Source organism: Artemia franciscana, chromosome 21, assembly GCF_032884065.1.
Source record: "Artemia franciscana chromosome 21, ASM3288406v1, whole genome shotgun sequence".
In the NCBI taxonomy this organism is placed as follows: domain Eukaryota; kingdom Metazoa; phylum Arthropoda; class Branchiopoda; order Anostraca; family Artemiidae; genus Artemia; species Artemia franciscana.
In genome coordinates this window covers 14,093,934-14,238,112 of record NC_088883.1, presented here as the reverse complement: position 1 = coordinate 14,238,112, position 144,179 = coordinate 14,093,934, and the positions used below count along the sequence as shown (strand labels likewise).

Below are 144,179 nucleotides of genomic sequence, written 5' to 3'. Positions count from 1 at the left end.
CCAACCCCTCGGCCGAAACTCCTATATAGATACCGTGTATTTTTCAGTGATGATCGTATCAAATCCAACTAATGTTCTAATGTTCACAGAAAATGCAGAGACGGCTCATTCAAACGGATGGTTTTAGCGCTTGTGTCTTCTTAAGTATTGAAAAATTCAAGTCTCTATAAGTTGCGGTTGTCTGCCATTTTGTCCCACTTTAGGTTAAAGTGTCATCCGACATTCTGAGGTAGCCATTTGGCTTAAGGCATCAAAATGCTTTATGAAAACTCCACTAGTTTCCAAGGCAGCACTCCCAAGTGCGAATACATTTCATTCTATTATGAGCTATTTATTATCTATTCATGAGCTATTATGAGCATTATGAACTATTTGTTATCATCAGGAATGTCCTTTTTCTCAGGAGTGTCATTTTGTAGTTTTCAGTTTATTTTCGTTTATTTCCTATACTCTTCTGTGCACATTCATGTATGTATAGAGGTCATAAATAAATTATTATTATTATATAAATTTTAATTTACTTATTACAAGTTCGACAAAACCAATTTGTTCTACATAAAAGTAAAGCGTACTTAAGTTTTAAAACAAGTAAAAATTCAACTGGAAAATGCTACTCCAACCTCCTTTAACTCTGTGCTAAAGAGTTAAGCTAAGCTAAAGCTTTACTTGCATTTTCTTGAAAACTTATTGGAAAGCGAATAGAATCAGTTTGTCTTTTCCTAAGAGCTACGTTTATTGCATACCAGATACAAAAAAGGACCCTAAAAATAAGAAGGCAAAAGTACAAAATATTTTTCTCTTCTTGATTTTAGATAGTAGCCGTGGGCTGAGTGAAGACAAAGTTCATTGAGTACCCTCAACACCAGGGGCATCTTCTCTTTCCTTAATTCGCCCTTTATTGAACTACTCTCTTTGGAAACATTTCTTCTAATTACCTGGCAAATTTTTAGCCCCCCCCCGGACGTACGATGGGGAACCCGAGTCCCCCAAAAATTCCAAATCTATAGTCTTCACAGATATATTCTATGTGTTTACAGGTAATATAATACTGATTTAATAAGAGAAGGAGAGGGGTGAAGCCCCTCTACCAATTCCTATATTTATGACTGGCTTCAAGCAAAAGTTGTTATAAATTACCTTATTTTTATTGATTTTGTGTAAGGCTTATAAACATATTAAGGTAATTATTAATTTTGTGTAAAGATTTGTGTAAGCGAAATAACCTGGAATGGACCATTAGCTTTTTGTTAAATTAGGGGCTGTAACTCCTAACAAGACCGTTGGAATATCATATAATTAAGAAACTGATCAGATCTTTTATCTTTCAGATAACCTTCAAATTACCATATTTAAGCTATAAAGAAATTAAAATTTCTCCACCGATACAAATCCACTCTGCCATTAATTTTTTGTCTATAATAAGCCAATATGAATGCCCAGTTAATTTTTAGGGCACTAATTAAGATTTCAGATTAGTGTAAAGATTTATAACAAGTTCTTTATTAAGAAATTTTAGTTTCTCATCAAAAGCAACAGCCATATCAGCCATCTTATTATAGAGGTAAATAAAAATACCTGATCATGATCTTAATGACTATAAAGGCAAATGATAATTAGGCATGCAACGATGAATCATGGTTTTTATGTTGGTCAAATAAAGTTGAATGTTGGTCAAATAAAGCAAGTCTCTAAATGAGATTTGCGCAAATACAAACTTTAGTGAGGGTACCAGAACCCTATATGTAGGCCTTTACTTATAGGGACTGAGTCTTAAAAGGGCTAAATAATATCCATTGATGTATATTTTTAGTATTAAAATTTCAGTATAGCATAAGTTACGCTTCTTTTCAAATCCCACCTCATCTCCTCTCATGGATCCCGAACTCTATAAAATCAAAAACTAATGATCATTTTCGTGTAACTCCTACACTTGAAAACAAACAATTTAGAAATATTTACCTTACCGATTAGTAAGTTTGGGCGGTTAAAAAACGAGTAAATTTAATTCTGGGCATTCTACAACCAGCTGCCATTATCAAACACTTGTCCAGTCTTATTTCAGGGTCCCTTCCATCATTGGGACCTCATTCTACGGTGGAGTCAACATTACAATATATTTACCAACAATACTTTTCGTTCATTACAAATTCTCTCTGTTTATCATAAATTTCCCTCCTCCCAAATAATCTTAATTCACCCAAAGGAAAAATAGTCGCTTTAACTCATCTACCCAAAACTTGATACAACAATTGAACAAAGTTTTAATTTCATTTTTAAACATTTGAGTGGAGAAGCTGACGCTTTAATATTTAAGTATAGGAATTTACGAGGATCTTTTAAAGAGTCAAAAGTTCTTGGAGGACAACCAGACCTTTCCCAAACGTTTCCTAGCTGCTCTCCCAAGCCTCAAAGACATCCCCCAAATAATTTTAAGATTGCCATTTTGTTCAGAATTGTCAATAAGATCTTTTGTCAATAGACAAGGAATGTTGAGGAGGATGCTGAACAAGTCAAAAGGCACCATTTGCAGCCAGGTTGCTAAGAAGGTGGGAGTGCAATATCTCATGAACGGCTGAAAGTATTAACTTGAAACTTTCAAGGCATGTTGAGAGGGGATGTTTGAAAAACCAAAAGAAACTATGCGCATCCAGGTAGTGAAAGGTCTTATCTGAATTATTTCAGAAACGAATCAAGCCAAAACTTTTAAAGAAGATTGAGGTGGATGATGAACTAAATCAAAAGACGTAACATACATCCAGGTTTTCAAAAGGGCCTATATTGTAATATCTGAAAAAAAAGCTAATGGTATTAGGTTTAAAGTATTAGGGGATGTTGAAAGTAGGTGAAGAAGTTGAATACAGTGTATTTGCATAAATCTAAATTCACAATGTGCATCCAGGTTGTCAAAACGGCGTACCTGTAATATCTAGTGAACGGGTAAAGATATTAAATTAAAACTTTCAGAGAATTTTTGAGGGGCATGGAATTAAAGCCAAATGCATCATGTGCATCTAGGCTGTCAAAATAGAGCATCTATAAAATTTCAAGTACGGCTAGGGATATTAAGTTGAAACTCCGAGAAAATTCTGAGAGAGAAGTTCAACTAAATCAAAATTCACTGTATGCATGTAGGTTGTCAGAAGGGTATATCTGCAATATCTCAAGAGCTGCTAAGAGTATTAAGTTAAAAACTGTAGGGAGTGTTGAACTAAACCAAAAGACACTATGTGCATCCAGGTTGTCAAAACGGTATACCTGCAATATCTCATCTACTGATGAGGGTATAAATCAAAAGCTTACGGGGCCCAGTTTAAACTTTGAGGGAATATTGGTCAGAGTGATGGTGAAAAATATCATCAGAGAAAATGTATGCGAACTGATTCTTAGTGTGATTTCTTATGTTAAATTGCTGCAGATTTAAGGCCATAAAAACAGCACAGTTAAAATTTCAGACCAAAGGAACCACAACCAGGAACAAATCTGGCTGCAATCCAAATCTGGTTGACGTCCTATTTTTATCATACAATTCGTGGTAACGAACTGTAGTAAGGAGCGACCCAGCTCAATAGTAACCAAAACTCGAAAAAACGGAGTTTTGATACAAATAGTTACATCAAAACAATTGCATCTTAATGTTGATTTAAAATATATAAGTATCATCAAGTTTATTTTTACTCGTCAAAAGTTACAAGCCTGAGAAAATGTGTCTTATTTTTAAAAATAGGGGAAATACCCCCTAAAAGTCATAAATCTTAACAAAAATCACACCATCAGATTCAGCGTATCAGAGAACCCTACTGTGGAAGTTTTAAGCTCCTATCATAAAAAATGTGGAATTTTGTATTTTTCGCCAGAAGACAGATCACGGATGCGTGTTTATTATTTTTGTTTGTTTGTTTGTTTGTTTTTTTCCCAGGGGTGATCGTATCGACCCAGTTGTCCTAGAATGTCGTGAGAGGGCTCATTCTAACGAAAATTAAAAGTTCTAGTGCCCTTTTTAAGTGATCAAAAAAATTGGAGCGCACCAAGGCCCCCTCCCACACACATTTTTTCTCCAAAGTCACTGGATCAAAATTTTGAGATATCCATTTTGTTCAACTTAGTCAAAACTTATTTACTATGTCTTTGGGGATGACTACGTCCACCACAGTTCTCAGGGGAGGGACGGTAAGTTACAAACTTTAACCATTGTTTACATATTGTAATTGTCAATTATGAAGTGTACAGATGTTTCAGGGGGACTTTTTGTGTAGGGGCGGAGGTGGGGCTCTGGGGGAGGGTTACGTGGGAGGATTTTTCCACGGAGGAATTTTTCACGAGGGAAGAGAATTTCCATGAAGGGGGCGCAGTATTTTCTATCATTATTTATAAAAAAAGACAACGAGAAAATAAATAATTTTTTTTCAGCTGTAAGTAATGATCAACATTAAAACTTAAAATGACAACAAAATTTTACTTATATAAGGGGGTTCGTCTCTTTCACAATACCTTGCTCTTTACGATAAAGTATTTTTAGTAATTTCAACTAGTTATTCTACGGCCTTTGTGATTCAGGGGTCATTCTTAAAGATTTTTGACAAATTCAAGCTTTAGTGTAAAGAACGAGGTATGGACGACGGGGCAAACTCCCTCATATACGTAATAAAAATAAACAAATATACAAGTTCACTACGTAAGCTAATTTGTAAGGTACGTATGTTTATTACTAACAAAAACGTTTGTTAAAAAAATGAAAAAATCTGGTTGCATTTTTAAGTAGCCAAAAATTGGGGGATAACTAGGCTTCTTATAAAGCTTCAATATTGTATGTTTTTCCACACTACATATGAGTGGTCGTACAAACTTTGAAGAGGGCTCATTTAATTACTAATTAAAAGTTTTAGTGTCCCTTTCAAGTGTCAATGTGATCGGAAGACAACTAGTACCGCCCCTTGACCTTTTTCCCCAAAATTTATCCGATCAAAATTTTAAGATTACAACGTCTGTTTTTCAAAATACTCCAGAGATCAGATAATAATAGCTGCAGGGTCAACACAACCCCATAGAGCCGGGGAACAAGTGTTGTAATTTAAACCCCCGGGGGTACATAAGCGTTTTATGGAAGGGCTGTTCATGTAAACTTTGTACTGTAGGACGCTCATCTGTTTAAAAATTAGAAGTTCTACTTCCCTGTTTAAGAGTAAAACAAGAGCTAAGAGGTCACTTGTCACTTGTGACGAGGTCTGAAGAGCCAAGAGCCAAAAGCTCATATGGTGTGAGCTCTAGCAAAATTCTAAGAATCAATACATTGCTTTAAAAGGAAAATCAGAGGTTTAATGGCGGTCGGGATTTAAAATAAGAGCGCTGAGTCACGAGGTCCTTCTAAATATCAAAATTCATTAAGATCCGATCACCCACTCGCAAGTTAGAAATACCTTAATTTTTCTAATTTTTCCTCTCCCTTCAGCCCCCCAGATGTTCAAATCGGGGAAAACGACTTTATTAAGTCAATTTGCACAGCTCCCTGACACGCCTACCAATTTTCATCATCCTAGCACGTCCAGAAGCACCAAACTCGCCAAAGCGCTGAACCCCAACATCTAACTCCCCCAAAGAGAGCGGATCCAGTCCGGTTACGTCAGTCACGTATCTACGACATTTATAAGCATGTTCGAAGATTTCTGGTTCCCCCTCCAGCTCTCCCCAATGTCAACAGATCTGGTCGGGATTTGAAACAAGAGAATTGAGACATGAGTTCCTTCTAAATATCAAATTTCAACAAGGTCCGGTCGCCCTTTCTTAAGTTAAAAATACCTAAATTTTTCTAAATTTTCCAAATTAACCAAAGAGATTCCAAAATTTTCCAAAGAGAACGGATCTGTACCAATTATGTCAATCTCGTATCTATAACTTATGCTTATTCTTCCCATCAAGTTTCATCCCGATATCTTCACTCTAAGTGTTTTCCAAGATTTACGGTTTCCAAGATTTCTGTTTCCCCCCTCCAACCCTCTATGTCCCGGAATCAGTTCCAATTGAAAATGGAGCATCTGAGACATAAGATTCTTCTATATATCAAGTTTCATTGAGATCCGATTACCCATTCGTAAGATACCTCGATTTCACGTTTTCTAAGAATTCCGGCTCCCCCCTCCAACTCCCTTCAATGTCACCGGATCTGGTCGGGTTTTAAATTAGAGTTTTAAAGCACAAGATCCTTCTAGATATCAAATTTCATTAAGATCTGATTATCCGTTCGTAAGTTACAAATACCTCATTTATTCTAATTTTTCCAAATTAATCCCCCCCCCACCAAATCCACCAAAGATTCGCCATTCACCAAATCCCGCCATTAAAATTCGATCGCTCCTTCGTAAGATTAAAATACCTCATTTTTTCTAATTTTTCAGAATTAACCCCCCCCCCCTTACAGCTCACCCAAACAGAGCAGATCCGTTCCGGTTATGTCAATAACGTATCTAGAACTTCTTCTTATTTTTCCCACTAAGTTTCATCCCGATCCCTCCACTCTAAGCGTTTTCCAAGATTTTAGGTCCCCCCTACAACTCGCCCCAATGTCACCGGATCTGGTCAGGATTTAAAGTAAGAGCTCTGAGATGCGATATCCTTCCAAACATCAAATTTTATTAAGATTCTATCACCCGTTCGTAAGTTAAAAATACTTCATTTTTTCTATTTTTCAGAATTAACCAGCCCCACCCCCTCCCCTCTTCCAGATGGTCAAATAGAGAAAATGACTTTTTCAAATTTAATTTTGTCTGGTCCATGATACACATGCCAAGTTTCATCGTCCTAGCTTGCCTGGAAGTGCCTGAAGTAGCAAAACCAGGACAGACAGACAGACAGACAGACTGACAGAATTTGCGATCACTATATGTCACTTGGTTAATACCAAGTGCCATAAAAAAGTATCGGAGGACAACCAGCCCAACGCCCTCTTTTCCCCAAATGCGTCCGATCAAAATGTTGAGATAGCTCAGACACGTAGACACCTCCACCCACTGTCTAGGGGGAAGCATTATAGGTTCTTATGGAAGGGATCATCCTGTAAACTTTTTAGGAGGCTCATCTGATTAGAAATTTGAATTTATATTGCCCTTTTAAGAATAATTCCCCCATTTTTTTTTCCAAATACACCCGATGGAAATGCAGAAAATGTCAATTTCTTCAAAATAGTCTAAAGATCAGATAAAAATAACTGTGGGGTTGACATAAACCCCATAGTTCTAAGGTAAACGTTATCAGTTACGCCTTGGGGGCAAATAAGGTTTTTATGAAAGGATTGGTCGTATAAACTTTTTAAGAGGCTCATTTGTTTGGAAACTAGAAGTTCTAGTGTCCTTTCTAAGAGTAAAAAGTAATTAGAGGGCAACTAGCCTCCCACATCCTGTTTTTCATAAATGCATCCGACCAAAATTTTGAGGTAGCCATTTTGTTCCGAATAGTCCAGAGATCAGATAAAATAAACAATCATAGCAAATAAAACATACAACAGGTACTAATATAAATGAATAGATAAATCTTAAAACGAGTAAAACTCAAATTGAACATGCAAATCAACATTAAAACGAACAAAAATCAGTACAAACAAGAGTTTGGGTACTGCCTCCTTCACTAAATGTAAAAGTCTAAAAATTGCTGCGTTATTGGTGATTTCCTGAAAACTATATGTGAATGAAATATAAATAATAAGTTTTTGGGTAGAATTGGGCCAAGAGGGGAAAGGAGTCGGCTCCCATAAGCTTTGGAATAGTTTATCCTTCATAAACTATTTGAGAGGGGGTCGGGCCAGGGAGAGCTAGAGGTCAGTTCGCTTAAATTTTTGAATGTAATACCGTTAATAAGTTGTTGTTTTTTTTTTGGGGGGGGGGGTCAGGCCGAGGAGGGACAGGGGACAGCTCCTATAAGCTTTGCAATAAATTATCCCTAATTAGTGTTTTGAAGAGTTGGGGAAGGGGATTGGGAAATATAGGGCTAGGGGATAGCTCCCATAAGCTTTGCAATAAATTATCCCTAATTAGTGTTTTGAAGAGTTGGGGAAGGGGATTAGGAAACATAGGGCTAGGGGATAGCTCCCATAATTTTTGGAATAAAATATCGTTAATAAGTTGTTGTAATAAGTTGGAGATAAGCCCTGTGCCTTGGTTTATTACTCTCAAATTTGGGAATAAAATATCGTTAATAGGTTCTTTTGGGTTGTGTGGGGGAGGGGTCGGTGTTATCTTACCTTTGAACTATTTCAAAAACCCTTCCATGAAAACATTAAATGCCCCAAGGAATAATTTAAAACACCTGCGCCGGGATGGGGGGGGGGGGGGTTAAGTTGACCCGGGAGTTTTTTTTTATTTGATCTTTCAACTATTTTTAACAAAATGGCTATCTTAAAACTTTCAATGGTAAAAAGGGTTTCCCTTCTATCATTATTGACTATTAAAAAGGGCACTAGAAAACCCGGCTGAAGGGCCATAGGCTATGCCCCGAGGCCATATATGGTTCTTATATAAGGGTGGACTTAAATTTCAATAAAATTCAGACAGGGCTGATTTGATTGGAAATCAGAAATTGTAATCCACTTTTTAGGAGTCAAAAGCGATTTTAGGGTAACTAGCCCTCCCTCCCCTTTGATTCCCCAATCACACCTGATGGAAATTTTGAGGTAGTGATTTTGTTCAAAATTGTCCAAAGATCATATAAAATACCCTCGGGGTCAACAAAACCCCCCAGAGGCCTCCTTCACTAAATGTAAAAGTCTAAAAATTGCAGCGTTATTGGTGATTTACTGAAAACTATATGTGAATGAAATATAAATAATAAGTTTTTGGGGAGAATTGGGCCAAGAAGGGAAAGGAGTCGGCTCCCATAAGCTTTGGAATAATTTATCCTTCATAAAATTGTTGAGGGGGGTCAGGCCAGGGAGAGCTAGAGGTCAGTTCCCTTAATTTTTTGAATATAACACCGTTAATAAGTGTTTTTTTCTTTTTTTTTGGGGGGGGGGGTCGGGCCGAGGAGGGCCAGGGGACAGCTCTTATAAGCTTTGCAATACCTTATCCCTAATTAGTGTTTTGAAGAGTTGGGGAATGGGATTGGGAAATATAGGGCTAGGGGATAGCTCCCATAATTTTTGGAACAAAATATCGTTAATAAGTTGTTGTAATAAGTTGGAGATAAGCCCTGTGCCTTGGGTTATTACTCTCAAATTTGGGAATAAAATATCGTTAATAGGTTCTTTTGGGTTGTGTGGGCGAGGGGTCGGTGTTATCTTACCTTTGAACTGTTTCAAAAACCCTTCCATGAAAACATTAAATGCCCCATGGAATAAATTAAAACACCTGCCCCTGGGCTGGGGGGGGGTTAAGTTGACCCCGGAGTTTTTGTTATTTGATCTTTCAACTATTTTTGACAAAATGGCTATCTTAAAACTTTCAATGGTAAAAAGGGTTTCCCTTCTATCATTATTGACTATTAAAAAGGGCACTAGAAAACCCGGCTGAAGGGCCATAGAATATGGCCCGAGGCCATATAAGGTTCTTATATAAGGGTAGACTTAAATTTCAATAAAATTCAGACAGGGCTGATTTGATTGGAAATCAGAAATTGTAATCTCCTTTTTAGGAGTCAAAAGCGATTTTAGGGTAACTAGCCCTCCCTCCCCTTTGATTCCCCAATCACACCTGATGGAAATTTTGAGGTAGTGATTTTGTTCAAAATTGTCCAAAGATCATATAAAAATGCTCTCGGGGTAAAAAATAAACCTCCAGAGCCCAGGAGAAATTGTCCAAATGTTCAATAACTATGATTCCGGGTTTAATAGCTCCCTCCCAGCTCATAGGACAAGAGCTAACAGTTATGCAAGCTGCCCATTGTCATCATATAAGGTTCTTATGGAAGAGATAACCCTATTATCATTGGTGAAGTTTTTTCTGACTGTAAATTGGAATTTTTAGTAGAGTTAAAACCAAATACCCAGCAACTAAAAGCAAGTTATTCACCAATATCCATGATTTGCATAAAATTGAAAAACTCTTGAACTAACATCGAAGGATAATAGCAAGTAGTATTATCCCATTAAGCACTTCAACGACACACATATCCTGAAACCGGTTCCCGAGAATTTTGAGAATTCTAAGAATGATGAATTATTTAGTATTATGTAATCATTCATATTGTTGATGTAACTATACAACGAATACAAGCGGGCCCATATCATGATTTCCGAAAATTTCTTGGCATGTTTTTGAGAATTTTAAGAATGATGTTTTATCTTGTATCGCGTCATCATTCATGTTTTCGGTGAAACAATATAATGAATACAAGCAGGCCCAAATCTTGATTTCGGAGAATCTCTTGGTATGTTTCTGAGAATTTTAAGAATAATGTGTTATCTGTTATCGCATTACCATAAGTGTTGTCGGTGAAAAAATGAAGTTTATTCTGTGACAGCCCTTACATATGGTCTTTTAAAATAACCGCTGAGCCAAAAACATTTTTTAACGTCTAAGCGGTTTCCGATTGATTTTATGAAATTCATGTCTAATGTACTAAACATATTTATTAAAAACCAACTTAGCCTCTCGCATATGTTACTCCTCAGAGAAAGGTCAAATGTTTAAGGGGAGAGTGAAATTTTGAAGGGAGTATTTTTTGGAACTTCCAAATATTCAATTTAGAAGATTTCGAGTGCCCAAAATATCTGTATGGATATATATTCCCGAGAAAGAGATACGACTTTTTAGTGTATAGATTCCAAGACACATACCTTCTCGGAATATGTGTATTAGAAACTGTAGGAAAAGAACGAAATTCGTGGTATAAATTGGGACCGCACTAGGTGGATAATGAATGATGTTAAGTAATAAATGTTTTATGTATATATGTATTTTTATATTAATAATAAACATGTTTAGTACAAAACGACTTAGCCTGTTGTATAGGTTACCCTTCCGAAAGGGAGGGGGTTAAATTTTTGAAGGTAGAGTCAAATTTTGAAGGGGGAGGGGCTTTGGAACTTAGATTTTCTTGGGGACTAAAATTTTTTAACTTGGATTTTTTTGAACTTTATTGCGTGGTGATTTTGTTCGTTAAATTTGTCGCATGTTGATTTTTCTCTTGATAGAGCTTGTACATTGGTTTTCTTCACATGAAATTTATTATATTATGGATATTACTGCAGGCTGTTTTTGTTCGTAAAACTTGTTGCGTGCTGAATATCGCTCATGAAACTTGTTAAATGTTGATTTTGCTCTTTGTAAAACTTGTAAATTCGTTTTTCTCTTTGTGAAACTGATTTTAGTCATGGAACTTGTTACGTACTGAATTTTTTTCATTGAAACTTGTTGCATGTTGATTTTTCTCTTCTTGAAACTTTTGCATTAATTTTTCGCCTCGTGAAACTGATTTTGTGCATAGAACTTGTTGGAAGCTGATTTTTCTTCTTGACTTGTTACGTGCTGATTTTGTTCGTGAAACTTGTTGCAAGCTAAATTGTCTCCTCGTGACAGTTTTCCTCCTCATAAAACTGATTTTACTCATGGAACCTGTTGTTTGATGAGTTTTTGTTCTTGAAACTTGTTGCCTGCTGATTTATCTCCTCTAGAAACTGATTTTGTTCTTGGAACTTATTGGGCGCTAATTTTGTTTGTGGAACTTGCTGCGTGCTGGGTTTTGCTCGTGAAACTTGTTGCATGTTGATTTTCTTACCTTGAAACTTTTACCTTAATATTTCTCCTCATGAAACTGATTTTGTTCATGAAATTGTTGCTTGTCACTCTTCGTGGAATTTATATTGTGCTGATTTCATGTTAATTTTTCTCTTCGTGAAACTTGTACGCTGTTTTTTTCCTTTGGAAACTGATTATGCTCAAGGAACTTGCTGCATGCTGAGTTTCATCTGTTCAGCTTATTAAACGCTGAATTTCGCTCATTGAACTTGTCACATGCTCATTTTGCTCTTCGTGAAATTTGTAGATTGATTTTTCTCTTCGTGAAACTGATTTTGTTCATGGGACTTGTTGCGTGCTGATTTTGTTCGTAGAACATGGTGCGTTCTGATTTTTGTTCGGAAACTTATTGCATGTTGATTTTTTCTTCGTGAAACTTGTAGTTGGATTTTTCTCTTCGTGAAACTGATTTCATGCATGGAACTTGTTAAGTGCTGATTTTTCTTCTGGGAACTTTTAAGGTGTTGATGTTTGTTCGTGAAATATGTTGCACGCTGATTTGTTTTTTCGTGAAATTTGCACATTGATTTTTCTCCCCATGAAATTGATTTTATTCATTGAACCTGTTGTGTGATTACAATAGTTTGTGAAACTTGTTGCATGCTGATTCTTCTCCTCTTGAAGCTAATATTGTTCTTGGAACTTCTTGCGTGCTGATTTTTGTTCGTGAAACTTGTTGCTTGCTGATATTTCTCCTCTATAAACTGATTTTGTTCTTGGAACTTATTGCGTGCTTTTTGCACGCAATTCGTTTGTTGAACTTGCTGCATGCTGATTTTTTGTTCGTGAAAGTTCTTGCATGTTGATTTTTCTTACCTTGAAACTTGTACATTAATACGTCTCCTCATAAAACTGATTTTGGTCATGAAACTTGTTGCTTGTTACTCTTCGTGGAACTTATATTGTGCTGATTTTTGTTTGCGAAACATTCTGCATGTTGATTTTTCTCTTCGTGAAACTTGTACGTTGATTTTTTTTTCTTTGGAAACTGATTATGTTCATGGAACTTGCTGCAGGCTGTGTTTTGTCCCTTCAACTTATTACATGCTGAATTTAGCTCATGAAACTTGTCACATGTTGATTTTGCTCTTCGTTAAACTTACACATTGATTTTTCTGTTCGTGAAACTGATTTTGTTCATGGAACTTGATGCATTCTGATTTTTGTTCGCGAAACTTGTTGCATGTTGATTTTTCTCTTCGTAAAACTGATTTCATGCATTGAGCTTGCTGCGTGCTGATTTTTCTTCTGGGAAATTTTAAGGTGCTGATTTTTGTTCGTGAAATTTGTTGCATTTTAATTTTTTTTTTCTTTGTGAAACTAGTATTTTGATTTTTCTCTTCGTGAAACTGATTTCATGCATGGAGCTTGTTAAGTGCTGATTTTTCTTCTGGAGACTTTTAAGGTGCTGATTTTTGTTCGTGAAATATATTGCATGCTGATCTGTTTTTTCGTGAAATTTGCACATTGATTTTTCTCTCCGTGAAATTGATTTTATTCATTGAACCTGTTGTATAACGACATTAGTTGGTGAAACTTGTTGCTTTCTGATTTTTTTCCTCTTGAAACAAATATTGTTCTTGGAACTTGTTGCCTGCTGGTTTTCGTTCGTGGAATTTATTGTATGGTGACTTTCTCATCTTGAAACTTTTATATCGATTTATTTTTCTTGAGAAGCTCATTTTGTTCATTAAACTTGTTGCGTAATGATATGTCTTCGTGGAACTATTGTGTGCTGATTTTGGTTGGTGAAACTTGTTGCATGTTAATTTTTTCTCTTAGTGAAACTTGTACATTGATTTTTCTCCTCACGAATCTCATTTTATCCATGAAACTTGCTTCATGCTAATTTTTGTCCTTAGAATTTGTTGCGTGCTGATTTTTGTTCATAAATCTTGTTAAATGTTGATTTTGCTCGTCATGAAACTTACATATTAAGTTTTCTCCTCGAGTAACTGATTTTGTTCATGGGGCTTGTTGCGTCCTAATTTTTGTTGGTGAAACTTATTTTAATCTTGATTTATGTTCGTGAGACTTGTTTCATCTTGATTTTTCACTTCGTGAAACTTGCACATTGATTTTTCTACTTGTAAGCTAGTTTTCTTCTTGGAACTTTTTGAATAATGATTTTTACTCCCGGAAACCTATTGCGTGCTGATTTTTTTCGTGAAACTTGTTGCATACTGATTTATTACTTTGTGAAACATTAACATTGATTTTCTCCTCGTGAAACTGATTTTGTTAATTGAACCTGTTGCTGTTTGATTTTTTGTTCATGGAGCTTGTCGAGTGCCAATTTTTGTTTGTGAAACTTATTGCATCTCATTTTTATCTTTTTGAAATTTGTACATTAATTTTTCTCCTCGTGGAATTAATTTTGGTCATGGAACTTGTTTCATGCTGAATTTCATTCGTGGAATTTGCTAATTGCTGCCTTTTTGTTCGTGAAAATTGTTGCATGTTGATTTTTCTCTTCGTGAATCTTGTATTTTGATTTTATCCTCGTGAAGCTGATTTTATACATGGTACTTGTTGCGTGCTAATTTTTCTTCTTGGAACTTGTTACGTGCTAATTTTTGTTCGTGAAATTTGTTGCAATCTCATTTTTCTCTTCGTGAGACTTCTACAATGAATTTTTTCTTCGTGAAACTGATTTTGTTAATGGGACTTGTTGCGCTGTCATTTATTATTCATGGAACATGTCGAGTGCTGATTTTTGTTTGTGAAACTTGTTACATCTTGATTTTTCTCTTCGTGAAACTTTTACATTGATTTTTCTCCTCGTGAAACTGATTTTATTCATGGAACTTGTTTTGTGCTGATTTTTGTTCGTGGAATTCGCTACGTAATGATTTTTGTTCGTAAAATTTGTTGCATGTTTATTTTTCTCTTCGTGAAACTTTTATATATATTTCCTCCCCATGAAATAGCTTTATGGAACTTGTTGTGTGCTGATTTTTGTTTGTAAAATTTGTTGCTTGCTGTTTTTTCTCCTCTTGAAAGTAATGTTGTTCTTGGAAATTATTGCGTGCTACTTTTTGGTCGTTGAACATGCTTCGTGGTCATTTTTGTTCGTGAAAGTTGTTGCATTTTCATTTTTCTCTTCGTGACAGTTGTACAATGATTTTTATCCTCTTGAAACTGATTTTGTTATTGGAACTTGTTGTGGGCTCATTTTTGTTCATGGAACTTGTCGAATGCTGATTTTTTTTTGTAAAACTTGTTGCATCTTGATTTTTCTCTTCGTGAAATTTGTATAATGATTTTACTCCTCGTGAAACTGATTTTGTTCATGGAACTTGTTCTGTGCTTATTTTTGTTCGTAGAATTTGCTATATGCTGATTTTTTGTCGGTTTAACTTGTTGCATGTTTATTTTTCTTTTCTTGAAACTTATAGATTGATTTTTCTCCTCGTAAAATTAATTTTACTCTAGAGTTTATTGTGTGCTGATTTTTGATGATTTTGTTCCTGGAGCTTGCTACGGTGTAATTTTGTTCGTGAAACATGTTGCATATTGATTTTTCTCGTCGTGAAACCTGAACATTGATTTTCCTCCTTGTGAAATTGATTTTTTTCAGAGACATTGTTGCATGCTGGTTTTTCTTCGTGAAAATTGTTGCATGCTGATTTTTTCTCTTCTTGAAACATGTACATTGATTTTTCTCCTCTTGCAACTGAGTTTGTCCATGGACCTTGTTGCATGCTGACTTTTCTCGTGGTACATGTTGTGAGCTGATTTTTGTTTGTGAAAGTTTTTGCTTGTTAATTTTTCTTTCCGTGAAAATTCACATTGATTTTTCTCCTTGTAAAACTGAACATGAAAGTTCACAAAACTTGTTACATGCTGATTTTTGTTCGTACAATTTGCTGCTTCCAGATTTTCTGTTCATGAAACTTTTTACACGTTGATTTTTCTCCTCGTGAAACTGATTTCGTTCATGGAACTTGTTGTGTGCTGATTTTTCTTCGTCGAACTTGTTGTTTTGCTGATTTTTGTTTTGTTTTTGAAACTTGCTGATTTTGGTTTGTGAAACTTGTTGCATATTGATTTTCGTTTGTGAAACATGTTGCATATTGATTTTTTCTGTTTGTAAAACAAAGTCCTTACCTTAGACCTTAGACCTTAGATCCTCCTGTGACTCCAGAGGCGCCCAGGGCATAAACGAGAAGCCACCAGTCATCCCTCATGTGTGGCGCAGCAAGGACATCTTCCCACGCCGGTTGAAGGGAAGCATTTATGTTTCGCAGGTCCGTCTGATAGGTGCGCCGCAGTGTATTACGCGGCCTGCCTCTTCTTCTTATTCCTTCAGGTTGCCTCTGGAACGTCGCTTTCGGGATCCGGGAATCGTCCATGCGAAGTACATGCCCCAAGTATTTTCACCGACGTGTCCTAATGACATCTGTCACTATGGGTTGTCCGATCATCCGTCTCACCTTCTCATTAGAGATTTTTTGTGACCAATGGATGTTTAGTATTCTCCGGAGACATGTATTCTCTAAAGCTAGAATTCGCCTTTTTTTGCGTGTTATTCAGATGCCAGGTATCGGAAGCATATAACAGGACGGGGATGACGTTGCTATTGAATAGACGAAGCTTGAGTCGGAGGGAGAAATTCTGTGACCTCCATATCAATTTCAGTCTGTTGAATGTGCCGGAGGCCTGCCCAATGCGGCATGATGTATCTTTTTCAGTTGATCCTGCATTTAACACTGTGCTCCCAAGATATTCAAATTCTAGAACCTGCTCAATGTCCTGGTTATCGCATCTCAGGTGTAAAGGTGAATCGGCTACTGCCATACTTTTTGTTTTATCATCGTTGATTCTTAGTCCCATAAGTCGGCCTCTGTCATGTACATCTTCTAGAAATTCTTGCAGTCTTTATTTACAGGACTCAATAAGCGTGATATCGTCGGCAAAGTCTAGATCAATAGTGTTCTACGTTTAATTGTATGCTTCTGGTGCCAGTGTTACAGAGCAGATGGTCAATGGCTAGCGCAAACAGGAAAGGTGACAAGACACAGCCTTGTTTAACACCGGAAAGGACACGAAAGTATCTTGTCCTTCCTTCTGTTGTTTTAACTCAGCATTCAGATTCTTCGTATAGAGCCATTATGAGGGCTATTAACTTCTCAGGGATCCCATAAAAGGTTAGTAGTTTCCATAGAGTCTCCCGATGCAGCGACTCAAAGGCCTTTTCAAAGTCTATAAATGACATGTACAATTTGTTTTGCCATTCTCGGCTATCATCAATTAACACCCTTAGTGTGAAGATCAAATCGGTACATGAAAGTCCTGGTCTAAAACCATGCTGCTCTTCTCTCAAGTACTCGTCAAGTGGACTCTGCATTTTGTGAAGGATTGTTAGTGAAAGAAGTTTGCCAGGTATGAATGAGAGACTAATACCTCTCCAGTTCCCAGGTATTGTCTTATTACCTTTTTTGGAGAGTTTTATGAGTGTGCTGCGCCTGCAATCTGTTGGTACTTTTTGTGTCATCCAAATTTTTCGGAACAAGGACAGCCATATAGACATGCATGGAGCGATTGATGCCTTTATCAACTCGGCCGTGATACGGTCTTCGCCTGGTGCCTTGCCGTTTTTTAATTTCTTTGTGGCTGTTAGTAATTCGTCAAGAGTCGGGGGTTCTGTATTGATGTCAAGCCTGAGGAAAGCTATAGAGGGTATATCTAGAAGCTCATCAGGCGGTGGTCTATTCAGAAGCTTTTCAAAATGGTTGGCCCATGTTTCATCAATAGCCGATCGCTCGGTGATGAGAACGCCATCAGAATTTCTTACAGGTCCATCTTGAATCGGTTTCTTGCCTATTATTTCATTCGTTAGTTTATAAAGGGTCCTCGAGTCTCCTCTCTTCGCTGCATCTTCGGCTTGTATTATTTTTTGCTCAATGTAATTTTTCTTATCTGTCCGTGCACTTTTCTTGATTTCTTTGTCGATCCTCCTATAATCATTTTGTTTGTGTATTTGTACACTTGGTACATGGGCATCCAGGAGTTGGCTTTTAACTTTTTCCTTTCAGCGATCAGGTCCCACGTCTTTTGGGAGAGCCATTCATCATTCAATTTTGGACGGTACCCAATTGTTGATTCTGCCACTTCTTGACAGCATGACTTCATACTCTCCCATATTGTCTCACAATCTATATCTTCGGGCGAAACGAGGGTTTCAAACTTATTGGATAGTTCAACACTGAACAACGTTTTCATTTCATTGTCTTTTAGCTTTGCTGATACGAAAAGTGGTTTTGCAGGCAGGGGGCACTTTCTTGTCTGTTTCTTTAGTTTCAAAAGAATGATGGCTATAATTAAATTGTGATCAGATCCTACATCTGCTCCTCTATAAGCTCTAACATCTTGTAGACTTGAGCGCCATTTCCTATTAATGAGACAATGATCAATTTGGTTTCTCATTCGACCATCAGGTGAAGTCCAGGAGTATTTATGTATGTCTGGACGAGGAAACAGACTTCCCCCTATCACCAGATCATGTAAAAGGGCAAAATCAATCAGTAGTTCCCCATTGTCATTTCGCTCTCCGATGCCATGCTTTCCGAAGACCTCCGGACAGAAAGTGTAATCGTTTCCAATTTTGGCGTTAAGATCTCCCAAGAGGCATAGCACATCATGTCTTGGTATGTCTTTGAAAACACCTGCTAGTTCATTATAGAAGCTCTGTTTATCCTCTGTGGATGCTTCATTCGTGGGGGCATAACATGCTACTATGGACAGCTTCGCGTGGGAACCGAGGAATCTAGCCGTTATAATTCGTGATGATACTGGGGTCCAACTTATCATAGCTTGGGTAGGAACATTTGTTAGCAGAAGGGCCACTCCTTGATCTCTGGTCGCATTGTTGCCGCTATATATAATAGTATGTTCTTTGTCTATTCGCTTTTCGCCCATACTGTCCATCGGACTTCAGGTAGAGCTAGGATATCAATTTTATATTGAATCATCTGTTTTATGACTTGTTCCGTTTTTGAAAGCTGGGATATGGCTCTCACGATCCAAAAGCCAAGTTTAAGCTTTTTCTTAGCAGTCAAAAATCTTTTCCGTGGGCATGCATTAGTCGTCATCGTTAAAGGGGTTGATCCGAGGCTATTCGTTGATGTTTCGTTTGCAATTTGGTTTTCTTCCACTGCAAGTTCGTGCTGTAGAGTCTCAGGTGGGGGTCGCAAGCCCCCAGCCCAACCCTCCTCCTTTACCCCGGCTTGAGACTGGCTACTGACGAAATAATCCGACAATAGGCGGAGTTGTAAAACTAGTAAATTGATTTTTCTCCCCGTGAAACTTATTTTAACCATGGAACTTCGTGCGTGTTTACTTTTGCTCGTAAGACTTGTTGCGTACCGATTTTTATTCGTAAAGCTTTTTGCGTCTTGATTGCTCTCTTCATGAGACTTGTACATAGATTTTCCTTCTTGTGAAACCGATATTGTTCATGGAACTTGTTGTGTGCTGATTTTTCTTCGTGGAACTTGTTGTTTGCTGATATTTATTCATGAAACTTGTTGCATGCTGACTTTTTCTCTATGTGGAACTTGTACATTGATTTTTATCTTCGTCAAACCAATTTTATTCATGAAACTTGTTACTTGCTGATTTCTATAAGTAGAACTAGTTGCGTGCTAAGTTTTGTTTGTGAAACTTGTTGCATGTTGATTTTTTCTCTTCGTGTAACTTGTACATTGATTTTTCTCCTCTTGAAACTGATTTATTCATGGAACATGTAATATGCTGATTTCTGTTCGTGGAACTTGTTGCGTATTGACTTTTGTTCGTTTAACTTGTCACACGTCTATTTTTCTCTTCTTGAAACTTGTACATTAACTTTTCTCCTTGTTAAACTGATTTTGTTCATGAAGCGTTTTGCTTGCTGATTTTTGCTCGTGGTACTAGCTGCTTGCTGATTGTTTTCGTGAAAGTTGTTGCATGTTGATTTTTCTGTCCGTGAAACTTTTACCTTGATTTTTCTCCTCGTGAACCTGACTTTTTTCATGGAACTTGTTGTTTGCTGATATTTTTTTCATGAAACTTTTTGCATATTAATAATTCTCTGCGTGAAACTTGCACATCAATTTTTCTTCTCGTGAAAACGATTTTATTCTTGGAACAGGCTGCTGACTGATTTCTGTTTTTGGAACTTGTTGTATGCTTGTTTTTCGTTTATGCAACTTGTTGAATGTTGATTTCTCTCTTCGTGAAGCTTTTGCATTGATTTTATGCTCATGAAACTAATTTTGTTCATGAAACTTGTTGGCTGCTGATTTATGTTCATGGAACTTGCTACGTGCTGAGTTTTTGTTCGTGAAATTTGTTGCATGTTGACTTTTCTCTTTGTGAAACTTGTAGATTCTTTTTTCTCCTCGTGAAACTGATTTTGTTCATGGAACTTGTTGCATGTTGATTTTCTTTTTCAAACTTGTTAAGTACTGACTTTTTTTGCAAAACTTGTTGGAAGCTGATTTTTCTCTTTGTAAAACTTATGCATTGATTTTTCTCATCGTGAAAGTAATTTTGTTTTTGAATTTTTTTGCTGATTTTTCTTCGTAGAACTTGTTGTTTGCTGATTTTTTCGTTTATGAAATTTGTTGCTTGTTGATTTTTCACTTCGTGAATCTTTTACATCGTTTTTCTCCTCCTGAAACTGATTTTGTTCTTGAAACTTGTTGCACGCTAATTTTGTTCATGGAACTTTTTTACTGCTTATTTTTGTTCGTGAAACTTGTTTGTGAACTATTATTTTGTGAAACTTGTTGCTTGTTGATTATTTCTGTTCTCAAAACTTGTACATTTATTTTTCTCCTCGTGAAACTGGTTTTATCTATGGAATTTCTTGCGTGTTGATTTTTGCTCGTTGAATTTGTTGGGTGTTAAATTTGGTTTGTGAAACTTGTTACATCTTGAATGTTCTCTTCATGAAACTTGTACATTGATTTTTCTCCTCCTGAAAATGACTCCGTTCATGGAACTTGTCACGTGCTGATTTTCGCTCGTGAAAATTGCTTCGAGCTGATATTTTGTCTGTGAAACTTTTTGCATATGGATCTGTTTGTAAAACTTTTACATTGATTTTTCTGCCCCTGAAAGTGATTTTGTTAAATAAACTTGTTGCTTGGTGAATTATGTTTGTGAAACTTGTTGCATGTTGATTTCTGTTTCTGAAACAAGTTGCATGTTGATTTATTTCTGTTTGTAAAACTTGTAAACTGTTTTTTTCCAAGAGAAACTTATTTTATTCATTGAACTTCTTGCGTGTTAATTTTCGCTCGTAGAACTTGTTGCGGGCTGATTTTTGTTCTTGGAACTTTTTGTATCTTGATTGTTGTTTCATGAAACTTGTGCATTGATTTTTCTCCTCGTAAAAATGATTTTGTTCATGGAAATTTTTATTTGCTGATTTTTCTTCGTGGACCTTGTTGTGTACTAATATTTTTTCATGAAACTTTTTGCTTGTTGATTTTTTCTCTGCGTGAAATTTGACATTGATTTTTCTCCTCGTCAAACCAATTTTATTCATGGGAATTGTTGATTGCTGATTTCTGTTCGTGGAACTTGTTGCGTGCTGATTTTTGTTCGTGAAACTTGTTGCTTGTTGATTTTTCTCTTCTTGAAACTTGTATATTAATTTTTCTCGTCGTGAAACTGATTTTATTCATGGAACTTGTTATGTGCTGATTTTTGCTCGTGAACTTGTTGAGTGTTAATTTTTTTTCGTTAAGCTTGTTGCACGTCCATTTTTCTATTCAAGAATCTTGTCATTTATATTTCTCCTTTTGAAACAGATTTTGTTCATGGAAATTCTTGCGTGCTATTTTTTGATGTTCTTGGAACTTGCTGCACGTTGATTTTCATCCATAGAACTTGTTGCATGCCGAGTTTTGCTCATGAAACTTGTTGCATGTTGATTTTTCTTTTTGTTAAACTTGTACATCGATTTTTTTCTTTGTGAAACTCATTTTGTTCAGTGAACATGTTATGTCCTGATTTTTGTTTGTGAAACTTGTTGCATGTTGATTTTTGTTCGTGAAACTTTTGCAATGATTTTTATTATCATGAAACTGATTATGCTCATGAAACTAAATGCTGCATGCTTATTTTTGTCCATGGAACTTGTTGCGTGCTTATTTTTGTTCATGAAACTTGCTACATGTAGATTTTGCTCTTTGTGAAACTTCTACATTGATTTTACTCACCTTGAAACTGAATTTGTTCTTGCAATTTTGTTCGTGCTGATTTTTGCTCGTGAGACTTAATTTATCATGATAAGCTAGTCAGTTAGGTTAACCTAACCTACACAGGATAAGTTATGGTAAGTAAGGTTAGATGACGCGTCATCTAACCTTATTAACTATAACCATAGAGTTGTCACAGGGTATCCGCATATTTTCATGGTGACATGAATTGCCGTGGAGGTCATCATGTTGTTGTCAGTAAAGTAAGTAAGTAAGACGGCACTAGACCCTTAAGCTCCGAACCGACGGTGCTGATCTCCGTTTCACGGCCCTTTAGCCAAAAAGTGCAATTTGGGGGCTGGGAGTCAACCATCCTGTGCTTTCACACACTCTTCCTGCTTACCTTCCCCAGATTTCTCCAGGTACCCATTTAGAGCTGGGCAGGCTTTGGCTGAGCTTACGGAGTCACGCCACTGACCCCTGCCCCTAACTAAGTAATTGGTTGAAACTGTTATTGACCCCGTGACCCTTGGACAAAGAATTCCCACACGAGCACGCCAACCGCTTAGCTAGCACGGTATATCCAGCACTGCCACCATCATGTTGATGGGTGGTAGAAGTTGCCGTTCGCCATCCGTTTTTTGACTAGTTGACGTGAATTGCTTGGACTAACATGATCTAGAGCTTAAAGTTAAGGTGGGAGGCGTTAAAAGAATTTTCAGCGGTGGGGGGACTGAAATCTAATATTCAGTCAAAGAAACGAGACATTTTCATTAGGACCATATCTCTAATTTCAGTTTAAATCTACGTTAGTTTTTTCTCTAATAACAAGCTTAACCCTCTGGAATTTCCTAATAGGTTGGGCTAGCCACATATTGTGACGGTGGCGTGAATATGCATAGCCACGGCTCAAAAAAACGTAGTATTTCCATTAAAACCTCTCAGAAATAACTCTTAAAAATTAAGTTTAAATTTATTTCTAATAAAAAATCTCCCCTTTGGAATTCGTTGCTAGAGCTCCCCTCCCCTAGAATGGGATGTTAGTGATTAGTGATACTGCTGGAATCGCTCATTAGGGGATGGGTCAGCCGCTTATTGTCACAGTGGTGTGATTATGTATAGCCATGGTTCAAAGAAACGTAGGACTTACAATAAAACCTCTCAGAAATAACTCTTAATTTGGTTTAAATTTATCTCTAATAACTCCCTCCCCTAGAATGGGATGTCAGTGATACTGCTGTAATCGCTTACTAGGGGATGGGTCAGCCACTTATTGTCACAGTGGTGTGATTATGTATAGCCATGGTTCAAAGAAACGTAGGACTTCCAATAAAACCTCTCATGAATAACTCTTAATTTGGTTTTTTATTTTGGTTAATTTATCTCTAATCTCTCTCTCTGAAATTGGTTTCTAGGCGATCCCGTTGAAATTGCTGGCTGGGGAATGTGCCAGCCATTAAGTGTCACACACTGGGAATTTTTCATGGAACACCACCAACTAACAATGAAATGGCAAGTATCCGATGTTCAAATAAAAATAATGGTTACTTTTTAGTTCTAAAATTTAATTTTGACAGAAAAAGGTTGAAAAACCCTGAGACTTGAAAATATACCCCCTGATGGTATCGTTGGGGGTGGTTCGTTGTGCCAAGCTGGTCTCAATCGCTAGAAGTCATCAGTCGGAACACTAAATGGGATTTTTGCATTAAGTTTAGACAATCGATTCTAGTGTAAACGGTTGTTTTTGCAGGAAAATGCTTGAAAAATTCCATTTGTGCTATAATGCCTGCTATAGGGTGCCGTGTGTCAGATATTTATTGTCCTAGGCTGAGAATTACCATGAAATATCGCAATCTAAGAATAATGGTAAGTTTCAGCTGTTCAAATAAAACAATGATTATTTTTACATTACTTAACACCCCACGTGCAAGGTTTCGCCACGATCCACGTTTGCACCATCATTAGTAGCACCACACATGTGCATCACAATTACGTAGCATCCATGTATAAGATTGCGTCACATCCCACGTATGTGCAGTCATTACGTAACAACCACGTGTGCCCACTCCTCATTACGTAACATCCACATGTGTATTGTGCTCAGTTACAAGCGGGGCATTTTTTTTCCTATCACGTCGTGCAAGATTGCGTCGTTCCCAATAAATTTAGCTATTTAAGAACGATTGAGTGGCACTCAATACCAATTACGTAACAGACACCTGCATTTTTAGAAAACAGTCCCTATAACGTAAGTAACACCTACTGGCTGTCATGGAATGATGGGATAAATTTCCCTTTAGAAGCAGGGTTAGGGCTACCTTTAAAATCAGGGATAGGGTTCCCTTCAAAACCATATTCGGTATACAACTCAAGAGTCTTTGGACTTTCTTTTGAATTATTATAGGGTTCTGTTTCTTCTGATCTTAAGTTTAATATGGCCTTTACTTTTCTTTGAACATTACTTTAAAAAAAAAATTTAAATCAATTTTTAAAACATCAAATCTGAACTATTTCTCATAAATGAGCCCAAAACCTATTTATTTAAACAAATAAGCAGTTAGTATAAAATCTAACACAATGAGATGCTTATAATGAAATGGTCGATCTTAAGGTTGTAACATAGTAAGGGTTTATAACACAACCCGTGTTATTTGTTAAATGTAACAAATATATTTTCAATATTTTTTTTTGGATAATGTTGCCCCTACCCACCAGTCCAAGAATCCAAAAAATCCAAGAATCTACAGTACAACTATTAATAAAGTTTGTTTCAAAATTTTGTCGAAAATGCAAATAGCAAGCCAAAATCTTAATTTGCAAACCCCCCTCCCTCTAGAACACACACAAAATACTTAAAAATGCTCCGTTTATCAAACTATAAAATTCTTTTTAAAACGAGTATGAACTAATTTGAAAAAATAATTTTCTTTTAATTAGGTCTAAAACAAATACAAGTAGAAATAAAGTAAAATTATAATTCAAATTCAAAAATAACAGAAATCACTATCAATGAATATGTGAGACCCAAAATGAACAGAAATTACAATGAATACTCAGCTCAAACTTACACGAACAGAAGTTACCATAAACAAGAGCAGGGCTAGTGCCCCCTAATTTTCTAAAGACCAGAGTGTTGTTTGCACTTTACTGAAAACAATCTGAATTTTCAACATTTCTTCTTTTATAACTCTAATAAATTCCAAATTGTTTTAGACTTTCAGGAATAAATATCGTTACATATTAAACGGTCAGTATATACTCATTAATTCTTTTTAATAACATAGGCTATTGTGGTGAATTTCTTTTTTTCTGTTGAAGTTATGACAAAGAAAGACACTGTTTAAAATAAAGAATGTGTTCAGCAAAGCGCAAATGGCACTCGGGGCCAGAACCCGATTCCTATTTGCGGAAATCCCTCTTAGTGTTAAGGAAGACTTGATTATCCATTGTAATTCCTGCTAGTTTTATGCCTCATTTATTTACTTATCGTTAGTTATTTCTTTTAATCTTAAATTTGAAGTATTATAATTATTTGGCTTTATTTCTGTTCGTCTTCGGTATGATGTACCTTTTTAGTTCCCTTTAAAAAATTTTTTATGGAAAGCAGTTTGTTTTAATCAGTTTAGTAATGAAGCATAAAATCCCTGCGTTTAATTTCTGAAAACTTTAATTCAAAGTATTTAAAAGAAACCTGATTCGAAATTCTTTTGATGGCTATTCGTCCCAGTTCTAAGGGATATTAAGTTCAACAAAGACGAAGACCTCACTGCTTTTCCATCATAAACACCAAAAACAAGAAGAACAATAGGGAATTTCTCAAGACAGTGGGAAACAAATTAGAATGAATATTTCGGCCCTATGTCCAAGGGCCGTCCTCAGCAATACAAATAGAAAAAACAACTTACAAGAGGATAAAATCAATAAAACTAAAATGAACATCTTTTCAAACCAGTCCAAACATCCTTACTTCAACGAAGTTCAACCAGGACTGATAAATAAATTATGATGAAACGAGGCAATTCATTGAAATGAAAGAAAATGATTTAAAAACACGTTTTTAATGCCAGCCTAGCTTTTTCGCTGCTGATCTCATAGGTCTATTTGTGACAGGTTCTGTGTTAATATCTATTGGTTTTTCACAATATTTCGTAAGGTCATTATTAATTAAATTTGTGTATAGAGCATTTAGTTAATTTTCTCCTAAATCCCTATTTAAGGAAATATTATTATTAATCTTATGTCTGATTTCAATTGCTTCTCGAACTACTTGCTTTATGCCTAGATCATTGCTAATAATGGCGGATTCTTCAAAATTATTTTGTGGCTAGGATTTTCAAAGACAAGGCTACTTAAAGCAGAAACATAAGTAATATTAGAATTCAGAGCTGCGGTGATATCATCCTTATGTTATTGTAGGCGTTTCTCGAAATTTTGGTGGGTTCTCCCTACATAGAATTTGCCACAGTCACATGGTATTTGATAGACACCTCTTAGGCGAGTAACTGGAGTCTTACCTTTACCAGAATTTAGGAGATTTATGATTTTCAAATTATTGGTAAATACAACATACAGATTATTTTGTGTGCATACTTTTTTAAGATTTCTAGTGATTTTCTGGATATATAGGAGGTAACTTATGTTTTGGGGCTTATTGGGATTCTCACATGGTAAATTATCGTTGATTTTATGGGAGTGTCTTTTCACTCTACGGTTAATTGTATTATTAATAAATAAAAGAGGATACATATTTCCAAAAAGTATGTCCCTGATAAAGTCTAGTTCAGCTGTGGTGTAGGAATCAGAACAAATGTTTAGGGCACGATCGACGAGAGATATTACGACACCTCTTTTAACTTGTGGGGGTGGCTTGACTCAAAGTGTAAATATCTATTATTTTGTGTTGGTTTTTTGTAAATAGTAAAATTAGTCAGTATTATATATCAGAATAGTCAGTATGTAAATAGTCAGACTTAAGATTAATAATAATATTTCCTTAAATAGGGATTTAGGAGAATATTCACTGAATGCTCTATGCACAAACTTAATTAAAAATGACTTTACGAAATATTATAAGAAACCAATAGATATTAACACAGAACCTGTCACAAATAGACCTATGATATAAGCAGCGAAAAAAAAGCTAGGCTGGCATTAAAAACGTGTTTTTAAATCATTTTCTTTCATTTCAATGAATTGCCTCGTTTCATCACAATTTATTTATCAGTCTAAGTTGAACTTCGCTGAAGTAAGGATGCTGGGACTGTTATGAAAAAAATGTTCATTTTAGTTTTATTGATTTTATCCTCTTGTAAGTTGTTCTTTCTTATTTGTATTGCTGATGACGGCCCTTGAACATAGGGTCGAAATATTCATTCTAATTTGTTTCCCACTGTCTTGAGAAATTCCCTATTGTTCTTCTTGTTTTTGGTGTTTAGGATATTAAGTTGTGAAAATATTTCTTCATTATGTCTGGTTAAACACATAAAGAATTAAATTTGTATGATGAAAGTTTTCCTAGCATGAGGAGTCTTCTTTGCACCACTCTTAGAGGGATTTTGCCTTTTTTTTCCCTGGGCCAAAAAATATGCCGTACCAATTTGCGGGTTTCCAGCTGTGAGCCCCTCCCCCAAAACAATAAAGTTCCATTACAAAGTTTGTTTTTGAGTATTTAATTGATGCTTAAGACAATACTTACTCACCTGTTTTTTTTTTTGTGTGTTGCAGTATTTTTTTTTTTTTTTAGGGTAGTACTTATAGGAAAGGCAACCTCAAACGAAATCTGGATTATATCGATCTTTTTTACTGCCTCGGACCCACTTTGGATCACATCTTTCAGACAGGTTATACTCAGTTTTGCGTGAATTATGAAAAGCAATTATTAACTGACTGGTTTTTATAGGCATCTGGATACTTGTAAATTACGACACCATGAGGAGAAAATGTGTTATGAAACCACTTAAACATGATTATAGCCATTTTTTCTGCATAGGGTTATCATCGATCTCAATATCGTATAGAGATCTAATAATGGATTTCCTTAAAAAACGAAACAAAAAAAGTAAAATTGAGGCTTTTTATACAAAGGAGATTCTTTCAAGAATTTAAATTAGTTCCAAGCTGACTCAGGGGAATAATGACTAGAGAAGAAAACAGGAACCTCATCTGTGGACAAGCCCTTTAAGGACAATATATTTATGGAATAGTATAAAAAAAAAAATTAAAAGTAGGTCTTTCTCAAAGTTAGAATATTTAAGAATTATCGTTTTGTTTAGGTTATAACCAAAATCCAGTTCCTATCCTCCCCCTTTAGAAAAAAAAGAAATACCTGATTTACAGGTAACGATGAAGCTGCATACTTTTCTTATTCCCAGGATGATCTCATTCGGTACGATATTTCTGCTTTTTTCTGACTGTTTGCTTATAATTCAGAGGTCACAAAAGTTAGCAGTAGAGTGGTACCTACACAGCACTTAATGCTACATGTGACAGAAAGATACCTTTAAAGATTATAAAAGTTATCTTGTTAAAACTTATCTTGTTTTGTTTTGTTAAAAGTTATCTTGTTGATCAAACAGTTCGTGGTAACGAACTGTAGTAAGGAGCGACCCGGCTCAATAGTAACCAAAACTCTAAAGAATTGAATTTTGATATCAATAGCTACATCAAAAGAATCGCATTTTAATGCTGATTTTAAATATATAAGTTTCATCAAGTTTAGTCCTACCCATCAAAAGTTACGAGCCTGAGAAAATTTGCCTTATTTATGAAAATAGGGGGAAACACCCCCTAAAAGTCGTAGGATCTTAACGAAAATGACACCATCAGATTCAGCGTATCAGAGAACCCTACTGTAGAAGTTTCAAGCTCCTATCTACAAAAATGTGGAATTTTGTATTTTTTGCCAGAAGACAAATCACGGGTGCGTGTTTATTTGTTTGTTTTTTTGTTTGTTTTTTTTTCCCCAGGGGTCATCGTATCGACCAAGTGGTCCTAGAATGTCGCAAGAGGGCTCATTCTAACGGAAATGAAAAGTTCTAGTGCCCTTTTTAAGTGACCAAAAAATTTGGAGGGCATCTAGGCCCCCTCCCACGCTCATTTTTTTCCCAAAGTCAACGGATCAAAATTTTGAGATAGCCATTTTGTTCAACATAGTCGAAAACCATAATAACTATGTCTTTGGGGATGACTTACTCCCCCACAATCCCTGGGGGAGGGGCTGCAAGTTACAAACTTTGACCAGTGTTTACATATAGTAATGGTTATTGGGAAGTGTACAGACGTTTTCAGGGGGATTTTATTTTATTTGGGGGTGGGGCTGAGGAGAGGGGGCTATGTTGGAGGATCTTTCCTTGGAGGAATCTGTCATGGGGGAAGAAAAATTCAATGAAAAGGGCGCAGGATTCTCTAGCATTACTATAAGAAAACAATGAAAAATAAACATGAAAACGTTTTTTCAAATGAAAGGAAGAAGTAGCATTGAAACTTAAAACGAACAGAGATTATTACGCATATGAGGGGTTCTAAAAATACTTTAGCATAAAGAGCGAGGTATTTAGGAGGAGATAAATACCTTGGTCTTTATGCTAAAGTATTTTTAGTAATTTCAACTATTTATTCTACGGCCTTTCTGATTCAGGGGTCATTCTTAAAGAATTGGGACAAAACTTACGATTTAGTGTAAAGAGCGAGGTATTAACGAGGGTACAAACCCCCTCGTATACATAATAAAAATATAAGGTTATGAAAGTTTGTTACGTAAGTTAATTCTTAAGTTACGCATATTTTTTACTAATAAAAACGTTCGTTAAAATTAAAAGTTCTAGTTGCCTTTTTAAGTAACCGAAAAATTACAGGGCAACTAGGCCTCCTTCCTCACCCCTTATTTCTCAAAATCATCTGATCAAAACTAAGAGAAAGCCATTTAGCCAAAAAAGGAATTAATATGCAAATTTCATTTTAATAATTTATGTGCGGAGAGCCAAAACCAAACATGCATTAATTCAAAAACGTTCAGAAATTAAATAAAAAAAACTAATTTTTTTAGCTGAAAGTAAGGAGCGACATTAAAACTTAAAACGAACAGAAATTACTCCGTATATGAAATGGGTTGTCCCCTCCACAATCCCTCGCTCTTTACGCTAAAGTTTGACTTTTTGCCACAATTCTACTTTTTAAAACAATTAAAAGCTTTAGCGTAAAGAGCGAGGGATTGTGGAGGGGACAACCCATTTCATATACGGAGTAATTTCTGTTCGTTTTAAGTTTTAATGTCGCTCCTTACTTTCAGCTAAAAAAATTAGTTTTTTTTTATTTAATAACTTAAAAAGTTATCTTTATTTAAAAGTTATCTTGAAATTCCAGTCAAATTCTAATGCTCTTTGCAGCGCCATGGTAGGTAGGTATGCGTTTATTTCATCAAATAAAAATTACTAAAGTTGCACTTACAATCAATAATATACTGCTCAATTTAGGGACCTAAAATGTCCCTGTTCAGCAGCAAAACTACAACAAATAAATGATAACTATTCATTCAAAATCAAAGAAATACGCAAAAAAAAGAAAAAAAAAGATGAAACACTATACAATCTCTAAACAGCCATCTCTCATCATAAAAAAAAGAAAAAAAGGGATAAAAATTTAAACAATATAATTTATAATTTATTAAAAAAATAATTTTTTATTCTTACTTTAAATAACATAAGATTTTCAGAACACCTAACACTCTCTGGAATTGAGTTCCAAATAACAACACCTACATGTTTAATCATAAACCCAGATCGCGTTGTATGAAATGAATGAATGAATGAATGAATAGATGAATGAATGAACGCCATGAATGAATGAATTTTATTAATTGATTAAACCTTTGCAAGTATTTCACTACTACTGAAATCACACTAATGAACAATACGGACTAATACTGCTAAAATTTTACTTATATAAAATGAAATGGTTGAAACACAAATTATACATACTAATATGATACATACTAATATGATAAATAAATGATACATACAAATGAACATATCTAATTTGGTCGTCTTCACTAATACTGCTACAAAGTACATTACTCTTTAAGTACAGTGAGCTTAACACGTCTGCTTCAACGAGAATCTACTAGAACAAACTATTAACAGACTGCACTTACAATCATTAGAAATCCCAAATCTGCAACGAAGATTAAGGAGGGAACAGAAAGAAGAAGGTTTCCAATATTAGTCCTATACACCCCCCCCAAAAAAAATAATAAAGAATCCATGGCCTAAAATGTGCTTATTTCGTTTCTTAGACTATATTATTTGCTTAACTATTAACTATGATTGACTTGCTTAATTGACGTTTTCACAACGTTAAATTTGCGTTAAGTTGCAGTGCCATGAATGAATGAATGAATTTTATTAAATGATTAAACTTTTACAAGTATTTCACTACTACTGAAAATAAAACAAAAAATAAAACTAATGAACAATACGGTCTAATATTACTGAAAATAAAACTAGAATAAATGGAATTTCTAAATGCTATGATCGAAGGTAAAAAAAAAGAAATAACATATCAAACATTAACATTAAACGAGTCTTCTAGTTGAATTTTAAATTTTTTTAAACAACACCTTAGCGCTTTATCAGAAACTACTGAACTAGAACAAAAAGGGAAATTAATCCCTAGATTAATTTCCCTTTTCCAGTTCCAGTTCCAGTTCCAAACCAAAATGTTAAAAAAAAATAAATAAAAACAATGCAAGTAAACAGGAAGTGGCTACAAATTTCACTTTCACCACAAACACATTCTCCACTTCAAACCTTTTCAATTTTATTTAAAAATATTTCAATCGGCAATATACAGTTACAATTAACTTTAGCTGGTGTGTAATGTTCATTTTAGAAGCAGCTATTAAATGCGGCGCCATAGAACCAAAATATCATCACCCTATGGTATGATTAAATAAGAAAAAAACAAGTTTTTTTTAACTGCAAGTAAGGAGCGACATTAAAAATTAAAACGAACAGAAATCGCTCCGTATATTAAAGGGGTTCTCCCCTCCTCAACGCTTCGCTCTTTACGCTAAGTTTGACTCTTTGTCATAACTCTACTTTTCTAATAATTGGGTGGGGGAGGAGGCCTAGTTGCCCTCTAATTTTTGGTTACTTAGAAATGCAACTAGAATTTTTTTATTTTTTACGAACGTTTTCGTTAGTACTAAATATAGAATTAACTTATTAATGAACTTCTATATTTGTGTATTTTATTACGTATGTGAGGGGGTTCGCCCCTTTGTCAATTCCTCGCTCTTTACACTAGAGCTTGAATTTGTCCCAATTCCTTAAGAATGACCCCTGCATCATAAAGGCCGTGGAATAAATAGTTGAAATTACTAAAAATACTTTAGCGTAAAGAGCAAAGTATTGTGGAGGGAACGAACCCCCTTTATATAAGTACTATTTTCTGTTCGTTTTAAGTTTTAATGCTGCTCGTTACTTCCAGTTGATAAAAATTATTTACTTTCTCATTGTTTTTTTTTTAATAATGCTAGAAAATTATAAGCCCCCTTGGTGGAAATTTTTTCCCTCATGATAAATTCATCCATGGAAAGATCCTCCCACGTAAAACACTCCCCCAAACCCACCCCGCCCCAACGCGAAAAAGTCACCCTGAAGACGTCTGTACACTTCCTAGTATCCATTATTGTATGTAAATAATGGTCGAAGTTTGTAACTTGCAGCCCCTCCCCCAGGGCCAGTGGGGGATAAAATTGCCCCCTAAGACATAATTATTGAGTTTTCGACTAAGTTGAACATGATGGATGTCTCAAAGTTTTGATCTGGTGACTTTGGGGGAAAATGCGCGTGGGAGGGGGTCTGGGTGCCATCCAATTGCTTTATTCACATACAAAGAGCACTAAAACTGTCAATTTCCTTTAGAATGAGGCCTCTCGCGACATTCTAGGACAACTGGGTTGATACAATTACCGCTGAGAGAGAAACAAACACGCATCCATGATCTGTCTTCTGGCAAAAAATACAAATTTCCACATTTCTGTAGATAGAAGCTTGAAACTTCTACAGAAGAATTTTCTAATACGCTGAATCTAATGGTGTGATTTTCGTTAAGGTTCTATGACTATTAGGGGGTGTTCCTCCTATTTTCTAAAATAAGGCAAATTTTCTCAGGCTCGTAACTTTTGATGGGTAAGACTAAACTTGATGAAACTTGTATAATTAAAATAAGCATTAAAATGCAATTCTTTTTATGTAACTATTGGCATTAAAATTCTGATTTTTAGAGTTTCGGTTACTATTGAGCTGGGTCGGTCCTTACTACAGTTCGTTGCCACGAACTGTTTAATAGGGTTCGTCAAGAAAAGGCATTAGATATCTGAATTCGTCATAGAATAGCCTCATATAGCTTTCCACAACGAGTCATTCTTTGCGGTAGAGCAGGGAATAAAACAATAAAAACTTGCTGTTGTGAAAACTACGACTGGCTATAATTAGGGTGTGTTATTTCACTTAGTCACATAACAATAAAATTACGGCTTGATCAACACTTCAGAGGCAGATCAGGCAACAACATAGGACTTTGTATTTCTCGGTCCAAACCTTAGAAGGAGGTATTGCCTCCCCCTCTAGATTTTAAAAAATACCTTTTTATGGTATTCCCACTGAAAAATCGAGAAAAAGTAAAATCCTTCCCCCCCTAGAATTGGGAAAATTCTATTTTGGTATCTTTATTGATGGAACAAACCCTTGACCCATCTCATTACGTTCTCCGGAATTAGCATCTCTGACCTGGCAATACACTATAGACAATTATCCATCAAGTTGTTAATAAAAATAACCCAATCACCTTCTTATACCTTAATCTGCATAGCTATTAAATAAAAAAAGCGTTTTTTTAGTTAAGATTAAGGAGTACAATTAAAAATTGAAAAGAAACGGAAATTATTCCAGAAATGGGGGAGCTGCCCCCTCCTTAATCTCTCGTTTTTCCCGCTATAGCTTTTTAGTGCTTTAAAAAGCTTCCAATCCTGATTAGACAGCCCTTGTGTTTCAGGGGTCATTCTATAAATAAGAGCTCCTTTTAATAGACCGTGATAAATTTCACAAAAAATACTAGATATTTCGGTCACATATGCAGTGACCGTTATCAGCAGTAATACTCAAATTACGCCAAAGAGAAAGTAAGATAAATAAAAGAGTTTGTATGAGAATTCTGGCAAATCCCCCTATGTAAAGTTTCCCCTGGAAAGTTCACCCCTGGAAACTGCCCTCACCACAAAAAAAATATCCCAGTGGAAAATCTCCTCGAGAACGTCCGCATACTTCTGAATAACAAACAATATATGTAAACAAGTGAAAAAATTAAAAAATTTACAGTCCTTTCCCCAGGGGCCCTGGGGAGTCAGGTCATCCTCAGAGGTATTATTGTTAGATCTCTCAACTATGCTGAACAAAACGACTATCTAAAATTTTTGATGGGATGTTTTCCCCTTTTTCGAAAATCAGGCAAAGCTTCTCAGGCTCGTAGCTTTTGATGGGTAACATTGAACTTATTGAATTCTATATCTTTGGAATCAGCATAAAAAGTCAATTGTTTTGATCCATCTATCATTATCAAAATTCCATTTTTTTTTGTTTCGGTTACTATTGGGTCGTGTCGCTCATTACTTACAGTTTGTTACCACGAACTACTCAAAAACGTAAAAGGCACTTAATTAAACTTCAAGCCCCCACCCATTGGAAGAATCTTTTGGCCCTGACAAATATAGACGATGTACACAATCGGTGCTGGATCCAATGGTGGCTTTAAGGGCACGCCCCCACCCCACAAGAAGGTAGAAAATTACACTAACTATAGGGTTAGAGGGTAAAACTTATCGATGGGGAGGCCAAATTTTTATCGGTGCCTCCCCCATTATTAGCTCTGCACTCTCCCCTGTGCCACATTGCATCTATATGAACATAATGAGTTTTACGCTGTGTATTGCAGAAGAACTTTCAGAGGAGATATCTTTAGTACAAGAGTCTTACTCTTAAAGGCTTTTGCAAAAATATTACTTATAAACTGGATAATATTTTGTGCAATCCAAGCCTATTATTACGAGGAAAGTTGTCAGCAGTGATACCAGATTTTGTGGACGACTTCAGCATTCAGAAGTTATTAAATGGAAACCTTCTTATCTTTATGTTCCATTCCTATGAAATTCTATACCATTGAGTTTTCTATAGAAAAGCTGAATTGTGGAAAATTCCACAGCAATCTCATTTCAGAGATAATAGTGAAGCGTTAGTGCAGTCAAGAATCATACGGGAAAAGGGTTTCGTGGCTTGGATTAAATAGATATAAGGAATTCTTCTTCCGGGAAGTGTTTTTGCCAATAAAATTTCCATGTAGCACGCATTTCGATTACATAGATTTGGTCAGAGTAAGGTTTATTGAAAATTGAAATTTGTGTCACAGCAAGACTGATTTCCCTTTGTAAGCTTTGGAATGTAATGTTTCTGTTGTCATAAGGCTTTAGTATTCCATGGTTAGACAAGATTTTCTCTACAATCTGATGGCTGAGAGTCAGCCTTATGCATCAACCAATTACATTTTTAGTTTTGTTTTATATTTTTTGAAATTGAAAAAATTTGAGATAAATTAAATCAGATGAAGTTTAGATTTTCTAGTATATTTGGGTGAGGTGTTTGTACGTCCGGGGAAGGAGGGGGGAACCCTATGGTTAAGATTAAAAAATATATATTTATAATGAGGAGGCGTGTGGTTGTGTCGAAGAGTGAAGTGGGAGCCGTACTGCGTATTAGTGAAGAATCTTTTATGTTTATGGGTCTTAACGTGAGTTTTGTCACAGAGCAGTGTACTTTAAGTTTAGTTATTTCCTTTTTTTAATTAAACCCGATTAAACTTTTAACTTTGAACATAACCAACAGAAAAGGTAAAAGACAAAACAAGTTTAATTTAAGTATAGCAGTGGAACAAAACACAAAGACAACAACAAAACTTTAATTGGTATTTGTATGATAAACACCCCCCCCCCGCTTCTCAAGTTGTTCATTCAACTGACGCATTATAGAACCAGGTTTTTGCGTTAATTTTTTCAGCTTAACGTGAGGCAATATAAAGAGAAGTGGCGGAATTGATTGAAAATATATAATTCGGGCTATATATTTGCACATTAGGGGGAGGGGGCTAAAGTATTTTAACACAGTGAAGTTAAAGAGCGATTCTTACTACATATTATGCAGAATAATTGTACCTAACAAATTAGGCATGCAGACCCGCTATACATTACCCCCACCCTCCCTTATGTGCAAAAATGTAGCTTAAATCTGTTTCTAAAATGTTATATTTTTATCTTACTTTGGTATATTTCATTTGGATTGAGCGTCAGGGAAACATATTAGAAGAACATGTGGTAGGGGGTATATCATAGAAGTATCATTTAATTAATGAAAAAAAATTAGAGTAAACTTTAAAGAAAAAGATACAGTATTTTTTTTCTAATAAAATGATCTAAAAAATGACAACTAGGGCTCAAGAGAAAAAAAGAACAAACAACAAGAAAATAAACAAATAAATATAACTGACATTTTAATTAAACACTTCCAGAATAGTATTTACTGTGATCTCTAACAAAACAAACGGATGAATATAGCACAAAACGGATAATTCTTCTCTTTTTTTCCGTTGAAAAAGGAGGACGGACATGGAGCCGAGGTATTCGGATTTTCTTATTAATTAAATTTTGTTGTTGTTTTTCTTTGTGTTTTGTTTCACTGATTTATTTAAATTAAACCCGTTTTGCTCTTTTAATTTTTCTTAACGGAAAATCAGTGTGGTCTTAGAAATTATTGAAAAACATGTTGAAACTATCTCAAAAACATGCAATATATAATGCAAATATGTGCAAATTTTCCCAATTTCTAAGGAATTTTGGATCTTTCTCTAAGGAAAAAGTCTATGGAATATCATAATTCTGGCTTGCTGAATTGATAGATCTAAAAGTATCAAATTCAACAACACAAGCAGGCTATCTTGTATTATCGCTGAAAGTAGTAGCTTGTAGGCTTGTCAAAAAATGTAAGTTTTATAGGAAATATATATCGTAATTATTTGAGTTGGTGGTACTGCAATCTTGAGACATCAGTATTAAAATGAACTTTCATGGTTTTGTCACACAAGGCCTTCTAAATTATCAAACCCTAAAATTTTTTCAAAAATAGTCACCATGGAATTAAATTTGACCCTAAACTGTTTTGAATTACCTTACTTATCAAACTTAGATTTGTCTTAAGGCTAATTAGTTGATAACAGAATTTTTCTTGTTGTTGTTAAGGCGTGTGAGCTTTAAATTTGTTTTAACCAGTTATCAGGGATGTAGCCAGAATTTTATCCAGGGGGGGGGGTCATTTTTCAAATCATACTACCAGTAATACTAATGATATGCCAAATTTATTCAAGGATATGAAATGATTGAACTCAATTAAAGGGTATGAAAGAGTGCCTTCTGGAAAATTATTCTAATGACATCTGATAGGTCGGCTATCTAAATATAATTATTTAAGATTTTTTAACATGGCACCATTTTAAAAGCATCAGTTTGTCCATTTCGATTTTTTGGAAAAGACCCTCGCCTAATCCGTCTCCTACACTGAAAAATAAACGAAAGGAAGGTGTACAAGTGAAAGAAAACTTTTGAAGTAAACTAAACCGAACCAGGAAAGTGACTGAACAAAATATAGGCCAAACAAATGAAAGACCGTTCAGAAATTAGATTGGGAGAGAATTCTTTCTCTAGTGAATAGTCCTTACTGCTGTCTATTGCCCTGATGTGTTAGGAAGGCTAATTGACCTTGTTTTAAAACAAAAAAGGAGTAATCTGAATCTCTTTCTATTAAATCATCATAAATAGAGTTTACAAAAATATTTCTAGTATCTCTATTTAAAACGGGATTCCTACGTCCGTGTTTTTAAATTTCATTTGCCTCCCAAAAAGATTGCGGTAAATCATTTAGTGTGGAGCTGTTTGCGGAAATATATGTTTCGTCTTTTCTCACTGGCTGAAAATCGCCCACTTTTAAATTCTTTTTTTTCCTTTATGTCTAACGTCATGTATAACCAATGTAGTTTCAGAACATATGTAGTAGAAGGGGGTAAGAGATCCGGGACTAAAAGCAGTCGAGGCGTTTTATAGAGGATAGGCTTGAAGAACGCCTGTCAGTAGAAAAAGATGTTCACACCGGATGAAAACAGAAGAGAGGAGGGCATGGACGACAGATACACGCATTTTTTTTTACAGAACAGATAAGGTAGCCTACTTAAAGTTGAAATGTTTCGTACATCTTGAAATTTTTGTAACGAGAGTAGGGTTTTTGTTCTTTGCTTCTAGTGGTACTGAATATAGATCTGGATTACTTTTGGTGGAGTTTTTTATTATAAATGGTAATTGTAAACTTTACATTTCGACTCACATCCGTTCCCTAATCCTCCACCAGTCTTCAATGTTGCACCGGGTTAACTCATTTCTTCCTCCTGATGTCATGGTTTCTCTTTATTATGCTTTTATTTATCCTTACTTTTCTTATTGCTGCTCTGTCTGGGGTAATACTAATAAATATCTTCTCTGCTCACTTCAAAGAGCCCAAAATAGGGCAGTGAAGGCCACTTTTCATCGCCCTTGGCTTTAACCTTCCTCTGATCTTTATAATGATACTGGAATAGCTCCGCTGGATCATATTATAGGTAAAAGTAATCTTTATTCAGCGCATTCTGCTTTTCTAGGTACTCTTCCACCGCCCCTACAGCAATGTTTTTCTCGGACAGGCTCAGGTAGGTGCTCTTCTTTTTTACGTAGTTCTTCTCGACGGTTTATTTTACCAAATCGATCATCTACAGCAGCCCAGAGGTTTCCTATATATCAATCAATTATATTATGGAACTCCATCACTCCGGATATCCCTCTATTTCTTTTTGCAAAGGCAGTTTTTCGTCGGATCTTTCCAGTTTAGTAGTTTCTCTCTCTCTCCCTCTCTCTCTCTCTTTCCTTTGTTTTAATTTTTCCAGTTTTCTCTTTTCCTATTATTTCTCCTTTTTGGAATTCTTTCATAATTGATCAATCTCTCTCTTATTCTTTTTAAAATTGTTTTCAGGAATCTTCTTAACTTTTAATGTCCTTGTTTATTTGTATTTTTTCTTAATTTCTAATGTGAACTTTTTCTCTCCTGTTTCTCTACTGTCTTGGTTTCTACTTATTTCTTTCGTTATAATTACTATCAGTTTTTTTTGTTTGTTTTTACTGTATGCTAGTGTTTATTCTTCCTCATCCTCATTTCATACGTATTGTTTGATTTAGGGTGTTACTTATGGTTCTTTAAGTGCCGTATTATTGTGCTGTATGGCCCATAACAAGCAAAGCTTCTTGGGCAAAATAACTTTTTTACATTTGTAATAGTGTTTTAGTATTAATAAAATGATTGATTGAAGGATGACTATGAGAGGAATTATATAAGAATCGTAAGTGATTCGTCAGCTAAAAACTATTAACCAATCAGACTCGAACCATCATATTGAAGCTCCCCAATACTACTACTGCTACTTCTAATTACTATCCGCAGCACCAAGCCACCTAAGGCCAACACAGCTACGCACGCTCCTCCTCCAACCCAATCTATTCAAGGTCTCCCTCTTTACACCCTCCTAGGAAGTTCCAATTTCCTGTAAATCTTTATTAATGACATCCTCCCGCCTCAAACGAGGACAACCTACTTTCCGTTTAGCCCTTAACACGAGTCATTAAACAAGAATTTGGAAAGTGTGTGAAGAAAGAGCTTCCCAACTCCTTACAGACAGTCTGTGAATCAAAATATATACAAGAAATTTTATCATATATTATGTGCGCAGAAATATTTCAACGCCTTCCTGCTGGGAAATAGATACCATCAGGATTTTCCCGGAATTTCTTGTCGTTTTGATCAGATTTACTTTGTTCTATTTTTGGTGAAACAGAGACGGAACCAAATGAATCATTTAACTGAAAAAAGAGTATTGTTAAACATCTATTCTTTAACATGCCTAAGAGTGGAAACTTAAGTTAAAATTTGATTTTTACGCTAATTATAGGAGCGGGAATATCTCTCTTAATAAGGAAGTTTGATACAATTTCTGGAGAAAATTCTCTTTAGTAAGAAACTGAATTAAGACTCTGGATGGATTCCAGCACTGTCACTCGAATAACTGGAGTTACTCCAGCCTTGTTTTCAAATCGATTTTGGGAAAATCTTTACCTCTACTTATCACACGTTTTTCTTAATAAGAACCTTAAATACCTCTTTTTAGGTGTTTTAATATTAATTTCTAAAATAACAGTAACAACTTAGAGCCAGCATGTGCCATATAGGACATAAACCTTGTAATGGGGTCATTATTGGCTATTGGAGCTCCTGGGGCTTCAAATTGTTGAATAGACATAGAAATATACAACTTTTAAGAGTTTTTTGGGAAATTTAAAATGCCCACCTCTTGGACAGTGATGATATGGTCTAGGTCTTTATGTCAGGACAAAAACCCCTAGCTGGACAAGAATACATAAAACCTTTGTGAAAACTATAAACAGGGTACAAGGGAGAGTGAAAATTAAATCTGATTATTTGAACTAGTTTATTGGACATTTTGGCTACCTATTATGCTTGACTACATATTTATCAAATTGGTGGGGGAAAATGGGACGTCAATTTTTAATGAAAAACACCTCATTATACAGATATAGAGTTTTTCGTAGCAGGGGGATCCATTTAAAAAAAGAGAGGCTGGTAAAAAAAAAATCAAAAAAGTTAATCAAAGATGGCAACGAGCTGCTTAGGGACGTATAACTTTCGTTTGAAAGTGTTATTGTCTTTGAAATCAATTGGTAATGTTGGAATTTTTACTGTCGGAAACCGCTGTCAAATTTATTTATAAATAATTCTACATGAATTCTTGCCCTTGTGGCTGCGCAGGTTGAACTGCCTTCTGCTACTCTTACTATTAGTACAAACAACTCTCTGCAGGACCACGCTGATCGAGGCTAACGAAATTGAGTACTCTTCTCCTCCATCTTAATCTGTCCAAACTTTATACTTTTGCCCCCTCCTTATGATCTTTAACTGGTTCTTTCTAGGACGAATGAGGCCCTACTTTATTCTTTCAAACTTTCTTCAACTTTGAATCAACACCCTGTGTCTTGGCTATTCTACTTTTCACATCGTCACTGCATCCATTATCTTTACTAATAAAACTGTCCATGCAAGTAAAGCCATCCACTTGATCAATGTTCGTCTTATCCATCATTACCTCTATACTTTCATTTATTCCGATTCTATTAAAGTTTATTTTTAAACTTTTTCCTGTACCCTGAATGCTCAAGCCTTCGAAAAAAAATGCGAATATCTTTCTCTAAGATACTACAATCATCTGTATAATCGAAATCTAAGAGAGTTTTGCCTTCCCATTTGATTACACGCTCTCCCATTGCCGTTGCCATGTTCCTTGGGACTAGTCAATGAAAACACATAAGATAAACTGGAAAAGGACACAGCCCGGTCTAATTTTTGATTTAACAACAAACTCGCTCCTAACCTCAATTCCTACCTTAACCAGACGAACATCGTTCTAGTACTTAGTACTAACCGTTTAATCTACATATCTGGTAAACCATACAGAGATTGAACCTTGACTAAAGCTCTTCTATTAGCTGGATCAAATGCTTACTCATAATTTAGAACACCAAGGACTAAATGGGCTGATGGATCAGACACTTCTCAATTCTTAATAGAGGAGGGAAGTTTTGGTCGACGCATCAACCCCCCCCCCTTAAAAAAATATGTTGTCAAAACATTATCTAAAACCTCTTTTAGAATAGTAAGTATCATCACGCTAAGTAATTTGCTTTGTATAGAAACAAAGCTAAGCCTCTAAAATTAATAACCTCACGAGGCTATAAGTCATACTTCTTTTGAGGGGGATTAATAAAAATTTTCCTAAGATTACTAGGAAATTCTGTTTTTTCCGATAATCATATTCAAAATATTCAGTAATTTGTCCCTTCACAGTCACCATATTTCCAAACTTATTTACCACACTATCAGCACCTGAGACGTTTTTTAATCCTTTCAGTAGTGTCTCTAACTCTTCCTTGGAAAATAAATCCTTGTGATGTGTCCTCCCTATATCCCCCAATTTGATTAACAGTGTTTTTGCTCGAAATCTTACTCATTTTCGGTGAATAATGGGGTCAACTTTGGTCGGGATTGCAATATTATTGTTTTAAATCAAACTAAAATTATTTATTTCACAATTAGTATTTGATTCCAACCATCGTTTGCATTTTGGGGTTTCTGAGCATGTTGATTATAAATTAGAATTATAATATCTTTATCAAAGTCCATTGAGAATTTCAACTTATTGTTCTTGGAAGTTCCTCGTAAATTACTGATACGTTCTTGTGACCTTCTGTATATGCATTTTGTCTTTTAATATTGTTCGATATACCACTCATTGTGCCCTGAAAATTTAAATTTGAAACCCTTAGAAACTCCTGATAAGCTACAGATATGCCTTTTGACAGCCTTAGATGCCCATTGTGTCTTTTATTTTATTCAACGTCTTTGTCAAATTTCTTGAACATGTAAACTTGATGCATGTAAAAGTTCCTGATAAACAGAAGGAATGGTCTTTTGACAATCTGGATACATTGTCTTTAGATATTGTTCTAAATCCCTCTTAATATACCATGAAAGTTTTAGCTTAATTCCCTTTAGTCGTTCCCAAAATGTTGCACATGTATTGTTTTGGTAACCTGGATGGGCATAATGCTTTGCATTTGGTTCAATATCCCCTCTCATCATTCCTCTAAGATTTCAATTTTTCTTTAGTCGTTCCTTATGAATTTAAAATACGCTCTTTTGACAATCTGGATAAACTTAGTTTCTTTTTTGATTTAGATCAAAACTCAAATTTCAACTTAGCCTAATACCCTTAGCCAATCTTGATTTATTGCAGATACGCTTAGCTTAACAATTTGGGTGCTTTTGATTTAGTTCAAATTCTTCTGAACACTCCCTTTAAGTTACAACTTAACAACCTTTAAGTTGTCCCCGAAATGTTGCAAATATATCGTTTTGGTGGCCCAGTTGGACATTGTGTATTTTGCTTTATATCAATACCCCTTCAATTTGCCTTGAATTCTAAACCCAAAGAAGCTCCCGGTAAATTGAAGATATGCACTTTAAACAACCTTAGGTGCATGCAGGGTCTTTCGATTTAGTTGTATCCCCGCCAACAAACGCAATGAAAGAAAAAATATGACGATCACCGATTAATATACTGACTGCTCGGAAGTTCAACAGACCAAGTCAAACAATCCGGAATTTCTTCCAAAATGCGAATGAGCTATGTATTATATCATATTTATGCACATGAGGTTCTAGGAACATAATCTATAGCAAAGCGTTCCTCTGGTCCTTGTTCCGATACAATTGGTCCTTGTTCCGATCTAATCCTATTCTAGAGAATGCTCTGATAATTACAATATAAAATATTCACGATAAAACTTTGAAAATTTTGCAAAACAGAGGTGCTTGATTTATATCAAACAGTTCGTGGTAACGAACTGTAGTAAGGAGCGACCCGGCTCAATAGTAACCAAAACTCTAAACAACGGAATTTTGATACCAATAATTACATCAAAAGAATTTCATTTTAATGTTGATTTCAAATATATAAGTTTCTTCAAGTTTAGTCCTGCCCATCAGAAGTTACGAGCCTGAGAAAATTTGCCCTATTTTAGAAAATACGGGAAAACACCCCTTAAAAGTCATAGAATCTTAACGAAAATCACACCATCAGATTCAGCGTATCAGAGAACCCTACTGTACAAGTTCCAAGCTCCTATCTACAAAAATGTGGAATTTTGAATTTTTTGCCAGAAGACAAATCACGGATGCACGTTTATTTGTTTGTTTGTTTTTTGTTTTGTTTTTTCCCCAGGGGTGATCGTATCGACCCAGTGGTCCTAGAATTTTGCGAGAGGGCTCATTCAAACGGAAATGAAAAGTTCTAGTGCCCTTTTTAAGTGACCAAAAAAATTGGAGGGCACTTAGGCCCTCTCCCACGCTCATTTTTTTCCAAAGTCGTCGGTTCAAAATTCTGGGATAGCCATTTTATTCAGCATAGTCGAAAAAACTTATAACTATGTTTTTGGAGACGACTTACTCCCCCACAGTCCCCGTGGGAGGGGCATCAAGTTACAAATTTTGACCAGTGTTTGCATATAGTAATGGTTTTTGGGGAGTGTACAGACGTTTTCAGGGGGATTTTTTGGTTAGGAGGGGAGTTGAGAAGAGGGGGTTATGTGGGGGATACTTTCCATGGAGGAATTTGTCATGGGGGAAGAAGATTTCCATAAAGGGGGCACAGTATTTTCTAGCATTATTTTAAAAAAACAATGAAAAAGTAAATATGCAAAAAATTTTTCAACTGAAAGTAAGGAGTAGCATTAAAAATTAAAATGAACAGAAAATATTACGCATGTAAGGGGTTCATCTCCTCCTAATACCTCAGTCTTTACGCTAAAGCATTTTTAGTAATTTCAACTATTTATTCTAAGGCCTTTGTGATTCAGGGGACAAAATTTAAGCTTTAGTGTAAAGAGAGAGGTATTGACGAGTGGGTGAACCCTCTCATATACATCATAAAAACGTACAAATATAGAAGTTTGTTACCTAAGCTAATTCGTAAGTTACATATATCTTTTACTAATGAAAACGTTCGTAAAAAACTAAAAGTTCTAGTTGCCTTTTTAAGTACCCAAAAAATTAAAGGGCAACTGGGCCTCCTCCCCCTCCTTTTTTCTCAAAATCATTCGATCAAAACTATGGGAAAGCCATTTAGCCAAATAAACAAATATGCAAATTTCGCTTTAATTATTCATCTGCGGAGAGCCGAAATCAAAACACGGATTAACTAAAAAACGTTCAGAAATTAGATATAAAAAAACAAGTTTTTTTAACTGAAAGTAAGGAGCAACATTAAAACTTAAAACGAACAGAACTTACCCCGTATAGGAAAGGGGCTGTTCCCTATTCAACGCCCTGCTCTTTAAGCTAAAGTTTTTACTGTTTTTAAAATTAGAGTTGAGAGAAAGAGTCAAACTTTAGCGCAAAGAGCAGGGTGTTGAAGAGGGAACAGCCCCTTTCTTTGCCGTAGCAAAAAACGTGTTTTTTGCCGTAGCAAAAAAGAGCAAATTTGCAGTCTCCGGTATTCGTCGTCATTACCTCTAGGATTCGAATTGGCCAGAGGGGATAGCCCTCAAATTTGGCTAGGAATAAATCACCGATTTTAATGTTCGCAGGATTCATGCCTAGTAAATGAAAGATTATAAAGTGAAAGAAATTTATCTTTCCGTGAGGGCCGAGCCTCACTAATGTATCCAAGTGAAGAATCAGTCCAAACTGTGCGAGGTCGGCCCAACTGCTAATCCTTCTCTACACTAAACAGCGTAATTAACGCGCAGGCAAATTATACCCAATTTTCTCTACACACCACACTTGGCTATCGTATCTAATTTTCTCAATTCAAAACGCCAAAAATCTGATTGTGTGATAAATTCAAGCATCAGATTGCACAATTTATGTAGTCACTGAATTAATTCATGGCTAAGGAATCAAGTTCAAACAATTCAAAAGTTCAAACAGGTGTAATCCCTTTGAGAGCTAGTTCAATACTGCAGCATATCAGTATAGCCTACTGCAGGCATCTTCTTTGAATTAAATTCTTTTTTTCGGTAATCTCGGTTATAACGTTTTTTTTCTGAAATTATGAGAAATAGAAACATTCAGATCGAAATAAAGATTTTTAATTTTATGAATGGATTAAGAATATTAAGTGGAAACTTTCAGAGCATGATGAGGGGGATGTACAACTGATGAAAAGGCAATATGCGCAAACTTCCTTATATGAAATTACTCCGTATATGAAAGGGGCTTTTCCTCTTCAACGCCCCGCTCTTTACGCTAAAGGTTTTTACTGTTTTAAGAGGTAGAGTTAAGAGAAAGAGTCAAACTTTAGCGTAAAGAGCAGCAAATTTGCTGTTTTTTGCTACGGCAAAAAAAAGGGGCTGTTCCCTCTTCAACGCCCTGATCTTTGCGCTAAAGTTTGACTCTTTCTCTCAACTCTAATTTTTACAACAGTAGAAACTTTAGCGTAAAGAGGAGGGCGTTGAAGAGGGAAAAGCCCCTTTCATATACGGGGTAATTTCTGTTCGTTTTAAGTTTTAATGTTACTCCTTACTTTCAGTTAAAAAACTTGCTTTTTATTTAATATTCTTTAAGAGTCTTGGATAGATCTTTGTGGCCCTGGGAATGATCGGATTAGAGGCATCAATCATCACTGTCACAGCCAATGCTACTTAAAACCCTTAGATTCACTTCTTTCTAAAAAAAACTTTTCTAAATTTCTCTACGTAATTAGTACATATTAGTACTTAGTAATTTATAATTAGTACAATTACTACGTAATTAGGAAATTAGTACTCAAACTTCTGTATAAAGCTATGCTGAGAAGCAGCTTCAAATTAGCAATTATGTGGTTGAACGATTTAATTAAACTGTTATCTCCGTTTGAACAAATCCAGGATTTCAAGAGCAAGATCAATATGTGCATCCGAACTGGTAAAAATGTTGATCAGAAACATACAATTTTGGAGATTTTGAGAGTCCAGGGACTTGAATGGGTTTGAAAGTTATTTTTTAAAAGACTGTGGAAGAAGTGAATTCTGTCTAATGAGAAAATTCACCAAATGTTTAGTTTTCCAAAGCTAGATAGCATCATAGTTGGCTTGTTGAGGTGTACTGTCCCTCAATGTTAACCTGCACCACTGTTTACAGTCAGTAGTGATGCTTCTCAGCTTTTAAAATGAGCCATAGTCACTATTATTTTCTTCCTTTAATGATTTATGATGACGAAGAAGTTTAACGGCGAATCCCTCAAGACGCAGCTGTTATTAATTTTCTTCAAGACGCATGTGCTTGTTACGTAATTGGGAAAGTTTTCTTAAAGACGCCGGGCTCTTGCAAGAAGTTCCACTGGACCTTAGCAACCAATTCCAATGGGGGGTCCTAGGAGTCAATCCCAAGGGGGGAGGGGGGCTTAGCAACCAATTCCCATGGTGGTCTTAGCAGTCAATTCTCCCGTGGCCCTAACATACAAACTTAACGAGGGACCCCAGCGAACAATTCCTACAGGACCCATAGCAACCGATTCCATCGGGGATCCTAGCAGTAAATTCCGTTGGGACCCCTAACATCCAATTTCACCCGGGGGTCCTAACTTAACTACCGGGGCACCCCCTGGTATCCACTTTCACTGGGGGTCCTAGAATCCAATTCCATCGAGCCCCTAGGATCCAATTTTGTCGGGGGACCTAACCTAATCACTCGGGGCCTTAGCAAACATTTGAAACGGGTGCCCTAGCAGTTAATTCCATCGGGGGTCCTAGCATCCGATTAGCCAGGGCCCAAGCGAGTAATTCCAAATGTGCCCTTAGCAACCAATTTTGATGGAGGCCCTATCAGTCAATTCCGACGGAGCCCTAGCATCCAGTTTCACCGGTAGCCCCTAACCTAACCAACGTCACCCTAGATCCAATTCAACTAAGGTCCTAGCAAACAATTCCAACGGGAGCCCTAGCTCCCAATTCAGACGAAGCCTCTAGTATCCAATAACATTGGGGGCCCCTAGTAATCAATTTCACCGACAAGATGTTTTTCAAGATTTTTCAAGATTTCGTTTGTTGCTATGCGATAGGGAAATGTACTTATGTTAAAGATGACGCATTCACACATGACTTGTTTCTTCTGCCCCCATGGGGGATCTCTGCTTGTAACTGAGGTGAACACACACGTTTGTGTCACATAATGACGATGTACACGTGGGATGTTACGTAATACTTTAAGAGATTTCGTTTTCTTTCAATTTGTTTTTCCTAGGGAATCTTTATATTCTAATGATTTTTGTCCCCATCAGGATTCGAAAGGGCATTTCTATCCAATTGAATGGAGCGTTAACCATGTGAACTGTGAAAACAGTTCTAATATTTTTATTCGGCTAATACATTCCACATGATAACCTATTGCAAACAAGGAGAATCCCCGGTTAACGCATACTAGAATGATTAAATGGTTCGCATGTTTCCAACCCTTTCCAGATAAGAGCACAAGCGTCCCTATCATATTGATGTTTCCTCCATTAGATGTATCTGCCTATTACAATGTTATTAATTTTCTAGCGTGATCTAGACAGCATACAAATATATACAAATTTTACTAATGAAAACAAATCTAAAAAGTATTATTAAATCATAGAAAGAGCAGTTAAAATTCAAAAAATTCAAAAAACGTGAAAAAGCTTATAAATGACAAAATATAAGCAAAATGAATCGTAAAATCACAGAAAAAGCAGTTAAAAGGCAAAAAATGGGAGAAACATGAAAAAACCTGATATAGGGTAAAATATAAGCAAAAACAAGCATCAATTAAACAAAGGCAGGGGTACTAGCCACAAATTCCAGATGGAGGGGTTGTTATTAGAGTTGAATTTGGCCCTTTTCAAGAGTTATTTCTCAGAGGTTTAATGGAAAGGTCTCATTTCTTTCAGCCAAGACTATAAATATTGACGCCACCGTGACAATATGTGGCTGGCCAAACCCCTAGCAATCAATTTCAGAGGAATCCTCTAACATCCAATTACTCAGGGGGCTTAGAAACGATTTCCAATGGGACCTTGGTTTATTCCAACAAGGCCCCCTAACCTCGAATTCCAACAGCACCCCTAGCAACTAATTTCAGAGAGGGCTTGTTATTAGAAATAAATTCAAATCAAATTAAGAATTATTTCTCAGAAGCTTTAATGGAAATGCTATTTTTCTTTGAGCCATGGCTGTTTATATTCACGCCACCATGACAATATGTGGCTGACCCACCCCCAAGCGAGCAATTCCAGTGGGATCCCCTAACATCCCATTCCACCAGTGGTCCGGGAAACTAACTCCAAAGGGACCCTAGCGAGCAATTCCAGCGGGGTTCCTTAATATATAATTCCAACGTTGTGCCCCCTGGCAACCAATTCCAGAGGGGAAGTTTGTTATTACAGATAAATTTAAACTAAAGAGTTATTTCTTAGATGATTTAATGGAAATGCTACGTTTCTTTGAGCCTAGGCTGTGCATATTCACGCCACCGCAACAATATCTGGTTAGCCCGCCCTAGCAACCAATTTCAGAGGGGGGGGTTGTTATTAGAGATAATTTAAAACAAATTAAGAGTTATTTCTGAGAGGTTTTAATTGAAAACTACGTTTCTTTGAGTCAATGCTAGGCATATTCACCCCACCGTGACAATATGTGGTTAGCCCACCCTAGCAACGAATTCCATAAAGTGGGGGTTGTTATTAGAAGCAAATTTATACCGGATTATTTCTGAGATATCTTGATGAAAATGCCTCATTTCTTTCAGTGAATGTTACATTTCAGTCCCCCAACTGCTGAAAAATTCTTTTTATAGCTTCCACCTTAACTTTAAGCTGTGGAACATGTTAGTTTAAGCTATTCGCGTCACTTTGTCACAATATGGATGGCACACGGCACCCTCCCGTAACCCTCAACGGGATGGCCTCCACAGCGATTCTCATCACCGTGACAATGTGTTATTATGGGCTGCCCCGTGACAATTCTATGATGCTTATTATCATTTCTAAGACATTTTCCAGATATTTTCTTTTAAAAAATTATGTTTATAGTCCATTTCGCAAGCCACCCCTCAATGTGATGCCCTCCACGGCAATTCAAGCTACCATGCCAATAGGTGGCTGGCTCGTGGCACCTTTTAGCGCCAGTTCATCATTCCAAAGATATTTTCCAATGGCCAATTTTTTTCACAAGCCAACCCTCCGTGATACACCATGTTAATTCATGCCACAGTGTCACTCTGTGACTAGTCCTCTGGCACCCCCTCATCATTCCTAAAACATTTTCAGATATTTTCCTGTTAAGAATCATAGATTAAATCTATTGATTCATGTTTTTTCGCAAGTCAATCCTCCATGATAAGCCATGTCAATTCACGCCAGCGTGCCACACTATTACTGAACCACTGGCACCCCGTCGTTATTCCTAAGACATTTTCCAGATACTTCCATGATAAAAATATGATTGAAATTTGAATGTTCATGCTTTTCTTAAGCCAACCCTCCGTGATACACCATGTCAATTCACAGCACCGTGTCACACTATGAATGGCCTCCTGGCAACCCCTCATCATTCCTAAGACATTTTCCAGTATTTTCCTTTAAAACAATCATACATTAAATCCATTGATTCATTTTGTTTTCGCAAGCCAACTCTCCGTGATGCACCATGTCAGTTCACGCCACCGTGCTACATTAGTCCTTACCCTTCGGCAGCCAAGGTACACTGTCATTATCTTTAAGACATTTTCAAGATATTTTCATGTTAAAAATACCGCATTAAATCCATCGGTTCATGTTTTTGGCAAGCCATCCGTCCGTGATAAACTATGCCAATTCACGCCACCGTGCCACAGTATTATCGAATTTCTTGCATCTTCTGGCACCCTATCATTATTCTTAAGATGTTTTCCACATATTTTCACGGTAAAAATATGATTTAAATCGAATGGTTCATACACTGTCAATTCACGCCAACGTTTCACACAATAACTTGCCCCTTGACCCCCTCTCACCATTTCTAAGACATTTTCAGATATTTTACTGTTACAAATGATGCATTCAATCAATTGATTTATGTTCTTTCGCAAGCCAACCCTTCTTGACACTAATTCCCCTTTGGAAGCCTCTGGCACACCATTATTATTCCTAAGACACATTCCAGATGGTTTTTTTTTTGTTAAAAATAACGCATTAAATCCATTGCTTCATGTTTTTTTTCAAGCCAACCCTCCGTGAAACACCATGTCAATTCATGCCACACTACCACACCATTACTGCCCCCTTGGCACCTCTTGACACCCCCTCTTCATTCTCAAGACATTTCTAAATATTTTTCTAATTTGGTGATAACCCATTCCACTTCCCCCACTTCTGACCCCTGGTTAAAACGGTTCCACCTCCGATCCTGCTGGCTTCCGCCACGGTTCAACCGATTCCAGCTCCCAATATGCCCCCTCTGATCCCAACTCCGAATCTGACTCCAGTTAAGTCACGTCCGTATTCCCCACTTTTGCCCCCCCCCTGATTCCACAATTCCGATTCCACCAATTCTGCTCCAAGTTCCACCAATTCCAAGATTTTGTTTGAGGCTGACCTCATGGTAATCTATGGCTGGCAAATGACACCCTTCTGGTGTACACGATCACGCCTAAGGGTTTTTCAAACATTTTCCCCACAAAAACACCTTTTTAAACTAAAGATGACCATTGATTTTTATTTGAAGAGCGGAAACTTGCTGGGTCCCCCAAGGGCACCCGGTTGGTATGGTTGCTTGGGCCCCCAGTGGTTAGATTAGGGCCCAAATGGAATTGGATGATAGGGGTCCGATGAAACTGGATTCTGGGCCCCTCCTCCACTGAAATTGGATGTTAGCCCCTCCTCCTCCCTATTCCCAGTGGCTAGGGTAAGTTAGGGGCCTCCGTGAAACGTAATGCTAGGAACCCCAATGGAATTGACTTCTATGGGCCCAGATGGATTTGGTAGGTAGGGGGGCTCATTGGATTTGCTTGCTAGGGAACCCAGGATAATTGGGTGCTAGGGTCCCGTTAGAATTGACTGCCAAGTCCCCCGTTGAAATGGTATGCAAGGTCCGCCCTTTAGAATTGAATCCTATCCCCCCCCCCCCGATGCAAATGGTTGCTAGGGGTCTGGTGGAATTGCTCACTAGAGCCCGGCGCCTTGAACAAGACATTCCCTATTACGTGAAATGCACCTGCATCTCTTAGAAAACATTCCCTATTACGTAAAAACCACCTGCGTCTTAAATAAAATTAATAACAGCTGCGTCATGAGGGAATCGCCATTAAACTTCTTCGTCATCTAAAATCATTAAAGTAAGAAAAGATTACTGGCTATGGCTAATTTTAAAAGTAGAGAGGCATCACTACTAGTCATGGGTCCTTCATGGTGAATTTATAAGAAGTCCCTTTGACGCTAATGTGGTGCCACGATGTACAGACAGAATTCTCTTGTGAAAATGGGACAGAAAATAGAGCTAGAATAGAACGAAAATTTTAAACAATTGGTCAAATTACACCTATTGAAAGATTGTTAACGTAACCTCCCACCAGTGTCCCGTTAGAATTGACAGCCAAGGCCCCCGTTGGAATGGTTTGCTAGGTCCGCCCTTTAGAATTGAATCCTAGCCCCAACCCCCCCCCCCTCCCCACCCGGATGCAAATGGTTGCTAGGGGTCCGGTGGAATTGCTCGCTAGAGCCCGGGCCTCGAACAAGACATTCCCTGTTACGTGAAATGCACCTGCATCTCTTAGAAAACATTCCCTATTACGTAAAAAGCACCTGCGTCTTAAATAAAGTTAATAACAGCTGCGACTTGAGGGAATCGCCATTAAACTTCTTCGTCATCTGAAATCATTAAAGTAAGAAAAGATTACTGGCTATGCCTAATTTTCAAAGTGGAGAGGCATCACTACTACAGTCATGGGTCCTTCAAGGTGAATTCATAAGAATTCCCTTTGACGCTACTGAGGTGCCACGATATACAGACAGAATTCTCTTGTGAAAATGGGACAGAAAATAGAGCTAGAATAGAATGAAAATTTTAAAACAATTGGTCAAATTACACTTATTGAAAGATTGTTAACGTAACCTCCCACCGGTGTCACGCTAAGGCACCCTTGTTCCTACACATATATTAAATCTAAACTCAGTGGATGATTGTTTTGACTGTTGATGCATTAACTAAACCTTAACGCCCGTCCTGCGGCTTTTTCACTAGAACAAAAGCTGACTTCGCTGGCTTTTTACCACCTCCCTCTGCTATCAACGGGCTTGGACCATTAGTCCTTGCAAATATGGCCCCATACATTTGCTATGTTGTCGTCACGTATCTTTTACTCGAGCGATCCTTGGTCTTTGGTCTTTGGACGATTGTCGTTTTCTTTAAGCAATATTTTCTGATTTTAATATGCTGTTTTTGGTATTTCTTTTCAGCTCTGGATACTTTCTGATCCCTGCCACTGATTTTGACCTGTATTTCCCTAACAATCTGACAAAAAAGAAATATTTGTCTATATTGTGCATTTTAAAGTTACAAAAAGCAAAACTCTCTAATTACTCTGACTATGACTACAAAAACAACTCAGATACTTATAAAGATATTCAGCTGATCAGCAATATTGTTTTAGTTTTGTTTTGCGTCTCTTTGCCCCCTTTACCAATTATTTTAAAAGGGACAAAATAATTTTTCTTACGAAAGTAAAAGGTGGAATCGAAATTTAAAACAAACGAAAATTATGGCTTCGCAGATTACGCAATATATATATTTAAACCTGTTCAAACAAACTGACTCGTGACATTTTTCAATATCTGTAGAATTGTAAACTAAAAACCCTCTACTAAAAACACAAACTCAATCCCCAAGAAACAAGATGTCACTCTCTTAAGAGAAGAAAATTCCATAAATAGCCCGCGGGAAAGAGGAAACTAATTTGTAAGGCTTTAAATGGTCTCTCACCGGCCATTTATCAAACTTTTACGTACAATTTTTATGTTCTGCTGCAACTACTTCCATTACTAATCAAAAACTACAGCACTAAGTCCCCTGAGGCCAACACAGCTGCACACGCTCCTCTTCCGTACCAATCTATTCAAAACCTCCCTCTGTATAGCCTCCCATGAAGCTCCTATTCTCATTAAATTTTTCCTTACGCATTCTCCCATCCCATTCGGGGATGACGTGCTTTTTGTTTGGCCCTAGAGGGTTGGCCGACAAGGAAAATCTTTAGAAACATGTCATCCTTCATCCGCAGAACGTGTCTTAGCCGTCGTTATCTTTGAGAACCACTTCGTTAAAAAATCGTCTATTTTCATGAAAGTGAAAAATAAATAAATAATCTTTTACTGATTGAATAGCTTTTTTCAGGCCGGTTTTTTGGCTTTCACTTACCAAGGGGGTAACATGGGGGGAAAGGGATATGAAATAGCGAGGATCTTAAATCTCCTGGTGAGAGTTGTCGACCATGGATATTACAACAGCACCCTCATTATGCTTCCCAGCCTTTGCGTTTCAGAAATGTCACCAAAAAGTGGTTGTAGTTTTCAAAAAAGAGTTATTATGACGAATTTATGAGATAGTGGTTTTAATTTTGCCATTAGATATCTCTCCACGATCTTTCAGTGGCCTGCTAGACCTAGCAGAAAAAAATAAACTAAACCTACTATATAATGCTAAAATTCTGGTAGCTGCATATTGTAGCTGCATATTGGTTTTTACTTACATTTCATGACCATGACCTGTTAGTCAATCTTTTTGATGCTTCATTTAATTCAGCAAAAAAAATCTGTTTACTCGTGTATTTTCAAACTCCTCCTTCTCATGCTCAAGACTTTTTACTTTCAGGGGTCCGCAGTTTCAAGTTGATGGTAACAAGTTAGAGTAAACCAAACAATGCTGCCTGTTTTTTTTAAGATTGGGGTTATAAACCCTATATAGGATTCAGACCATGATAAATTAATTGGCAATCTTAGAATTTGCATTCCTTGATATTCTCAACATTGATGTTTTGTGCCCCAAAACGACAGAACAAGCCACTTCTCTGCATTTTTTCAGGATAGCGGGGAGGGGGAATAAAGACATCCTGTTCGAACTTGTAGTCATGAAAAGCTGAATGGTTATCGTCAAATTTTCGATTTCCCTGTATTTTGAACTTCTTTGGGCAAAAATTGTTCTTATATGATACTATATTAAATAATAACAAGAAAATATTACTTTTCTACGGCACAGTCTTTTGTTGTCTAAAGCTAGATACTGCAATGTCTATTAAAACCAGCCCTCTCCCAAGATACTATGAACAATGGTTCGAAAGGGTCATCACTGGAGGGAAAAAAAGAAGAAATAGGAGACACGGACGGAAAAGTGTTTTTCCATGTTATATAAGGGGGGACTGTAAATCTCCTTAGTAGAGTTTTCAACCATGATAATTTCAACTGTGTGCTTTTAATTTTCGATCATAACCCCAGTAACAAGGGTCTGTGGGTCACTTTTACCAAGATATCACATTTTTTCTTCTCTATTTTTCCGTTTCATGTGATTTCCATGTGAGATTTTTCTTATTATTTTCTTTGTAATACAGAATCCTTTAGCTGTCTTTTTATTTCTTGAGCTAGTGTCGTTAAAAAGAAAATACAGATCAATTCAGGCCTAATTTTAGTTCTAAACAATGTCTATCTTAAGTAGTAAGACAAAAATGAAAAATGGAGTTTTAATTTTTACAAAGTGCTTAAGCATGAATAATATCACGAGATTCCATTTCAGCTAACTCTCGACCACGAGTTTCAGGAACAAAAAGAAGAATAAATATAAGTCCAAGAATAGATATCCCAGAGTACATCCAAAAAGTACCATGTGTACCTAGTAATTCTTGAAAATCAACAAAAGTCTTAACACCTATAAATGCACATGCGTAATTAACACTCGTGGCAATAGCACCTCCGATATTTCTGTATTCCAAAGGGAATAGTTCTCCTACGAGCAACCATGAAATGGGACCAACTCCGATAGAATATGCAAGCATAAACACTATAACACACATTAATGGAACCCAGTCTAAATTCGAGTTTTGAATCGGAATCCGTGAATAGAGCTCTGTTTTTAACAATGGTTTGGCTAATTCTGTTCCTATATATTTATGGCTAAGTACTTGTAAAGTAGTATTATCAATATACACATATGTGCCAAATGCGGCTAAGGCCACTGACATGAATAAACTCGATGCCACAAGTAGAGGAAGGCGACCAATAATATCAACAAGCATGCCACTGACAGTGGCTCCAATTAACTGTACTATACCCACAACAACAGCTGCGCTGTGTGGATTAATATCGTTAAAAGTTGTACTAAAAAGCGGTGCAGCATAAAAACTAAAGGCATGCGCACCACATAGCCGTTGAAATGCCATCACACCACAAGTGATGGCTAAAGGGTGAATAAGGCGACGTTTCATAAAGGCTCGGTTTGTGATTGTCGTTTTTTGGCATTGCCGTCGCACATTGGCTTGGATTGTTGAAAGTTCTTCCGAAATATCTGAGTTCATACCTCGAAGCCACTGTAAAGATTTTTCTGCTGAGTCTTCTCTGCCATGAAGAATTAAACAGCTGGGCGTTTCTGGAACATTAAATGCAGCAATTAAAAACATCAGGGGTGCTGCCGTTATAACCATTGCAAGTCGGCGCCAATCCAAATACGCACCTAAGCAATAGCTTGCGAGCAATCCCAAATGGGAAGATAATTTAACAGCTGCTCCTAAGCGTCCTCTGATAGATGGGGTTGCAATTTCACTAATATAGACATGTGTCACTAGTAATATAATAGCAGAAAAGAAACCACACAAGAAAGCGGCACAATACAACACTTTCACACTATTTGCAAATACTGTCAACAACCAACAAAACGAAAAAGGTACACACACACTTAGAAGAACTCGTTTTCGTCCGAATTTCATGAAGAATCCTCCAAAAGGACCTCCAACAAAGGCACCAAGCACAGATAGACTGGCAATCCATGATCCTTCTTGTGGAGATACTGTAAAATCACTATTTCTTATGAGTTGTAGTGATGCAAGCGCGGGTGAAGTATAGCCTTTGCTCAGTCCACAGGCAAATGGACCTAAAGAAACAGCCAACGTTGCAAGGACCTAAAAAAAGAGATAATGGTATTTCTTCTGTGTGCATTGAATTTCCTCTGTGAAAAAAGATTGTTCGATTAGCTATGTTGTTAACCGTTCTACATTGAATAAACATATAAAACACGTTTTCTCACTTTCTGAACTTTTTTATAATATAATTAAAAGGAACTCCATTATCTTTTGGATTGTAATGAAGCTTTTCTCAGAAAATAAACAAACACGTTTCTTTTTACGGAAGGGGACCCCTTCAATTAGACGATTTGAAATGAAAATGGAGCGCCAGACAAAGCTGTTTCTGAATTGCTCTGTCCTAAAGGCGTCCCACCTTTTTAGATCGTTAGAGCTGGCTCTGTGCCTGAGTAATTTTCTTATTACTACGACAAGTGGCAGCACGACAAAAGAAACCCCCTAAGAAACATTTTAAAAGGGAAATTGTGGTCATTATTTCAATTTAAATAATGGCAGCAATAAATAAGTAACGTTAGTGCTATATTTGTATCCCCTACTGTCATGTATCTAAACGACGAACCTTCCTAAACTATTGACACGTTAGTGACTTTCGAATTGATTAAGAGTTTCATATTGACAATCACACTTATTTTTAGATAGTGCTCTCTGAAATGTTTTCATAAATGACCAAGACATACTTTAATATTTTGTGTCTACAAACTCCAAGGTCCCAAAATTAAAAATTGCATACTTATAACCATGAAAGTTATACTCCTTCCCCTCCAAAACCAAAAAACAAATGACTGAATTTCAAGAATTATTGCACAAATCTGCAACCGAAGTAAAATTTGGAAAAATATTCAAATTTTGCCCAAAATCTAAATTAGAATCTAGAATTTTAGTTCTTAAGCATAAAAATGGAAAGAACTTTACAGCCCCTTCCCTTCCAAAACCAACAAACAAATGCCTGAATTCCATGAATTATTGCACAAATTTGCAACCGAAGTAAGGTTTGGGAATTGGGAAAATAATCATTTATAATTAATTAATCCAAAATTTTAGTTCAAAAGCATAAAAATGGAAAGAAATTTACAAGTAAAAACTTTACTTGTATTTAAATACACATTATATTTAAAAATACAACTATGGCAATTTAAAAACTAACAAAAACTAATTTAAAAGATATTTTCCAAAACCGGAGTTTTTCAATCAAAAACGAAAAGCCATGTTAAAATTGAAAACTAGCAGAAATAAAGTTATTGAATAATTTAAACTGGAAAAATAAAAATTATTACGAATCAACAGACATAGCCTAAAACGAACAGAAATTAAAATGAATAGTGATGAAAAATGGAGATAACGTATATTACTGTGGATGTTCAGACGAATCCTAAACAAAAAGAAACTAAAATGAACCATTCAATCAAACTTAAAACGAACATAAGTTGCCACAAATTAAAGTACGATTACTACCTATGTGCTTGAATGAAATGGAATCAAACTGAAAAGTTTTGAAAAGAAGTGTCCTTCTAAACACAGCAAAATCAAATTGAAAGCTCTTAATTTTGCTGTTAAAAGGACTATTTTTTGCTCTTTTCTGTTATGTCGATTATTACCGCAATTTTCTTTCTGCATGATGTTGGTCTTCAATAAAATCCATGCAAATAAAATTCACACTGTTTAATATACACATCGTGTTCAGTAAAGCGCCAATGACACTTAAAGTTTTTTAGCCCCACCCTTATTTGCAGTAACTTGAATTCAGAAATATTGGTCAGCCTCGTGATATAATTTTATTGTTGTGGTTTTGTTGATGGTATGGCAAGTAAAACACACTGCTCAGAACACAAATCGTTTCAAGCCAATTCCACATCACGCTCAAGCCATCCGAGGGCTTGGGAGTAAGGTAACCCTTCTGTTTATGGCATTATTTTGTGTATTTTTGTAAACAGTCAATTTTGACTTGACTGTTCATTTTAATTAACCTCTAAGAAAGGCAGTTTTTGATTATCCTTTAGTTCTAAAATAAACCGCAAATTAAAATCTGAGGACATAGGCACCAGGGTCACACAAAGAAATCACTTGACCGGCAAACCAACCCCAGAAACGCCGTTGCTGAGGAAAAGTGTTCGAGGCAGAGGTTTCAGTATTCTATGTCAATTCCATGTAAAAACTGGCCAAAAAGCAAAGGTTATAGGAATCCATGGAATCTAATGGGTAGGTAAATCTCTCCTAGACTTATACTATACAAATGTTGGAATGTCCTTTAATAATTTTTTTTTAGCAAAATGGATGCATTTTTGGAGGTTTAAGGATTTCAGAATGTATGAATAGGTGGGAAAATTACTATTAAGAAGACTAAGTCACTTAGACTTAGAATAAAGGAGGGTGCAAATGTGGTGTTGGGTAACGACAATATTGATCAAGTGAATAGATCCACTTAACTGGGTAGTTTTATTAGTAAAGATGTTGGAAGCAATAAAGATTTGAAAAGTAGGATAGCCAAGCCGGAGTACACTTTTTCACAGTGGAAAAATTTTCAGAAGAATAACAAGACTAGTCTGTGAAATAAGATTAGAACCTTAGAAAATATAGTAATGACAGTTGTCATATATATTTCGGAAATATGAGCACTTCAAAAGACAGAAGAAGAACTACTAAGTATCTCCAAGATCTATGAACAGTTTTAGATAGCCGTTTGACTGACCGTAATTCAAACAGCAAGCTGTAAGATAGACATATTTCTACTCCACTTCATGGGTCTAATATCCAAAAATCTTATCACTAAAATTGGTTGTGAGTAATCAAACTGAAAAATTATCGGTTTTTTTTATTAACTTATTTTGGTAATATACTCCTAGAGTTCTCTTTTCGTAATGTTGGTCCTTTGACCACTTGCCCTGATTTTGTCATAAAACAACAAATGGTAGCGAGACATCAGTCCAAGAAAATAAAAATAAAGAAGAGAATTACCTGTTCAATGTGTTTTGGTGCTGATCCTAAACGAAAGAGTCTTATTGTTGAACTCGACATTTCTTTTCAACCCGATTCCTGTAACAATTATAAACTATAGTATAAAATATCGATAACTTCAAAGGGAAATAGATTTTACTTTCTAGCACGATATTACAATTTTAAAATTGCACCATGTAGCATACACTACTTAAAAATTATTTACTTCCATTTAAACTGTCCACAGGAATGACTCCAGGTCAAAAAACACGAAGCCCCAAGCATTACTGACTGTGAGCTTGACTCCACCTAAACGGTATCGTTCAATTAATATACAGATGTAATAGCTCATATCAAGGGTGCATCCATATTTTTATTCGGGGGAGTATTTTTAGGGATGGGGGCTACCAAAAAAACTTTAAAAAACACTTCAAAAATTTTTTAATGCATTTTTGTTATGTTTTTGCGAGTCAGACAAAAATTTTAAGGGGGGTCAAACTCGGTACCCCTCCACCCTGGATACGGCCTCTGCTACTATGTCTTCCTTAAAAAAAAACTTTGATTGATTGAGATGGAGGAGGAGCATGCGTAACTGTGTTGGCCTCAGGCAGCTTGATACTGCGGTGAGTTGTTAGTTGTAGTTAGTAATGCTTGAATCGTAAGGGGATTTTAGTCGGTATACAACATTAGTCTAATCTTGACACCACAAACATTCCATTATCTATCTATCCCGCCCCCCTTTCCCTTAGATCAATCCTAGTTAATATTGTCAATAATTCCGAATAATCTTTCTGTGACCTATTATTTTTTTCATATATAGGTGAAGAGTTTTAAATATGTAAGAAACATTTTAATAGTATCTGTTTATTAGATAAGGAAAATAAAAAAAATCAAGAAGTAAGGTTTTCAAAGAAAAACTCAGAGCTATGACTCGCCTTTTCTGCATCCCTCAAAACAAAATTTTAGTTTCTATTGTCCCTTTCTTTCAACAAATGTGCCCAAAAGTCTAAACAATTTCACATGAGCCATTCCCAGGATACTGCAGACACGCTACAGCGAAGACTTGCAAAGACATATTCTCTTTCGATTTACCTTCACCACCCTCCAAGTTAAAGCTGTAAATTGACTTGACCCTCCTAACCTCCCATACCCCCTCAAAGTATTAACCCGATCCCTTAAGCCATTTCTAGGTTATTGTAAATATTTTGAAAAAACCAGGTGCATATAGCGTCTTTGGACTTACTCAAGTACATTTGTCATTTCCAGAGCACAAACTTGGGAGAAACTCTGGGAATCTTTGCCTTTTAAACAATCCGTAAGGACTTCTCGAAACAAAAGTAATTTGGATCCAAGAGTTTTTTGCCCCATTTTAAGACACCCCCACTCCCAACGAATGCACGACGTCCTTGGCCGAAAGGATGATCTCTGAAATTTTCAACTAACTGGAAAAACACTGCAGCAAATTGTGAAAAATAAATACGGAGTATTGCAAGAGCAATATTTTGAAGAGGTCAGAGACAGCACTGATTAAGACCATATAAATAGAAAAAATTGAGTCAGGATTCTCAATAGCTGGTGTCTGTTTATTCCATTAGAAAATACAATTTTTAAACTTAGCCTGACTCTGCACGTTAACAGGAAAAAATCATGCAAAATCTTCCCTCTATTATTCTCTATACCTCCTAAGGATACTTTCTAAGAAAAAACACACAGTTAATTTGCTTATGGTTTTTGGCAACCTTGGTAGCAATTAGTATGAAATATAGCGTTTGGCAGAATCCTTAGACTTCTGCGGCAAGATTTTTGAGAATTTTAGAATTTCAGAGAAGATATTTTAAGGGTTCTATACAGAAATACTGAATTGTCCCCTCAACATTTTCTGAAAGTTTCTAATTAATACCCTAAGCCGCTCCTGCAATATTACAGATACACGATTTTAACAAGCTGGCACCAAAATGTCTTTTGGTGTTTCTTTCCACTTTACCGTCCACGAAATGTAATTTCCTTAGGATCGTGTATCACAGAAACGTTATTATTGTCTAACTTAGAGACAAAAACAGTTTAGCCCCTTCCCCCTAACCAAAGATTAAATTTATTTACCTTGCTCCATTCACCCTCTTCCTTTCTACGACAACACCTAAAAATTTAACTCCATCCACTAAGCTGTTCCCAAGATATCGGGACATGCAGTTTTGATGACAAAAATACACATGATGTCTTTTGATTTACCTATGCTCCCAAACTCAAATTTTGATTTTGATTTTTACTCTATCCCTCTCCCTTTCAAATAATTTCTCAAACTTTCCACTCCATTCCTTAAGCCATTCCTGAGATAGTGTAGATAATTTAAAAATCAGATGAACATAATTTCTTTTGATTTACTCGGTTACCAGTGTCGTTTCCAGAAAATATTCCTTAGAATCACCGAGAATCTTGGCACACCAAATTATCCGCAAGGGATCGTTAAAAAATAACTAATAAGGAACAAGAAAGTTTGATCTATTTCTTGGCCCCTACCCCCGCCTCCAAACGAAACATAATTTTTTTTTGTCTTGAGAACGACGTCTAAAAGTCTTTACCTGATCTGGCACCCATTTGTGAATAAAATGGCTATTTTAAAGTTTTAATTGGATGTCTTCGGAGGTTAAGGGGGTTGGGTAGCTAAAAGGGGAATGAGAAGAGTTAAGGGAGGGTGTTGGCTGTTGTAGAGTCACTTTTAAATCTCTTAATTTCTTAGAAAGGGCACTAGAACTAAACCCCTTCGAAGTCTTTACACTAAAGATGACTGTTTGTACCAATTTTTTAGATAGACTCCTGAAACACAAGGGCTGTTTAATAGAATAGGAAGATTTTTTAAAAGTTAAGAGCAATGTATTGAGGAGAAAACAACCCCTCAAATGTGGAATAATTTTTTTTTTTTTTAGTTTCAATGTTGCTCCTTACTTTAAGTTGAAAAACTGTTTGCTTTTTTTAATTTATTCGCTCTTTACTCAGGCTGCACCATTGCATTGTCTATTAGTTGCTAACTTGGGCGTACGGAAGGGGGGAAGCTACCCACCTAGAACTTCAAACTAAAACTAGATATGGCTGAAAAGGCAGATGGTTGAAAAAGCAGATAGTTGAAAAAGAAAGTTAAAAAAAGGTATATAGCTAAAAAAGCAGTTTATAAAAGGTAGATGGTTGAAAAAGCTGGAAATAGACAGCTGGAATGACCGAATAAAAGTCAAGCAATTATTCATAATATCTTGGAAAGATTTAGCTCTAATCCAAGAAGATTAATGCTGAAGCTATTGATGATTTATGATTTTTGGTGATTAATTATTAATTAAGATTTCATAGGTATTATAGAACTTGCCGGCGATGTAGGGTTTTGCGAACTGCAAATATAGCTTCAGCCCCCTCGATCATCATTACGAAATCAGCTGCCCCCCCCCCTAAAGAAGAAGCTACGTACGCTCATGGTCTCTAACCTGCTGTGAATAGTCGTGTTAAATGTATGAATCTTTTCGTGTAATGATTCTGAAATGATCTTTTTATAGACTAAGTCCTCCTTCATTTAACCAAATTAACCCCCCCTCGTATCAACAAAATTCTGGCTACGGGACGCATTTTTGTACATAATAATAGTCTCTACTACATTTTTTCATTTGACGCTTTCTACTGTTACCTAAGGAATTAGTTTTCTTATTAAGAATTTCCAATTTAAGAGTTTCAAGGATTAGATATTTTAAATTGTGAACTTCATAATTTTTATCAGAGTCCTGGCGTTTGAAATCATTTGAATGATTCATTTGTTGCATGAACATGTCAATATTACATTATGTGCTGTTTCTTTTAATTAACAGCTACACGGGGGGGGGGTAGATTGAGGGGGGGGGGGTAATTACCTTGGTAATTACACCTCCTCTACTTACAATGTTCCAAGAATTCTCTATGTTTTTTTAAAATTAATTTTCCTTTTTTTTTAATTCAGGCAACTTCCTGGTGACTCCCTCCCTTAACGAACTGACAACAAAATCCTTTGTCAATGCCTAGTGGAGGGGCTTAGCAATCAAGTCTCTTATCCGAGGAAAAAGGTCATGGCCAATGTTCACTAAATTTTTGTTATTTTTATATTACTATCCTAACATTAGCATAAAAAAGAAAATTATGCAAGTCACTTTTTTTCTGATTGATCAAACTATGGAAAATATATCCATAAAGTTATGTACCCCTTGAAATCGATTAGGGTAATTTCCGTTGAGATCAAACTATGAAATTCCATACTTATGCAAAAGGGGGTCTGGAACTTAATTGGTATCTCGTGCCTCGCCTCATGTTCCGGATGGAGACACTTTAGTGGAAGCTGCGGTTTTTTACAGCTTCCTTTCATTGAGGGTTCACGAAGAAGAACAAAAAAATTAGTCAAAATGATTTTAGTGACTTTATAAACACATCAGAGAACGAACATAAAAGTAAAAGCTATCTCGCGTTTTCATTTTGCTCAAAAAGCTAGAAAAAAAGAGCTTTTTTAGAAAAGAGTTATGCCATCAAAATGTAAAAAACATTTTCTGTAAACACAGGTTTTGAACGAGGTGTATCATAGAAGCATTGATAAGTAAAACGAAAATAATAGCATTTCCTCCACTACATATTTTCCCTTTCCTCAATTTGTGTTTTTCATTTTGCTCAGGGCAGCTAGAAAAAAAGGGCTTTTTTAGAAAAGAGTTATGCCATCAAAATGTAAAAAACATTTTCTGTAAACACAGGTTTTGAGCGAGGTGTATCATAGAAGCATTGATAAGTAAAACGAAAATAATAGCATTTCCTCCACTACATATTTTCCCTTTTCTCAATTTGCGTTTTTCATTTTGCTCAGGGCGGCTAGAAAAAAAGGGTTTATTTGGAAAAGAGTTATGCCATCAAAATGTAAAAAAACCTTTTCTTAAACACAGGTTTTGAACGAGGTGTATCATAGAAGCATTGATAAGTAAAACGAAAATAATAGCATTTCCTCCACTACATATTTTCCCTTTTCTCAATTTGCGTTTTTCATTTTGCTCAGGGCAGCTAGAAAAAAAGGGCTTTTTTAGAAAAGAGTTATGCCATCAAAATGTAAAAAACATTTTCTGTAACCACAGGTTTTGAGCGAGGTGTATCATAGAGGCATTGATAATTAAAACGAAAATAATAGCACTTGCCCTTCACTACATATTTAGCCCCTATAATAATTATTAGTCATCAGTCAATAATTATTAGTCAGTTAATAATTAGTCATCCTTACATTGGAAATACCTCTACAGTGGCATCAATTCTCGAAAATTTAGATGGGAATGTATTTTTCAAGATTCGCGGGAGGGTATTTGTCGCTCTTTTGAATGTCCTTTAAGGACAATGCCAAAAAGAGGCAAATTTCAATAAATATACCTCAACAAGGTAAATTTTAAAATTTAATGGGGGATCTAGAGGATGTATTTTCTCTTGCTCTCCTCCCAATTGACACCACTACAGCTTTAGATTCTCAACTGGGTAGTTTTCAAGCCTATATGCTTCTGATATTATGGGTTTAGCTTCGTTTGGCCAAAGCTATCGATAAAATAACAAATCAAATAGTTTGCAAGTTAGTATCCCTTGTAACTTTCAAAATAATATCCAAGTACCCTATCTGCATTTGGTTTACCAATGATACCTAGTTATCATCCTGCCTGTACCAGCTATTGACGTCTGTGAAATCCATAAAATTCTTCCATATTTCTTATCTTTGCTTATACTGCAATAGTTACTTCCCTTTTTATGGCACTTGGTATTAACCAAGTGACATATAGCAATAGCAAATTCTGTCGGTCTGTCGGTCCCGGTTTTGTTACTTTAGGCACTTCTAGGTAAGCTAGGACGACGAAATTTGGCAGGCATATCATGGATCGGACCATATTAAATTAGAAATAGTCGTTTTCCCGATTTGACCATTGGGGGGGGGGGGTGTTAATTCGGAAAAAAAAAATTGAATTATTTTTAACTTACGAACGGTTGATCAGATCTCAATGAAATTTGATGTTTGGAAGGATATCGCATCTCAGAGCTGTTATTTGTCCCAACCGGAACTGGTGACATTGGGGCGGGGGGAGTTGGGAGGGGAAAACCTAAAATCTTGGAAAACACTTAGAGTGGAGGGATCGAGATGAAACTTGGCGGGAAAAACCAGCACAAGTCCTAGATACATGATCGACATAACCGGAACGGATCCGCTCTCTTTGGGGTAGTTGGGGGGGGGGGGGGTAATTCTGAAAATTAGAAAAAAATGAGGTATTTTTAACTTACGAACGGGTGATCGGATCTCAATGAGATTTGAAATTTAGAAGGATATCGTGTCTCAGAGCTCTTATTTTAAATCCCGAACATATCTGGTGACATTGGGGGGGGGGGGAGTTGGGAGGGGGAAACCTAAAACTTGGAAAACACTTAGAGTGGAGGGATTGGGATGAAACTTAGTGGTAAAAATAAGCACAAGTCCTAGATACATGATTGACATAACCGGAATGGATCCACTCTCTGTGGAGTAGTTGAGGGGGGTAATTCTGAAAAATTAGAAAAAATTAGGTATTTTTAACTTACGGACAGGTGATCGGACTTCATTGAAATTTTATATTTAGAAAGATATCGTGTCTCAAAGCTCTTTTTTTAAGTCCCGACCGGATCTGGTGACATTGAGGGGAGTTTGGGGTGGGGGAACCTAAAATCATGGAAAACACTTAGATTGGAGAGATTCGGATGAAACTTGGTGGCAAAAATAAGCAGAAGTCTTAGATTCTTGATTTACATAATTGGAAAGGATCGGCTCTATTGGGGGGGGGGGAGTTAGTTCTGAAAAGTTAGAAAAAATGACGTATTTTTAACTTACGAAGGAGTGATCAGATCATCATGAAACTTCATATTTAGGAGGACCTCGTGACTCAGATCTCTTATTTTAAATCTCAACCGGATCCAGTGTAATTGGGGGGGGGAAGTTGAGGGGAACCGGAAATCTTAAAAAATACTCAAAGCGGTGAGATCAGGATGAAACTGGATGGGACAGTCTATGACACGTGACTGACATAATCGAACCGGATCCGCTCTCTTTGGCGGAGTTGGGGGGGGGGGATAATTTTGAAAATTGATGTATTTGTAACTTACGTAAGGGTGACCAGATCTTAATGAAATTTGATTTTTAGAAGGGTCTTGCGCTTTAAAGCTCTAATTTTAAATTTAGACCAGATCCTGTGGCATTGGGGAGAGTTGGAGGGGAAAACGGGAATTCTTGGAAAACGTAAAAATTGGGGTATTTTTATTTTACGAATAGCTGATCGGATCTTAATGAAATTTGATATTTAGAAGGAATTCATGTCTCAGAGCTCTTATTTCAAATACCGACCAGATCTTTTAACATTGGGGGAGTTGGAGGGGGAAATCTTGGAAAACACTTGGAGTGGAGGAATCGGGATGAAGCATGGTGGATAGAATAAGCAAATGCCCTTGATACGTGATTGACGGAACCGTACTGGATTCGCTCTCTTTGGGGGAGTTGGGGGAGGGGTTCCGTGATTTGGCGAGTTTGGTGCTTCTGGACGTGCTAGGTCGATGAAAATTGGTAGGCGTGTCAGGGAGCTGCACAAATTGACTTCATAAAGTCGTTTTCCCAGATTCGACCATCTGGGGGGCTAAAGGGAGAGGAAAAATTAGAAAAAAATAGGTATTTATAACATACGAGTGGGTGATCGGATCATAATGAATTTTGATATTTAGAAGGACATCGTGACTCAGAGCATTATTTTAAATCCTGACCGGCATTAAGCCTCTTATTTTCCTTTTAAATAAATCTATTGATTCATAGAATTTTGCTAGAACTCATACCACATGATCTCTTGGCTCTTAGCTCTTCTTGCCTCGTCACAAGTGCCATATGAGCTCTTAGCTCTTTTTCTTTAAAATGATCATCTTCATTTTCTCCATTGAGTTCGGTCATATAACCGTAGTCATGAGAAAAATTTTAGCAGGTCAAAGTTGGTCCTATGCTCTGTCTGTTTTTTAAATCAGCTTCTGGTCAAATGTTACGAAAATTAAAAATACAATTCTTGGTCATAAACAAATTGAATTGATTCCAAAAGTTAGCCGTATGAAATAATTTCCAAAGTAAAGACGGATAAAACACAGTATTTTCCATTTATATGATGCAATCATAAAACTGGTGTTTTCTCAATTGCTGAATAGAATAAACTTCCTAATTACATGATTAAATTTTGTAAAATAAGTAAAACTGATAAGTTTGTGGCAGCTAATGGAATCGGTTCAAGTTCAGCATTTCTAAATTGTGCAGCACCACGTCACAAAGCAGATAGGAGCTTGACACCTCAACAGTTGGGCTCTCTGATGCTTTGAATTTGATGGTGTGATTTTCATTAAAATTCCTTGTCTTTTAGGGGGTGTTTTCTACCTTTTTTCAAAATCAGGCAAATTTTCTCAAAATCAAAGGTTTTGATGGGTGACACTAGACTTAATTAATTATTATATATTTGGAAGACCACAAACTGTTTGACTGAGATAAGTCACGCTCTATGCAGCCAGTTTTGAACTTTTCACGAACTTCTCGTCAATCAAATTGAATTTAAAACAGACAGAAATTACCACAAGTTTGAGCAGAACTACCACCCTCTAAATATTCTAAAACAGGAGATATTCTGTGCTTAATCAATAGTAGCTGATGATAGTTTATTCAAAATGATTCACTTCCGAGCACCAATTGAAAAATAAACATTTTATTACCTTACCCCTGCAAACTGGCCTAACATAGTTGCTTACAACTTTTAGTAATAAATGAAATGGCCAAAAAAACGACTGCAATACAGCCAAAGACAACATATATTTCATAGAAACTACAAGATATTTTTTTACTCCATTAATTACTTTTATTGAATTTCTTGCTAACTTCAACTCTGAATTACTAGTTTATGGTTCAAAAACATCTACATTAGTAAAAGTTATGTTAACATATTATTCAAATGCTATACATATATCAATTTTTGCTTTATTTGGGAAATGCAGCTAATATTACAACTCTGTCATAGTCGTTTTTACGTGAGGCGGGATAGTTTCAAAAGATTATAATAGGATATGTAAAAGGAAGTCAGATATGTGTAAAAACTGGACTGATATGAAACAATTCTTGGACTCCTTACATTATAAAAAAGTTAGAAAGAGGTTACAGTTTTCTAAACACAAAACTCTTCCATCATATTGAACCTCATGTTTTAAACAACGAATGAAAATTATTCTATGTAATTCCTTAAACACTTGTCCTTTATACTAAAGTTTAGCACCTGAATTATTGGAACCATAAATAACGAGATAGAAAAAAAGGTAAAGAATGCGGCATTGGACTTTACAGTCCCTACCAGCGGTGTGCTGATCTCCGTTACTTTATTACTCCGTTACTTCAGCCAGGAGGTGCAATGGGGGGTAGGGTCACCATCCTCTGCTTTCGCACACCCTTCCTGTTTACCTTCCCTAGATTTCTCTAGGTACCCATTTGGAGCAGGGTCGACTCTGGCTGAACTTACATACAGAGTCACACCACTGACAAATTTCCTCTCTTATAATTAAACTTTGGAAGATTAAAAATTGCTGAGATTACGAGGAATTAATCTCATTATATATTAAACAATCATTCTACTTTATTAGTTCTTTCCAATTATCTCGATTATTATGCTTAATTATTCTTATGTTTAAGTTAATAAAGGTCACACTATTCAAAATACATTTTACTCTTGATAAAAATCAAGTGACAATCATGCCATTTAGAAGGTTCGAGAGGGAGAGGGAGTAGCACCTAAATTATCTGTAAACTCTGATTAGCCCTGTGATATTATTCCTTTGTTGTGTTATTGTTGATGTAAAAAAATAAAAATATTATTGGTCGAAACAAGAATCGTTTTCAATGAAGTGAATATGGTGCGATGGCCTTTAAAATGTTTAGAGGGCGACAGTTCTACTTCTGTTTGTGGTAGTTTCGGTTCATTTTTAGTTTGAATAAATTTTTGATTTTAACTTCTGTTCACTTTAGCATTGAGTTATTCACCTCTCGTGATTATTTATTTAAACTTCAATTCGTTTGGAAATTCATTTATTCATTCATAGTATTTATGTTTGTTTTATTATTGAATTATTTTATTATACTATTTCTGCTCGTCTTAATGTGGGTCCTTACTTTTGTTTGCGATGACATTTTTTGAAAAGTGTTTTTATGAGTATTTTAATTAATTTTTGTTCGTTATTGATTGCCAAAATTTTATTATATGATAGTATAACAATATAGTATTTCCTCCTTCATATTTTACCCACTTCATATTTTAAAATTTAGCCGTTTTGGAGTTTTTTCTTTGTAAAATGCCCTTTTTGGAATTTTAGCTCAGAGAATTGAAAAAACCACAGATTTGCACCGCCACCTAGGTTTTCGAAATACATTTTCCCTCTCCCCCTAAATTTTCGTTAGTTGAATCCAAACCGCGAAGGAATAGTTGACCTGCCCTCTTTTGACATAGGAACTAAGCAAAATAAGCAATTATTTCTCATTGTGACAGTAATTTTCTCTTCCTCTAGCGTTGAATGATAAATTCCAGATAAAGCTTCATTCAAAGGCTCAAGTACAATTTCCTTGCCCCTACCAAATATACAAATGAATAGATAGGTACTAGGCTTATTTATTCGGCAATTCCCCCCCCCCCCCACCTAAATCCCCCCCCCCCCCCGAAAAAAAATTGTATTCTGGAGGAACGTTTATTAGACCTTTCGACTGTTTTTAAGCAGAATAATGTCTCAAATTTTTGGTCGTATGTCGTTTTAGGCTATGAGGGGAGGTTAGGTAGCACAAAGGGCAGGGTAGAGGGCTGGATCCCCTCCAATCACGTTTGACTTTTAAAACATGCACTCGAACTTTTAATTTCAAATTTATTAGCCCAGTCCAAAGTTTTAACGACCACTCTTCCATATGAAGTGACTCTGGGAAGAAGAAGTTTCAACAGGCATTAACTCTGGCGTTATGTCGTACCAACTATGAACTGTTCTGTCATGATAATTATGCTTAATAGTTTCGTTCCGTTGTTTAGAAATATTTGTCGAGCCTTTAACTTCACCTTTGCAATCTAATCCTATATTTTGCTTATTTAAGGTATATGTTACCTCTGAAAAAAGCAAATTTACAAGAATTCTACAGCTGCAACTTGCCCATAAAGGACAACATTCTTATATCACTGGATTCATTAGTCTATCATTAGTCTATCTTTTAAAAATTTTTCTATAGATATCATTCGTTGGTTGACCTTTTTTTCTTTTTTTGTGAATTTCATTTCTTGCTTGTATTTAATGTTTTTTTTTATTTCTCTATACTTCTTTTTTTATGTGTTGTTTATTTAATTTTTTGTGTTTATTTGATGTAAAAAAAATTCTATAGTCATTATTTTTCGTTTTTTGCATGTTTTGCATTTTTGTGTGTATTTCATTGTTTTTACTCCATATTTTAATACTTTTATAGCGTTTTTGTGGGTAAGAAATAAATTATAATTATTATTATTATCATTCAGGTCTATCCATTCAAGGAGCGAAAATTATGCTATTACTGGGACATTTTCTAGGGGAAGATTCCAAACTTACTTAAAAAAATACGAAACTTGTCCTTTAATCAACGATTTTACAAATCGTTGAATCTAAAATCCGAATCTAAAATCCTTGCACTTTAAATTTTAACAATGTGATTCGGTGGATATAAAGTTTAATATCAGCTATGGAATGATATTAAAACTGTGTGTTTTCGTTGATAAACCGTAGGAGAGTCGAAAAATAACATACTAAAAATATGCAAAGATAACATATACCTTAATATTTTTAACTTGCTAAAACATTTTCACTTCTGATAGTGTGAAATTCATAGAAAAATCCACATGTCAGTTCCTGTGAGCAATCTTGTGTATTTGTGACTTTGCATTTTTCAAAATTCACGTGTGCTGTATCATCTTGTATGCTGTAACACGAAAGAGAGACAGCCTAAAATACAGTTTTTATGGCACTTGGTATTAACCAAGTGACGCATAGCGATCGCAAATTCTGTCGGTCTGTCTGTCGGTCTGTCTTTCCCGATTTTGCTACTTTAGGCACTTCCAGGTAAGCTAGGACGATGCAATTTGGCAGGCGTATCGGGGACCTGACCAGATTAAATTAGAAACAGTCGTTTTCCCTATTTGAACATCTGGGATGGAGGGGTGGGGGCCAGTTAATTCGGAAAAAATAGAAAAAATGAAGTATTTCTAACTTACGAACGGGGGATGGGATCTTAATAAAATTTGATATTTGAAATGATATCGTGTCTCAGAGCTTTTATTTTAAATCCCGACCAGATCCGATGACATTCGGGGGAGTTGGAGGGGGTCCTAAAATCTTGAAAAACGCTTAGAGTGGAGGGATCAGGATAAAACTTGGTAGGAAAATAAGCAGAAGTCCTAGATACGTGATTGACATAACTGGAACGGATCTGCTCTGTTTGAGGGAGTTGGGGGGGGGCTAGGGTTAATTCTGAAAAATTAGAAAAAATGAGGTATTTTTAACTTACGAAGGAGTAATCGGATCTTAATGAAATTTGAAGTTTGGAAGGATATCGTGTCTCAGAGCTCTTTTTTTAGATTCCGACCAGATCCTGTGACATTGGGGGAAGTTGGGGGGGAACCTAAAATCTTGGAAAACGCTTAGAGTGGAGGGATCGTGATGAAACTTGGTGGTAAAAATAATCAGAAGTCCTAGATATGTGATTGACATAACCGGAACGGATCCGCTCTCTTTGGGGAAGTTGGGGTGGGCTAGGGTTAATTCTGAAAAATTAGAAAAAAATGAGGTATTTTAACTTACGAAAGAGTGATCGGATCTTAATGAAATTTGATTTTTGGAAGGATATCATGTCTCAGAGCTCTTATTTTAAATGCCGACCGGATCCGGTGACATTGGGGGGAGTTTGGGGGGACCTAAAATCTTGGAAAACGCTTAGATTGGAGGGATCGGGATGAATCTTGGTGGTAAAAATAATCTTAAGTCCTAGATACGCGATTGAAATAACCGGAATGGATCTACTCTCTTTGGAGGAGTTGGGGGAGGGAGGTTGATTCTGAAATGTAAAAAAGAGGTATTTTTAACTTACGAAGGAGTGATCGCATCTTAATGAAATTTGATGTTTAGAATTATATCGTGTCTCAGAGCTCTTACCCTAAATCCCGACCGGATCCGGTGAAGGGAAAGTTGGGGGGACTTAAAATCTTGAAAAACGCTTAGAATGGAGGGATAGAGGTGAAGCTTGATGGGAAAAATAAGCACAAGTCCTAGATAAGGGATTGACATAACCGGAACGGATCTGCTCTCTTTGGAGGGGTTGGGGGAGGGTTAATTCTAAAAAATTAGAAAAATGAGGTATTTTTAACTTAGGAAAGAGTGTTCATATCTTAATGAAATTTCATATTTAGAAGGATCTCGAAACTCAGATCTCTTATTTTAAATCCCGACCGGATCCAGTGTCATTAGGGGAGGGGGGGGGCAGAAATCTTGGAAAACGCTTTAAGCGTTTTCCAAGAATTAGCGAAAGATTCCGCTAAATCTTTAAGCTAAATAAAGCTAAATAAAGCGTTTTCCAAGATTCCGCTTTCTTAGAAGAAAGCGGAGAGATCAGGATGAAACTTGGTGGAAAGAATAAGCATAAGTCCAAGATAGGTGACTGACATAACCGGACCTGAACCGCTCTCTTTGGTGGAGTTGGGGGGGGGGGGGGGTAATTCGGAAAAATTTGAAAAATGAGGTATTTGTAACTTACGAACGGGTAATCAGATCTTAATGAAATTTGACATCTAGAAGGATCTTGTGCTTTAAAACTCTCATTTTATATCTCGACCAGATCCGGTGACATTGAAGGGAATTGAAGGGGGAAACCGGAATTCTCAGAAAACGTGAAAATCGAGGTATCTTACGAATGGGCGATTTGATCTTAATGAAACTTGATATATAGAAGAGTATTATGTCTCAGATGCCCCATTTTCAATTCGAATCGGATCCGGGGACATAGAACGTTAGAGGGGGGAAACAGAAATCTTGGAAACCGGGAATCTTGGAAAACCCTTAGAGTGGAGAGATCGTGATGAAACTTGACGGGAAGAATAAGCACAAGTTATAGATACGAGATTGATATAATTATTATGGATCTGTTCTCTTTGAGGGAGCTGGAGGTTGTTAATTTGGAAAAATCATAGTAATTGAGGTATTTATAACGTAAGAACGGATGACCGGATCTTAATGAAATTTGATATTTAGTAGGAACTCATGTCTCAGAGCTCTAGTTTCAAATCTCGACCAGATCTTTTGACATTGGGGGGAGTTGGAGGTGGAAACCTGAAATCTTGGAAAACACTTATAAATGTCGTAGATACGTGATTGACGTAACCGGACTGGATCCGCTCTCTTTGGTGGAGTTAGGTGGTGGGGCTCAGTCCTTTGGCGAGTTTGGTGCTTCTGGACGTGCTAGGACGATGAAAATTGGTAGGCGTGTCAGGGATCTGCACAAATTGACTTGATAAAGTCGTTTTCCCTGATTCGAACATCTGGGGGGCTGAAGGGAGAGGAAGAATTATAAAAATAGAGGCATTTTTAACTTACGAGTGGGTGATCGGATCTTAATGAATTTTAATATTTAAAAGGACCTCGTGACTCAGAGCTCTTATTTTAAATTCCGACCGGTATTAAGCCTCTGATTTTTCTTTTAAAGCAATCTGTTGATTCTTAGAATTTTGCTAGAGCTCATACCATATGAGCTCTTGGCTCTTCCAACCTCGTCACAAGTGCCACATGAGCTCTTAGCTCTTGTGTTTTTAGTTGCTCCTTAGTTTAATCCAGTCACTTTCTAGACCTAGAAAAGAAACTAGAACTTTCAATTTCAAATCGAATTAGACCTTTCCTAAGTTTCTAGGACCACAACTTCTATATGGAATTACAAAGGGGAAAAAAGAAGTAAGGCACAGAGACCACATGGTTCTTAAAAAAAACACCTCCAAATAAGGGCACTTTGGTGTATGGTCATGCCAATTGAAGGAAATTTGTAGGCCAAGAGAATAAAAAAAGCAAAAGATGGAAAAAGGTATCAATAAACGGATTGACAACAGAATGAGAAAGGCAAGAAAGAAGACAGTAAACTGCTGTTTGACAGCAGCCTTTTTTGTAGTTCAGCAGTATCGCACGGTTTAAGACAAAGAGATAAATAATGTTCTCATTTCCACCCCAAAAAATAGTTTGCAAAATAAAGCTTCTGAAAAATATAACAAAGTGTTGATCACATTGTCCTCACATGAGGACAAGAAAATTCAAGAAAGTCATAGACCTCATTATGACCTTGAGCTCTTTTGATTTTTACCTATAGATAGCTCTGATCATAGTCAATGTCGAGTTAGTTCAAAAATACCAATTAACTGAGAACAGAAGGAACAGCAAAGAACAAACGTTAACTTGGTTTATTTTTAGGTCTTTTGGTAACTGTAGTCTTCAAAATCACGCAAACATTGATTTTTTTTTTTGTTATTTTTTTTTGCCAGGAGTCCTTAAATTTCTGTGGACAGAAGAGTGAAAATCATTAAGCTTATGGAACACAAAACAGACAAATGAAGCCATCTACTATATATGGAAAAGATACAAGTGTGAAGTGTCCTCAACTGAGGACATAATGACTTAATGGATCAAGAGAAATTAAGTATTTTGTTCCAAAATAATTTGGACCAAGAGATTACAGGCTATTTGTAAAACCGTATTTTCTGTTTTACAAATAGTGCAAAAGAGTATTTTCCTATATAATAAAGAAAGGATTGTTTTATTTTATTCAAGCTGCTATTGCTGCTACTACTATTACTGCTGCCTCCTCAACCCTAATCTCTTCAACGTTCCTCCTCAACCGTAATCTCTTCAAAGGTTCATTCTAGGGACTTAATATATAATGGGTCAGGTGGGGAGGGGGGGAGAAAACTGCCCCCTCCAGATCCCAGCTTACCCTCCCCCCTGATGAGATTTAGTCTCTGCAAAAATCTTGTCACAACTAAGATAAACCTGCATAATTCAAGCGTCCAGAGAAACAGGTCAGTTTTCTTTATTAAATCTTTGCCTTTATGGTAGTGTACGGCTCATCCGGTATTCTAATCTTAACTCGCACACTAATATACATATTCTTCCAAACTTTTTTTTTCAACTACGAACAAACGCCCTAGGTCTTGGATATTGTGCTTTCGCATCTTTGTTCAGATGATTTGCTATAGATACCCGTCCTTCCAAGGTAAACTAAAATTAAAAAAAAAACAAGTTTTTCAACTGAAAGTAAGGAGAAACAATAAAACACAAGACGACCAGAAATAATTACGTAAATGATGGGGCTGCCCCTTCGTCAGCCTTCACTCTTCATGCAAAAGTCTTAAAACCCTTTAAAATACTTCTCTCTCTCTCTCTCTCTCTCTCTCTCTCTCTCTCTCTCTCTCTCTCTCTCTCTCTCTCTCTCACACACTTTAGCGTAAAGAGCTAGAGTTGAGGAAGGGGCAGCCCCCCTCATACACAGAAGAATTTCTGTTCGTTTTAAGTTTTAATGTTACTGCTTACTCTCAGTTGAAAAAACTAAATTTTAATTTAATTTATGAGATTTTTTTAATTATGCCAGAGAATCCCCTTCCCTCTCTTCTGTGTAATACTTCTCCTGGAAAATTCACCGGAAATATTCTTCCCATGGAAAATTCCCGCAGAAAATACAATCCATCTCCCTGCAGAAAATTTCTCTGGAAAAAATCTGTATATTTCCCATAAAAAAATAATATATGTGAATAGCATGGGCAAATTGCATAACTTACAGCCCATTTCCCAGTGACTATATAGGGTCATATCATCGCCAAAAACATAGTCATTAGACATTTGACTATGGTGAATTAAACAGTTATCTTAAAATTCTGGTCGGATGTCTTTGGAAAAAAATTGAGCATGGAAGGGGGCTAGGTGTACTCCATCTTGTTGGTCACTTAGAAAGAACCCTAGATCTTTTGATTTTCGTTCGAATGAGATTTCATCTGGTCATCTGGGACCATTGGGAAAAAAGCAACAAATAAACAAGCATCTGTGATCTTTCACTTTAAAAAAAAAATACAAAATACAAAATACCAAATTTTTGTAGATAGGGACTTAAAACCTCTACAGTATGTTTCTCTACTATGGTGAATTTCTTGGCGTGATTTTGTTAAGACTACTCAACTTTTTGGGGGCGTTTCAACCTTTTTTAAAAATCAGGTAAATTTTCTCAAGCTCGTAGCTTTTGATGGGTGACTAATTAACTTAGCGAGCTCTATATATTTAGAATCAGCTTAGAAAGCCAATTCTTTAGACGTATCTATTGACACATCAACAGAAACAAGATATTGATAAGCAAGGTATTGAGGAGGGGGCAACCCCTTCATATACTGAATAATTTATGTTTGGTTTTAGTTTTCATGCTGCTCTTTACTTGCAGTTGGGAAAAATGTTTCTTTCTTTAATTTTTGCTCGTTTTTCAAATAATACCGATAAATCTGACTCATCCTCCCTGAAAAATGCCCCCCACGGAAAACTCCTCCGTGGACAGTTCTTCCCACGTAAAATACACCCTCCCCCGTAAAATTCTCTCCGAATGATTCTATCCTCGCTGAAAATGTCTTGCTGCCCCTCTTCGTAAAATTTTTTGCGAGCAATTCATATTAGTAACCGTTTTTCTAATTCCCCTGGAGCATCTTAAAATACAAAATCGAGCTGGCAAAGAGAATACGAGACAAATAAAAATGATTTCGTACAGGAATTCCGTCAAATCCCCCAGGAGAAAATTTTCCCAGGAAAGTTCACTCCTGGAAATTTCCCTCCCCACAGACAATTCTCACCATAAAAAAACACCCAAGCACAAAATTCTCCCCCCCCCCCAGAAAAATGTCTGTATATTTCCAGATAGCAAATACTATACTCAAACATAGGGCAAATTTCATAACTTACAGGTGTTTCTACGAGGTCTGTGGGGGATCATGTTACTCATAAAGGCATAGCTATTGGAGCTTTCAACTATGTTGAACAAAAGGGCTATATAAAAATTTTGATCAGGACTTTGGGAAAAAGGGTCGTGGGAGAGGGCTAGCTTCCCTCCAATGTTTTTGGACACTTAAAAAGGGAATTACCCCTCTCCTGAGCTTCTAGGACCACTAGCTCGATACGGTCGCCCCTAGAAAACAAAAACAGAAAAAACAAAAAAAAAATCATATTTTGGCAGATAGGAGATTGAAACCTCTACAGTAGGATTCTCTGATGCGATGAACCCTATGGTGTGATATTCTTTAAGATTTTTTTACTTTTAGGCATGTCTACCCCCTCCCTTTCGAAAATCAGGCGGATTTTCTCTGGCTAGCAGCGTAGGAAATCCTCAGAAAATCACATGAATCCCGAAATTTCGGGAGGGGTTTTCGACTAAAGGTCCTAATCCTGATACTTGTACCTGTAATTGAGAGGGGGCTTCCAAACTACACAATTTTTCCATATGACTCTACATTTTTCATACAATGCTTCTGTGCTATTCCGGTTTTACGACCAATGTGTCAATCACCGAAATCAATTATTCATTCCTCAAAAAATTCTGCTAAGAAGAGACGAAAATTAGATTTTTGAAAATTAATGTCTATTAAAATACATTTGTATTTTCACTAGCATATCCAACCACCCATTGACATTACTACTACTACTACTAATAATAATAATAATAACTCATCGCAGCACCGAGCCGCCTGAGGCCAACACAGCTACACACGCTCCTCCTGCAACCCAATCTATTCAAAGCCTCCCTCTTTACACCCTCCCAGGAAGTTCTTGTTTCCTTTAAATCTTTATTTATGACACCCTCCCACCCCTGTCGAGGACGACCTGCTTTCCGTTTAGCCCTTAGAAGGTTGACGAAAAGGACAATCTTCGGCAATCTGTCATCCTTGCTCCAGAGAAATGGTGACTCTGAAAGTACTTTCCTTAAACGGAGAATTCTAGTTCATTTTGAAAAGATTTGAGATCTTCTAAGACTCCGAAATTCATTTTATTGGCATTGTAATGGAAACATGATACATATCGCTATATCGTAAATCTTTCAACTGTCAGTGACCCGACGTGATCCAAGTGAGACATTAAACAAAAAACAAGCAGTGAAAATCTGAGAAACAATTTCTTAAATAGGCTTTCTTACGACACATAATAATTGTGTTTATAAATTTATCTCTAAACTGCACCATAGGAAGTGTTATAAAAGTCTCAGCAATAATGATTATAAAATATAATCATAGGCAGCTCAATGGCCTTGCCAAAGTAAAGAGCGATGTGGACACGATGTATTATTATTTTTTATTTATTTCTATTTTTTTTAGACCAGGGGACTTTTAGACCAGGGGAAGTTATCGTAGAAACTTCAAAAGGGGCTTATTTGAATGGAAATTGATTGGAAACAAGCAAAACTGAACATGATTGGAAACCAGGCCATAATTTGAAAACAACTTGAAACGCTTTACTGAAAACAAATTAAATTTTTAATGTTTTCACTTTTTTTACTTCAATAAATCAATAATTATTAAAACTTTAAGGAATAAACATCAGTGCATGTATATTAAACTGACAATACAGGGTCATTTGTTGTTTTCTTTTTTTCAGTGAAGTACAAACTATGTTCTGGTCCTGAGAAGGCATGGGGGCTATCAGCCCTAATCATGTTAATTTTTGCTCTTTTTGAGTTTCACTCGTTTATTTATTGTAATTTTTGTTTGTTTTTTAGTTTCATTTATTTATTGATGATGATTTGTGATAGTTTTACGCTTGGAAGGCTATTCGACTTTATTTCTGCTCATTTTTGGCTTTTTAAAGCTCTTTAATTTTCTTTTAAAAACTTGTTTTGTGGGAAAAGCTATTTAAAATAATATATAGAAAAAAGGGAGCTATCCTAACGGATGCCAGTTGGTTGAAAAAAAATCATGTTGTTCTACCATGTTTTCACTTGACATTTTACTGACATTAACGGAAGGCCAATCAAACAATGAAAATATGAAAAAAAAATTTCTGTCAACAGAGCAGAAGAAAACGACGTTTTCAATTGACAAATTCATTGGCTGGTTTTTCCGTATAACGGCTATCGAAAACATGACATTAATTTTAGAAAATAATCCAGAATATCAAATTAGACTGAATGGTTTTGGCAATATGACTTTTCTAGTTCCCGTTCCCTGACGTTTCTTTTTAGACGTTCTAGGTCCCTGTTTAAGAGTGGTCGGAAGGTAGATACCCCCCCCCCCCACGAACCTTTGATTTAAATTTTGAGAAGGCCATTTGTTGTCGTAGAAACTTCGAAAAGATCTCATTCAATTAGAGATTGAAACGGCGAGTCTCCTTTTTAATAGTCGAAAGTGATTGGAGGGCAACTAATCCCTCCTCCCACGCAGTGGCGCCATTTCAGAAAACCTTAGGGGGGGGCCAAAAATCGATTTTGGGCCCCCATCCAGCCTTAAAAATTTTAAAATTTTCGAACATGCCTTTAGGTACCGTACTACCTTTGGGGTTCATATTTTGCAGCTTATTTAGGGACCAAAAACAGTACCAAAATAGAACATTTACTGTATAAATCAGAAACTTACGTACAGTTACTTCAGCAATGGATATCTCCTTTGCTTCATTTTTGCGAAGTCGTCGACAAGCTTCTCAAAATTGAGCTCCTTCACTGCAGCTTTCTCAGAGAATATAAGCAGCAAATGCGAAAGTCGCTCGTTTTCCATCGTTGTCCGGAGGTAGTCCTTCACAAAGGTCAACACAGAGAAAAAACGTTCATTTGAGCACGTTGTGAGCGGGAGTGTGAGGACTACCCTGACGACCTTAAGAAGCTCAGAATAAGCTTCTTTCAATCCTCCGAGTTGTTCGAAGACATCTAAAGCATTTGCCGGTTTCTGTGGAAGCTGCGACACAAATGCACGAGCTATTAAAGCTTGACACTTCAGCTGAATAGTATCGATTCCCGCCTGATCGAAGTATGTCGCGATCACAAAAAGTAAATCTGAGTCCATAAAATCTGTGGATTTGGGGTTAAGGCAACGTGTGGCTTCTAGCACTGGCAGTTGGACAGAAAAACGCTCTTCAAACTCATTTAACACTCTGTCCAAAACCTCGTAGAACTCTCTCCGCATTTTGTCTTCCGTTGTTGTGCTTTCGGAGTCAATGTTGTGCTTTCCAATTGTTGTTGTCGTCAAATAGTCTCTTAGTCTTCCGGATATCTTCTGAACTCGTTTTGATTTAACAGGTATGGCTGAAGAGAGAGCACTTGTTTCCGACAGATCAGCTCCGACATTAATGGCCATCTCTTTAGACTTGCCGTATAGGACACGAAAATACTCGTCATCACGCATTTTCCTCAGTTCGTTCTTTGTTGCACTGATCAAAGTGCAAGCTTCTGAGATGACCAGATCTGCTGCCTGTAGTTGTTCAGAAAGAGGGTTTATCACTGCAAGAACTTCGTGAATGACATGCAAACTGAATATGAAGGGAAACGACTCTAGCTGGTTCTTAAGGCCCGTAGCTTTTGCCGCTGCCTCCCTGTCAGAAGATTCTTGAACTACTGACAGAACTGCGAGTATGCAGTCATATCTAACCAGGATCTTAGCCACTGATCTATACCAGTAAGACCAACGTGTCACTACTGTCCTTTCAAGCGTTAGCACAGGCACATTGGCAGTTTTCTGGGCTTCGACGAACAACTGGTACCGAGTGTTGCTGTTGGAGACGAAACTGTAAACTGTTTGCAAAACTGAAAATACTGATGAAATTCTTTGTATTTTCTGCATACAATCGCCAATGACAAGGTTAAGTCTATGGGAATGACAGTGTGTGTACACCGCTTGTGGTGCTTTTTCCCGGAGACGGGCCTGTACTCCTGAAAAGTGTCCGCTCATTACACTGGCCCCGTCATAGCACTGTCCAACACACTTTGACCAGTCAAGGCCGATACCCTTTATTTCGTTGTAAATGAAGTCGGCCAAACTCTCAGCGTTAACCTTGCGCATGTGGTAGCAACCTATGGCCCTTTCTTTGATTTTCAGGTCATGAACATAGCGCACTAAGATCGCGAGTTGTTCCTTTTTCGAGAGGTCTTTTGTCTCGTCAACAAGAACGGCAAAATATTTTGCTTCTCTGACTTCTTTCGCGATAGAACTTTTGATTTCATTTCCTATGACCTCAATGTAGTCGTTTTGGTACTCGTGTGACATGTAATGGCCATAGGCCTTACGAGAGTTTTTCATCAAGTCAGGGTTGATTTCTGTTAAAAGATGTACTGTCTCTACGAAATTCCCTTGATTGGCACTAGACTCCCCTTCATCATGGCCACGAAACGCAAGACCTTGCCGTCCAAGTAATGCTGTAGTTTTTAGTAGAGCTTTTACGTACTGTCTATTCTCTAGTATTTCTTTTTCGCGTTCTTTGGAGAGGCATGACGCAACAGATTCGGCCGCCTCCGTCTCAATAGCTTTAAACTGAGTCAAAGAAATGGTACATGCTTTGTGTCGGTCGCTGTTTTCGTGCTGCCGTATCAGTTCAGAAATGTCTTTCCACTTTCTAAATCCTATATCAATGAATGCTCTAGCTCCATACCTTTCGCCTGATCTTAGCGAGGATCCACTGAAATGTCGGCAATTGAAACAGAACACCGAGTCCTGTTCTTTCGAATATTCGAGCCATGGGTATTTCAAGAAATAGGAGCTGTTAAATTTTCGTTTGCGATTCCCGATGGTAGTGGCGGGATAGTCAGTCAAAACTGGTTGGCAGGGGTTATCATACGGGTTCACGGACAAATCGGTGCTGATCGTTCTGGAAGCCATTTCCTCCGTTTGTGGTTCGCGCAGGTTTGTCTCCTCAGAAATGAGTCTCACGTCCAGGGTCTGCTCGTTTCTCGGTAAAACCTCGGTTGCCGATGGGTTGTCCCTTGACGTCCCAGCATCACTATCCTACAGAGTAATCAAGTTTTAATTAAAAACAAATTAAAAGTGATGTCCCAGTTACTTCTTTTACCAGGACGTGAATTGTACATAATTAACATAGAAAACAACACAAAATTTAGAGCAAGCAACAACAAAAAACATAATCAATTCAACTACGAAGCTATAATCAATTAGTTCGTGGTAACGAACTTCAAGTAAAAAAGCGACACGGCTCAATAGTAACCGAAACTCTAAAACACGGAATTTTGATACCTATAGATGCATCAAAAGAATCAGATTTGTACGCTAATTTCAAATATATAAGTTGTATCAAATTTAGTTTTACCCATCAAAAGTTACGAGCCTGAGAAAATTTGTCTTATGTCCGAAAAAAGGGGAAAACACCCCCCCCCCCCCTGAAAGTAATATAACCTTAACAAAAATATCACCATTTAATTCAGCGCATCACTGAACTTTACTGCAGGAGTTTCAAGCTCCTATCTGCTAAAATGACGAATTTTGGATTTTCTTGCCAGAAGAAAGATCAAGGACGCGTGTTATTTTTTTTCCAGGGGTGATCGTATTGACCCAGTTGTCCTAGAATATCGCAAGAGGGCTCATTCAAAGGTAAATTAAAAGTTCTAGTGCCCTTTTTCAAATGAAAAAAATTTGGAGAGCAACTAGGCCCCATCCCACCCTCTTTTTACCCTAAGTCACCTGATCAAAATTTTGAAACAGCCATTTTGTTTAATATATTTAAAAATTTAATAAATATGTCTTTAAAGATGCCTTAATTGTCCAAAGTCTCTGGGGGAAGGTGTTCAATTTGTGGACTTTGCCCTTTTTTATAAATAGTTTTTTTTATAAATAGTATAGGTAATTGCGAAGTATACAAACATTTTCAGTTTTTTTTCTGGTGGGGGGGCAGCTCGAGCAGAGGAGGTTATGTAGGAGGATCTTTCCATGGAGAAACTTTTCATAGGGGAGCTGAATTTTCGATCAAGGGGGCACTGGATTTCCAAGCATTATTAAAAAAAGAATAAGAAATTAAATGAAAAAAAAGTTTCTTCAACTCAAAGTAAGGAGCAGGATTGAAACTTAAAACGAAAAGAAATTATTACATATGAGAAGGTTCACCCTTTCGTCAATACCTCGCTCTTTACGCTAATTTTTTTTTTTAGTACAAAATTCCTATACAAAATTTCTTTATATATCTTGCTTTCTATTTACTGGCTCAATTTCACGCTTGGAAGTGTTAAGGGTAATTGTCCCAGTAAATTTTAACCAGGATTGTATTGTTCAGAGGATGTTTCCAAGGGGGATTTCTCCGTGGAGGTGAAGCCAGACTTCCTGGCTTTATTTAAAAAATGATCAGAAATTAAATAGAAAAACAGTTTTTCAACTGAAATTAAGGAGCATTATTAAAACTTAAAAATAACAAGAATTATTACATATACGAGGGGGGTTGCCTCCTCCTCAACACTGCGCTCTTTATCCTAAAGTTTAAATTTTGTCCCAATTCTTTAAAAATGACTCCTCAAACACAAAGGGCGTTTTATTAAAACAGTAAGTAACTTTTTTACAAATGCTGAAAAACTTTAGCATGAAGAGAATGGTGTAGAGGAGGGGGAAGACCCCCTCCTCTATGGGGGCACTGTGGGGGACTTGGGGTGGATCCGGATTTCTGGCAATTCCGCGAGATCGGTACTTCCTGACGCAATAGGACAAAATTTAAAATGTGGTAGATTTACTTACAGTCGGTTTGAAAAACGAAGCCAATCGTCGTTGCATCTTTATTTCTTCTTCTTTCCTTTGGGCTTTTATTTTCCTTTTTTTTGCACCACTCGCACCGGATGAACTCATGTTTCAATAATCCGATTTGAACTTGAACACAACTTAACACTGTTTCACGGTTCTTTATTTGATGAAGGGTAACGAGAAACTAAATACAAACCCTGGTCTGGATACCCAATTTCCAGATTGTTTTTCCAGAAATTTCCAGATGTTAGCCTACACATAAATGTGCCGACTGACGGGATTCATTAATCACTGGAGAGACTTCAATGTCACAGAAGCACCCGAGCCCAGGAAGGACTTTACTTTACAAACCCCTGCCAAAAGGGTGACCATAAATTAATTAGAGAGAACGGCAAAAACAGGATACTTTCTTGAAATGCAATAATCGTCGAGTATCTTGAATTTGCTATTTAGTAATAATTCACAGTAGAAATACGGTAAAAAAAAAAAGAGAAAAAAGTAGAACAAGGACGAATAAACAAAGAATTACGTGGTTGAAATTGGGCCCCTCCAGAAATCAGGGGGGGGGCATGGCCCCCCCCTGCCCCCCCCAAATGGCGCCACTGCTCCCACGGCCACCATTTCCCAAACACAAGCAATCAAAATTTTGAGATAGCCATTTTGTTCAACATAATTGAACGGTGGGGAAATTATGTCTTTGAGGATGACAACCCCCCCCCCCCAAAGCCCTCGGGGCAAGGGTTACAAGTTATGTCCTGGGGGCATATAAGGTATATATAGAAAGAATGATAGTGTAAAATTCAGAGGGAACTCATTGGACAGGTGATCAGAAGTTCTAGTGTCTTTTTTAAGATTGAGAGAGACCAGAGGGTGGATACCCCCCACACCTCGTACTTTCCTGAAATGCATCTGATAGAAATTCTGAGATGGCCATTTGTTGTCGTAAGAACTTCAAAAGGAGCTCATTCGATTGTAAATTGAAAGGGCTAGTGCCCTTTTATAGTCAAAAGTGTTTGGAAGGTAACTACTCCCCTTCCCAAGCCCACCATTTCCCCAAACACATACAATCAAAATTTTGAGACAGCCATTTTTTTCAACGTAATTGAAAGTTCCATAAATTATGTCTTTTAGGATGACAAATCCACCCTCTCCCCACAGCTATCAAGTTAAGGATGGTAAGTTATGCCCTGGGGGCACATAAAGTATATATAGAAAGGGTGATCGTTTGAACTCCGGAGGGGGGCTCATTGGATTGGTAATCAGAAGTTCCAGTGTTCTTTGTAAAATTGAGAGGGATCGAAGGGTGGATATCCCCCGCATCCTTGTGTATTTACTATGACGATCGTATTTTCAAGAGTTGTAAGTTATGCCCTGGGGGAATATAAGGTTTATATAGAAGGGAAGATCGTTTAAACTTTGGAGGGGCCTCGTCCGATTGGTAATCGGAAGTTCTAGTGTCCTTTTCAAGATTGAGAGTGATCGAAGGGTGGACACCCCCTCCTAAACCTCATATTTTTCCAAAATATATCTGATAGAAATTTTGAGATGGCCATTTGTTGCCATAGAAACTTCCGAAAAGGCTTATTCGATTGGAAATTAAAACGGCTTGTGCCCTTTTTATGAGTCAAAAGGGATTGGAGAGCAACAAATCCACCCCCTATGACCATCAATTCCCAAAGCACATCAAATCAAAAGTTTGAGATAGCTATTTTGTTCAGCTTAGTTTAAAGGCTTGGAAATTATGTCTTTGACAACTCCCACACCTTCAAAACATAATTTGCACTTTGCTGAAAAAAATGGCTGTGGATTGTCTGTTTACTATATATATATATATATATATATATATATATATATATATATATATATATATATATATATATATATATATATATATATAGTTAACAAAGTTAAAACTTTTTAAACATATTTTGTCGTTCAATGTCGTAGGATGAAGGGATTTTAAATGGCTTTTGAGTCTTCAACCGGAAAGTGAACGCAAAATAGATATTTTTACTTAAAATACACAAGACAAGTTTGTTCAGCTATTAAGCTACTATGTTAAGAAATGTATATTTTTTGACGTGCTATATTGCTGATATTTTGAGATAGCCATTTGTTCAAAAACAATCCAAAGATTACATAGCAAGGCCTTTGGGACTGACATAACCCCCCTCCAGAGTCTTGGGGGCCTGGGTTGTAAGTTATACCCCAGGGGCATATAAGCTATTTATGGAAGGTATGGTTGTTTGAACTTTAGAGGAAGCTCATTTAATTGGAAAGGGCCACTAGCCCCCCCCTGACAACCTGTTTCTGCCAAATGCATCCAATCAAAATTGTGAGATAGCCATTTTGTTCACAATAGTCAAAAGAGCATATAACAATGGCTTCAGGGAGGACAAAACCCTCCAGAGCCCAGCTGCAAGGGCTGTAAGCTATGCCCCGGGCATATAAGGTTCTTATGAAACAAATGGTTTCATAAACTTCAGATCCGATGGGGCTCATTCGATTAGAAGTTTGAACATCTAGTGCCCTTTTTAAGAGTCAAAACTGAAAGGAGGACCACCATCCTGCCCCTACAATCCTATTATTCCCCAGAACATATCTGATAAAATTTTAAGAGAACTATTTTGTTCACTATTATTGAAAGGTTCAGTAATTATGTCTTTGGGGATATCATCCTCCCCACAGTTCTCAGGTTAAGGCCTGTAAATTTGGCTATTTGTTCATTGCTTAAATACAACACATGTCGCTGAGAAAGGTACTCATGTTTGAACTTCATTTTCCAAAAAGACGAAAGGAAAACAGGCGAATCTTTCAGAGAATGTCGAGGAGGGTGCTGAACTAAATCAAAACATGTTATGTGTTTACGGATTGTCAAAAGGGAGTAACTGGCGAATGACTGGGTATATCAATTTGGAACTTTCAGGAAATGATAAGAGACATTATTAAAAAGGGAATATTTGTATGAATTTTTTTTTTTACTCTCATGATGACGATTGGTATTTATTTCTGAAAAGTATTTGTAAATAGAGCAATGTCTTTTTGTTTGTCACAACAACAACAAAACAAAATAACAATCCTAGTAAAGATTTACAAATAGGACCTACCAAAGACAATGGGGACTGTCCCTCCCCTACCCCTCATAAACCCTTACAAAAAGGCTTAATTATCGTTTGCACTTTAATAAAAACTATATGTTCCAAACATGCAGTTTTTTATTTGTGAAGACATGAACGAAATAAGAACAAAATCATGATACAAATCAACATACTCTTTTGTCAACACTTTTCCTTTTTTTCTGTTTTATTCAAACATACAGAAAATTGAGAAACTTTATAAATTTCAATCTTCTGAGATTACTCAGTTTTCAAGTTGATTCTCCGAGCATCTAAAGGAATGTCTTTTAAAGAAAGATAGTAGGGATGTATAAGCTATTGAAACTGGATTCATTGTTTTAAAATACAAAGAAATTCATTCCTGGAAGTCTCGAAGCTATTACTGTTTAAAATATATTTGTTTTCAATTAAGCCCTAATGACAATCTGGTTCTTTGAAGGTTTAGGGGGGCTCTAACCCTCTTATTTGCTGTAGTTATTTCGTTTAAGTTGACTTCTTTTAAATTTCTGCCTGTTTTAGAATTCATATACTCCCCACAGCTTTATCTGTTTTTGTTTTTTTTTATATCAAATGTGATTATTTCATTTTAAATTTTGGTCGTTTTAGGTTCAATTTATCAGCCCAGGCAATAATCCTTGAAAACTTCGATCCGATCGGGAAAATTTTTGTGCCGCAATTCTATGGGGAGCGCATTCCCCAGAACTAGAATTTGCTTGAACATTAGGCTACACTTTGCCATCGACGGTTGGCTTTAAGTTTAAAACTGTTTAGAAAAAAAATTTACTGATGATATTTGTTAGCCATTTGTAGCGCCCCATTTTTAGGTGAGGCAGTGTTTTTTCTTCATTTTGTTTTTGAATTGGGGTCTCTTAAACCCAAGAACTTTGAAAATGTAGGTTTGACGACAATGCAAAATTTTTTAGACCATTCCTTGCCCCCTCCATCACCCTCCTAAATTTTATAGATGATTTTTACCTCCCGGAAATTTATTCTACAATATTTACTTAAGTATTTTTTCTGTGCATGGTTTTTCTTTAGTCTACGAGCTTAGGGATCCAAGTTTCAAGTTGTTGGGGAAAAATTTTGACTTTTTTTTCAGGGGAGGCGATGCCTTTTGTTTCCTTTTTTAACTTGACCTAAAGACTTGAGGGTTAATTTTCCAAGGGCTTCATTTCTGAAGAATTCACGCCTTCAAACTAATTTTGTTTCTCATTAGGCTCTCCTTGGACAAGTGAATTTTTCAAAATCTTTCAAAATCAGGGACAACAAGTCATTTGGTCCACTCACGAGCCCTCTAACATCTTCTCCCTCCCTCCAAAAAAGTCCAACTCTATTGGCCTAAACATTAATACCGAAGTATTCGGAAATGTGTACTTTTCCCCCTCATAATATTAGTAACTTTATTTTCTCTTCTTGGGCAATTGGGTCATCACTCTTAATTGTTTGACAATTCAAGCCAGAAGTAAAGCAACAAATCCCATTGAAAATATGTCATGCTTCCCCATTGATTTTTACTTAACAAGAAGCGCTTACCTTGAAAATTGATTTCCAATGATTCTTTAAACAAGTTTGCTTTCCAATGAGCCTTCAATCAAGTTCCAACGGCAGCTGATTGCCAATGGTATGTCCTAAAAGAAGAAAAAACTGAACAAAACAAACCAGGAGATATAATGCTTTAATTTTAAAATTAAACAAAAAAACGAGATTTTCAATTGAAAGTGAGGAGCAACGTTAAAACTTGAAATAAACAGGAACTATTCTGTGTAATTCCAGAGGCTATCTTAAGTTCCTTCAAAAATACTTCCAATTTAACGGCCCTTGTGTTTGAGTAGTCTTTTCTCAAGAATTATGATAAAAGGTCAAACTTTATCGTAAAGATTGAGGAAGGGGCAGCCCGGAACAATTCCTGTTTGTTTTAAATTTTAATGTTGCTCTTTAGTTTCAGTTGAGAGATTTTGCTGTTTTTTGTTTAATTTCTGACTGCTTTTCAAATCATGCCAGGAAATCCTCTTACCCCCCATTCCTCTGCCCGCCCCGTAAAAATTTCCCCTGGAAAATTTCCTCCAAATGCTTTACATCCCATGGAAAATACTCCCCGTGGAAAATCCCTCCCCCAAAACTCTGTATACTACCAAATAAGAAATACTATATATCAACGATGGGTAAATTGTGTAACTTAAAGCCATTCGCCCAGAGACTCTGGGGGTCATGTCATCCCCGAAGGCATATTTATTGCACCTTTCAACTAAACTGAATCAAACAGCTATCTCAGTACTTGATCGGATGTTTTTGGGGAAAACGGGGCGTGAGAGAAGGCTATTACCCTCCAATCCCTTTTGTCACTTGAAAAAGGTACTAGAACTAAGATATAAGGACTTATCCCTATTCGACCTGTTTATTTTTCGTCATGGAAATGCAGTGTGGTCTTCAAAATTACCAACGTTGTATATATGATCACTCTTGGGAAAACATTTACATATTTAGAATTAACATAAAAGCCGCTTCTGTTGATGTATTTATTGTTATCAGAATTTAGTTTGTTTTATAGTTTCGGTTACTATTGGGGCGAATCACCTTACTTACAGTTCTTTACTACGAACTATTTGACTAGGCCGGAAGGTCGCACCCGAGGTTTATTGACATGTTGAGTTCAACGCGGAAGTTGTTAACCATGCCTGGTATCTTTTTCGAACAAGTTCACTCTTCTTCAACAACATACTATCTTTTTTTCTGTTGTTTAGAATACAATTCAAGGTTATGATAAAAAAAAATAATAAAATAAACAACGACAATAAAATAATTATCCATTTTTAAGCCATTAAAGTTTTGACAAAACGGAAGAGTCGCAAAGAAGAGAGAAACGAGTATAATAACAGACAGAGAAAACATTTTTTTTTTCACTAGCCGCTATCAGTGTTGCCAACTTACGCACTTTTCGTGTGAAATCCACTCTTTTTTCTTCATTGCACTGTTCCACCACGGACTCGATTTGCACTCTCTTTGCCAATTATTTGCTCTTTGCACTCTTCTATGAATTATGATAGAAAAAGTATTAAGCGTAATAAACAAGAGCTAAGAGCTCATATGGCACTTGTAACGAGGTCGGAAGAGCCGAGAGCTCATAGGGTATGAGCTCTAGCAAAATTCTAAGAATCAATGGATTGATTTAAAAGGAAAATCATAATCTTAATGCCGGTCGGGATTTAAAATGAGAGCTCTAGGACACCAGGTCCTTCTAAATATTAAAATTCATTTAAATCCGATCACCCACTTGTAAAATAAAAATACCTATTATTTCTAATTTTTCCTCTCCTTTCAGCCCCTCAGATGGTCAAATCGGAGAAAACGACTTTATCAAGTCGGTTTGTACAGGTCCCTGACACGCCTAAAAATTTGTCCAGAGCACCGAACTCGCCAAAGCACTGAACCCCCCTAGCTCCCCCAAAGAGAGCAGACCCAGTCCGGTTACGTCAATCGCGTATCTACGACATTTGTTTATTCTAGCCACCAAGTTTCATCCCGATCTCTCCAATTTAGTTATTTTCCGAGATTTCCCGTTTCCCCCTCCATTTCACACCAATATCACCATTTAAAATAAGAGCTCTGAGACATGAGTTCCTTTTAAATATCAAATTTCATTAAGATCCAGTCACCAGTTCTTAAGTTAAAAATGCCTCAATTTATGTAATCTTTCAGAATTAACACCTCCCCCCTAACTCCCCAAAAGAGAGCGGTTGGGATTTCAAATAAGAGCTCTGAGAGACGAGGTCCTTCTAAATGTAAAATTTCAATAAGATTCAATCACCCATTCGTAAGTTAAAAACACCCATTTTTTTCATTTTTTTCCTCTCCCTCCAGCTCTCAAAATGGTTGAATCGGGAAAACGACTGTTATCAAGTCAATTTGTGCAGGTCCCTGACTTGCCTATCAATTTTCATCGTCCTAGCATGTCCAGAAGCACCGAATTCACCAAAGCACTGAAAATCCACCCAGCTCCCCCAAAGAGAGGGGATCCGTTTCAATTATGTCAATCGCGTATCTAGAACCTGTGCTTATTCTTCCCATCAAGTTTCATCCTGATATCTCCTCTCTGAGTGCTTTCCAAATTTCCGATTTCCAAGATTTCTGTTTCCCACTCCAACCCCCTTTGGAAGGTCTTTCTATATATCAAGGTTCAGTAAGATCCGATCATCCATTCGTAAGATATGGATACATCAATTTTCACATTTTCCAAGATTTCTGGTTTCCCCCTTCAACTCCCCCACTTTAGCCGGATCTGGTCAGGATTTGAAATAGGAGCACTGAAGCCCAAAATCCTTCTAAATATCAAATTTCATTAAGATCCAATCATCAGTTCGTAAGTTACAAATACCTCATTTTTCTAATTTTTCGGAATTACCCACCCTTCCCAACTCCCCCAAAGAGCGTGGATCCAGTCCGGTTACGCCAGTCACACACCTTGGGCTTTTGTTTATTCTTCCCACCAAGTTTCATCCTGGTCTCTCCACTCTAAGCGTTTTCCAAGATTTCCGGTTCCCCCCTCAACTCCCCCAAATGGCAATGGATCCGGTTGGGATTTAAGATGAGATATCTGAGTCACGAGATTCCTATAGATTGGAAATTTCGTTGAGATCCAATCACCCCTTCGTAAGTTACAAATACATCATTTTTTCCAATTTTTCATAATTAACCCCCCCAACTCCCCCAAAGAGAGCGGATCGCTTCTGGTTATGTCCATCACGTATCTAGGATTTGTGCTTATTTTTCCCACCAAGTTTCATCCATATCCCTGTACTCTAAGCGTTTTCCAAGATTTAAGGTTTCCCGCTCCGACTCCCCCCAATGTCACCGGATCCAGTCGAGATTTAAAATAACAACTCTGAGACATGATATCTCTCTAAATGTCAAATTTCATTAAATCATTTGTTCATAAATTAAAAATACCTAATTTTTTATTTTTTTCCGAATTAACCGTCCCCCCACTGCCCCCCCCCCAGATGTTAGAATCAGGGAAACGACTATTCAGAATTTAATCTGGTCTGGTACCTGATTCGCCCGCCAAATTTCATCGTCCTAGCTTATCTGGAAGTGCCTAAACTAGCAAAACCAGGAAAGACAGATAGACAGAACGACAGACCGAAAGAATTTGCTGTCGCTATATGTCACTTAGGAAATACCGAGTGCCATAACATCGGTACTTGACTACAGTCAAGTCAGCTATAGTTCACAACTAGTTACTTTGACCTCTTATATTCCTTTCAAAACATCTAGATAAAATGCAGACATAACTTCAACTAATACTTAATTTGATTAATTAGACAAAAACTTAATTTGACAAAACTTAATTAGACAAAACTTAATTTGACGCAGTTAACTATAGTTCACTTTAAGATCCAAGCAATCAAAATAAACACCTGAAAATTTCCAGAAGAGGATTACCTTTAAAGCTAAAAAAGAATGATAATCATTATCTAACCCATTATTTAGAGACTGATTTAAGTAGGGAGTCCTCCTAAGTTTCCTTAAAATACATTTGAAAAAGTTAAAGGTAATATGTTTACTGATCGAAGGATAATTATTTGTAAATGTCATAAGAGTAGTCACAACAGTGAAAGGGGCTGCGTGCGCGGTAGAAGTTGCGCACGTGTCAACTTTTTTACTTGCACTCTTTTATAAGAGCTTGCACTCTTTTTTGGCTCTGATTTTCACTCTTTTTTGACGTCGGCAGTTGACAACCCTGGCTGCTATTATCTTCGTTTTCCCCTTCTTTACGATTCTATCGTTTTGTCATAATTAGCCAGTATGGTCTCAGAAACTATTTACAGGGTGACCCAAAAAGATCCGTACCCATATTTTATTTGATAAAAAATCAATTTTTTTTACAAATATCCTTTCTGCTGCAAGACGTGAAAGATGAACCTAAGGATGAGCGTTTGCAGTTATAGTTGCCCCAAAAATGTCTTGGACCAATCAGCAGGAGATGTTCTCCCTGGAGACCTATTTTGCGACAAAATCATACCCCAGTGTACAAATTCAGTTTCGAAAACTTCCATTGTCGCAATTTTCCACCAAAATCACGATTGTTAGTTGGGTTACGAAATTCAGTGAGCATGGAACGGTAGTGGACTTATTTTTGAAGCCACAAGGGGAACTTAATCAGGCAGGAAAGAGAGTGCAAGGAAAGAAAAAAACATTGCTGTAGTGAGGGACTACACTGTCCAATTAAATGTGAGAACACGCCACAGTGATTCCCTTGTCATTTCGAGTTCTCGGCTGTGTCTACGTACTGATTTCCTAGGGTTGCGTCCTACTGAGTCCCTCACTGCAGCAATATTATTCTCTTTTTCCAGCCTGAATAAGCTCCCCCTGTGGCTTTAGAACCACAACTATTTTGGAGACATTCGTCCAAAATAGGTCGCAAAATAAGTTGCGACAATTGAAAAGTTTTCGAAACTGAATTTGTACACTCTGGTATGATTTTGTCACAAAATAGGTCTCCAGGGAGAACCCCTGTTTTTGGGTCACCCTGTATTATAATTCTATTTTTATTACTTGTTTCGTATACCTTTAATCTGTGTTTCCACTTTTAAGGATCACTAACTTTAAACAATAGTTGATTTTTACAAGCTATCAATAACGTGGCGTTTTTATCTACCTCAAGCTAAGGCAGTTAACTTGAATCAATTGGCATTGTTTTTAGTCTTCTGCAATTCTTTGTTTTTGCTTCATTCTTTTTCAGTTTTGGTGAGGATGCTTTGCTGCTTGAGAGGAAAAATATTTAAAACGTATTTCATCTCTGAAATTAGTTTGCAAACATCTCCATTCTCTTCCGTTTTTTTTCTTAATTTGTAAGGCTAACCAACTAAAATTACAACAGTTTGAAAAGTATTCAAAGACTTTTCCATCGAGTTAGACAAGAGCTAGGTTAACACACTATTGCTGAAAGAATATGACGTTACCTCGGGTTTCTTCTTGACTTCAAACTGAGTTGGAAGGCGCACAGTGACCTAGTTTCCTGCAAAGTGTCAAGGGGAGTTGGAATGCTGCGGCGTCTAAAAAATATGCTTCCTTTGAAAGTTTTAATGTCACTGTACCATACTTTAATAGCGTCGTATATAAATTATGGTTGTTTAATCTGGGCTAGTAACTTTCAGTCTAATTACAGGAGAATTCAAGTGCAACAGAATAAGGCAATTAGAATTCTAGGAAATTATGGTCGTGGAAGCGCTAGCACTGTGTCTATATATAAGAAGTTTGATATTTTGGATGTTGGAAAAATCAGAGACATGCAGATTGGTATTTTAGTGTATCAGTGTCTACATAATTTAGGGCCTGATATTTTTAATGATTTTTTTAGCTTGGGTTCTTCCTATCATGATTATGACACGCAAAATTCAAATAATCTTGTTCATGAGTTTCGGAATACTTCCCGGTCGCATCAGATACATGGGACCATCCGTCTGGAATCCATTCCCACAGCAAGTTAAGGAATCAGAATGTCTGCCTCAGCTGAAACGACGCCTCAAGGCCCATCTTCTGAACAATTAGTAATGTTGAGTATCTTAGATTGAGAGAAGGGTATCTCCCTCCATTTGTTAAATTGATCATTAGTTTTTGTTTTGTTTTCTTTTTTTGTGTTTTTTTGCTTTTTTTGTAGTTTATTTATCTTACTTATTTTTCTTTTTGATGTAAGTTAAATATTTTAAAGAAATGGATCGTATTTGATGTCAGCTATGCTTACAGGCCATTGCGGCCTATTTTTTTTTAGCTGATGAATGAAAGTTTATTGTATTGTTTTTTGAATAAAATTACCTACCTACCTACCTACCTAATACCTTAAAAAAATTACTCTTCTAAATGTTCACTCCTATTGGTCTTATTGCCACTCTCCCTGTCCGTGTTTCCGTGTTCTATCCAACACAAAACCTGACACACAAAACCTTGGATAGAATACAAAACCTGACTCTGTGTGTCTATTTGTTTCCGTGTTCTATCCAACGATAAAATCCCTATACCACGCATCGATAAAAGCCTTGATCATTAACTTTTATGGCACTTGGTATCTACCGAGTGACATATAGCGATCGCAAATTATGTCGGTCGGTTTTGCTAGTTAAGGCACTTCCAAGTATGCTAGGACGATAATTTGGCAGGCATATCAGGAACCAGACCAAATTAAATTAGAAACTGTTGTTTCCATAATTCGACCATCGGGGAGGGGGCGGTTAAATCGGAAAAATTTTTAAGAATGAGGTATTTTTAACTTACGAAAGGGTTATCGGATCTTAATGAAATTTCATATTTGAAGGATATCGTGTCTCAGAACTCTTGTTTTGAATCCCAACCGGATCCGGTGACATTGGGGGGGGGGGGGGTTGGGGGGAACCTAAAATTTTGGAAAACGCTTAGAGTGAAGGGATCGGATGAAACTTGGTGGCAAAAATAAGTAGAAGTCCTAGATAAGTGATTGACATAATCGAAGCAGATCCGCTCTATTTGGGGGAGTTGGGGGTGAGGATTAATTCTGAAAAATTAGAAGAAATGAGGTATTTTTAACTTACGAAGAAGTGATCGGATCTTTATAAAATTTCATATTTAGAAGGATCTCGTGACTCAGATCTCTCATTTTAAATCCCGTCTGGATTTACCGTCATTGGCGGGAGGGGGAGCTGGAAATCTTGGAAAACACTTCAAGCGGAAAGATCATGATGAAACTTTCATGAGAATAAAGACAATTCCAAGATACGTAACTGACATAACCGGACCGGTTCCGTTCTCTTTGGTGAAGTTGGGGGGGGGGAGTAATTCGGAAAATTAGAAAAAATGAGGTATTTGTAACTTACGAATGGGTGATCAGATCTTAATGAAATTATGATACTTAGAAGGATATTGCGCTTTAGAGCTCTTATTTTAAATCCCGACCAGATCCAGTGACATTGGAAGGAGTTGGAGGGGAAACCGGAATTCTTGGAAAACGTGAAAATTGAGGTATTTTATCTTACGAATGGATGATTGGATCTTAATGAAACTTGATATATAGAAGGATCTTATGTCTCATATGCTCTATTTTCAATTGGAATTGGATCCGGGGACATAGGGGGTTGGAGTGGGAAACAAAAATCTTGTAAAACGCTTACAGTGGAGAGATCGGGATGAAACTTGGTGGGAAGAATAAGCACATGTCTTACATACGTGATTGACATAATCGGACCGAATCCACTCTCTTTGGTGGAGTGGGGGGAGGTTAATTCGGAAAAATTAGAAAAAATGTGCTATTTTTAACTTAAGAACGGGTGACCGGAACTTAATGAAATTTGGTATTTAGAAGGAACCCATGTCTCAGAGCTCTAATTTAAATCCCTACTATATCTGGTGTTACTGGGGCTAGTTGGAGGGGAAAACCAGAAATCTTGGAAAACGCTTAGAGTGGAGGAAAACTTGGTGAGTAGAATAAGAAAATGTCGTATATACGGATCCGGAATGGATCCGCTCTCTTTGGGGGAGTTAGGGGGGCCCAATGCTTTGGCAAGTTCGGTGCTTCTAGACGTGCTAGGACGATGAAAATTGGTAGGCATCTCAGGGACCTGCACAAACTGACTTGATGTCGTTTTCCCTTATTCAACCATCTGGGGCGGCTGAAGCGAGAGGAAAAATTAGAAAATGACGTATTTTTAACTTAGGAGTTGGTAATCGGATCTTAATGAATTTTGATATTTAAAAGGACCTCGTGTTTCAGAGCGGAAGAGATCGGGATGAAACTTGGTGGGAAGAACAAGCACAAGTCTTACATATGTGATTGACATAATCGTACCGAATCCGCTCTCTTTGGTGGAGTGGGGTGGGGGGGATGTTAATTCGGGGAAATTAGAAAAAATGAGGTATTTTTAACTTAAGAACGGGTGACCGGATCTTAATGAAATTGATATTTAGAAGAAACTCATGTCTCAGAGCTCAAATTTTAAACCCCGACCACATCTGGTGTTACTGGGGGGAGTTGGAGGGAAAAACCAGAAATCTAGGAAAACGCTTAGAGGGGAGAGATCGGGATGAAACATGGTGAGTAGAATAAGAAAATGTCTTATATACGCGACTGAAATAACCCGACTGGATCCGCTCTCTTTGGGGGAGTTAGGGGGGTCCAATGCTTTGGCAAGTTCGGTGCTTTTGGACGTGCTAGGACGATGAAAATTGGTAGGCGTGTCAGGGACCTGCACAAATTGACTTGATAGAGTCGTTTTCCCTGATTCGACCATCTGGGGCGGCTGAAGTGAAAGGAAAAAATTAGAAAATGAGGTAATTTTGACTTACGAGCTGGTAATCAGATCTTAATGAATTTTGATATTTAAAAGGACCTCGTGTTTCAGAGCTCTTATTTTAAATCCCGACCGGCATTAAGCCTCTGATTTTCCTTTTAAATCAATATATAGATTCTTAGAATTTTGCTAGAGCTCGTGCTATATGAAATCTTGGCTCTTGGCTCTTCCGACCTCGTCACAAGTGCCATATGAGCTCTTAGCTCTTGTTTTCCTGTTTTTCAGGAACATACTACCAACAATGGCTTATGTCTTATGTCTAAGAGTATATAAGCCGAACAGGTATGTAAGCAGGAATTCTTGTTGGGGGATCCAAATTTTGATGAGGTTTTCTAGCTCTTCCAAAACAGGCGAATCAGACGAAAACTCCTTGGAGAGAAAACAAGTTAATTTTACGAAAAAAGTATTGCAGTACCGTCTTTCATTGGGAGATTTTGGATTCAGAAACTTTATTCTTCTATAAAAAGAAGAAACTAGAGCAACTAAAAGGGAAATTAAGGGAAACTTAAAAACAGGGGGAAAGGGAAAACGAAACTAGAAAATGTTAAATTTTTTGGTCGAATTTCTAAACGAATAACACGGAAAGAAATTATTGTTCTGTTGGAGTTATTCTGCAATTGAGCTGAGAAGTTTCAATAATTTTGAAAAGATTTACCAAAAGAAAATTTTCAGAAAAAAAGAAAATAACTCAGAATAAGACTCTCAACCCTGAGTCGGATATTCGTAATTTTTCGAATTTTTAGTAAAAAAAAAAAATATGAATAAGATTGAATAAAAATATGTATACACCTACGCAAATACGTCATACGTTTTCTGTTCGCGTTTTGACAAATTACTTTTCATATTTGTTTATGTTTATTATTAAGCTTTTCTTAAGAAATAGAGCTGGCACTGTAGGCCAGGGTTGCCAACAGCGGTACAATTGTACTACTTTGGTACATTCCACCACTAAAGGTACATTCTGGTACAATCACAAATTTCCTGGTACATTTTAGAAAATGTTGTACAATGTGGTACAATAGGATCTGACTGGGCGTCAGGACCTAGCCAGCGGAGGGAATTCTAGTTTTTACTTGTTTTCTCTTCTAGAGTTTTAAGTTTCCCTTTACACATTTACTGAAATGCCTGTTGTTGGCCTCTTGCGGTCATAATAGAGCGTGAAATAGCACAGCCATCTGTACGGTATATACAAAATAGGTGAGCAGCTATTTAGAGGAGTGGTACCAAAATGGTCTCTGCAGGGGAAAAAACGTCTCCCGCATATCTTTGAAAGAAGATATGTGATACTTTGTTCTCTTTATTGTAATATAATTTTCTGATCGTCCACATGTTTTGCGTAGCAAAAAAAAATTTCGTCTTGCCCATAGCACAACACGCAAAAAAATAGATATGGTACGATTTTTTGATCAGTGGTATAATTTTAGGACGTAATGTGGTACTTTTTGTTCCGAAGCGTTGGCAATACTGCTGTAGGCACATTTGCAAAGGCGTATTGTTTAGTACTATTTATTTAATTCTGTCTATATATATATATATATATATATATATATATATATATATATATATATATATATATATATATATATATATATATATATATATATATATATATATTCTAGTTCTATCTATTAAGTGGAGGTAGTACATCAGGTATAAATACACCACATTTTATATTCTATTTATATCTGTTCTGGTTCAATCTATATCTATCAAGTGGAGATGGTATTGCTGGTATATTTGACGAAGTGTATGATTTAATTTTATCTAATAAAAAGTAGTTAGTCTCTGAATTTTGAAAGGATTAATTTCTTTACCTATATATTATGATCGTTGGATTGGTGTGATCCGACCATCATAAATCTTTCCGAGCTTTTATTTATAACTGTCGGGAAGGTTAGGTCAACTTTTTTATTAGACTAAGTCCTTTAACAAAGTTCTACAATAGTCGATCCAATGTGATCATCCGTCGAGAAAAAAAAGAAAAATAAAAGGCATCAAACAATGGTTGCGTACGAAAAGGAGTCAAGGATGTTTTTTTTTTCTTAAGGTAATATTGAGCTAATGAACAAAAGAGACCATGTCACAACAAAGAGAATTTGTGTCACAGAACAAAGGTTTTACCCTAAAAGGGCCAGCATCTTATCGAACGGACATTTGGTACAGATTAATCATAAGTTGAAACTACTGAAAAGACGTGCAAAGAGCCTCTCACTTTCAGAAGACAAACTGTTGTGCGGTAGTGAAAAGCCCATACAATAAGAGTATTAATACAATAAGAAAGCTCATACAATAAGAGTAATTAATAGCAGTAAGAGTATCATATTTATTTCCTTTTAGAGTTCCATAAAAATTCAAAAACTGATTCCTCAGATGCAATATTCGGTTTGTTCGGCCGATTGTCGGTAGGTTCGGCCACTCATTCGGTTTGCTCAAAAAATTGTTACAAATTCTTTGGCTTCTTAGAAGTTATTTTTGCCTATTTATTTATTTTTCTTATATATTTATTATCATTTTATTGGAGTCTATTTAATTTGCTTAATTAATTTAGTCTATTCAATCTACTCAGTTTTGTTTTCTATAGCTTTTAGTTTATTCATATTTTCTTTTCTTCTCCTTTTCGCTCTTCACTCTTTAAGTAAGTGATTATTTAATCTTTTCTTCTCTGAGTAAGTGACTCTTGTGTCTTCCCCTTCTTTACATGCTAATGAGCCTTTGGGGGAATAATAAAATGTAATATTGTATGTTTATTTCATGATGAACAAATCTTATCTTATCTTTATCTTATCTCGGGACTTTTAAATATACGTCATACCTTCTTACTCAAGGTTTAGGACGATCACGACAACCATAAATACAATTATAGCACACTACAAGTAGTGTAGATGTATTAATGTTAAGTTGTATGTCTATTATGACAAATTTGTGTATTCTGTATTATTCTCCCTTTTGTGCAAAAATCCCTACAATTTAATGTAAAAACAGTTTGAAACTTCACAGGCTTGGTGTATTTAAAGAAAAAAGATTTTACGAGACACCCTCTTGAGCTGTTTCAAAATTATGGTGTTTCTTAGAACCAAGCCTTTTTGCAATCAATAAGTAGAGATTATGCAGCTCTTGATCAAACAGAAGGACGAGAAAATTGCTTTTTTAAGATCCATGTCCAAGCAGACTCCCATATATCGATGCTTATCTCCACCAAGGAATGTCTTGGTTAGCAGATTTGAACAATAACAGGGCTCTTGACTTTATTCCAGGGAAGAAAAAACGAAAATCAAGTATGCAACAAAAATACGTTTTATCGAAGTAGAAATCAAAGAACAATATTACGAATGGACAAATAATTATTATTAGAAATAGCTCTAGATAAACTGGCGATAATCAAAAGTTAAGGATTAAAATTAGGATACTCAGAAGTTAAATGTACTTTTGTAACTAGGTAAATTTAATCGGAAAAATAATGTCATCTATACCAAAATATTTTTTGCGCAAAGCTTTTTGATTGTATTATTTGTTTTTAATGTTTTATAATCGTTGATCAAATCAGTGTGGATAAAGTTTTATAGAAAGTTATTTGCAATTTTCATATGTGTTCTGTGTGTAGAAGAAGAGCAGAACTAAATTGAGATTTCTTAAAAGAATTTCAAATGAAAAAAATTGTCTTTTGAATTTCTGTATTCATTATACTGTGAGAGTTTTTCTTGTATATAAATCAACCATTTTTACAAGATCTGCCAAAAATATTTGGTTTTTATTTCTGCTAAGAAATGTCTAGGCCTGCAGATAGATATCAAAACTTGCGTAGTTATAATCATCAATTTTCTTTAAATGGCTTACGAGAGTGACTAAATGAATGAACATTAATTATGAAGGAAACCAAATGATTTTTCCTTTAAAACACTCTTAAGGTCAAGGTCAAAAGGATATTGCTGAACTTCTATTTTAGTCTTTTTTCAACTTTTTCCTTTGTGTCCCTTTTCTTCTCATATATAGGCTACTGTACTAAGCAGTCATGTACAAAATTATTGCCATAATTTACCCGTCATATAAAATAAAACTTGACATATTTTTGGAACTAATAAAGATGGGAGTATAAAGTTCAAAATAGGGATGAAACCTTTTAATCGACAATGAACAGATATAAAATTTTTAACTGGATATTTCGAACACATATACAGTGTTCATCGAAGTTTTTACTGCTGATGATGAACACTGTATATGTGTCCGAAATATTCAGTTAAAAATTTTATATCAGTTCACTGTCGATTAAAAGGTTTCATCCCTATTTTGAAATGTTATACTTTCGTCATGGAAAGGCAGTGTGGTCTTCGAAGTTATCTAATAAAGATGGGGGAAAATGCTAGACTTTCGTGCGAACCAATTGTCTTTAAGGCGGAAGGCATTGTTTTATTTTGGAAAACTTTATTTTTTCATTATTTATATATGCACTAATTGTTAAACTTCTTGTTTACTAGCCAGGCATTGCTACGTTTATAAGGCCTATGGACATTTTTTACCTCATACTAATTATTCATATATTTTTTTCCCTTTTAGTTTTTTAAGATTATCAATTATCACCACTTACATGGCGTACAAAGTAGTGTATACGCAATAAGATTGAGAAGTTACACAAAATCAAGCCTCATTTAAAAATAGTGTTGAATGAAAGTGTATAGTAGACTATATTATAATTTTAACGTTTAACAGAAATACATAGATTTAAGCAAGGTTAGTAGTACCCACTAAAAGTATTCGGTAAAAAATGTTCCATGTAATCAAACAGTTCGTGGTAACGAACTGCAGCAAGGAGCGACCCGGCTCAACAGTAAACGAAACTCTAAAAAACGGAATTTTAATGCTAAAATGTACATCAAAAGAATCAAATTTTCATGCTGATTTTAAATATATAAGTTTCATCAAATTTAGTCTTTGTCATCAAAAGTTACGAGCCTGAGAAAATTTGCCTCATTTTAGAAAATAGGGGGAAACACCCCCGAAAATAGGGGGAAACACCCGAAAATCACACCATAGCATTCGGCGTATTAGAGAACCATGTAGTAAAATTTTCAAGCTCCTATCTAAAAAAATGTGGAATTTCGTATTTTTTTTGCCAGAAGACAAATCATGGGTGCGTGTTTATTTGTTTGTTTGTTGTTTTTTTTTCTTTTCCCCAGGGGTCATCGTATCGACCAAGTGGTCCTAGAATGTCGCAAAAGGGCTCATTCTAACGGAAATGAAAAGTTCTAGTGCCCTTTTTAAGTGACCAAAAAAATTGGAGGGCTCCCACGCTCATTTTTTCTCCAAAGTCAACAGATCAAAATTTTGAGATAGCCATTTTGTTCTGCATAGTCAAAATCCATAATAACTATGTCTTTGGGAATGACTTACTCCCCCACAGTCCTTGGGGGAGGGGCTGCAAGTTACAAACTTCGACCAGTGTTTACATATAATAATGGTTATTGGGAAGTGTACAGTCGGTTTCAGGGGATTTTGGTTTTGGTTTTGGGGGTGGGGTTGAGGGGAGGGGGCTATGTGGGAGATGTGTCCCCTCCGCAATCCCTCCGCAATAAATGGGTTGTCCCCTCCGCAATCCCTCGCTCTTTACGCTAAAGTTTGACTCTTTGCCACAATTCTGCTTTTTAATACAATTAAAAGCTTTAGCGTAAAGAGCGAGGGATTGCGGAGGGGACAACCCATTTCATATACGGAGTAATTTCTGTTCGTTTTAAGTTTTAATGTCGCTCCTCACTTTCAGTTAAAAAAACTAGTTTTTTTTATGTAATTTTGAAAAAAGGGGTTAACCTACTCCTCCACAAGGAATTTTCAGATCCCAGCATCAATTAAACCAGTAACTTACAATGTCAGAAAATTATGTCTCTTTTCAAGGAATAGAAATTTTCGCAGATTTGTAAGTATATTAAGAGCTAAATAAGATAAAAAAAAATGGATTAGACCGGGTAATCCAATGGAATCAGCTATGGAAGTCAGGTTAACCTTGACGAAAGAAGAGCAGGAGGACAAAATACCCGGAGCTTTAACCTAAGGGAGTCCTGGTACAAAATTTATTTTTAGCAAAAACTTATGTTAAAAGTTGCTGTTTTTTTTTCTGCTGTACCTATAGTTGACATGTTTTTATTTTGAGCTTTTTCATTACTTTTTTTCTGTGAAATAGAAACATTTATTAGAAATTTTCAAAAATATTGTTTAGACGAAAACAGCCAAGCTCAACAGATGTAATCCTTGTAAAAGGGCCGAAAGCAGAAAAAGCGAAATAAGTGGATTTGAAAATCAGAGCAATTTTATTTTGCTTGGCAACTGAAACGCATTGCAGATACACAAATATCAATTCCCTATGTTGAAACTGAAGTCTAAAGTTCTACTGCTTCGTAAAGAAAAATACCATTTTCGTTTATGGATGCTGGTGAAAACTTCTCATCATGAATGCTCCACAATACTTCAAAGTTCCTAAGTTTTGCCAGCAAGTGGAAGTGAATTAAAAGTCTCAAATTTATGGCATAAAAGGTAAGAGTTTGAACTTGATTTAGATGAAGCTAAGGACTGTCAACACTGATTTCTGTATTGACTTCAATATTGAAAACAATAGTTTTCTTCATGAGAAAATGTTCTTACTGTGAGTATACTCGGTGCTATATAGGTTTATGTTGTGATATGTGTGTTGACTTAAAGGCATATGGACGCTAATAAAACAGCATCAATGTGTATTAACATTATTTGTATCGTCAAAAACCCTACATTTATGAAAGAATTGAAACTCTTATGCCGGATCCATGTTGGTTTTTCGTCTCGTTCACATTGGTGGAAAATCCACTTAATTTACTTTACATAAATTATACTTTCACTTAACTCACCTAACTTAGGCAACTTAGGAATTTGAACATATTTCAACTTTAAGCAGCAAAATGTAGCAGTAAAAATGGTATTTGAGCTCGCCATAGCTATCCAAATTTTCCTAGAAATCGCTTTTGCTTTGAATTTTACGCTTTATATTCCTCCCAAAAATTATATGTCTTCTACCAGGCCTGACTCCTGGCCAGTCCTGCCCCAATTGACTTTCCAAATACATGCAATAATGTTACTTACAAACGGGTGACCATGCCGCGGCTGCCGCGTGCACCCGTCCTAGTTTGATTACTTGGGTAATCCGCTTTTTGACGCACTCAATGAAGTTCCTTATGTTTCATGTTCTAGTTGCCAGCGAAGAAATGTCATAATTAATGCATCAATGCCCACAAAATACGGATAAATCTTATTTATATATTAAAATTCGTTGAAACAATATTTTTTTATTGCCTACACAAACATTCAGTCAAATTATTTTAGTATGTTTTAATACGCTAAACGTAATACAGCACATTAGCACTTTATTAGATCTTGTTCATAATATTTTAGTGTTTTTCAAGTTCTATTTGGCTATGTTCTCGCAGCAAACAATAATCGTTTGACGTGTGGTAACTTTGATCGAGACTTGGTAGTTTGACTCTTTGCCACAATTCTACTTTTTAAAACAACTAAAAACTTTAGCGTAAAGAGCGTGGGACTTCGGAGGGGACAACCCATTTCATATACGGAGTAATTTCTGTTCGTTTTAAGTTTTAATGTCGCTCCTTACTTTCAGTTAAAAAAACTAGTTTTTTTTATTTAATTTCTGAACGTTTTTGAATTAATGCATGTTTGATTTTGGCTCTCCGCACATAAATTATTGAAATGAAATTAGTATATTAATTTTTTTTTGGCTAAAAGGCTTTCTCTTAGTTTTGATCAGACGATTTTGAGAAATAAGGGGTGGGGAAGGAGGCCTAGCTGCCCTCCAATTTTTCGGTTACTTAAAAAGGCTACTAGAACTTTTAATATTCAACGAACGTTTTTATTAGTAAAAAATATACGTAACTTAAGAATTAACTTACGTAACAAACTTTTATATTATTATATTTTTATTATGTGTACGAGGGGGTTTGTACCCTCGTTAATACCTCGCTCTTTACACTAAATCGTAAGTTTTGTTCCAATTCTTTAAGAATGACCCCTGAATCAAATAGGCCGTAGAATAAATAGTTGAAATCACTAAAAATATTTTAGCATAAAGAGCGAGGTATTTATCTCCTCCTAAATATCTCGCTCTTTATGCTAAAGTATTTTTAGAACCCTTCATATGCGTAATAATCTCTGTTTGTTTTAAATTTCAATGCTATTCCTTACTTTCATTTGAAAAAACGTTTTCATGTTTATTTTTTCATTGTTTTTTTTTATAGTAATACTAGAAAATCCTGCGCCCTTTTCATTGAATTGTTTTCCCCCATGGCATATTTCTCCAAGGAAAGATCCTCCCACATAGCCCCCTCCCTCAACCCTACCCCCAAAACCAAAAAAATCCCCCTGAAAACGTCTGTACACTTCCCAATAGCCATTATTATATGTAAACACTGGTTGAAGTTTGTAACTTGCAACCCCTCCCCCAGGGACTGTCATCCCCAAAAACATAGTTATTAAGATTTTCGACTATGCCAAACAAAATGGCTATCTCAAAATTTGGTCCATTGACTTTGGGGAAAAAATGAGCGTGGGAGGGGGCCTAGATGCCCTCCAATTTTTTTGGTCACTTAAAAAGGGCACTAGAACTTTTCATTTCCGTTAGAATGAGCCCTCTTGCGACATTCTAGGACCACTTGGTCGATACGATGACCCCTGGGGAAAAAAAAACAAAAAAACAAACAAATAAACACGCACCCGTGATTTGTCTTCTGGCAAAAAATGCAAAATTCCACATTTTTGTAGATAGGAGCTTGAAACTTCTGCAGTAGGGTTCTCTGATACGCTGAATCTGATGGTGTCATTTTCGTTAAGATCTTACGACTTTTAGGGGGTGTTTCCCCCCTATTTTCCTAAATAAGGCAAATTTTCTCAGGTTTCTCAAGACTAAACTTGATGAAACTTATATATTTAAAATCAGCATTAAAATGCGATTCTTTTGATGTAGCTATTTATATCAAAATTCAATTTTTTAGAGTTTTGGTTACTATTGAGCCGGATCGCTCCTTACTACAGTTCGTTACCACGAACTGTTTGACAATGGAATTTCGTTCGCTCTCAAGTTTCCCAAAAAAGATAAAACGTGTTAGGTGGAATGGGTTGTTGTTAGGAAAAGCTGTTCCGACCAGGAACCGCGCAAGTGCAGAAATTTTTTTCTCTTTCTTTCTTTTCTTTTCTAGCAAGCGAAAGCCTAAGGAGGGTTAAGTGTTTCGTTGTATTTTTTTCTTTTTTCTTTGAATAGGTCCTGTAAATAAGTAAGTAAGTATGAGCTCTTCAATTTACTACTAGTTCTTAATTTTGTGATTGAAATGGCTCAGTAAAGCTAAAAGGTAGTCAATTGCTCTAATGCTAGTACTAGATAACTTCGAAGACCACACTGCCTTTCCATGACGAAAGTAAAACAGTTCAAAATAGGGATGAAACCTTTTAATTGACAGTGAACAGATTTAAAATTTCTGTAACTGGATATTTCGAACACATATACAGTGTTCATCATCAGCAGTAAAACTCCGCATGGATGCTTTTGGTTCCTAATTATGCTATGTTCCGCATAATTATGCTACATCTGGCAACACTGACAAGAATGAACAAACGAATCGTATTCTTTTATATTGGTTTTAAAGGTGAATTTCACAAACAGGTGTTTGGTTTACCTATGAAGGCATCCTATTTCCTTTTTTGGCAAATCTTTTCGTGGACTCTATTTAAACCGCCACTTCTAGACTCTCTTTTACTGCTGATGATGAACACTGTATATGTGTTCGAAATATCCAGTTAAAATTTTTTATATCTGTTCACTGTCAATTAAAAGGTTTCATTCCTATTTTGAACTGTTTTACTTTTGCTAACATTAGATGTGCTCATATACTGTGCTCATTAGCTAAATGTAATCCAATATGCAAAACAACATGACTGGCATGCCCTATACAATTCTATACATATGGTTTTTCTTCAATTTTTTCAATACTTAAAAAAAGAATGAACTGAGACAAATGTTCACGGAGTTATAAGGTAATTATTTATTAGCCATAGAAGGAAAGGATTCTTGCAAGACATGTTCCATATTATTCGCCTATTTCTTTGGATTTTCCTCCTCCCCCTGAAAGACTCCTGCTTATGAGCTACGAACCTGCTCTTAGGTCTTGTGTATTCGAATTCAAGAGAGAACACGAATAATTTTTAAAATACTTTTTCAAATACTTTTTGGATTCCACTCGTTTAAAAAGTTTTAAACATTCTAACCTTGAAAAATGTTAATTAAATTGGAAAAGGCGAGACTTACAAGTTTGTAAATGGTTAAGGTTTTGTTATCTTAAATAATTACTCAATGGAAAATTTCAATCATGGGGTATCATCCAGAGTCATTATGGCAACCAACAGAAAAAGAGGTAGGATATCAATGATTTATTTTTGCGGGTGGTTGGAGGAGAAGTACCCTTATGAAAATATATGAACATTTAAGAATTTTTTAAAGAAAATTTTGGTGCTAATTTCCTTCGATGTTTTATGCATTAAAGAAAAATCAAGTTTTTTCAACTCAACATAAAGAACAAAATTAAAATTTGAAACGAAGAGAAGATTATTCTAAATATGGAGGGGGTTACCTCTTCCTCAACCCTCGTTCTTTTTGGCTAAAATCTTAAAGCTATTTAAAAATACTTGGCGTTTGAAATCCACAACCCTTGTGTTTCAGCAGTCTTTCATAAATATTCAGGACAAAAAGTCAAACTTTCGCGTAGAGAGTGAGGGTTGAGGAAGGGGGAACCCCCCTCATATACGGAATCAGTTCTGTTCGTCTTAAGTTTTGTTGTTGCTCTTAACTTTTAGTCGGAAAAACTTATTTTTATTTAATTTTTGACGATTTTTCTAATCACTCCAGCCGGACCCCCCCCCCCTCTCCGTGTAATTTTTTTCCTAGAAAATTCCCTTGGAAAATTTCCTCCCCACCGACAATTCTCTACTTAGAAAATCCCCCCTCCCTCCAGTAAATTAAACAAAAAACTGTCCGCATATTTCCCAATAACAAATATTAAATGTGAACGTTGGGCAAATTGGGTAGCTAAGAGACCTTTCCCCAGGGACTACGGAGTGCCATATTATCACCAAAAGCACAGTCATTGGACGTTTCGACTATACTGAATTAGATAGCTATCTTAAAATTTTGATTGGATTTCATAGGGGAAAAATGGGCGTGGGAGGGAGCCAGATATCCTCTAATCCTTTTGGTCACTTAGAAAGGGTAGTAGAACTTTTGATTTCCGTTCGAGTGAGCTATCTCCCGATCTTCTAGGGCCATTGTTTTCATACAATAACCCCTGGGAAGAATCTAAAAGAATAACAATAAATATTTACCCGTGATCTTTCTCCTGGCCAATATATATATATATATATATATATATATATATATATATATATATATATATATATATATATATATATATATATATATATATATACACATATATATATACATATAAATAAGATTCGTCATTGTTGTACATACGAGCTTTAAACCCCCTACAGTAGTGTGGTCTGATATGCCGAATTTGATGGTTTGATTTTTGTTAAGATCACTTGACTATTTGGGGGTGTTCTCATCCTTTTTTGAAAATCAGGCAAATTTTTCCAGTCTTGTAGTTTTGATGGGTAATATTATTGAAATCAGTATATAAAAAAAAAACAATTTTTTTTATGTATCTGTTGTTATGAAAAATCATTTTTAGAGTTTTTATTAGGCCGAGTTCTTTACCGTGATTTATTCGATAGGACTTTCGATAGTAACATTTTTCAAAATATTTAAAGCAGTTTCATGAAGGAGGGCCGTATTTTGGCTGGTCAGATTTCAAAATAACAGAGAACAGAACTTACCTGAATGTTAGGTACTATTCTAGAAAGGTGTCATAAAAGTTACCCCCATTCCCAAACCATAGCACTCGTGTCCACTGTGTATATTTTACTTTATGAGTTATTTATTTAATTTGATAGTAATCGGCAAGGCAGTCCTCCCCCGTCAAATCAGTACCCAAATAAATCTTAACTAAAGATTTGATCCAGAAATAAATTACCGTTATTGATAGTCAGTTTTCGTTATTATTTTTGATTTAAGACGGCAAATCACATGAAATTGTAAACAATTTGCCTTGATATTAGGCCAGAATGGAAATTAGCCCTTTCATATATTATAAGCATTATAGGGGCTAAATTTGTTGTTATCTGCCATGTTGTGTGAAAGATTATCACGCATAATTAATGATCATTAAGGGTAAGTTCTGGAAACATACCTAGTAATTAAAATAAGAGCAATAAAATAAACAAATAAATGCGTCAACATCCCGGTTAAAATTGATTCGCCTGACGGAAAAATTTAATCCTAAATCTGTTATTGGTGCAATCAAGAAAAAATAATGATTGGATTTGCGTTCATGCCGTTACAGCCAACTTCCAAGGATTCCAATAAGAATTCCGATTGGAAAAGTCTAGTTCTTTGAATTCCGAATTCTTCATTAGTATCTTTATCCTTCAGTCGGAAAGACTCATTTTATTTTTCGTTTAAATTAAATTTAAAAAAATTTATTTAACTGCAAGTAAGGAGCGACATTAAAACTTAAAACGAACAAAAATCATTCCGTATATGAAAGAGGTTGTCCCCTCCGCAACGTCCCGCTCTTTACACTAAATTTTGACTCTTTGTCGTAACTCCACTTTTTTTTAAATAAAAAAAAACTTTAGCGTAAAGAGCGAGGCGTTGTGGAGGGGACAACCTCTTTCATATACGGAATGATATCTGTTCGTTTAAAGTTTTAATGTCGCTCCTTACTTGCAGTTCAAAAAACTTGTTTTTTATTTAATTTCTGAACGTTTTTGAATTACCGCATTTTTTTTTTATTTTGGCTCACTGCACATGAATAATCAAAACGAAATTTGCATTTTATTTTTTTGCTAACTGGCTTTCGCATAGTTTTGATCGGACGGTTTTGATTAAAAAAAGGTGAGGAGGAGACCTAGTTGCCCTCCAAATTCGGTTACTTAAAAATGCAACTAGATTTCTTTGTTTTTTGTACGAAAGTTTTTGTTAGTAATTAACATACATGCCTTACGAATTAACTTACGTAACGAACTACTATATTTGTGAATTTCTATTACGTATATGAGGGGGTTTACCCCCTCGTCAATACCTCGCTCTTTAAACTAAAACTTGAATTTTATAAAGCTTGAAATCTTTAAGAATGACCCCTGAATCACAAAGGCCGTACAGCAAATAGTTGAAATTACTAAGAATACTTTAGCGTAAAGAGCAAGGTATTGCGGTGGAGACGACCCCCCTTGTATACAGAATATTTTATGTTCGTTTTAATGCTACGCATTACTTCCCGGTGAAAAAATATTTTTTATTTTCTAATTTTCTTTTTTTATAAACCTAGAAAATCCTGCGTCTCCTTCATGGAAATTATCTTCCCTCATGATAAATTCCATGGAAAGATCCTCCCACTTAACCCCATCCCCACCGACCCACCCCCTCTCAAACACGAAACAGTCCCCCTGAAAATGGTTGTACACTTCATAATAACCATTACTATATGTAAACAATGGTCAAACTTTGTAAATTGCAGTCCCTCCCCCAGGTACTGTTGATGATTGAGTCGTCCCCAAAGACACAGTTATTAGGTTTTCGACTAAGCTTAACAGAATGGCTATCTCAAAATTTTGATCCGGTAAATTTGGAAAAAAAAGTGCGTGGAAGGGCGCCAATGTGCCCTCCAATTGTTTTGGTCACTTAAAAAGGGAACTAGAACTTTTACTTTCCGTTAGAATGAGCCCTCTTCTGACATTCTAGAACCGTTGGGTCGATACGATTACCGCTGAGAAAAAAACAAAAAACAAACAAACAAATAATCACGCATCCATGATCTGTCTTCTGGCAAAAAATACAAAATTAAATCTTTTTGTGGATAGGAGCTTGACACTTCCACAGTAGAGTTCTATGATACGCTGGATATGATGGTGTGATTTTCGTCTAGATTCTATGACTTTTAGGGGGTGTTTCTCCCTATTTTCTAAAATAAAACAAATTTTCTCAGTCTCGTAGCTTTTAATGGGTAAGACTAAACTTGATGAAACTATTATATTAAAAATCAGCATTAAAATATGATTCTTTTGATGTGACTATTGGTATCAAAATTCAGTTTTCTTAGAGTTTGGGTTACTACTGAGCCAGGTCGCTCCTTACTACAGTTCGTTACCACCAACTGTTTGATACTTCCCAACTTCGGAGGTCAACAAAATGACTGAAATTAAATAAAGTCGAATTCTCATTTACCTATGTGGATGCAAAAATATATTTCCTTTCTTAGTTAGTTACATCAATAGATTTCAAATTGTATATCTTTCGATATTTTTGGCCTTTGCCATTAGTGTGCACATTTCAAAACTGAGGACAGGGATTAAAGAATTTTGCATCTCAATAGAAATTTTTTATTTATGTCTACACGTCCATACAAGCACCTAGCAAAAATTCAATTGGGGGGGGGACATTTCGCGAGTTGGGATATAAGCCAGAACAAAACAGAATAGGTGAGTTTTCTTAAGAATGTAAGATATTACAGGGATTATCATGAAATTCTTTACATTCCGGTGGGATGAGGACCCAAAGCCTCCCCCCCCCTGTATTTTCATCCAAGTACTCTTCCTCCTCTTAAAAAAGAGATAAATTCGTTATTTACAACTATCTTGAAAAATATTTAAGATCCATCCTATTTTTACATGTAATACTTGCCATGGATTTGGAGAAAAAAAGAAAATTTGCCCCTCCAATAGAGTTCTTGAAATAGAAATGGGTCTGCTATATTTCTTCTCAACGAATTTTTTTATTTCTGTTTCGACAACAAAAATGTCTGACTTATTATCGACTTTTTTTTAATACAGTTACACCATTATTTTAGGGAGGTGCAGATTTAAAAACCAAATTGAATCGGTTTTTAATGAATAGTATTTCTTTTCCATCAAGTCTCGATTGCTTTACGACCAACTTAGTTTATGTGGTTAATGTCAAGGAAGTCAAAAACTAAATCATGTTTAGGCATTCGGGGGTCAATGCAGTTATGTTTGGAATACAAATTGAAGTCTTCAGAGAATCTCTAAACGGGTCACACTCTCGGTTGCATGATTAGCGTACAAGAAGTAATTTGTAATCACGACAGGGAATATCTGATTACATCAACAACCTAATGATAGAAATCGTGGAAGTTGAAAATGCAAAAGCAATAACATCCGATCTCTGGTGCATCTGCTTTCCCACCTCAAGGGCCTATCTAGGATTTGTCTTCTTTGTTGTTCTTTTTATAGAAAAATAAAATTAAAAGACAAATTATAAATTTTTTATATGCATTTTAGTTACTTTTGTACGTGTAGGACAAAATCTTGGGAAGGGGGTCAAAATCCGAACCCCTTCCCCTAGGATACAGCCTTGTCCCACCTGCTGAGTTTCTTAAACGCATATGAACTTGAAGTACTCCTCGTTTTTTTTGTAAAATCTACTTCGTGAGAAGGGTGTACTTTGGCTGGTCAGATTTCAAAATAACAGAGAACAGAACTTACCTGAATGTTAGGTACTATTCTAGAAAGGTGTCATAAAAGTTATCCCCATTCCCAATCCATAGCACTCGTGTCCACTGTGTATATTTTACTTTATGAGTTATTTATTTAATTTGATAGTAATCGGCAAGGCAGCCCTCCCCCGTCAAATCAGTACCCTAATAAATCTTAACTAAGGATTTGTTCCAGAAATAAATTACCGTTATTGATAATCATTTTTCGTTATTATTTTTGATTTAAGACGGCAAATCACATGAAAGTTTAAACAATTTGCCTTGATATGAGGGCAGAATGGAAACAACGTTAGCCCTTTCGTATATTATAAGCATTATAGGGGCTAAATTTGTTGTTATCTGCAATGTTGCGTGAAAGATTATCACGCATAATGAATTATCATTAAGTGTAAGTTCTGGAAACATACCTAGTAATTAAAATAAGAGCAATAAAATTGCATTTTAGTTACTTTTGTACGTGTAGGACAAAATCTTGGGAAGGGGGTCAAACTCTGAACCCCTTCCCCTAGGATACAGCCTTGTCCCACCTGCTGAGTTTCTTAAACGCATATGAACTTGAAGTACTCCTCGTTTTTCTTGTAAAATCTACTTCGTGAGAGGGGTGTACTTTGGAATAAAGTGTCTTTTCATTTATGGGCAGGGATCGGGATATTTCAAAATAATTGTAGTTAGTGATCAAAGCATGTGTATTTTCAAGAATTTAAACTTTCTATTTCAAACCTATTTCGAGGCAGAGAGCTTTTTGACAAGTTGCGATAAATACTGAGTGTTAAATACTCAATAATATACCCCTATTCCTTTATTACGCTCTTTTTGTATCTTTTCCGCTTATGCCACCTTGAACACTGTGTATTTGGGCCCAAACGAAAAGCAAGTCATTCCCGAACGGAACGGAAAGAACTCGTAAGGAAGGATTTAAAAGTAATTGCAACTTCATGGGAGGGGATACAGACTGCAGACTTGAAAAGATTGGGGTGGAGTAGGAACATGCACAGCTCTGCTGACCTCAGGTGACTTGGTGCTGCAGTGAGTTGTTAGTAGTAGCAGTAGTAATAGGCACGAGCTTCGACTTAGTTTGTTGAATGCAACGGTATCGAGTTGCTTATCTCTAAACAACTACTGTTCTTGCTTTTGGGGTGTTGAGTTTCAGTTTGTTAGTTTTGACCTGATCGAATTTTGTAAGGTTGAATCTTGCGTTGGTTGAATTTAGTGGTTTGAAGATCAAGTATGTTGATTTTATAGGAAACCCTTCTTGGAGCGTGACCTTTTGACCTAGTTCCGCTTTGAGGTGCAATGCTCCATAAAAAAGAAGTAGAAAAAAAAAGCTCTAAGTGATCAGGAGGTTTTACTGCACGTAGCAGAAGTTATGACAGCCTCGAAATAATTTCTAAAGTAGAATAATAGCTTGTATATAATTATATTTCTAAATATTTTGAAATACGGTATGATAAAATACGATCAATTTCATTGATATACTCTTAAGTCTTAAGTATAAGAAAAAAAAAACTCTATGCATAAGATGAACTGAGCTGAATACTATTCATTAGCCTTCTGAGGGGTTGCTCTCTTGTGCACAATGTGGCGCGCGCCAAGCGTGGCAGAAGTTCACCAATCGTTTTGGGGAGTGTTTCGAGCATTTTAGAGACTGAGACAAGCGTGGCAAAATAGTTCCGAGCTTGGAGAAATTGTGCGGCGAACGAGGCGTTTTAAGAGTTATACCAGGTGGTAGAGAGTAAGCGTCCCCTCCTAAGCATTTGCAACACAACATTTTGCGTTAACCTTGAATATTTCAAAATATTTAACTATGTACAATTGAGGTGGTCAACATCATAGCAGTACCAAGGAGCAAAATTGAAACCGTAAGATAAAAATTTTAATTTGTTTTAATAATCAAGGTATTTGCCTTTTGGTCCTCTCCGTTACAAGGAATTAATTTTATAATACTAATCAAGTGTATTTTGATTTTTGCATGTTTTAATTCCTTTTTAGTAAGACTGCCCTCCTCCCTGTTTAAATGACGTCAATAGTTTAATAAGTTACAATCTCTGACAGCGCCTTTTCAGTGACACTGTTTGCCATAAATACTACTGTTACTACTAACAATTTATCACAGAATAAAGCCATTTGAGGTCTACAATGCTAAAGTTAATTTATTCGCTATACTTACCTCTACAATTGCCACTTATCAAAGGAGGTGGTCTTGTCACAGAATAACTCTTCGATGACTTCCATGTAATGAAAAAAACAAACATCGTAAATGATTGGTTGCATAGCAAATGGGATACTACCTGGACATAGCCCCCCCCCCCAGGAGAAAATAAAATTATCGAAATGAAGCTCCCGATTACTTATTTTCGTGCAAACAGCAGCTGATAACAGTAAGTTCCATATGATAACAGATCTTTTTCATATTGAGGGCTAAGTATATAAAATAACTCCATTTTTGATACTACAAACTCTCAAAGCAAAAAAATCGCCAGTTTTTTCAGAAACTCCCAACCACCACAGCGTCTATCTTCAGTGGAAATGAGAGTTAAAAGACTTCAGAAGCTCAGAGGACATAAGATAGTAGATCTTTTTTATATGGAGGGTCAATTTTCTAAAATAACTCCATTTTTGATACAACAAATTCTCAAACAAACAAAAATCTCTAGTTTTCTTAGAAATAACTCAACCACCACAGCATCTATATTCCACAGAAATGAGAGTTATAGGACTTTATAAGCTTAAAGACCGACAAATATATTTTAGAGATGGGGTATCTCGGTTCGCTTTATTGCTAAATCTTCTCTATTTTCATCTATAGGCCAAAAATCCAAAACGCGTTGACCTTCTAAACTCCGAGAGACTAAAATCCAAAGGCTCATCATCTTCCTCAGATTTTTTTTATAAGCAGTGGTTGTCAGAATACTTCTCTATAGACATACCAAAGCTGGCAAAAAAGAGTCTACACAGTTTTCTAGACTTGAAATCGTCATCTATTTCCGTCCCGGTTCACCTATTTGCACAAATTCAATTAATAAGTCTCTAGTTAAAACTAGGCTCCTGGATATCTTTGAATTTCTGCTTGAACGTTTTTAGAAACAAAAGTTGTCGCAATTAGAAAGTAAGATTTTGATTAGAATAGAATCTTCGATTAGAATAGGATAGTAACCAAAACTCTTACAAGGGGGTTATGATAACAATATATACATCAAAAGAATGGAATTTTATGCTAGTGTCAAACATGTAAAATCACCACGTTTAAATTTACCCAACAGAAGCAACGAGCCTGATTTTCTAAACAGGGAGAAAATAGAATCTTTGGTAGAATCTTCCTATTAGAATCCTACTATATAGTAGAATCCTACTAAATAGTAGAATCCTAGCGGAATCTTTGGTCCAAACACCCTCTGCTAAAGCACGTTTCAAAATCAGAAGGCATGTAGAATCCTTCTGGTTTTTATTAGAGGTTGCATCAATTATAGGCACCATCACCTCAGTAGGATATCTGAATAAAAATATTTGATGTTTCCAATTAGCTATTACGGGCAGGCCCAATCCCAGCAACATGCTATAAAAAGTAGCACAAGCCGTGGGTATGATAGTTGCTTAATGGTCTGCTTGGTAACCCTGAGGTACAGTTTATCATTTTTAAACCATAGTTCCACTAACAAATATAATATTCATCTTTCTGATGACATCTGAAATGTTCAAGTAAATAATTTTACTGGTATCAAATCTTCAGGGATTATGTTTTGATTGAATATATTCTTGTATGACTAAGATTGATTGCTCGTAAAGTACTTTTGATTGTATTTATAACCAGTATGATGAATTTGTATTAAAGTATATTCGTTTTTGAATCTAGGACATTGTCACGTACAAAGAAGAAACAAAATACCATTGTATTTGCAGATATAGAACTCCATGCCAGGTGATACAAAGACCCAATGGGTCGGTATGGATTCTTCAAAGGAGAATTTGAAAGGGGTATTATATGGAACTATAAGAATCTACATGGAGGAGGCTCGAACTGGAATATTCTCCCTTACTCTTGATGTGTGTCTCCTAAGAATCTAAATTATCTCATCCCATTTTGTGATACAGATGGCACCTGATCATGGTGATCAGGGTCATTCCATCCACCATCCATTGATCTAATTTGAGTTTCTGTATCCTATTTGATTTTTTTGAATCAAAGAAGACGTTTTTAGTAAAAAATAGAGTAATTAAGGAGCAGCATGAGCCTATAGTAACCAAAACTCTCACAAAAGGGTTATGATAACAATATATGCATCAAAAGAATAAAATTTTATGCTAGTGTCAAACATATAAAATCACCACTTTTAAATTTACCCAACAGAAATATTTGCCTGATTTTCTAAACAGAGAGAAAAAGTAAAAAAAAAGACAAGTGATCTTGATGAAGACTCCATCATCAAATTTGGCATATCTTGGACCCTGTTGTAGTAGTTTTTCGGCTCCTATCCATGAAAGTGTGGAATATTGTTTTTTTTTTTGTTTTTTTTTTTCAACAAGGACGATCAAGGAGGCGTGTTTGTTTTCTTGTTTTTTTAGGCTTTTTTTCCCATGAGTGGTCGTATGGAGCCATAAGTCGTAGAGAATCAGAAGAAGTCTTATTCAAACAGAAAATAAACGTTTAGTACCTTTTCTACTTTGCCAAAAGAGATTATTCCGCTGCTAAATGGCGTTTTCTGCTATTTTGTGACACAGAACTAAAACTTTGCCTCAAAAGCGATCAAGCTGCTGTTGGTAGAAAGTTCTGAGATGACCAATCGATTCATGGTTATCGAAAAACTATGCATTAAGCCTTTCAGCTTGAGATATAATAATCCTGCGCGGTGGCGCATTCGTCCATACAGAGTTATTGTCTTCAATAATTCATGATGACACATTAGCTACTGTGAAAGAGGGCCTTTCGCACTGAGCCATTGCTTATGCAGAGGAGAGGTGTGTGTGAAGCCTCAATGATTGCACTTTTTATATCCAGATTTTTTTGCTTCCACAAATACAGAAGAGGATCTGAGGAGGTAGGGGTGAGGCATTAATTAATCTAGAGTCGCCATTCCCTTGGAACAAGCCTCAATATGGGTGCTGTTTGGTGATAGTTCGCCTTTTACTGCAGGGAAATGTTTTTTGTAACATAAAAGATTACACATGCTTACGGGGGAGGGTGGATGATCATGGGCGCTGTCAGGGAATTTCTCTGAAGGGAGGAGGAAACTAATACCAGGGTATTTGTTTTTTACCTACGTTTAAATTAAACTATTGGCTTTATGATTTTATTAATATAATAAAATGTCCATAGCAAGGAACTGTAAATAAGGAGGGAATCGTGCTGATAGTAATCGAAGTTAGAAAAAAAATTTGATAACATTATACACAACAAAAGATTTGGCATTACGTTTTGACTCCAAATATTGGGCTAAAATTAATGTTTTGGGCAGATAATCAAATTGTTGTTATGTGACTTCTTTAGATACTTAAAAATGCCGTTGGACAAATTAATTTCCATTCAAATGAGTCCCGCCATTACTATCTACGACCTTTGTTTAGGAAATTGGACTCTGGGGGGATAAGGAGACACGAGAATTAAACAAACTATGATGAAATGTAATTTTCCTCAGTCTTCAAGGTGATGAAAATTGAATCTAAAGATAGGGTTTTAGACCATGAAAAATCAATTGAATGTCTTAGGATATGAATTCCCATGTCTTCTTTGGGTAAAAACAAACACAAAACGGCAGAAAAAGATAGTTTACTGCGGTGTGATCTTTTTGTTACTCAAACAGGGCACTAAATATTGCAATTTATGTTCATTTGAGCCCTCTTATAATATTTTGCGACCAGTAGTTTGAAACAATCATACCAGGAAATAAACGAAAAAATGGAACATATCAGTGCTGCTCATGCTGTTCAAGGTGAAGTGGTGTAAATGTGGGTCCTCGACAATGGGAATTTTAACGAATTTTTAATATTATTATCAATTTAAAAAAAAATCACAAAACAAGTTTATTTAAGAATAAACAGTTCCATTAAGTCGAAACTGAGCAGAAATTAAGTCAAATTATTTTCCAAGCGTAAAACTACCAAAAATTGCTATCAATAAGTAAATGAAACTTGAAACCAACAGATTGCTTTTAATTACATTTCTGTTTAAAACGGACAGAAATGCGGTTTGGGAGAAAGAGGATATTAGGGAGGAGGACTACTTGGGAAAAGGGAATTATAACTATACATTTAAAATCAAATGAGCTTCCTCTAAGGTTCAAACGACCATCCATACAACAAAACTTATTTCTCCAGGTAAAACTTACAACCCTTACCCCCAGACTCTCATCAGATGCTTTTGGAGAAAATACGATGTGGGGGCGGGGGTAACCACATTCCAATCACTTTGACTCTTAAAAAAGGCGCTAGAACTTCTGATTGCCAATGCAATGAGCTAGTTCCGATGTATATACGACCACCCTTTCCATAAAAAACTTATAAACCTTAGGAGCCTAACTTAGAACTTTACCCTAAGGGCTGTGGGGGGGGGGTGTCGTCCTCAAAGATATGACTTCCATACCTTTGAATTACGCAGAACAAAATGTTTATTTCAAAATTTTCATTGGATATGTTTGGGAAATGATGGGCATGCAGGGATTGGTTGCCCTCCAGTCACTTTCGAATAATAAAAAGGGCACTAGCCCTTTCTATTTCCAATCGAATGTGCACTTTTCGAAGTTTCTTTGGAAACAAATGGTCATTTCAAAATTTCTATCAGATGCGTTTCGAGAAAATACGACTTGTGGGGGTATCTGTCATCTGATCACTTTGACTCTTAAAAATGGCACTAGAACTTCTGATTACCAATCCAATGAGCCCCTTCCGAAGTTTATGCGACCAATCTTTCTATAAAAATCACATGTGCCCACAGGGCATAGCTTATTATTTTTTCCAAGGGTACTGTGGGGAGGGGGAGTTTGTCATCGTCAGTGACACAACTTCTTGAATGGCTATCTCAGATAGCCATCTAAACAAAATGGCTATCTCAAAATTTTGATTGGATGTCTGGAGAAATGACGGGCGTGGGGGGGGTGATGCCTCCAATAACTTTCGGGTCTTTGAAAGGTTACTAACTCTGTCAATTACCAATCGAATGAGCTCTTTTCAAGGTTTCTACGACAGCTCCTTCTATACAAGTACCCTGGTCTAAAATAATAATAATAATAATACATTTACTTAGGCAGCTCTATTGCGCTGCCTATGATTATTTGGTCTAGATAACATTGCTTGATGTTTGAGACTCCTTTTTGAGACTCCCCAAACTTTATTATAATAACTAAAAATCACTGTTCGATTAGAAATAAATAATTTAATATTTTCGAATCGACATCTATTGAAAAATATTTCTCATTAGACAGTTAGTTTTTTAGAAAATACATTTCTAAGATCTCGCTTTCTATCGACCGTGATTCGCACTTTGCTAAGTTGCAGATACTGATGCAACCATGATACACTTCAACCCCACTTTCGTATGACGTAATGTTTGTACCTCAAAGCACACTTCTTTCTTTATTTTAAATATCTAATTTACTAATTCTATCAACGAAATTTTTCCGATGCCGATCTTTTGTCCCCTTATTTTTGTTGGCACTATTATCACACTTTAGGGCATTTTAATAATGGATGTAAAATCAAATTATACAAATCGTAGTGAATGAAAGAACGGCAGCTGAGACATATCATCAATCTACGGAAACTTCAACCTGAATAAACGATTATTATTTACTTAAGTCGGGGAGCTCTAAAAAAATTTGAGCAGTCTTTAGGTTTACACATCTTCTTTGTTCACAACCACAGTTTATGCCGTAGTATGTCGATAATGTTAAAAGTTTACCCGGATTTTATATACTTTTTTTCTGTGTTATAAAAATTGGTAAGTGTCAATTCATTCACCGATAATATGAATGTCAAGAACTTAATTTATATTTTTTCAAAGACGGAAAAGCCTGACCAACACCTGCAAATGGTAGATTATTAACCAACTAAGACAAACTTCCAGCAGGTGTGGAATGCTCATTATCAAAAGCTAACGTTTCTGGAAATAATTTTTCTTTACCTTAGGAGGGTCAGTTCAGAAGCCGAATAATGTTTTTGCTCAATATGGAAAGCTATACTTTATTTCAAGTAATTTTAGGACTACTTAGAAACAAAAGTATTTCTTAATTGGTAACGACAGATGGCTTCCTTAAAACATAGACTACCCAAAAATGGATCGCTAAAAATGGGGATGAACAGGGGTTCTAGGTGCAAAAGATGGTTTAGCTTTTACTTTAGCTTAAAGTCTCTTCCGTTCTTACTTTAAAACAAATTAGTATACCTCGGTCTTTGGTATAAAAAAATATCTCTAGTAAGAAATTCTTACTTATAAATGTTTTAAATTTTATTAGCTTGGTGAGATGGGTGAATTAATAGATATGGTAAGAGACACTATCAGAATAATCATCATTATTGTTTTGAAATACAGCTTTTTAGCCAAGTAGGGTACCTTAATCAAGATTTAATGGGGCACAGAATACTGATGCTGGTACTTGAAACCTGATTTTTTACCAAAACGAGATATCCAACAGTCGGGGTAACAAACTGTAAGTAAGGAGCGACTCGCTCCAATAGCAACCGAAACTCTAAAAAACATAATTTTAATAAAAGTAGATACATCAAAGAATTGGATATTTATGCTGGTCGATTCCAAATGTATAAAGTTTGTTAAGTTTATTGTTTCCACAAGCCTGGGAAAATTTACCTGGTTTTCGAAAAAAAGGGAAACACCCCCAAAGAGTCAAGAAATTTTAATGAAATTCATACCATCAGATTCAACATATCAGAGAACCCTAGTGTAAATGTTTTCAACTACTATTGGCAAAAATGTTGAATTTTGTACCTTTTTCAGAAAAAAAGGATCACGCACGCGTATTTATTAGTTTTCCCAAGAATGATCCTATCGAACCAATGATCCTAAAAGATCGATAAAGGGCTCATTCAAATAGAAATCAACAGTTCTAGTGCCCTTTCTAAGTGATCGAAAAGATTAGTGGGCAACCAGCCAGCCCCCTCCCAGACCCTTTCTCCCCAAAGACATTTAATCTAATTTTTGAGATAGCCATTTCGTTTACCATAGCACGAAGGCCCATGTACTATGACTTCGAGAATGAAATAACCCCCCCCCCCATAGTCTTTGGGCAAAGAGGTGAACTTATGCATCTTGCTCAATGTTCAAATTTAGCATTTATTATTGAAAAATATACGGTTTTTTGGGGGGATTATGCGTATGGGGGATTTACTAGGAGAAAATTTCCTTGAGAATCAAATTTCCGGAGTGAATTTTACAGTGAATTTTCCAGCCATTGTCTAAAAAAAGTTCAGGAATAAAATTATTTTCATCTGAAAATAAGAAGCAAAATTAAAAGTCAAAATGAACAGAAATATTTCTGCGCATGAGATGGGCTACCCCTTCCTCAACCCTCAGTCTTTATGCTAAGGTTTGACTTTTTGTCACAATTCTTTATGAAAGACTGCTCATACACAAGAACTTTAAGACTTTTCACTTTAAGAACTTTAAGACTTTAGTGTGTAAAGAACGAGGAATGAAGAAAGTCCCACCGTCATATGCGTCATATGCCTAATTTCTGTCCGTTTTAAGTTTTGATGTTGCTCCTTACCTTCAGTTGAAAAGTTTTTTTTTATTTCATCAAGTATTAAAATAACATTAGCTCAATAGATTCCAATGTCTAAAACATAAATTTCAGTAGAAAATACAGTAACAAAATAGACAATAACTCGAAACTTGTACTAAGCACAAAGTGATCAATCTGGGCGTTATTAATATTGTCTAGTAAGCATAAATAGTGATGATCAAATAAAGATCGCTTAAGGTGACCTTATCTAAGCCATAAACGTTCAATTCGGGAAGAGGGCTCATTCAGCCAAAATTAGAGTTCTAGTGCCCTTTTTAGTTGCAAAAGAAATCGCACCACAGCAAAGGGCAACAAGTAATGCCTTCTGTGCAAATATAGAAGTAATGTATAACAGGAAGTGCTGCCGCATAACCGATCTCGATAATGGATATTTTTTACCGTCTATATATATATATATATATATATGTGTGTGTGTGTTCAGGGGTGAGGATGTCCCTAAGAGGCAGTAGCACCTCCTGTGCTTTGAGGCTATATATACAGCTTCGGGGGGGGGGGTGTCAAAATAAATTAGCTATCTCATCAAGCCAAATAAAAAGCTTACAGTTTTTATGCACCATATTGCTTGATCAATTTCTTTTTTTATTTCTATCCACACGATAGTCGTATTAAGATGAGAAAAATAAACCTCTTCAACACTTAGTATAAAGGAGTGCAATATTTTATTATATATTTTATTAAGCAGTCATAATAGTAAGAAGTATCTTTAGGGTAAACTAAACAACAAACTAATTAATTCAATTAACACTGATGTACCGATAGTATGCAATATAGCACACCTCCAGTAAGCAAATTCGGTTCTTAGCATGCATATTTTCTTACTCTTAAAGCGTCTGTTTCTTGAATCAGGGTCAGAGATGTTTTGACAACTTGCGACATGAGGAATGAATGCTGTGTCTCCGGCTGAATATAGTCATTCAGATGCAGCAACGTGATCTATTTTAAACGGGGATGATTATAATTAACGTCGGTGATTATATAGAAAGTTTCAAGAATTGGTATTAATTTCACGGGATAGCCTCCTCCCATAACACTAAAGAGAACAAAATTGAGCTTTTACTTAAAAAAAATCTTAATTGTGGTTTGTAATACAACTTTTTAAGGTTCTGTAAAATCGTCAATAGGTAATCGTTGGGCTGACACAGTTGGCGCCCCATGTTTTTCGGTAGGTTTCGCCATTTTCAGCAAGTCTGTTGTTCCCTTTTAGATTTTCATGAAATGTTATCATTTCAGACCCCTTACCAATAAATTTTCCGAAGGGGTAGGCTAAACTTTTTTTTAGGAGCGATTGTAATCAAACAGTTCGTGGTAACGAACTGTAGTAAGGAGCTACCAGGCTCAATAGTAACCGAAACTCTAAAAATGGAATTTTGATACAAATATATACATCAAAAGAATCATAATTTTATGCTGATTTTAAAAATATAAGTTTCATCAAGTTTAGTTATACCCATCAAGAGTTAAGAGCCTGCGAAAATTGGTCTTATTTTCAAAAAAGGGGGAAAACACTCCCTAAAAGTCATAGAATCTTTAATGAAAATTACAACATCAGATTTAGCATATCAAAGAACCATACTGTAGAGGTTTCAAGCCCCTATCTTCAAAATTGTTGATTTTTGTTTTTTTTGCCAGAAGAAAGATCGCGGATGTGTATTTATTTGTTTTTTTCTATTTTTCCCCATGGGTGATCGTATCGACCCAGCAGTCCTAGAATATCGCAAGAGGGCTCATTTTAATACACATTAAAAGTTCTAGTGGCCTTTTTAAGTGACCAAAACTAGGACCCCTCCCGCGCTCTTTGTCTTCCCAAAGTCACCGGATCAAAATTTTGAAGTAGCCATTTTGTTCAGCATAGTCGAAAAATCTAATAACCATGTCTTTGAGGACGACTCAATCCCCTACAGTCCCCGATGGAAGGGCTCCAAGTTAAGAACTTTGCAGCCCATTGTTTACATATAGTATTGGTTACTGGGAAGTATTCTGACGTTTTCAAGGGTATTTTTCTGGTGCTGGGGTGCTGGGGAGAGATGGTTACGTGAGAGGATCTTTCCATAAAGGAATTTATCATGGGGGAAGAGAAGTTCCGTGAAGGGGGCACTGTATTTTCCAGCGTTATTTAAAAACACAACGAGAAATAAAATAAAAAAACAAGTTTTTTAGCTTAAAGTAAGGACCAAAAACTTTTGAAACTCGTTTTAAAACTTAAAACGAACATAAATTATTGCGTATATGAGGGGGTTTGTCCCCTCCTCAACACTTCGCTCTTTACGCTAAAGCATTGTTAGTAATTTCAAAAGAGCTATTTATTCTAATTAAATGGAACGTGATTCAGGGGTTATTCTTAAAGAATTTGAACAAAATTCAAACTATAGTGCAAAGAGCGAGGCATTGCCCAAGGGGCAACCCCCCCTAAAACGTAATAAAAATATATGAATATAGAAGTTGGTTACGTAAGTTAATTTGAAATTATTTGAAATATTTATGGCCTTTTTAAGTAACTAAAACTGGAGGGCAACTAGGCCCCCTCCCTAACCCTTTTTTCTCAAATTTTTCCGATCAGAACTTTGAGAAAGCCATTTAGCCAAAAGCAGTAAAATTAATATGCAAATTTCGTTTTAATTATTCATGTACGGTGAGCCAAAATCAAAACATGCCTTAATTCAAAAATGTTCAGAAATTAAAAAGAGGTTTTTTTAACTGAAAGTAAGGAGTGACATTAAAACTTAGAACGAACAGAAATTATTCCGTATATGAAAGGGACTGTCCCCTCCTCAAGGCCCCGCTTTTCACGCTAAAGTTTGACTCTTTCTCTCAGCTCTACTTTTTAAAACAATAAGAAACTCTAGCGTAAAGAGCGGGGCGTTGAGGAGGGGACAGCCTCTTTCATATTTCATATGGAGTGGGAAGTTAAGTGGACGGGAGTCCCCACCCTTGTGGCATAAGTATGAGATTAAAAATGAAAGGAATTAGCCCCTAGAGCACAGACATTTATCATTGTGTTAATAAAGCGGAAGTTCAGCTTCAATATAAAGTCTAGGTAGTTTAAAAGGCGTCGGCTCCCTCATACATAGCATGATTTTTTTTTTTTTATGTATATTCTGGTTTCCTGTGATAAGACTTGCCCCCTCCCCCTCGCAGGATTTCAGCGAGTAACATGACCCATAAGCTCAATTATTTCAATAGCCTTGTATTTAAAATTCAAAAAATATGCTTAAAAAAAAAACTGTACGATCCGTTATGGTCTCAATAGCTTTTTATCAATTTACATCTTCCAAATTTTCGTCTCTTTCAGTACATGTTTTTGCGCATTTTTGTTTTTGCTCGCCGGAGTTGCGACGGCAGTGATCACTATATTTGATAGTAGTATTCGATGTGGAACTAAATAGAGCCAAATTTTTACATTTCTTCATTTCGCTAAAAATCATATTATTTCGATTTTCTTGTTCTTGGGTTAAAAAATAGTGCCGTACAGATGCTGACGGAAGAGTTCCTTTTCTCAACAACAAACATAGAACTTGAGGTATTTTAAAACCCAGCTCCGCGATCAATCCTAAGTATGCTCAGAGCACAAGGAATTCCCATATGGGTGCTGATCAAGGGAGGCCTTTTAACCCCTTCCCCTTTGGAAAATAAACGTGCTTAAACACATGACTATGCTAGCTACGCCCAGAGATTAGTTCTATAGGCTCGCCATAAATGCTCCTCTACAGAATACCATAATTTCCTCAATAAATCTTCACAAATTCCCGGGTTAGGCGAGTTTTGTACCACTCCAAAAAGTACATACCTACATTAAAACCACAACTTGATGAGGGACAAATCAATGAAGTTATAGCTTATATTCGTTACTAAACAAGTGACTATAATTCAAAGACAACATTGGAAACATTCAAGCTGTAATCTGAGCATCAGGATGTGCTTTCGAAGTGATAATAAATATAATAACTTTCAATAATTTTATATTGACTTCAGTGCTTACTATACATTCTTCCTTATTTGAACAAGAAGCATATTAACTTACCATTCTCAAAATGTTTGCCTGAAAAATAGTCCATGTATCCACTTTCGTGTTTCTCGCTCACTATTCAGGAGCAGAATAACAAAAAGATCTAGAGAAGCAAATTAAGATATTGGAAAGAGCCGCGATGGCTCTTGAGCGGGACAAACTTACTGCAGAGGCATGCCTGACGGTATAACGAAAGAATTTAATTTCAGCCCTAATAACAAATTAGTAATGCTTCGTGTTTGCAAAGCAGTAAAAAAAGAAACTTTTTGCTTCAAAGATAAGGAACGACCGAGCAAGACATCTAAAACTGACAATGCACAATAACACTTTTATTAAGATAGAATATGTTAAGGGTGATTATTTTACAAGGAAAATTTAGAAACAACATTTACCTGGAGAATGTCAGAAAACATACATTAAGTTTATATTTGCTATTATTATTATTATTATTATTATTATTATTATTATTATTATTATTATTATTATTATTATTATTATTATTATTATTATCATTATTATCATTATTATTATTGGATTTGTTATTATCATTCGTAAGGGTGGACAGGGACTAAGGTAGGGTTGGGAGGGGAGGGGGAGTTGAGTATTGAAGAGTGATGGAGACTGGATTTGTTATTATTTTTCGTTTTTATCTTTTTAATTCAGTTATTTATTAATTTATATAGGTTATGATTTATTTATTTTTGGTTTACTTATAATAGTTTTAATTGAATAATTGAGGTTCAAATAAAAAGTTGAGTTAATAGGTAAGTCAGTGGTTTCCATCCTTTTTGTACCACCGCTCCCTTTAGAAAAATGGTTTGCCCCCCCCTTAAAAAATCGTTGCGTCCCGTTAGTTTATCAAAAATTTAAATTTCATAAACACTCATCTTATATAATAATTTATTTAATGGGCTTCAAAATACTATACAATATTATGATACAATATTAAGAACATACTATATTTATTATAAGAAAAATAATAATAAAACAAAAGAAGGGTATATACTTAATACTAGTACAGCATAAAAATTTAATGCGACGGTTAAGCTTGCTTTTTAGCACAAACTTTCTCAAATCGTGGTATCATTGAAGAAATCGCTGTTCTCAGTTCCTTTTCAATCATTAATCGAGATCGATACTATGTTTTTAAGACAGCTACTGTAGAAAAACTAGATTCACATAGCTAAGATGTTACAAATGGCAATAAAAATGTTTAAAGCTTGGTTTGTCAAAGTAGGTAAAAATCGTCCTTTACTCGTTGCCAAAACGTATGGATTTCTTATACAATTAATTAATTTTTTTACACCTATTCGACTTTTTCGGTTTGTAACCACTGAGATAAATAGTTACGTGGACTTCCGCGCGACCGCAAACCCTCATAGGTATTCACCAGCACGACAGCAGAATAATTATTTATATAATTAAATAATTATTTATATGAATTATATTTTATAAAATTATAATATGTAATATAATATATAATATTATAATTTATATTTTATAATATAAATTATTTACGTTTTATTTATATTTTATGTTTGTGAGTTTGCAATAATAAATTTATATGAACTCTATATATATATATATATATATATATATATATATATATATATATATATATATATATATATATATATATATATATATATATATATATATATATATTTAAAAGTCTTGTCCAAGGGTGTCTACATAATTTGTTTTTTCAAAGTAGAGGGAGAGGCCGGTTTTAAAAAAACCACAAAGAATATGAAAAATATACGGACAATGTATACAAATAAAGAAATAACTTTAGAATTTCTAAGTTTAGGAAGACGAGGAGTACAGGCCCAAAGTATACCTTACTTGTTTACTTACTTTAGTCCCAATTAATGTAACAAAATCTTACAACTTAAGCGTTTGGTGGTTTACGCCTAGGTACGTAAGCCTAATAAAAATTAAGTTGAAAAAAATAAAGTTTTTCAACGAAGATAAAAAAAGAATCACAGTCAATGTCGTATCTTCGTTTTTTGGCCTCTTCGTATTATGGGATTATCTGAAATGATCTAATACCATTCTTTCTCCCTGGATACCCCTGTAGTTCCTGATGGAATTGAAGTTGTTTTCCAATCTTATTCTTCCCTAATCGTTACGATGGGGAAAGGGGGAGACGGGTAGTAGCCAAATTCCTGTTTGTTGTAATTTTTGTTCCTTTTAAATTTGACTTTAATATTAAATATAATTTTTATTCGTTTTAAGATCTATTTATTCATCTATATTAGTATCTGTTATCTCTAAGTTTTTCAGTGTCGTTTATTTAAATTTCTGTTTGTTTTGGGTTTTATTTCTTTAATAGCAATTTCTAGTCATTTTGAGTTTGAACTATCACATGAATTTGTTTCTGCTGGTCGTAAGTTTTATGACTCTTTAGTTTTCTTTGAAAAACTTTTAAAAAAGTTTCTTTTAATTAATTTCTGTTCGTTTTTTATTCCTTAATACTTTTTTGTTAATATGAGATTTTTTCAATAGAATGAATTTTCTGATAATAAATTATAGTTAACAGAATGAATTTTTCGCGTAAGAATCAAAATACCCGATTAAAATTTTGTAGTTCTAACTAGTGGCTTCTGATTTATTTCAACGCGCCATTCAATATTCTCTGAAAGTTTCAACTAAGTGCCATTAGCCGTTTTAGGGATATTTCAGATACAATTTTTTGACAGCCGATATGCACATAATATCCTCTTATTGAATATCCTGAACTTTAACCACTCCTAATGTATTGTAAATATGACCCTTTGATAACCCGAAGGCTTATAGTGCCTTTTGATTTAGTTGAGCAACCCCTAACCATTTCTTGAAGGTTTAATCGCTGTTCAACATGCTCTGAAAGTTTCAATTAAATTCTCTCAGTCGTTCCTTAGATATCCCAGATGCGCTCTTTTGACAAACTGCATGCACATAGTGTGATTTGATTTTGTTCAAGATCTCCTAAAAATCTCTGGAAGTAGTCACAAGTGAATGGTGGTGCTAGAGCTGCAAGCTGTCACAGTCATGGTCGCAAGTTGTCGAAGTAGGAAGTAGTCGCTGCCACCCTAGCAACTAGTCAAATTTGAAGCCGTAGCAGTAGTACTAGTAATGGCCCTGAAAGTTTCAAGTTAATATTGTTACCCGTTCCTAAGATATTGCAGATACGCCTTTTGGATAGGTTGAAAGAAGATGGTGTATTTTGATTTTGCTGAGCATACTACTTAACATTCCCCAAAAATTTATCCCTTTGATTGCATTTCAGATACCTCTCAGCATTCTCCAAAGTTTCACCTTAATGAATCAATCAATCAGTTCGTTTATTAATATATATATATTCGCATATTAGTTAAGAGTGACAACAAAAGTTAAAACGACCAGAAATTATTCTGTATAAGAGAAAGGAGGCTGCTCCTTCCACAACCTTGTGCTCTTTGTGCTAAAGTTTGACAGTTTGTCTCAATGGTTTAAGAAAAAGTATGAAAGAATGAATTTTATTCAGCATTAGTTCAAAAGACCAACTGAATGCTATCTGGAAATAAATTAAATAAAAAAAATAAACAAGTTTTTTTGCAATTGAAATTAGGGAGCGGCATTAAAACCTGAAAACGAGCAGAAATTATTCCGTATATGAAAGAGGCTGCCCCCTCCTCAATACCTCGCTTTTTACGCTGAAGTTAGACTCTTTGTCAAAACTCTACTTTTTAAAGTGATTTAAAAAAATGTCATGGAAAGACCAAGGTGTTGAGAGGGGGGGGCTGTCCCTTTCACAAACAGAATTATTTTTGCTCGTTTTAAGTTTTAATCGCGCTTCTCACTTTCAGTTTAAAAAAAAAACTTTTTTTTAGCAGATATCGTTCAGCTACTCTTTTGAAATGATGCTGAATAAAACTCACTGTTTCCTAAACTTTACACAACTCTGGGTAAAAAGGACTTGGAGCAAATCCTGCAGAAATCGTTTTGAGACTACGGCCCTGGGAAAAAAAAATTAAGTATGAGACTTTTTTCCGTCACCCTTCATTTGATCTAATTATTTAACGTTTATCGCTTTTGTTCAGTTTATTTTATGCACTGAAAAGAATTCTCACCAATAATAGTATGCTAATGTTCCTCTAATACTAAATGCAAGCATTGTGCTAAAGTTTAACGATTCATTCAGGCTGTTTGTTTAACACATTAAATTAAAGGTTTCAAAATTATGAGGTAAGAAGTTTATTTACACTAAACTCAACTTTTTGAAATTTTTCAAAAACTCACAATAGGTCTATCTATAAAATTTGGGTGAAGTCATGTGCCAGAAACTAAACTACCCTGACAAGCAAATCTTCTTGCCTCATCATAAAACAAATAAAAAACTTTTTTAAAATGAAATTAAAGAGCAAAATTGAATCTTATTTATTCCGTATATGAAGGGGCTACTCTCTGCGAAACTCCCCGCTATTTAGGCTGAAGTTATTAGTTGTTTAAAATACTTCATTTTTCAGTTAACATCTGTTCGTTTTAAGTTTTAGTGCAACCCCTTACTTTCAGTTGAAAAAAAGACTGGTTTTCCTTATATTTAATTTGTTTCCAAAGACCTTTCAGTTACCCTTTTGAAATGATGCGGAATAAAATTGCTTCTTACTTTCAGCTGTAAAGACTTGTTTTTATTTATTTAATTTCTGACTGTTTTCCAAATAATGCCGGGAAATTCATTAGAAACTAAATGGTGAACATGATTTTTGAAGGTAGGCAAAAGCGATCCATAAAGAAGTAATAAATGAATTTGTTTTCCAATGCATTGATAATACGAAATTAACTTTTTGTTCTTGAATTTCCCAATTTCCTTTGTGCTTTGGTTGTTTTCTTCCTTATTTTGCCGTCAAGGACTGTAATATTCCTTTATATGATATATTTTTTATTATATGTTAATTTTTTGATGCATATACTGCTTTTAAAAAAAATCAAACATGACTTGCTTAATTTTTTCGGCATCATAACATACTCGAAAATTGGTCAAGGTTAGATAAACTGAATAAATTTCGGGGAAAAAGCTTTAAGCCTTAGACTAACTAAATGAATTTTGGGGAAAAAGCATTAACTTCCACTATACTTTAACCCCGGGCCCTTAATGCCCCAAGCCTTTTTCCACGTGTCCAGAAGACAAGCTCCAGCATTTTTATTGGAAGGGGGCAAGAGGGATCCATATCTGGATAGTAAAGGGACATGGGCTACGTAATAGTTTTTTTTATCCAAATCATTGGGGAGAGGCAACTTCACCCTCAATAGTTTTTTATTTAACTTCTTATCGTTTTTCAGGTAATGCCAGGGAATCAAGCTTCCCTTCGTGGAAAGTTCCCTTCTCCATAGGAAATTTTTCGAACTAAAGACCTGCTCATGTAAAATACACTCCATTCCATCGTCGCTGCAAATCTACTAGACAAATTTCTCACGGATGTTTTCCAATTAAGTCGGAAATCCCCTCGTTGGAATTTTTTTTCTAGAAATACCACCACCCTCTCTGTATTATTTAATGTCAAAATTTAAATCTTACCTCCTTTTTTTCAAAAAAAGAGAATAACCAGTTTTTGTACTCTTGATACACAGGCAAACGCGGTATCACAATGCTACGAGCTATACACAGCAATTATGAATACTGTATGTTGACAATACAGGCAAATTTCACAACTTACAGCCCCTTCTCCAAGGCTATTGGGGTCAAATTTTCCTCGAAGGCATATTTATTGGACCCAAAAGCTATTTTAAACAAAAAAGTTATCTGGAAATTTTGATCAGACGACTTCAAGGAAGACGCGTGAGGAGGAAGTGATAGCTACCCCCAATTTCTTTAGTCCCATAAAAAGAAGAACTCTTAATTTTCTTCCGACTGAGCCCTCTACCGATTTTCTTGGACAATTAGTTCGATACGATTCACCATATCACCATAATTGCGTGACTTACAGCCCTTTTCCTCGGGACTATGGGAGATTGTATCCTCACCATAAGCATAGTTATTGGACCTTTCAACTATGCTACAAAAAAGGCTTACTCAGTATTTTAATTGGACAACTTTATGGGAGGGAGGCTCTGGGGCCTATGTGCCCACAGTCTCTTTGTTCACTTAAAAATGGCCCTAGAAATTTTAATTTCTATCTGAGTGATCCTTCTGGTGATGTTCTTGGAACATTAATCCAATACTATAACCCTTGGAACAACAAAAAAAAACCACATCTGTAATCCATAGTTCCACATTTTTGGATTCCACAGTAGGGTTCTGTGATACGCTGAATCACAGGGTACAATTTTCAATGAGATTCCTTGACTTCTAGGGGGTGTATCCCCCTTTTTCAAAAATCAGGCAGATTTTCTCAGGATCGTATCTTTCGATACATAACACTAAACATAATGAATTTCATATATTTGGAATCGGCATAATAGGCTGATTCTTTTGATGTATCTATTGATGTAAAATTTTGTTTTTTAGAGATATTGAGCCGCGTCACTCCTTACTACACTGCGTTACGACCAGCTGTTTAATATGAAATTTGAGCTGCGTTAACTATTTGCGTGGACTAACGCATAAACAAAGTTAGACTAAGAGTCATTTGATATATTAGCGAAAGATTAGCATTTTTCTAAGTATAGTAGTCCTAACATAAACTTAACAGATGATTCATTTCCTTTACTCGTCTTTCCCTCGCCACTATATATAGAATAAGAATTTTGCTTAAAACCATATCAGCTAGTAAGAAAATTGTCAAGTGTGGCACTTGGAAACAATTGCAACATGTGCCATACGATACAAAAATTGTGGCCAGTGTTGGAACCCGTGTACTTTTCTGCGGATTGACCAAATGACAAATTCTTTCTAAGTCGAGCGTATTAACGCATTATCGTACGATAACTATACACTAGGAGCATTTAAGTAAATAGGCAAGGGATACCTAGGTCCATTCCCCTTCCACAAGAAATTTAAGGATGTTCTCACTTGTCCTATAGTTTATATATATCACGTCTCCTGCCAGCCTCCTCCACATCTTCGGATCAAGTTCGTGTACACACACATTCCTAGGCTTTTGAGGACAAGTATTTTACTGTTATCTCTCCTTATTCATGCCATCCCGAAGGACATTTGAGGGCAAATATTTCATTGTTAGATCTTCAAATTTACGCCATTATAAAAAGGGTTTGGCTCCTTCAGATTTATGTCTATATGTGTGTAGATTTCTCTATGATACATCATAGAAAACAACTTAACGCATCATACGTTTATTTGTTCTTGTTTGTTATGGCACAAAATACATGTTTAAGTAATTATCGATTACAAAATAAGCTGAACTACACCTTACCGAGAAAATTGTATGGAGCTTGTACCTTCGTGGGCAAAAGCGCTGTTCCCCGTGGTGTCGGGTTAGTTCTCACAAAGTCAAATCACTTTATTACCCGAATTCACATGAAGCTGTCGTCAATTGGGTAACATGGTTCAATGAATCTCAATCGACCTCACAAGAAGGCTCCCGTTTCGGGATAATTGACAGTATACTTTACCATGTCATTTTTTTCTATCTTTTTCAATTATTTGCTTTTAAGAAATCAAAAATGTTCTACTTAAAGACCCTTTGCTTAGAACTCTTAGCCTTTTTCCGTGTATTTTGCATATATTTGTATTTTGTATTTACTTGAATTTTGTATTATTTATAGTCATAAATAATAAAAAAAAGGAGCTTTTCAAATCCAAAATATGTCTTTGAAGTTTTAGAGTTCTATCTAAATTTGATTTTGAAAAATGAAGATAGGATGATATTAAATAAGGGATATTACTTACATAAGTCCAATCCGTCCTCAAAGGTCGAATGTGGCTTCTTTGTTTACTATTTTATTAATGTGGCGTTTGTATGACCATCTTTAGTCAGGCAGAGAAGTTATGCCAGTGGGAGTGTTGAGGAGGTATCTTTCTATCTCATCGCGGGTCAGGGTTTGAATCCAGAGTTTGCTTTAGGGGGGAATGGGTGCAAAATAGGTTGCTTCGATAAACTTGTGAACAAAGAAACACCCCTAATTTAAAGGGAACCTCGACAATTATGTCATAGTTAGGTAGTAGAAATGGTTATAAAGTTAATTTAAAATCTGTTGAGGTTTAAAGCTCTAATAAATCTATTGAAATTAAAAGAGTATTTAAATATTGATACAAAAAATAGTATGTTATAAAAATCACCCTGCCATAAAAAGAAATCAAAAGCTGTTCAACATCTATGAAAAAATGATATTTAATATTTTCTGAATAATTTTTTGCCGTTGCACTAAAGACCATTAGAGAGTGAGTTAATTTTTTTTATTGTAAAAAAAAATGGTCTTGAACCATCTTTCGGGGTCATGCACTCTTTGTGACAGTTTGTATAGCTCAAACCATTTAGCATGTCGCCTAACTTTGTGGCATCGCTTCGTAGCTATGATAGTAATGAAGAGTAGGAAATGACGATAAAGATACAACTTGCATTTTCGTAAAAGATATATTAAAGATTAAACACTAGTTCTTTTAGAGGTGTAACAAGAAAATTAGAATAAAGACCAAAATCGCCAGAGAAATATGAACTCTAAATAAAGATGCATGTAGATATGTGCTTCAAACTAAGTATACGAATTGAAATACTATGTGTTTGTTATTTTTGTATTTGATAGGTATAGATCATTGATTTAAATTCTCAGGGTTTAAAGCTCTGGTAGATTTTCAATTATTAATTTTTTTTTTTTTAATCTTGAGATTTCCAGATATTCAAATCAAGGTTTAAATCTTGATATGTTGAGCACAAAAATAAAAAATTGACGCTTGAATCAGATTTAGCATAAAGTAAAAGAATTATCTCGTAAACATTTTGATTTATAAACAATTAATCGTGAAAATATGATTGGATGGCATGTATCAAAATGAGTATAAAATCCTCAGCGGTATATAGAGCAGTTTACACAATTTTATGGACAAATATATGCAACCCCTATACAAAAATATAACTATATTTAGTGAGTGGTAGGTATTGAGAAGGTAAGAAATTCTGAAGTAATATTGTAATTGCATTCCGTTTCCGTGGCTAACTCAAGTTGTGTGAATTTCCACTTTTTATCAACATTTTGTTAGTAAATGTATGAAAAAAAATCGATGCAATTCCACTGATTCAAACTGAGAGTTCAGTGAGCCATCTATACCAACTAGATAAAAAAAAATTAACACATAATTATTTACCTTCTTTCATAAACAATTTTTCGAAAATATATTCTTCTTAAATGATTACTCCGACCTTTAAAGGAGTATTTCGACTCATATACTTAGTTTTAAATAAATACTTATACGAACCTTTATTAAAGTTCTAAGGAGTTTGGCTTTTATTTTAATGTTTTAGGATAAACAGAGGAGCTGCTGATATGTCATATAATGAAGAGCTTTAATTAGATTAAAATAGGCAGTAAAGTGGCCACCATTTACTCACCAAAATACAAAACTTAAATTAATAATTTTTGCACTTCTCATACATTTACTTTCTATTATAAAAATCCCCTACAAAATAACAATGTTATAAAAACCACCTCGCTTCGTAAAAAAGGCAAACACAGAAAACCAAAACAGACAGCCAAAAAAGTAATGATATCAATTTCTTCGCCTAAATTGCAATAGCAAGACTCAGAAACAAATTTTTAACAAAAAAGAAGCAGATTTTTTGCTTTTCAGCCACGTTGTGACACCATAGTCCTGAAATACCATTTCGACAGCCTAAAGAAGTTAGGCTGTCGAAATTTAATTTATTTACAGTATTTAATGCTGTAAATAAATTGTTATTTCAAATGACATCAGTTGTTATAATTGATTACACAAGTCAATATACGAATAAATCATACTATTAAGTACCTCGTGACAGTCTAGTGGATACGTATCTGCCGCTGTCCCAAAAGCGATCAGGTTCGATCCCAGCTGTCGCGAGGAAAAGAATTCTTTGTGTGTTCATTTAATTTTTTGTTTTGAAAAAAATGAGTATCCCCTCTTTGTTTTTACGAAATTAAGATATTCACCTCCCAGTTGGCTTTTGTGGTAATACGGACAGATTCCCTAGATAAACCTAAATTTAATTAAATACTTTTTGTTCGTATGCGTCATTAGTAAAATCTAACAGAGACCGCGGAAATTAATCGAAACCTTGCTTCAAACGTGTTCAAAAAGAAACAGTCTTAATAATAAAAATAAATTGTTAAAAACTTAAATTAAAAACCAATTACAAAAAAAATAACTTTCGAACCAATCCAACCCAGAGCAAGCGGTCCCAACTACTAATCCACCACTACATAAGGGGGAGCAAGTCCCCCGTGCCCCCTGGATCAGCCGCTGTCATGGGTTGATCAGTGGGGGCGAGAACCATGCACGTAACCATACAAAACTATTTTTGAAGACTGAAATTTTTCACATGCTGTGTGTAGCCTAGTCACTTAACTTGTTTTAGTTTTATTAACTACAGTATGTTATATCGTGAAACTTTTTAAAGCCTCTAGTTTTAGAATACAGTTGATGAGAATCCAAACTTCTTTTTTTTTCAAAACTGCTGATGCGTATAGAATAATGCATATACAAGCTCTTATCTCGTAATTCTCACCCAAGGGACGCTCGAGAGACTTCTCCAATATAGGACAGGGGTTAGAACTTCAGAATTTTCTCAGAGTCCGCTTTGTAAATATCTTTGGGGAACGGGCAAATCCTCCAAGTTCACAGAAATGGCCGTTTCATCATTATCCAGGGCTTTTACTTGCTACCAATAAAATCCCTGATCAGATTCGGTAAAGGTTGGCTTTTTAATTGGAAGACAGCAGTCTATAATGACCTCATGAAAGGGGGGGGTTCAGGCTTGTTCCCTCGAAAAAACAAACAAATTTGTAACATTTTCCTATTTTATATTCTTCGCCGTCTCTGATACAGGTAGATAGGAAGAAATTTGCTTGTTTCATGGAGGATAACAGTAGCGAACTCACCATTCCGTCGGTCAGGCAAAGTGGTGTTCAGATAATGATGTGCAAAAAAAGGTCTGGCTATTTCGTCTTTTCTTCTTTAAAAATTTTTTTGCCGTTTTAGTGACGCACATGACTCTTATCACATACATACACATCTTGAATGGCATCGACATCGCATCTTGAATAGCGTCGACATCTTAAAACTGATATATGATTCGTGAATTTGCATAATAATTAATCAAAAAGCATAATGTAGTACTTCTAAGTCTAAATGATGCATTTTTTGAATAATGCATTCCTCCTTACTGACGTACATCCTAATGTCTAACAAAATATGATTTAATGGTTAATAATCTTTCAATAGGTTTACGGAAGACATCATTAAAGAATATAAATGAAAAAAATTCTAAAAAAGGCCTTGTCGGTTTGTCTTATTGTCAAAATTATGTTCTTTTGAGTTTATGACCTTCATTTAATGCACTCCCTTGAATAAATACTTCATCAGGCTTGAGTTATTTGTAAATATTAGGTCCCTGATACGTCAAAGATACTAAGCAAGCCACCCGTGGACAGAATTGTCCCGCACATGCGATTGCATGATTAAGCTATCCCAAGTGAGATGTTTATTCAAACGGTATTCTGATTTAGCGATTAAAATTCCCTTTTTTCGTAAGTCCTACAAGCGTTTGAGTCCTTGTTACTCATCCCTGCTCCATTCGTCTGCAACATAAACGTTTGAAAAAAAAAGAATTGGCACAGGGAAAAAATCAAGCCAACCCAGTACATAATTCACTATAATGTCAAATAATTTGGAAGACTCGATCTAGATTTGCAATTATAAATCGCTCTAGATTTAAAATTATTATAGACTTACAATTCGTTCTAGCTGCCGAGGACCGAAAACAGCAATAACAAAATACAAAAACTTTGGCTGCGAAAAGAAAATCTAAGCATCAATTCACAAGGTTGCTGTTGTATTGTAGAAATAGTTGCTGGAAAATTGCAATGCTGCCCGGTAAAATCTGAATTTTCAACTCATTGAATTGTTTGACGAAGCAGCCAATATTGTCGGAGTCGGTAACTAAATTGCAATGACAAACAAATATTGCTCAAGTGGGATTATCTGTGTAAACCAAGAGTAATTCTTTGAAATAATCGCATTAGTAATTTTCAAAAGCATTTCAGTGTGTATACATGATAGGGTATTTCACAAGTAACAGGCGACCAATTTTAAGCCAAATTGGAAATTTAAGGGTGGCGGAAAAGTACATAGTCAAATGTTTATGGTTGTTTTGGATAACTTACTCAATTCTAACTTAGGGGATAAGATCCCTAGAAAAGTCATTACATTTCTGTAAGTATCATTCCAGAAAATTTACAATGGCGAAGAACCAATATTTGACTTCTCAACGACCCTTTCCAAATCATGTTAAATGTCACGTTAGCCTGCAATGCGATTACTTTAAGTCAATTTTTTTTTCTTTTTTTTTCTACCCAGCAATTATACCGAGCCCCATGAATTATTTTGAATCTTTAACCATAGAAATTTGGGAGAGAGCTTCCTAAATAACCATTAGTTATATTGATCTTTTCAATTTTCATATAGCAAAAGATATTGGCCTCATAGTAAAGTACATATTTTAACCATTTTTGGTCAACCGACACTTTTGGTCATCGAAAATTTGAAACGGACATTGTGGTGGAGGAGAAATATGGTTTGACCTCAGGGAAATTGAAACATAATCATTTTTCACTAAAACGTTAAAAAAAGCAGCTTAATTAAAAAAACCATCGTAACCCCCCTTTTCAAGTGTCCCAAGTGTTTCCTCAAATATGGAAAATAAGGGGGGAATCGATTAATGCGCTCATAAATATTTTGGAGTTTAAATAGTCGTTTCCTATCCAATCAAGCATGACGAATCCCAAGTCAGAAGTCTGGTTTTCCGTACCCAGTATTAATTTTTATCTTCATGGAATTGAGGGGGGAGTAAGCAGATCCTTATTTGACACATTCCTGTGGCTAAAGGATCACTTTATGTAAAATACACTAATTTATTGCCAAATATGAGGTCAAAAATCAGTTTTTTACTGTTTACTTGATTTCCATCTCTAAGGAGCCTGTAATATGCGAGGTTGCTAAGTATTACATCATGAAAACCACTTCTTTGATCGATATGAAAACTTCAAATCAATCAGTTATAAAAAAACTTTAGAAGTCGGCTAAATTAATCACACAAACATTTTAATTTTAAGGAATAACCTAAAGCTAATTCTTCTTCCTGTTTGGCTTTGTTATCGTTTCCATCCTGTCTTGCTGCAGCGTTAGCACACAACGCCTCTCTACACTCTTTGCAGGCAAAGCTGTAGGGGATACCATTCCAACGGCAGCTGCATCTGAGAGACTCGTACTCGCTTCTGCACTGGCACCGCACCATCTTTAGAAGATTTTCCGGTTCTGTTGAAGCATCTATCATAATGGGACGATATATATTCTGTGACGAAGAGAGGCGTCAACCACACTCTTCGGAATTTAGCGAATTGGGCGTGTCTTTTCACTTAATTATTCGTAAATAACACCTGCAAGAGTGGTGCTTTGCAGTATTCAAATCGGCGGAAGCCGCTATGCCTTAAAAAAATCATTTGCACTTGCAACCCGCATAGTATATGCTCGCACCTGGACATCCTTCAGGTCCTTTTTATTACTTTTCCCTTTGTATATGCGGAGCAAAGCTTTCTCTCCAGCTTCGGTGATCTCCTGGTGGTTGAATCCTGGTGTTATGAAGATCTTGCAGGCTTGCTTAAAATTCCATCCTTAAGTGACAAGGAAATCACTGCGGGTTTCCCTACGCCGTGAAGTCTAGATGTTGCGCCACAGCCAGATACGGCGTGGCAAACGAATAGATTTTCTGCAGCTTGGGTTCTTAGTTTGTTCTTGATCCTTTTGATGTTATACACTAGGCAGTTATTTTCATGCTTGTCTGTCTACATAAAGATATCACACGCATCAAGCTTCAAATTATTCAGCAGAAGGACTAATAGATCTGTTTCATTCCCAATCATATTGTTCGACAAAGTTTCAGCGTCATTGACTGCAGTTTCTACAACTAAGATATCGAGATCATCCTGAGCATGTGGAATTTTACACTCTGTTTTCGCCAGATTCTCAGTAAGTAGGTTGATGAAGCGTTGAGGAACTTTCAAAAATTCCTTTTTACTATTGACGATCTTCATGCTAGGAGAGAATTCAATCGTGGGACACGGCAAGCCATTGGTTCTCTTTAGCTGTAAGCAATCTTTCGTCGTTGGTGTACGAGTGCCTGGTCGAGATGTCAGAATATGTGGGTCCGGCAGTCAAAGAGATTTTGTGGACTAGCAACCTATCGTCCAAAACTCTCTAGGAGGTTTGCAATGTTACTTGATCATTGAATCCCTCAATTTTCACAAAAGTATTTGTTAGAGAGGCTCTGTCGGTTTTCATCATTATCTCGAACGAATTAAAGATGGGTAGTTAAAAAGTACGAAGTCAAACGACAGAACCATTTTCAAATTCAAAATCCACCGATACTAGCCACAGCTGTTGGAAGCTGATAGATTAGACCTGGATCGACTGTTTCAGTCTCACTGACTATCACCACAGATCACTTCTCAGTCATAGTTACAGCTTTCTCCTTTTTCGTGGAAACATATTTTTCAGTGTCTTTTGCTTCCACATCCTTCAGAATTACTTCTACCACAGGTATGCCATTGTCTGCGCTTACAGACAATGACAAGCGGAAACCAGTAACTACCTTTAACAGCATTGAATCCTGTCTTTAGGGTTCTATGGGCTCAATGTATCGAAATATTCTTTTGATGTCCGTCAGATCTCTAGCTCTCCTCAAAAATATCACTTTTGCGTGATTTTCAATTGTTAACTCTGAGAGACCAGTCACGTTCTGCATGCGTTCGTTAACAAAAACCAAAAGTAAGCATGTCCAAATTGGCTGTTGTAATTCAGTCATGCCTCTGCCTCTCGTCAGACCAACAACGTCAGACCAACGTTTTAATACTTCTCATTAATGTCTGTTGAATCACAAAATCAGGAGAAAGTATCACCCAGTAGTTGTCAGTTCTCCGGATCAACAGGTGTTCCTGTAACGTTCTGTACTACTCTGGGTTGTATTTCCTAAACTGGAAAATTGACTGTACGAACAGCCAAGTAGACTTCGTGTTAAAATTGTGGCTGGAAGCAACAAAGTGAGGAAGTATTTCTGACAACGACTGTAGATAAAGCTCAAGATTACCACTCCTGCCGGCTTTCAGGTATTTTCTCAGAATTCCAAGTAGGTCCAGACACTGAAACCAAAGACGGGTAGCTTTGGACTCTAACAATCGTTCTTTTACACTATGAACTTTCTCATAGGTAAGCTCTGCTGCTTCTGACACCTGTGCTTCGTCGATGGTGTTTCCTTAAAGAAGCGACTCAGATGCCCGTTTTGCCTTTTCAAGGGGTTCTGGTAGCTTTTCATTGCCGAAGATATGAGTCAGCAAGCTTGATTTGATAGCAAACGTCTATTCAAACTCCTAAATATTTATAAACGAGAAAATCAATCCCCCCTTCATTTTCCCCCTTCAAGGGCAAATTTACGACACTTGCACAAAGAGATTTTGGGTGGACTTTTTTGGGATTTACCAAATTTGGGACATTTTGGTTAGCAAAACAAACTGTTAGAAATTTAACCAAGGTTTGACTATTTTTTCCATTCTTAGCTTTTTCGCCGTCCACACTATTGCACAGGAAGCATGTGCATATAAGCATTATATTTCAAAGAAGTCCTCAAACACCTCTCTACGAGGCTCCAGTGCCCCTTAGTGCCGGAGAGAGACAAGTAGACACATAAGTGATGCAAAAGCTAAAATACAATTTTAAGATATTTCAAAATGGGGAAGGAGTCTGAAAACTTCTGGTTAAGAGTTTTGACCATGGTGATACAAAAAAAAGGGAAATTTTGTATTTTTTACTAGAAGGAAGATCATGGATGCATGTTTATTATCATTTTTATTCAGGGATGACCGTATCGAATTGAATAAAATTTGAACCAAAATTTAAAGCCCTGCTGCTCTTTTCAGGGACCAAAAGATTGTGCCACGAGACATTGGCCTTTTCTGCCATTTTATGGCACACAACGGTAATAGTACGTCTAAAAGGGCCAAAATTACCATCAATTGACAAATCTGAAACAGCCAATCGATTTATGAGTATCAAAAAACAATATAATGAGCTTCCCAGTTGCAGAGAAGTAATACTGTACGAGGCATATTTGTTCCTGAAAAGTCACCTAGTCTTGTCCACATAGAATAAATGGTAAATAAAGACATTTATCATCTGAATGTTTGATTTAATAACTAAGTGGATTCACTTGATTTCTCATGAAATTATGTTCAGCAAAAGTGCCTCATCTGACATAAAGGATAGATGGTGAGTCATTATGTGTATGCGTGTAGGGTATCAAATGTCTAAAAAAGCACATTTCGATTTCAAACTAGTCTAACTCTCCGTGAGTCTTAACATAAATATAAAAAGGAGTTTTTATGTGTGGGGGGGGGGTGTTGAACTTAGTCTTTTATCTCCTTCTATTTACACTAAGAATGAATAAAGGTGATGAGGAATGATACCCCACTCAGTAGTATGATATCAATGGGCCTCCAAAAAAGTCATATATGGCGTTATTGTTAACAACAGTTATAGATAATGACAGGTTTTCTTTTCCAACGACACATTTTTCAGCTTCTAAGCAGTTTGCCATTGATTTTATGAAATTTATGTCTGCTGTATGATTCGAACCTGAGACCCAA

At 36.0% G+C, this 144,179-nt stretch overlaps 3 protein-coding genes across 6 annotated transcripts; all 3 read right to left on the bottom strand.

Moving 5' to 3' along the window:
* Nucleotides 1-16,160: 16,160 nt before the first annotated feature.
* Nucleotides 16,161-16,553, bottom strand: LOC136040693 (uncharacterized). The gene has a single exon (XM_065724991.1). It carries the CDS (start codon nt 16,551-16,553, stop codon nt 16,161-16,163), a length of 393 nt encoding a protein of 130 aa, XP_065581063.1.
* A 38,846-nt stretch (nt 16,554-55,399) lies between these two features.
* Nucleotides 55,400-127,523, bottom strand: LOC136040540 (facilitated trehalose transporter Tret1-like). 4 transcript variants are annotated; one of them, XM_065724729.1, is made up of 6 exons: nt 127,389-127,432; nt 115,792-115,849; nt 94,621-94,713; nt 89,195-89,289; nt 59,758-59,835; nt 55,400-56,844 (listed from the first exon to the last, which is right to left on the bottom strand). In XM_065724729.1, exons 5-6 carry the CDS (start codon nt 59,815-59,817, stop codon nt 55,432-55,434), a joined length of 1,473 nt encoding a protein of 490 aa, XP_065580801.1. In that variant the 5' UTR covers nt 59,818-59,835; nt 89,195-89,289; nt 94,621-94,713; nt 115,792-115,849; nt 127,389-127,432; the 3' UTR covers nt 55,400-55,431. The 4 variants fall into 4 exon arrangements, with proteins under 4 accessions (XP_065580801.1, XP_065580800.1, XP_065580802.1 ...); XM_065724728.1 differs by lacking the exon at nt 115,792-115,849 and having other exon boundaries at nt 127,389-127,465; XM_065724730.1 differs by lacking the exon at nt 94,621-94,713 and having other exon boundaries at nt 127,389-127,451.
* On the bottom strand, nt 80,275-85,079 carry LOC136040631 (zinc finger MYM-type protein 1-like). The gene is made up of 2 exons (XM_065724909.1): nt 84,543-85,079; nt 80,275-82,814 (listed from the first exon to the last, which is right to left on the bottom strand). The coding sequence occupies exons 1-2, from the start codon at nt 84,648-84,650 to the stop codon at nt 80,466-80,468; spliced, it is 2,457 nt and encodes an 818-aa protein (XP_065580981.1). The 5' UTR covers nt 84,651-85,079; the 3' UTR covers nt 80,275-80,465.
* Nucleotides 127,524-144,179: the final 16,656 nt, after the last annotated feature.

Coding starts and splice junctions, on each gene's coding strand:
- LOC136040631 (XM_065724909.1), bottom strand. CDS start 84,650: ATGAGTTCATCCGGTGCGAGTGGTGCAAAAAAAAGGAAAATAAAAGCC. Junction 82,815..84,542: donor CTTCGTTTTTCAAACCGACT/GTAAGTAAATCT, acceptor ATTACTCTGTAG/GATAGTGATGCTGGGACGTC.
- LOC136040540 (XM_065724727.1), bottom strand. CDS start 59,817: ATGTCGAGTTCAACAATAAGACTCTTTCGTTTAGGATCAGCACCAAAA. Junction 56,845..59,757: donor CACCAAAACACATTGAACAG/GTAATTCTCTTC, acceptor CTCTTTTTTTAG/GTCCTTGCAACGTTGGCTGT.
- LOC136040693 (XM_065724991.1), bottom strand. CDS start 16,553: ATGGGACTAAGAATCAACGATGATAAAACAAAAAGTATGGCAGTAGCC.